The 144,179-nt window shown below is 39.9% G+C and overlaps 4 protein-coding genes across 7 annotated transcripts; all 4 read left to right on the top strand.

Annotated features, from left to right (window-relative positions):
• The first annotated feature begins 311 nt into the window (after positions 1-311).
• LOC137008758 (reticulocyte-binding protein 2-like) lies at positions 312-34,898 on the top strand. Its single transcript, XM_067370478.1, has 2 exons — positions 312-384; positions 27,779-34,898. Exon 2 carries the CDS (start codon positions 27,856-27,858, stop codon positions 34,120-34,122), a length of 6,267 nt encoding a protein of 2,088 aa, XP_067226579.1. The 5' UTR covers positions 312-384; positions 27,779-27,855; the 3' UTR covers positions 34,123-34,898.
• Positions 34,899-49,468: 14,570 nt separating this feature from the next.
• Positions 49,469-68,722, top strand: LOC137017153 (uncharacterized). 3 transcript variants are annotated; one of them, XM_067381129.1, is made up of 7 exons: positions 49,469-49,543; positions 51,376-51,530; positions 51,848-51,907; positions 52,145-52,705; positions 52,831-53,436; positions 63,698-64,845; positions 65,033-68,722. In XM_067381129.1, the coding sequence occupies exons 2-7, from the start codon at positions 51,509-51,511 to the stop codon at positions 66,635-66,637; spliced, it is 4,002 nt and encodes a 1,333-aa protein (XP_067237230.1). In that variant the 5' UTR covers positions 49,469-49,543; positions 51,376-51,508; the 3' UTR covers positions 66,638-68,722. The 3 variants fall into 3 exon arrangements, with proteins under 3 accessions (XP_067237230.1, XP_067237232.1, XP_067237231.1); XM_067381131.1 differs by having other exon boundaries at positions 51,876-51,907; XM_067381130.1 differs by lacking the exon at positions 51,376-51,530 and having other exon boundaries at positions 49,478-49,543.
• Positions 68,723-78,241: 9,519 nt separating this feature from the next.
• On the top strand, positions 78,242-94,285 carry LOC137017160 (GTPase IMAP family member 8-like). Of its 2 annotated transcripts, none has more exons than XM_067381138.1 (6): positions 78,242-78,255; positions 81,590-81,761; positions 82,169-82,228; positions 82,600-83,166; positions 83,250-83,855; positions 92,608-94,285. In XM_067381138.1, exons 2-6 carry the CDS (start codon positions 81,698-81,700, stop codon positions 94,164-94,166), a joined length of 2,856 nt encoding a protein of 951 aa, XP_067237239.1. In that variant the 5' UTR covers positions 78,242-78,255; positions 81,590-81,697; the 3' UTR covers positions 94,167-94,285. The 2 variants fall into 2 exon arrangements, with proteins under 2 accessions (XP_067237239.1, XP_067237240.1); XM_067381139.1 differs by having other exon boundaries at positions 78,249-78,255; positions 81,697-81,761.
• A 4,986-nt stretch (positions 94,286-99,271) lies between these two features.
• LOC137003661 (uncharacterized) lies at positions 99,272-110,069 on the top strand. The gene is made up of 15 exons (XM_067363879.1): positions 99,272-99,297; positions 99,504-99,847; positions 100,475-100,879; positions 102,936-103,325; positions 103,413-103,490; positions 103,741-104,133; positions 104,248-104,634; positions 104,724-104,783; positions 107,095-107,223; positions 107,309-107,493; positions 107,877-108,034; positions 108,945-109,190; positions 109,301-109,463; positions 109,785-109,887; positions 109,960-110,069. Exons 1-15 carry the CDS (start codon positions 99,272-99,274, stop codon positions 110,067-110,069), a joined length of 3,177 nt encoding a protein of 1,058 aa, XP_067219980.1.
• The last annotated feature ends 34,110 nt before the right edge of the window (positions 110,070-144,179 follow it).

A 144,179-nucleotide genomic window follows, 5' to 3' on the forward strand; every position in this document is an offset into this window, starting at 1 on the left:
CACCATTTAAAAGATTAATGTTTTGAAATTAATACTGTGTAGTAACTCAACATTTTAAGATATGCAAAAATATATTTTGTAAGAACTGGGTTCAACTATTTGTTTGGTTTTGACTTTTTACTAAACTTTATACATGCTGTAGACACAGGAGATGCTCTTTACTTGTTTTCCAAGTAATACCACAAAGGTCAAAAAGCACAAAAGCATACTTAGCTCAAACCAGCAAAACATTACCACAAATAACACCAAAACACTTTCACTTTCTCTTACTGCCATGTAAGGGGATTTTCCATCTTCCTAAGTAGACACACATTTGACAGAAAACTTTCATTTACAGCTCATAACCGAACTAATGATACAGAGAAGGAAGACTACCATACTCAGGTTTGACGTCATTACTTTTTATATAAAAATAACATAATTTTATTCTCTCTCTCTCTCTCTCTCTCTCTCTCTCTCTTTCTATGAGAAATTTAAAGAAATGTTTTTGTCTCCATACAAATAAATTCAAAGGGCACCAATACTGTTTGGTTCCCGACATTCTTCAAAATATCATCTTTTAGGTTTGAAACAACACAAGGTCGAGTTGAAATGATGACAGAATTTATGTTTTTTGGACTAAACCTTTAACCCTTTTTTGGGGATAAATCTGTACACAGAAGTGAGCTAATGGCAGCTGTTGGAAAATTTTCCAATATCTTTCCAATACCAATACCATTTTACCTTCACCTTTAACTTTATTGTTTATTATTCTCAGGTTAGGTAGAGTAAGTCAAATCTGACCTAAAACATAAGCATTCAAACGATACTTACAATTTCCTCAGAAGACTTTTCTGTGGTCTGTTCATGCTCAAGGGTTTAGTAATAAAATATCGGTAGACAGTTATTTGCAATTGATGTAATAGTAATTTTTAATTACAATATACCAAAAATAATGGCAAACAAAGGTTATTAACAAAATTAATAAAACAAAGCAAAGTTTCAATCAGCTGGGTTTCTCGTGTCGAGAGACACTGCTGAATCAGTATCTGTCTAACCAGTCTTCCCATCAGTCTTTTATACTCAAACAGTTCACTGCCGATGTTAAATTATCTTCTGTTGTTATCAGTTGGAGAGCTGCCAAGTCTTCCACAATCCTTTTAAGGTGTTTCTGATGTATCCTGCGTTTTTTTCCTGTTAACTCTCCTCTTGGCTCTCTCCTCTGTGTCCGTCTCCTTTTCGTCTGTAAAATATGCTTTATCTACAGCATTACATTTTCCTTATATGCAGTTTTTATCTAATACATAAATGTTCACTACTTTAAGTTACTTCATATAAATTTTGTACTATACACTAAAGTTTAATATTTCTTTTTTAATATAAAATATACTGTAAGTAAAGCAGTCATATACAAACTATTTCAACATGGTTATGTACAGTATACATGCATAAATAATAGCAATTAATATCATTCTTATACATAGTTTTCTACATTCCATCATTTCAATACATTTTTATGCATCATCACAAATTGGGTTGCATAAAGCTATTACAAAGCAAAAAACAACTTTAAACAAAATAGACTAATTGCCTAATCATCATATTGTAACACCAGCTAAAGCAAAACAACCAGAGTCACACAAAATCTGAGGGGGACATCCACCAATTGTATTTCAAAGTATTTAACCCCATTACAATATTAATCCAAAAAAAACCAAACAAACAAACAAACAAAAAACAAAAACAAACGAAAAACAAAACAGAACAAAACATTCATCAGAAAAAATACATCATTGTACTTAACCCCCAAACAGGCATGAGACCAGTCTACCCTGCAACCCTCTTCTTACAGGAGTAGACACATTATACACATGAACATTGATGATGGAACCCACAATGTTAATGTCCATATTAAGAGTCCAGTCCTCCGTTTAGAACATGCCTTAAGGAACATCACAAGAATATATCAGTCCAAACGAGTATTCAGGATGAAATTGTCTTTTCTCTCTTCAGTACTCAAGACTGGTTTCAACACTGGTTGATGATTGGTACAGCCCATACAATCACCCAAGAAAACCCTCTGTATACAAACAAAATTAAACAATAATCAGGCCAAACCTGAAACATTCCTTTATGCATATACACAATCCAACCAACGGAACCAAAAGAAAAAACACTTACATTGAGCTAAAAGAACAATGAAGTTCCTCAAAATAGGGCCCATACAAGGGTTTAAACAGAGATGAACTCCTAGCCCTGCTACAGCACACCTGGCTACTATCTTACTCACTCTCCTATAAAAGGGTGAGCTAGCATGGTTACGCACCCAAAACTCCCCCTAGTGACAGGGAGGAAAATTACCCCAGGGACAGTTTGTACCAAACTGTTACACACACCCCCACTCAGTAGAAGGTGGAACCGTACCATAAAATCGTTTTAATTTTTCAACATGGTAAGTGTCACATTGATCAGGATGGTCTACCATTGCAACCACATAGTTTACCTTGTTGAGCTGCTTTATAATCTTTGCAGGACCTCTCCACTTAGCAGCTAACTTGGCCATGAATGAATCATCAGCACGAGACAGAGGATGAGCTTGTATCCACACCAAATCCCCTGGTTGAAAGAACTCCTGTCTCCTGCGACGGTTGTAGTACTTCTCTTGGCGGGTTTGGGCCCGTACAACATTTCCTTTAACTCTTTCCAGGAGAGCTTGTGTATGCTCAATGACATCATAAGCCTCTTTATCCGGGTCAGGAGGTCGTTGTGCCAGTCGCTCCAAAGGACCCTTAAGCTTACGTCCGAGTGCAATCTCAGCTGGAGTGTAGGCTGTGCTTTCTTGCCATGCAGAATTAACTGCAAAACGAAACTCGGAGATCCACCTGTCCCAGTGCCTATGATTCTCCTTGACAAATGAAGCGATCATGGTTTTAAGAGTTTTGTTGATTCTTTCAGTGAAGTTAGTTTGAGGATGGTAGGACGTGGTAAGTTTCTGGGTCACTCCCCATTTTTTACAGGTAAGGTTTATCAATTGAGAAGTAAATTGAGGACCATGGTCCGAGACCAAGTAAGCAGGTGTCCCCCAGCGAGTAAAGATTTCTCTTATGAGGATCTCAGCAATTAAAGGGGATTTTGCATTTCTGATTGGGAATAGTTCAACCCACTTACTGCAGTAGTCCACAATGACCAACAGATACTCATTCTGTTTAAGACTTTTTGGCAATGGTCCCATCAAGTCAATACCAAGCATGTATCCCAGCTCTACAACTGGAGTGGATTGCAAATGTCCTGTCAACTTGGTTATACGAGGCTTGTATTGCTGGCATATTTGGCATCGTTTACAATGCTCCCAGGTGTCTTTGCGAATCATTGGCCAGTACACCACGTTGAGCAAACGCCGCAGAGTCTTCATTCGTCCCAAATGCCCACTTAAGGGATTGTCATGTGCATATTGTAGAAACTGCTGTCTTAAAGGAGCTGGTACAACTACTTGCAGGGACTGATGCTCATGAGGATGGGGTATGCATCTAAACAGATAGCCATTACATATGGTATAGTGAATATGGTTAGGGTCTACAGGTTTAGTTTTAGCAGCATCCCACAATGGCTTAAGTGAGGTATCAGATTGTTGTTGCTCACCGATCTCTTCCCAGCTAATGGGCAAATCGCTCCCAATTCCCTTGGCTTGGTACATCGCAACTTGAGCAGATGTCTGCTCTTCAGCAATACTTCGAGACAAAGTATCAGGGACAATATTACACCTTCCTTTACGGTGGCATACGATAAAATCAAATCCTTGCAATCGGATGGCCCATCTCGTAAGACGAGAAGTTGGTCGAGGATGATTGAACACCCAAGTGAGTGCAGAATTATCAGTGACTACTTCAAAATGATGCCCCTCTAAATATTGCCGCCATTTCTCCACAGCCCACACTACAGCAAGACATTCCTTTTCAGCTGCAGCGTAAGATTTTTCAGCACCTTGTAACAGGCGGGATGCATACGCTATTACATTGAGTTAAGACAGCCCCTAAGCCTGTGTCACTGGCATCCGTTTGCACAGTAAACGTTTGGTTGAAGTCTGGAGGCATCAACACTGGAGCTTTTTTCAAAGCATCTTTTAAGTCTTCAAAAGACTGTTGGCATTTAGATGTCCACTCCCAGGTTGCATTCTTCTTCTTAAGCTCATGTAGAGGGGCAGCACGCTCTGAAAAACGGGGAATGAATCTGTGATACCACCCGGCAAGGCCTAAGAACCGCTGCACTTCTTTCACATTCTTGGGGGATGGAAACCTACTAACAGCGTCAACTTTGGCCCAGAAATGACATGTCCCAGAAAGGAAAGTGATCTTTTAAGGAAGCTGCACTTTTCTAAGTTAAGGGTCAAACCTGCAGACTCTAGCTTGCCAAACACCTGTTTAACCCTCTAGAGTCTGAGGCTGATTTGGGGCCTGGAGAAGTTTTGACATGCCCTGACATTTGTGCTTTTTTCAGTTGTTCATAAACATATTAATGACAAAAGTGTCATTACACTGTATTCAGCACAAACTAGGCTACAATAATATGTGAGGAACATGTATGCACATGTTTGTGTTTTTGAAGGAATAACGTTTATGCGTGGTTATTGAAAAAACAAAAAAATGAAGTCACTGAAATAAGGCCAAAAATATATATTAAATCTGTGTTTACAAGACTTCTGGGTATTTGAGGTTGTAGGCTAGAGTTTTTGCTTCAAAATTATGTAAAAATTATAATGCCTACTTGTTCATATAAAACAATATATTGATTTAGTTTTTGCAAGATACTTTTTGTCAAGAAACACAGTATGCATGGAGGCGTGAATGATCATGAATAATGGCTCATTTACACCTGAGAAGACAAAAGAATTGCATAAAGAACCTATAATGGTGCTGCATATTAATGAGGCCTTTCAGTCAGGTAGGCTGTGAAAAAAACCTCTGTAATCATGTCTCAGCTCAATTTAAAATAATGGTATTCTATTATATTCTTTAAAATATAATGTATTTCTGTGATGCAAAGAGTCTGAATATAGGCTTTTAGTTTAAAAGCATGCACATTTGGAGAAATATTGATGGATTCTCATATGTTTATGTCAATTTTCTATACAGAGGAGTTATATTTATTCTATATTCATTGTCATAACTATGAGCGCTGGTGTTTTCAGGTGATACTTGCAGCCGGAGGGCGCTCTGTACACCTTTAGTCCACAAATTATTCTAAAGAAGAAGAGGACATTTCAGGAATGGTGTTTTTAATTCATACTTGTAGCCGGAGAGCGCTCTCTGTACACATTTAGTCCACAAATTATTCTACAGAAGAAGAGGACATATCAGGAACTAACGGCATGTCTTCCAAAGGTCGTTAACCATGGCTTTTACATATAGATAAACACTTTTCAAGACAATAAATACATGATTGAGACAATGAATGCCTGTATTGACTCATAATTTGCCTCTGAATAGCGCTGGCTCCGTGGGCGTGGCCGCATTAGCGGATAATGAGCTGAATCACAGACTTCTGACATGTGTCTCTTTTCATACAGATTACATAAACAGAATTTTTGTTTTCGATATGACTTGCACGATTTAAAACCTGACATTTCAACGTGTCTTTAGACATAAGTGTAATTTTTTTGTCATTAGTATTCACTAAGTTATAGTTTATTTTCTGAGAACTATCAGATTAGACTTTGTTCAGAGGGAGAGGACAGATCATGCATCATTTTAGTTTCCTTTATTTTACAAAAAGCACAACATTTTGTTTTTACTCTGAGTGTATACAAATAAAAGAAGATATTCTATAGTTTCAATTGATATATTACTTATGTCTCTATGACAAAAAATGACGGAGTATTTTAAGTCTGTTTTGCTGCAATGTGAAAAAAAAACTGCAAAACGCGCCGGCGCATTTTCAGACCTCAGGGAGTTAAGGTTTTGGAGATGTTCTTGGACATCCTTAGAGTAAACAACAATATCATCAATGTAGACAAAACAGCACTGGCCAATCAAGTCTTGCAACACTGTAAACATCACCCTTTGGAAAGTGGCAGCGGCGTTTTTCAGGCCAAACGGTAAACAAAGAAATTCATATTGGCCTTTCTTGGTTATAAAAGCTGTCTTCTGGATACTGCAGTCATCCATACCAACCTGCCAGCACTTTGGGGCTTGTTCAGCTTGTCGCTGCCTCCAAAAAGCTCTCTCTTCTGCCATGTCACGCTCCACCAATGTACCTACTTTAACCAGCTCATCAACAGATGTCACAGTTCCCCTCAAAATACTGGCAATCCTTGGATTACAATTCCGCAAAGTGGCTTGTAGTATCTCTTTTTCTGTCATAGTGGGTTTCAATCTCAAACACAAAGCCCTATACTGGAAGGCAAATGTTCTAATACTTTCCTCCACTCTTTGTTTTCGTTCACAAATTCTCCTTTCTGCCTCAACTTCATGATCTTCAGAGAGGAATGACTGCAAAAAAGTGGTTTTAAACTGATTCCAAGTTTTTACCTGAGCTTTAACGGCTACCCACCAATCTTTAGCAGTATGGGTTAAAACTGATGGAAGTGATGCTAAAATTTCACTGTCATTCATCGGCCAAACAGCTAAATATTCCTCACACTTCTCCATATAATCAATAGGATCTTCCCCTTCCATGCTTCCAAACCTTGGGAATTCCAGTTTGATAGCAGCTTTATTGGGAAAAAAATGAGAACAGCTACCAGAAGTCTGGGCAGCCAACGTTGTTGGGACCAGGGGTGTTACAGGAGTAGAGGTAGCTACAGGAGTCGACTGAACCAAAGATTTCAACTTGGCATCTCTTCTTTTCAAACAATCCATTATAGCTTCACCTAATTCCTTTATATTGGACTCACATTTCTGCTTCACAATGCTACACTCTCTTTTCACCATCTCAGCCAACTTTTCATCTGGTTCAATTCTTTGTTGCTTCTGCATTTGTCTTAGACTTTCTTGCTGTTTAGCCAGATCTTGTATTTGGCGCTGTAAATCACTTAATTGACCACTTAAGGGTTGGATGGCTCGTTGGACTATTGATTCTGTGTCTTTAACATGCTTTGCCCAATCGACTTCTAGGGTGTCCAACCTAACCTCCAGACGATGGACCTTTGAGGCTATAGCCAAACTAATAAGGCTCTCATTACCCTGTCACTAGGGGGAGTTTTGGGTGCGTAACCATGCTAGCTCACCCTTTTATAGGAGAGTGAGTAAGATAGTAGCCAGGTGTGCTGTAGCAGGGCTAGGAGTTCATCTCTGTTTAAACCCTTGTATGGGCCCTATTTTGAGGAACTTCATTGTTCTTTCAGCTCAATGTAAGTGTTTTTTCTGTTGGTTCCGTTGGTTGGATTGTGTATATGCATAAAGGAATGTTTCAGGTTTGGCCTGATTATTGTTTAATTTTGTTTGTATACAGAGGGTTTTCTTGGGTGATTGTATGGGCTGTACCAATCATCAACCAGTGTTGAAACCAGTCTTGAGTACTGAAGAGAGAAAAGACAATTTCATCCTGAATACTCGTTTGGACTGATATATTCTTGTGATGTTCCTTAAGGCATGTTCTAAACGGAGGACTGGACTCTTAATATGGACATTAACATTGTGGGTTCCATCATCAATGTTCATGTGTATAATGTGTCTACTCCTGTAAGAAGAGGGTTGCAGGGTAGACTGGTCTCATGCCTGTTTGGGGGTTAAGTACAATGATGTATTTTTTCTGATGAATGTTTTGTTCTGTTTTTTTTTTTTTTTTGGATTAATATTGTAATGGGGTTAAATACTTTGAAATACAATTGGTGGATGTCCCCCTCAGATTTTGTGTGACTCTGGTTGTTTTGCTTTAGCTGGTGTTACATAATTTTGATGAGGAAATGTTGTACGGGCCCAAACCCGCCAAGAGAAGTACTACAACCGTCGCAGGAGACAGGAGTTCTTTCAACCAGGGGATTTGGTGTGAATTCATCAACACCGTCCATGGCGGTGGTGCTGAACTGGTTGATATTGATGGCTATAGAATCGATAATTCACTCTATACAGGAGCTGCTTCACTGCGTTATGTGAGAAAGCAGTTGTCTTTATAAACAAAGCACTTCAGAAGCTGAAATCACATTTATCAGGACTCATGGGATCTTATAAAATAATCCAAATTGCAAACTAAATCTATATTGTAATTTATCTATATTTTGCGTGAGTTTAAGGCAACCGTTATTTTAGAACATTATTTTAGAAAGTATTCATTCCTTGAAGATGCATCATGCAGCTGACAGATATGTAGGTATTGCGTTTATATTGTTTTTTTTTTTTTAGACTTGTGAACTATATCATGAATTTTATGATATATTGTAATTGTAAAATATGTGGAACTGAAAATTTTCCCTGAAATACATACATGTGGCCAAGAAACTAGGAGAAGAATAGAATAAACTTTATTGTTTCATACACAATGTGTATCTGAAATAAAACACTTTGTCAAATTATATAAATGAAAGGGTTATTATTGCAGCTTCCATAGACATCTGTGTATGGAATATGACAAGTGCTGAGCGTGTCTGTCTCTGGCTCAGTGCCAAAGCACATTTGAATTTACCAGTGCATATTTGCATTTTATTATTTGGCATTATCCTAATTGAACACTGCGTGTATTACAACTTCAAAATTATATTCGTATAGACTGTCAACAGTGATAAGGTATAGCTAAGAATAACCTTATGAATGAATGACTTACAGAAGATATACTTAACTAAGAACATTTCGGGAAACACGTATTAACATTACGGTACAGCTTAAGGTACAATTTAAGTACAATGTAGAGTTAAGATGGTTTTGGGAAATCCAGCCCTGTATTTTATGTCTGTGTCTAAGGGCAGCTGAAGTGGCTCTGTGGAAACACTTTCTCCTCACAACAAGAAGGTCTCTGTTTCGAGTCCCAGCTGAGCCAGAAAGTCTTTTCTTCAGATATGGTGTCCCTCACAATCCAAATATGTGTGAATTACAGATGCTAAGTTGTCTAAAGGTGTGAACGTGTGTTTTACTGTCTATGGATGGATCCGTGGATCTGGTGGAGGTTTCGTGAACGTCTATATCGTACGTGCAGAAGACAAAAAAAGACATCAACACAAACTTTCATTCTGGCTCCTCAGTGGATGTCTTTTCAATGTACAACTTTTGTAAAAAATACGTTTTCTGGACATAAATTTGCTTAAGTGTTGATGATTCTACAGATTATTTTATCAGATTTTCCTGTGGTATGAGTGTTAAGAGTGAATGAATCTGCTCGGAAGAACGTCAGAGTACACATACAGAAGGCAATAACTGGCATACATGTCAGTACAAGCTACACATTACAGTAAGCTCTTCAAAGACATATCACATAGAAAACAAAGGCTTGTGTAACCAAACCATATGTGTAAAATAACAATTTTATTTTTATTTTTAAACAAGATAACATGAAAACACTTGAACATAGACCATACTTTACAGGTCCTATTCCTATGCCAGAAAAGAACATCTCAGTAGTAACATTTAAACACATAAGACAGTCAGACCTTTACACATATTACTTTAGGTCCAATCTGTCAGTCTGATACTTGTTAGTCCATTTATAAATATCAGTGATGTGAGAACAACAACTTGTGTCATCCCTGGTCACGTCATGAGCATTGTCAGTTAAGTCTTCAGAATTAACAACAGCCTCATTAGGTGGAGAAACGCATGGGTCTTGAGATTGATCCCCACTCATCTGTGGCCCTAGCTGAGAGTCCACCAAGGCGGTCACTGTGATTTTGCCAAGTAAGACATGTTCCTGGATTAACATATTTTGTTGATCCTGGAACAACATTCCAGTCTGAAAATTTAGTCTTAACCCTATTCCTAAACCTAACCCTACCCATAACTTATCCCTAAAATCAGAAGGGAAAGATAGGTGAATAACACTGATGTAGAAGCACCTAACCCTGGTTGCATCAACAAAGATGTTGATCCAGGAACATGTCTTACTTGGCAAAATCATGGTGACCCCTCCAAGGCCTCATAGGGTGTTTCAGTCTCATCCTGCACACTTTGCGCATGGCTGCTGCACGAGTTCCAAGTGTGTAAAGGATGCATATTCACCACATGAAGGACTCCAGCATCCTCTCACGTGTCTAACTTTTTTTCCTTTACTTTATTTGCGCTTGCACAAATTCATCAAAAAATAATAATTACTTTCAAAATAATTACATACATTAAACATTCAGTGCAAACTCAGGAGTAGGATGAAGAACAAATTCTTATTTAACCTACCCCAATCCTATTTCAAAGAAAAAGTAACAAAAATATAGATGGCAAAAATCAATTACAATAGGCTAATATACACAATCATATATACAATCATTTTCTAAACATTTTCATAAAATTTCACCATTTTTTTTTTTTGTTGCATTTATTCTTAAATTGTAAAATGTTTGAACATTTTTTTTAAATCTCCTTACAAGGAGTTCCGATATTTTACACCTGCAACAGAAATACACATTTGTTTAAAGTAGTTCTAACTAAAGGTTGTTTGAAATCATGTTCTCTCCGACTGCTTTCGCTTTTAACAAAAAGGCTTTGCAGGACACATAGTAACAGGCTATGTCTTGCTTTATGCATTATTAATAACGTTTGCTGAACAACCAAATCTTTCAATTTTAATAGTCATGACTTCAGAAACAGTTCAGAGGTGTGTTCTTTTGGAGCAACTCTATGTATAATTCTTATGGCTCTTTTTTGTAGAATAATTAAATTTGTGACATATGAGTTACCCCACACTTCCAAACAGTACATAAAATATGGTAAAAATTAGTGAACAATACAAAGTTCGCATTGCAGTGTATTTTAACATATACTTAATTTTGCTCAAAACAAAAAGGTTTTTACAAACTTTATTTTTTACATAGGAGATATGTGGCTTCCATTTTAATTTCTCATCTATGAGAACCCCCAAAAACCTAAATTCATAAACTCTTTCAATATTAGTTCCGTTTAAACACAAATTGATTTTTTGGTACATTTATTATTTGTAAATAGCATAAATTTTGTTTTACTTAAATTTAATGAAAGTTTATTATTCTTGAACCATTTCTGAAGTAGGACCATTTCTCTTTGAATTGTGGTCAGTAGTATTTTTAAATTTATTTCAGAACTAAAAAATGTGTGTCATCTGCAAAAAGAACAAAACATAATATTTTTGACACTTCACAAAGATCATTAATGTATAAAGGTATAAAAGTCTTGGCCCTAATACGGAACCTTGTGGGACACATAGAATTTTTTTTACATTTTGATACACGTCCTGCAAAATGAACATACTGTTCCCTGTTATCTAAATACCTAGTCAACCATTTTAATACTATACCCCTGATTCCATGTGCCTGTAACTTAGATATTAAAATACCATGGTCAATGGTATCAAAGGCCTTTTTAATATCAATAAAGACACCAACAGTAAAATTTTTATTTTCCAATTCTGTTGTAATGTCCTCTGTAATTTTCATCAAAGCTAAGGCTGTTGAACGGTTGTTCTGGAAACCATACTGACTATCGGATAACAATGAATGTTTCTCAAGGAAACAATCTAATCTTTCAACAAAAAATTTCTCCAGTATTTTGGAAAATTGAGAAAGCAAAGATATAGGCCTATAGTTAGTGAGACTATACCTGTCTCCAGACTTAAACAGTAGAAACACCTTAGCCACCTACATTTTATCAGGAAAGACACCAGTATTAAACAAGAGATTAATTATATATGTTAATGGTTTGCTAATACAGTCTATGGTTTTCTTGACAATAAACATGTCTAGACTGTCATTTTCACATGATTTTTTACTTTTTATCTTGGACACAATGCTAATTACTTCTGTCTCACTCACTCCAAGATACAAGGACTGCACAACTTTGCTTTCACCTTTCCAATTTATCTCTTCATTATGTGCAAGTCTATAGTTAACAACAAACAAAACTTGAGTGACACGGTATGGGTCAGAGTATAGGGGAGCCAGTTTAGCTGTAAAATTGGCCAGAGCATCTGATTTAGGGTGGGTTTTCACTCTGACAATGTCACCAATGGCATAAGAAACAGAGCGGCGTCTGTTGTCATAGTGCAGCTTCCGTCTCTCATGGCTAGAGTCCAGGGCTGCCCTTGCGTGATCATGCGCTTCTTGCAGTGACAAGCTTAAGTGCTCGGAGTAGGGGACTTCAGGCTCTTCCATCCCATCCCAGACAGTCTGAGTGACCAGGTCCAATGAAGTGTCCAACTCTCTCCCATACAACATCATGGACGGGGTTTGACCTGTGCTCTCATGTGGCGCTGTTCTTAGCTCAAAGCAGATTTGTGGGATATATCAGTCTCAGGTGGTGTGTTTATCATCCACATATGCTCGAATTGCCGTCTTCAGAGTCCGGTTCACCCTCTCTGTGGCATTAGTCTGTGGGTGATATGCTATTGTGAGGCGATGTTCAGTACCCAGGGCAGTGAGCACCCGTTCCAATAGGTCGCTCACAAAAGGGGAACCCCTGTCTGAAATGAGGTAAGTGGGGGCCCCGTGACTGGAAAACACTTTGCTCAGCAGTTTGCTGGCTGCCACTTGAGCTGTAGCTTGTCTCACTGCCACGATCTCAACCCACTTTGAAAAATAATTGAGAAATGCTAAGATGTAAGCATTTACACTTGAGGTACGTGGAAGAGGGCCGGCAAAATCAACACCAACATACTCCCAAGGTTTCTGGGGCCGTATTGGGACCATTAGACCAACAGGCTTTCTTTGACTTGGTTTTGTCAGTTGGCAAACTGTGCAAGAGATAACATACTTTTTCACCTCAGATGCCATTTTAGGCCAAAAAAACCTAAGTTTCAGTCGGGCCAAGGTCTTGGTTATCCCCAGGTGACCCGCAGTTGGGTGATCATGGTAGTATCTCAGCAAGGTACTTCTGAGAGATGCAGGAGCATACAGCTTTAAAGATTTTAAGGGGTGGATGCCGCAAGCAGTCTTAGGATCATGAAAGTACAACAGGCCATCCTGAATGGAATACTGAGAGCAATCATCAATCTCTCTGGCCTGTTGGAATTCGCCCTCCATTTTACGGAGTAGATCACCTGTGATTGGATCATTAAGCTGTCATTGTCTGATATGAGAGAGATCCGTAAGAGCCACTGAAGGTAGTGTGCGGAGATCAAGACCACCAATCACAGTATAGTCAGGAAGGAGGTCCATTGGCGACTCATTGTCTGTTAGAGGATTTCTTGACAAAGCATCAGGCACTTTGTTTCGAGATCCAGGCTTGTGGACAATGTTAAAATCGAAGTTCTGAAGGCGGATAGACCACCGAGCAAGGCGGCCTGTAGGTTTGGGACGGGACATCAACCACTTAAGCCCACTGTGGTCAGTGAAGATTGTGACATGGAGACCCTCCATGTACGGCCTAAAGTGCTCAAGGGCCCAGATGCCAGACACTCTTTCTCAGGTGTGGAATAAGGCTTCTCCGATTTATGCAGGGCACGGCTAGCATATGCCACAGCTACATCTCTGCCATGCTGATCTCTCTGCATCAACACAGCTCCAAGCCCCATGTCGCAGGCATCGCAATGAATCAAGAAAAGGAGAGTAAAGTCAGGAAAGCTTAGTACAGGTGCCAAAGTTAATTTTACTTTCAAAATGTCCATGGCATCCTGGCAGGCACTGTCCCAGACAAAAGGAACATAATTTTTTGTAAGCATGAAGAGTGTTTCAGCATGGCGGGCGTGGTCCTGTATAAATCGGCGATAATAGCCTGTTAGGCCCAGAAACTGCCTCACTTGCATCACATTGACAGGGGTGTAACACAGTTTGAATGTACGGGAAGGAGGCAAACATGCAAACAAACTTTAATAAAATAAACAAAGAACAAAACGAAAGTAAAATGCCACACAAACATAATAAAACATAACATAAAATCCATGCCTGGTCCTCTCTCATCCTTCCCTTTTGTCGCTTCTCCTTTTATGCTTCCGGAGCTCCTCCATGAGAGATTCGAGGTCGGTGTGACTCGCAGCTGAAGTTAACATTCGCGTCACGGGTGGCCGGCGATGGCTCCTTCGACTGAGGGCAGCCGGCAGCGAATCCACCGTTCTCTGCTCCTCCCCTTCATGGCGGAAGGCAGCAGGCTCCGGCGCATGGCGAATGGCGGCGACTCCTCTGCTCCCTCTTGGACGGCAGCCACCCCACCTCATCCCAGGAGCATGGAAGCAAGCTCTCCGTCCCACCTGTTGATAGGCTCCAGCACCACCACCTCGGGCAGCCACTCGCGGTCTTCACACTCCCGAGGCTGCCCAAACACCGGAGCACCGCGATCCCCCTCAGCCGCGAGGGCTCTCTGACAGCATGTCCCTCCTTCCTCTCGGGTTTTAGCACCAATGTAACACAGTTTGTATGTACAGGAAGAAAGAGGCGGGAACCGGAGAACATTCAAACAAACTTTAATAAAATAAACAAAGAACAAAATGAAAGTGAAATAAAACAAACACAATAAAACATAACCTAATAAAACATAACATAAAATCCAGGCTTGGTCCTCTCTCATCCTTCGCTGTTGTCGCTCCTCCTTTTATGCTTCTGGAGCTCCTCCGTGAGAGATTCGAGGCCGGTGCGACTCGCAGCTGAAGATCGTTAACACTCGCGTCACTGGCCTCATGCCGTTCCCTCAAGGCTCTCACCCGCCCTGCTTGTCACAAGGGGTTTTAAAGTCCATGGTGGCCTTTATTTTGTCATGTTCTGGCAGGATGCCACTTAGACAAATGCGATACCCCAAGAAGGTTAGCTCACTGTGACAAAACTGGCATTTGGCGAGTTTGATGGTCAAACCGGCGGACTTGAGCCTCGAAAGTACTTCCCTGAGGTCATCGAGATGTTGCTTGAAAGTGGGTGAAGCCACAACTATGTCATCCAGATAGACTGCACAGGACCTATAGATAAGACCAGCCAAGACACTGTTCATAAGTCTTTGAAAGGTCGCTGGTGCATTGCACAGACCAAATGGAAGCACACGAAACTGAAATAGCCCACAGTGTGAGACAAAAGCCGTCTTTGGTCTCGAGTCCTCTGCCATGGAGACTTGCCAGTATCCCCGAGCTAGGTCGATTGTGGTCAGGAATTTTCCCCGGGAAAGGAAGTCAAGGGACTCATCGACTCTTGGTAATGGATAAGAGTCCTTTACGGTGAGCTGGTTTAGCCCACGATAGTCCACGCAAAATGCTAGGCCCCACTTTCTAGAACTTTTCATGCTATGATAAATGTTTTTCCTCTGAGCCACTTGATTTTCATTCAAGTTTGAGTTGACAGCACTAACTGTTTAGCCTCCATCTTCTAGTGCTCAGTACAGACTTGTGAATCTGTTTGGAGAGAACGTTTATCCTATTAGGATAGCATGTATTTCAAAGCACTGTGTTTTGCTTTGAGTTCCAGCCTTTTGCCCTACATTTGTATGTGAGCTTACTTATGCTGCCACAGGTTAGCACCTGTTCTCATAATAGCAGGCCTTTTTTGATTTTAGCCTCTATTTAGAGAGATTGGTGGCTATTTTAATATTCCCCAGTTAGGGTTTATTTGTGTCACTGAGTGCATCACCTGCTGGATTGCATACTCAGGGTAGTGTTATAACCGCTTTTGCAGTCTGGTATCTATTAGCTCCCTTTGGTGATCTTGATAACAGCTATATTGCATATAACTTGGAATGTAGGCTCTTATGTCTTTAGCCTCTTTCTAGTTAACAGATTGTGAAAAGTTTTGCAAGTGCTGTTGTTAGGTGATCATAGCTTGCTCACATAGTTTATTTCACAAGCTGATGCCATTAGAACGGTAGGCCCCTACAGGCCTCCATTCTAGTTCACATGTTGGCACAGTCTGTGTTTAATTCTGCAAACAGGCTGAACGCCACTTGTTGCTGAGATTGTAGGCCCCACAGGACCTCCTTTTTTAGCCGACTTTTTGGCAGGATACCTGGGAGTCATCGGCCACACCCCACCTCTGTTGAGCAGGCCTTAAGCAGGCCTCTCGTGGAGTATGTGGCGTAATATGCATTTCCTTTTAGTAACTAAATCTTGAATGCATGGCCTGATGGTTCATATGATTATGTTCGCCACTAGCTAATGCCACGTGTTTACTAGGGTAGGCCCTATGGGCCTCCCGTGCAGCATGTTGGAGTTCAGTTATGTACTCCTCTCACTTGAGAGTAAAAAGGTACTTTTACCGAGTACTCTTCTGAGTGGTTGACCTCTCAAGGGTGGGTTTTGTGGTAAAACTTTACTGAAGTTTGGTTTTAACTACATCAGCCTCCTTGAGTCTGGATTCTACTCTAGTCAAGCTAAATAGCTACCTAGTATCTAGGTTGGTTCTATTTTTTGCTCCTAGAACCCTAATGGTTAAACATGGTGTCTGCTAAGAGTGAGTTTAAAAATGGTGTCTGCTAAGAGTGCGTGTTGGCGTACGTTGTACTTCTCTTGCTTAAAGAGTAATAAGGTTCTTTTACCAAGCACACTGCTCGTTGGATTGTGTTAGGTAGATTGTCATGTGGGCACTTTACAGTTTAACTACTAGGGCTTTCGTCTACCGTTACCTCCCTGATCTCTCCTGCCAACTTTGGTGGTCTCTGATTTTGGTGGTCTCTGCGTTTGGTGGTCTCTGCGTTTCTGAGAGAAACGCAGTATATAGTCAGTGTCACACGAGATAGCTCAGCATAGCTGTTTAAAAAATGACAGCTAACGTTACGCGGCAGCTATGCTTAGCACCAGCTTAGCACACAGCTAAACATTTCTGCGCTCACTATCGACAAACCAATCAAATCCGTTTAAAATATAGGCTATATATATATATATATATATATAGCCTATATTTTAAACGGATATATATATATATATATATATATATATATATATATATATATATATATATATATATATTTATTTATTTATTATTATTTTTTTTAATCAGACCAAACACATTTATGTTTTTATTCAGGAGTTATGTATTTACAAAACGGTTGATAATCAACAGTAGCCAATTGATTATAGGGCAATTCCACGCAAAGGTCATCTTTACCATGAAAAAAAAAAGTTTTAACCAAAAGAACAAAACCCTTTTTAAATTGTCCATTTAGGTCTGTAATATACTGTATTAATGTGCTCTAACAGAAATTTTAAGAAAATTGCCTTGTTTATCCACAATATATGTGGTAAGCAACAATGCTTAAATTAAATTTTCAACCAACCATATTTCATGCTTTCAAAAAAGGGATCAAAGACCCCATTTTTTAAACTTTATTTTAGCAGTAAGCATTGTGTAGAAAGATGGAGGCATGCCTGAGAAATAAATACACTCATTTAGTCATAACAGCACTGCCTGATGAATTTATAAGAGCTAGAATAAAGAGGTCAGGACGCTTCAGAACTCTGTCACGTCCGTAACGTTTTAAAGATTAAGTTTATGTCATATAACAATTATAAATGCAAATAACTTGAAACTTTATATGCAAAGCTAAATTATGTTTATGCTTATTAGGATCAACAATTCATTTCACTACGTTGCTCTGAACAACCATAATAAGCGTTACGGACGTGACCGTTACGGACGCTTCATATTAAATCCTATGAGTTTGCTTCTTTATATTGCTATCATCTGTTTCAGGCTTACCATATCAGAACATATCCAATAATCGCAATACTCTTTGTGCTTTGTTAGTTTTAATATGAAAAAGGTTTAACTTTCAAATTCAGTCGATTTTATAACAAAATTTAAACAATAGATGTCGCTCTTTAATAGCCTACGGCGCGTGACAGATTAGCTACTGCAGCGCCTGTAAGCGGCGGATCAGGTGCACATGAACCGATCTTCTCTTCCTCTTGCCAGAGAACGAAATATGAACATCAAAAGGTAGGCCTATATGATACAGTACAACTTATAGAAGAGCATTGTGTCTCATAGGACACTTCCCTCGAGAATTGGGATGTCGCGTTACCGGTTGGTTAAAAATGAATAGCCTAGCCTATATTGATCACAATCCGCGCGATCAAGCTGACAAAATGAAAATAATAAGATTGCAATAATTTTGACTTGAAATAAAGTTTGATCATTTTGACTCAAGACTCCGCTTTAAACTCTGAAAACTAGACGAAAAACCGTGTGGTCATTTAGACACAAAACATAAAACTGACATGATTGCGATTGGCAATAGTGTCAATCGGTTCACCTGACTGTGGGGAAAACATGCGATTTTAAACTGCTTTATGATAAACATAAATATTTGTCAATGTATTTTAGCAAGCAGTTCTGTAAGAAGGAAAATCATGGTCTCTAAATTGATTCTTGAACAACGCACATGCTGGTCAACATGAGAAATAGGTCTAATCCATAACCTTTTGCACTACAGAGTATAACGTTACATTTGTATAAAGTTTAGTAAAAACTTGATAAATTGTGGAGTCTTACCATACTGGTATCCCAGATTTCAGTATTTGGTGGTTTAAATGCTTGCTTGAGGTCTCTGTGAAAGTTTTAAAGCAGTTTTAAACCAAGTCTTTTGTGCCGCTTTCAGACCGGTCACATCCGTAACGGAAAACTGTCACATCCGTAACATTGTTTTTTCCTCATTAATGCGAACATGAAAAATTAAATAAAATTATTATTTTATGCTCTGTGGAGAGCCAACCCTTCTTCATTCAGTGGGCAGTATTACTTTTGGTTTGCTCAATGTAATTCACAGAATTCTTAAAAAATATGTTGTCACCCAAATCTTAGTGACTTTTTTTGTCACGTCCGTAACGCTGTATATTTCCCTCATCTAAAATATAAAACAGTTGAATAGACTGACATTTTTCTAATGTCTGGACTCCTTTAGTAAGGGATTATGAATATATAAATAGACGGTTCAATATGTTACTATTAAATGCATTCTTTGAGCGTTTATATTTCAAGTTTTGACTCCAAATGTCACGTCCATAACGCTGGAATTGCCCTATAATTAATAATAATAATAATAATAATAATAATAATAATAATAATGTGCAAACAAGCAAGGACTGGTGGTTGGTGGCCCTGCTGAAAAATCCAGCTAAAACCAGCCTAAGCTGGTTGGCTGGTCTTAGCTGGTTTAAGATGGAAGTAGCTGGCTTTAGCTGGTCTCCCAGCCTGGCTTAGCTGGTCAAGCTGGTCTCCCAGCCTGGGTTAGCTGGTGTTCAGCTGGTTTAAGCTGGTCTCCCAGCCTGGGGTAGCTGATTCAGCTGGTTTAAGCTGGTCTCCCAGCCTGGTTTAGCTGGTTTTAGCTGGTCTCCCAGCTTGGGTTAGCTGGTGTTCAGCGGGTTTAAGCTGGTCTCCCAGCCTCCCGGTCTCCTAACTAACCAAAACCCATCTAAAACAAGCTATGACCAGGCTGGGAGACTAGCAAAAACTAGCCTGACCAGCTTAGGCTGGTTTTAGCTGGATTTTTCAGCAGTGAGATATGGAGTTGGCTCGCCCAAGGCGCCGGGACTGCCTCAAGCGGTTAAAACAATGTGACAAAAACACCAAATCTTTAATGTCACGATTGTTACAATTCATTTGCATTAGTTTATATCCATTTGTTTGCTGTTATGCATTCGTTATCCAGCGAAGTTGGATATTTATATTGTAACCTCATCATGCAGCGACAGAAACATAACAAATCAGAAATGTATTCGATTTCAGTTCTTTTTTTATCGGCACTGTAACACTGTTTGATTAGATAATCATCAAGTTTTCTAAAATAGGGGCAAATAATTTGTGAAAGTATACATATACTACAATGCTATGCCTTTTTGTGTAAAGATGGTTTTTAAGCATGACTGTTTGGTTTATATGAAATGGTAACACTTTACAATAAGAGTCCATCTGTAACATTAAATAAGGTTTAATAAAAGTATCGTTCATTGGTAATTTCAACATTTACATTTTAACATTTTAAAATTGTCTCTTACATTAGCTAAAATGCACTATGAATTAACATGAATGATCAATGTATAATTAATATTAGTATTTTTACATTTAAAACTTACAATAAACATTTTGCCATTTTTTTCATTCAAAGAACACAAAATGTAAGAGTTAAAACTGAACACAATCTTGCTGCTCAAACTGTAACAATTTTTAATATTTAATATTCACTCCTTTTATATTTTACATTTACTTGTACTTTTACTTTCAATACTTTAAGTATGTTTAATATATATATATATATATATATATATATATATATATTTCATACTTAAGTACAAAAAATATCACATACTTTTACTCAAGTAATATTCTAAACAGTGACTGGGGTCTCTCACATTTTAAAAAATCTTACAAGATTTAAAAAATCTTTGAGTGTAGCCTTCATAAATGGAAAAGAGCAGTTGCAGCCATTACAGGCAATTTCCTAAGGAAACACATGTGTTTTAATGCTATTTAACCGTTATAGAGGTTGAGCCACAAATCTAGGATGATTTCGCAAAAGTTTTTTTTTTTTTTTTTTTTTTTTAATAATCTCTTATATTTAACAAATGATTCAATTGACAACAGTGGTTGAGAGCCAAAGTTGCTCAGAATGAGGATGTTGTGGCAAATAAACAATAAACAATTCTGAATAAGAGACAAATATAATAATTGTCTTTGATGAGTTTTATTTATTTTTGCAAGAAAAGGCTAGCAGTCAGTCATTCAGAGTGGCTGCAGAGTGTGACAAAGAAGGGAGGGCTCCCTCACATTTATATCTCTCTAACCTTCAGGGCTGAAGCCTCTGTCCAATTGTAGTTTTATTTACTATATTAGGAACATACTGCACTAGTTTGGTTCCGATCAGGTGAAAAACCTAGGACTAGTTCACAAAAATAAGTTTTTTTACATAATCGCAAAAAAAAAAATGAAATATTTGATTGACGTTGGCATTGGTTCTTGAGGCAAAGTTGTTCAAAATGAGGAGATCTATCAAAAGATATGCATATTGCGTTGATGTGTGAAACACCACATGAAAACACATCCATAAAACTGATTAGTGCCAACTAGTGGCCCATTTTTTTCAAAATTCTTACAGACCTCTAGGGCCATGAGTCAAACATGCCCACTGTTTCATACCGATTGGCCTCCATTATCCTTGTCTAATAGGTGCTCAAAATTTATTGCCCGATGGCGGCCATGTTTATCAAGATACACCAATGTCCTCATAGGGTGCTTCTCAATATCCCTCCTCGTCTCCTCGCTCCTCCGTCCTCCATCCTATGACCCGGAAACCGATCGAGCTCAGCCATCTTGAAGGACATCTCAATTCTCTAATCGCACAGCGAGGAGGCGAGGATCGAGGAGTGAGGAGGCTTCCCGAGGAATCATGAGCGAGGATACACAGCTGCATCCTTTGCAGAAGTCTTTCTCGCCGAGAAACCTGACGCACGCATAAATTCTCCTCCCCCTTCATATCTGTCACAATAATTTAAATTTAAATAAACTTTATACCTTATATATTTCATCGGGGCTTCTTGCTTTATTAATATTTATTATAATTTTTTTAAATAACCAAACTTTATTAACATATGGGTAGATATTGAGTGCAGCTGATGACGCTTTGAAGTGACACTAAAGGGAGCGAGGATATATCATTTCACTTGATTCAATTCCTCCGTCCTCACATCTTTTCCTTGTGTCCTTCCCTCGCATCCTGAAAAGGTGGAGCTAAGACGTGAGGAAAGGAAGCAAGGAAAGGAAATGAGGATGCACAAATAAGAATTGAGAAGCACCCATAGATTATCATGTCCCCTTGGACCAAGACACTGCATGCCAAATTTCAAGTCGATCGGACTAATGGTTGGTTAGTTACCTGTTTTCATGTTTTCATGTTTTTATTATTTTAAGTTATAGCGCCACCAAGTGTCCAATCATCGTGATTCTTTTACCGTGACCAAAGATTGAGCCCATACACATGTTCCAAGTTTCTCATTTCTTTCTCGAGTTATATTTCACGAGTTCACATATCCATATAATTAAATGGAGTAAAGTTTTGCGTATTTGGCGTGCTGTCCGGGGAGAGGGCTCCGAGCTCGGAATTTTGGCCCGAACCCAGAGTACTCCCCCCGGTGTGGTAAAAGTAGATAGAACTATAAGTGAGGAGATGGGGTGGAGGAGGGATGCTGATAAACTCTCAGATGAACGGAAGTCAGTCTGCTGAATTTATACCTTTTGACATTGGTTGAGTTGATTAACTGAATGCTCTCCACCTGTGCTAATTAGGTTAATTATCTGAACTTGCTCCTCCCGATTTTGTTAATAAAACATCATTTCACGAGTTCACATATCCATATAATTAAATGGAGTAAAGTTTTGCGTATTTGGCGTGCTGTCCGGGGAGAGGGCTCCGAGCTCGGAATTTTGGCCCGAACCCAGAGTACTCCCCCCAAAAAGCAAAAGAGCAAAAAGGACAGCCGCCAGACTAAAGACCCCCAAAAGACGCCGAGAATTGGCGGACTGGCATTTCAAAAAGCCTGGTCGCTTGACCAGGAGAGCCCATGTTGCCACTGACAGGAGTGCATCACTGTACCAGGCGGATGGGCCCTACTAGCCGACAAACGATGGGTAGCTGAAATTTGGAACGACCGATCGGGAGGGCTCGTGAGGGCTCCAGGAGACCAATGCTCGTATCAGATGCGTAAAGCCCTACCGGCCGATAAATGAGGAGCAGTATGAGTTAAACCGTCTGAGTGGGGGGGGTCCGTGCTGCCTCTGACGGGATCGTGCATCGCCAGGTAGACGGGCCCTACCGAACAATTGACGGGGAGCGCGTGATTTGGAGCGGCCGATCGGGAGGGCTCTGGTTACGTCTGACAGGAGACCAATGCTCAGTGTCAAACGGGTGAGCCCTACCAACCGAAAGACGAGGGGCGACGTGGTTTAAGAATGACCAGCCAACAGGGGCCCACTCAGCCTCAGCCGGGAGCGGCCCCCAGCAACAGGTGAGTGGGTTCCATTGGCTGATGGTGGGATGAAAGAAATTGGAATGCCTGGCCAGGAGAGCTCTCGCAGCATCCGATGGGAGACCAAGGCTCCAGGAGACCAATGCTCATGGCATCAGATGGGTAAACCTCGCTAGCACACAGGCAGAAAGTAAAGAGCAGAGGCTCGACCGGGAGGCTCTCGCGGCGTCCAACGGGAGACCAAGGCTCCAGGAGACCAATGCTCAAGGCCTCGGACGGGTAAGCCTCGCCGGACAAGAAAAGCAGCACGGACCAGGAGGCTCTCGCGGCATCAGATGGGAGACCAAGGCTCATGACATCAGACGGGTAAGCCTCGCTGGTAGACGGGCAGAAAGTAAAGCACAGAAGAACGACCGGGAGGCTCTCGCGGCATCCGACGGGAGACCAAGGCTCCAGGAGACCAATGCTCAAGGCCTCGGACGGGTAAGCCTCGCCGGACGAAGAAGGAAGCACTGACCGGGAGGCTCTCGCGGCATCAGATGGGAGACGAAGGCTCCAGAAAAGCAATGCTTGTGGCATCAGACGGGTAAGCCTCGCCGGACAGAGAAGGATAGCATGATGGAAGCTGACAGGGAGGGCTCTCGCTGCATCCGACGGGAGATCAAGACTCACTGTGTCGGATGGGTAAGCCTCACTGGATGGAAAAAGTTAAAAAGATGGAAACTGACCGGGAGGGCTCTCGCTGCATCCAACAGGAGATCAATACTCATGGCATCGGATGGGTAAGCCTCGCCGGACAAAGAAGGAGAAAAGATGGAAACTGACCAGGAGGGCTCTCGCTGCATCCGACGGGAGATCAAGACTCACTGTGTCGGATGGGTAAGCCTCACTGGACGGAAAAAGTTAAAAAGATGATTGGGAGGGCTCTCGCTGCATCTGACGGGAGATCAATACTCATGGCATAGGACAGGTAAGGCTCGTCGGACAAAGGAGAAAAGATGGAAAATGACCGGGAGGGCTCTCGCAGCATCCGATGGGAAATCCAGACTCGCAGCATCGGATGGGTAAGCCTCACTGGACGGAAAAAGTTAAAAAGATGGAAACTGACCGGGAGGGCTCTCGCTGCATCCGACGGGAGATCAAGACTCACTGTGTCGGATGGGTAAGCCTCGTCAGCGGTGGAGAGAAAGGTTTTTTTTTTTTTTGGCTATAGAATTGGGCTCCTATGGGAGTGGAGGGGACATCGTTGCAGCTGCGGTGGAAAGATCAGCCAGACAAACTGAGCTCCTGCGAGAGCATGGAGATAACGTTGCTGCGCCGTGAAGGCAAGGTTTGCCAGGGAAGGAGCTCCTGCGGGAGCGGCAATGTAAGAACAGAGTGGGCTCCTGGGGAATCGAAGACGCTGCTGCACCGAGACCATTTTAGTGGATTGATGGTGTTAATTGAGGTGGATATGGTGAGCTTGTAGGATTTAGCGAGAGAACAAGCTGAAGCTGAAGAATTTGGCTGGTAAGGGTTTGCGGAACTTCTTTAACATAAATAATCCAATTAGCGATTGGATTAGATAGGATATAGATCTTTAAAATCTCTGATGGCCAGCGACTAGAGTGTTTGACTCTGATGCTCAGAGAGGCCTTTTGGGGCAGCTGTGGTTCCTTGCCGCTGTTGCTTCTGGCTTGCTTAGTTGTGGACACTTGATATTCAACAATGTTTTGAACTGCCTTCATTGTCTTCACTGCACACCATTGTATGCAAACTGAACTGTCCTGGATGATGACATCACTTTTCATCCAGAGCTGTTGTATAGATAAATTAACTATGAATAAGTAGTTTTATGATGGAATGAATCAATACTGGACTTACTTAAGCTGCACAATGGCACCATTTTCTTCAAGAGCTGCTGTGCAGCCAAAATTATATTGCTATCACTGTAAAGCTGCCCCGACACAGCCTGCATGTAAAAAGCTCTACAAAACTGACTTGATTTGGTTGCTGTCCTGTGCGTAACAGATATTTGGAAAAGTGAGTAGGTTGGGTCAGGGTCCAACTTTGGAGCCAGCGTCCTGAATTTCAGATCAAATCTGTGCTCTGATCTTGCTGGCGACCTTCATAAAGCAAACAAAACAAGATGACTGACAACAATTTAATAAAATGACACATAATACCGACATTTCATATTAGGGTTGCAGAGTGCATCGGTACTACAGTAGTATTGCGATACTAAAGCTTCAAAATACTGGCAATGCCATTGTATTGGTAGTAAGTCAGTACGGTAGTACCATAAGGAATGTAGTATGAGTAGCAGGTACACTTCGTTTGAACGCGCATGCCTGCAAAATCTTTAAATTGAGACTGCCATTGCCTGTCTACTGTGCCCAGTGTAGTAAATGTTGTGTAGCGCCTTATTGTTCCCCAATCTTGCAATAAGATAAAGTTGCACCTTTTTAAGATAAAGTTTCACTTCTGGAACAGGTGTAATTATTTATAAAAACATCTTTGTTAAGAGGATTCAGACAAATGCAATTTCATTCATCAATATAGCAGCTTTGCACTCGTTATTTTTATTTATTTACTTTTTATTATTATTTATATATATATATATATATATATATATATATATATATATATAATTTTTTTTTTTTAATATATATATATATATATATAAACATTGTATTGTTTTAGTACTGCTCTCCAGTCCAGGTTGGAAATTTCATGCCAGAAAAAATGCTGCTGATAGTTCGTGACGCAAGCAAGAGCGTTGTTTTTGTTTAGTTTCTAAATTAATCTGTTTTGAACGAGTCAGACGAGTCGCTGACTCACTAAGCGATTCATTATTATTATTTTTATTTATTAATTTATTATTATTATTTTATTATAATTGAAGTGCAAACGCATAAATCCCATGTAACTTGAGGCAGCTTCTGCTGAATGTACACTGCTGAATGCGTTTACAATGATTCATTGATTGGTAACAAAAGCCTGTTCTCATTATTAATGAAGCATTAAGAGAAAAATCTGGTCTGTTTTATACATTTATGAAAATTCGGTCCATTTGTATACTGCATGTTACCGCGATACATCAGCTATAGTATTATCTAATGGTATAGATAATTTGTTAATAGCATTTAACACTTAAAACAGTTGCAGCTGATTGGAAAAATGTTTTTCCATGCATGCTTGAACTGACTATGGTGCATTTACCTCTGACCAGTAGACATCACCAGCGTGTGACGATTCGAGGGAAACCGAATCATTTCTCGAAGCGGTTCCATTGATTCAAAAGCTTTGTTTCTCCCATCACTAGGAGGGAGGGACCCTCAACAGTTATTTTCATCAGTTACCTGAGTCTTAACATTAATTATTTTATACAGATACAGTCGTGGAATTTATTTGAATCCATTAGTGAGAATGAATGAGTGTATGAAATTGTCTTACCAGTCTGTGCAGCGTCTCTTTAACGATAGTGAAGCTGGGTTTTGAGTTACTTCAAAACAGAAACAAATCGATTAGAGCTGAAAATTATATAGCGTTATATTTTATGTTTATCTCAGGACAGCGTTGACGTTAAGTTCTTATTAATTCTGCAACTGAGCGTGCGATCTGACTGCACATGATGTCCGAGCTGTTTGTACAGCGCCTTAGATTAGAAACGGCAAATCTGTGAAAACGGTTCAAATTTCAAAGCATATTTCTTCCGATCAAAAATTGAGTATCCAGATAGCATGAACTGTTCTCGTGATTTAGCGACCAAAGCGAAATAAGTTCAACCAGGGAAAACGAAAAGGATTTGAGCTGTGTTTTTTACGGTTTTGAGCCAGCGGGGTGGAGAGAAAGCTGGCCGACAATGAATCAGCGGCGCGGCTTGTTGAGAGCCTGTTGCAGCGGCCTGACTGTGGAGGAAGGCCCACTCCTTTGCGGGAAGAGGGCAGCATTGCCCGAGACACGAGCTTGGTGTTTGAGGGGCTTTATTATCCATTTCTTTATGGCCGGAAAGATTGAATGAGTTGGAGATGAGAAAGACGGGGAAAAAGATCGCGGATATGCCCGTGGTAGGCCTCGGCATGCTGGGCCGGTTTGTTTGGGCTAAGACCCGCGAGATAACGCCAAGGGATCGGCGGTGGTGCGGTGCGGAGGATAATCACTTTTTAGGCCAGAAAATTGAGGTAAGATTCCTTGAGGACGAAGAATTTTTCATCGGACAGACGGCGAGAGCTCGATTTTAGACCGGAACGTAGGGCGGGGCCTAATGCTGATAAACTCTCAGATGAACGGAAGTCAGTCTGCTGAATTTATACCTTTTGACATTGGTTGAGTTGATTAACTGAATGCTCTCCACCTGTGCTAATTAGGTTAATTATCTGAACTTGCTCCTCCCGAATTTTGTTAATAAAACATCATTTCACACTTCGTTTTACCCCTATAAGCAAAGAACAAAAAATAACTTTCTGTGAGTATATTACGCCTTAAAAGTCTGTGCAGAGGACCTGTCTGTGTCCTGTGGACTTTGCTGAGAATCTGTGCTGATGGTTGTCATGTTGTTAAGTTCTTCACTGTGTATTGATATTATTACATATATCTTATCTGTTTCATTCAAGTGTGACTGACAAATATCAAATCACATTCAGTTTACTAATTTATGTTAAAACTGTAATCCAAATAGATAGTAATTTCATATGCAATTCAAACACATGAAATAATATTTATGTCTGAATTTAAGATTAAGTGCAATAATTGAATATTATTATTACAATTTAATTGAATAATTGAAAATTATTTAGACATTTAATGCCAAAAATTATAAAATTAAATTAAATATTTATTTCTTCACCAGGGAAAAAAAACAAAGACACTGGAACACAAACAAAAGCCAGTCCAGATCAACACCTGCAACAGCAAAAGAATGAAAATATGAATCATCTGTTTCACAAACTTGAAGTCAGACAACTCCAACTAAGAGCTGCAGATGTTCTTCAGATTACTGAACATTCAATACAGTCTCAGGAGTCTTGTGCTGAAGAGGAGCTTGTTCAGACTTTCATACAAAAACTACTGATACATAACTATAGGGCAAGATACATTAAAACTGAAGTGAACCATCAACAGGATCAAACAATATGCAGTTGCAGTGAATTGTCTGAAGATGAGAGTGATATTTTTGATGATGTTCTTAAAAACAAAGTATCAAGTCGATTTGAGCAAATTCACCCAATGGATGTTCAGATGGCCGTGTTTCATTGTGCTGATGGTTTTCTAAAGCAGCTGATGGTCACTAAACTGTCCCAGTGTCAGTACGCTCTGCCTCTGCTTGTGCCTGATCCAGATCCTGATCCATTCACACAACAGATTAAGTTTCCTCTCTGGACATTCAGACAAATCAACAAGAGCTGGAAGATCAGAAACACCAACAATGAAATCATCAGTCGAAACCAGCCGATCTGCAAGGCAAACACTCCAATGGTGTCTTTCTTCAGGTTTGGCTCTCTGTCTTCATCCAAGTCTGATCTGATGAACAGTCTGATCAATGAGAAACACAACACGTTCTTCCACAGGAACTGCCCAGGCACCAGCAGAACCAGAGTCCTGATGGATGGAGTAGTGGAGATCGCCTGGTTCTGCCCCTCAGGGAAAAACACGGATAAATTCAATGACTGTGTTGCGTTCTGTAATCTACATGGTGATGCAGGAGACCATGAGAAACAGCTGAAGATCCTCACTGAAATGAGCTCAGTCAATGTTGTTCTTCTTCCACAACTGGACAGAAATGACAGAAGTGCAGCAATAATGCAAAACCTCTACAAGGACAAAAAGGCACTCATTTGTCTTTTTACTGATGATGAATCTGCTGTAACTGAGATGAAGAAAGGGAAGTTTAAAATTGGTCTGAGAGACAGAAATCAATCAGATGTATCTGATGAATTAAGAATGGTTATAAATGATTGCCTCCAAGAATCATCTCACACTTTTATACTTGAAGATGTGTCCAAACACTCAGACATCAGAGTAGATGAGGAAGATGATGAAGACTGCAAGAGAGGAAGAGAAGCAGCACAGCATATGATGAGTTTACTGGAGAAGAAAGATCTGACAGAAATCAAAGAATCAGTTCTGCCTCATCAGGGGAAACTGTGGCATCAGTGGAGTCAGAAGAACAAAGAACTACATCGACCTCGAGCAGATGAGACAGAAATGGACATCAGTAAAAAACAAACAGAGATGAAGAAGATTCGTAAACAGCAACATGAATCTGACATCAGTGAGTTTATGAAGTTCTTCATTACAGAAATGAACTCAGATGCTGACCATGAGAAGAAATTTTTCATCAAATGGCTCAGAATCATCCTGGATGAATATACATCATCTGACCTTTTTGATCTACATCACAAGTATGATGAAAAGTGGTCAACAGTCATGAAATTGAAAATGAATCATGACAAATCTGAAAAACTCACAACTGAACAAGCAGAGCTTAAGAGAATATCTGAGGAATTACAAGCTGCAGCCTTTGGTCTGGAGCACATCATGAGGGAGATCGGTCAGATCTATGAATCATGTTCATCTGTAAAAAAGAACAAGAAAGACCTGCAGTTTCACTTCTCTTCCCTCCCGAGTCTTGCAGCAGAGATGATGATCTCTGGATTTCCACTGGAGCTGATGGATGGAGATGCTGCTCATGTACCTGTGGTCTGGATCTCTGCTGTTCTAGATGAACTCATCCAGAAACTGGGAGACCAGAGAGTCTTTGTGCTGTCAGTTTTAGGGATTCAGAGCTCTGGGAAATCCACCATGCTGAATGCCATGTTTGGACTCCAGTTTGCCGTCAGTGCTGGCAGGTGCACCAGAGGAGCTTTCATGCAGCTGGTCAAAGTGTCAGATGAAATGAAAACACAGATGAACTTTGATTATATTCTGGTTGTTGATACTGAGGGTCTTCATGCTCTAGAACTGGCTGGAATATCAACAAGACATCATGACAATGAATTGGCCACATTTGTTGTTGGTTTTGCAAATTTGACCTTAATCAATATCTTTGGAGAAAACACATCTGAGATGCAGGACGTTCTTCAGATTATTGTTCAGGCCTTCATGAGGATGAAGAAGTTCATACAAAATCCCAGCTGTGTGTTTGTGCATCAGAACGTCTCGGACGTCACAGCTGGAGAGAAAATCAAGGAGGGAAGGAGACGCCTGCAGGAGACACTGGATGAGATGACAAAACTCACTGCTGAAGAGGAAGTCTATGACGCAGAATGTTTCAGTGATGTAATTAGATTTGATGTTCAGAATGATGTGAAGTATTTTGCTCAGCTCTGGGAGGGCAGCCCACCCATGGCACCACCAAACCCAAACTACTGTGAGAATATTCAAGAACTGAAGAAAACCATTATGTCTCATGCCTCAAAATCACATGGAACAAAGCTGAAATATTTAAAAGATCATATTAAAGATCTCTGGGAGTCTTTACTGAATGAGCGATTCGTCTTCAGTTTCAGAAATTATCTGGAGATTACAGCCTACAAGAAATTGAAGAGTGAATACAGCAAATGGTCTTGGAGTCTCCGTAGTGCCATGATCGAAACTGAGAACAAACTATACAACAAAATAGAAAATGAAGTAATTCATGAGATTGAGGAACCTGATCTTCAAACAGAACTAAAGAAGAAAAGTGAAGAAGTGAAACGATCAATGTCTGAATTCTTTGAGAAGGACAAAGATAGAGATATACTGATTTACTGGAAAACATCATTTGAAATCAAAATCAAAGAGCTTCAGAAAAACATTGTGAGAGAAACAAAGAGGAAATTTTGTGAGATCATTAAGCAGCGAGACCTGAAGAAAAACTGTGATGCTCAGAGAACACGTTATGAAAACACTCTCTATGAAAAGAGCAAAGATCCTACCTTACAACTCAAAGACAAAACTAATGATGAAGAAATACTTAAGAAAGATGAAGATGTCTGTAGGAAAGGAAGAGAAGCAGCACAGCAGATGATGAGTTTACTGGAGAAGAAAGATCTGACAGAAATCAAAGAATCAGTTCTGCCTCATCAGGGGAAACTGTGGCATCAGTGGAGTCAGAAGAACAAAGAACTACATCGATTTCAAGGAAATGAACTAGAAATGGACATCAGTAGAAAACAAACAGAGATGAAGGAAATTCGGCAACAACAGCATGAATCTGTCATCAGTGAGTTTATGAAGCACTTTATCAAAGAAATAGATTCACATGATGAACATGAGAAGATGTTTTTTATTAACTGGCTCATAATCCTACTAGATGAATATATTTCAGCTGATCTTTCCAATCTACATCAAAAGTATGATGAAAAATGGTCAAAGGTCTTAAAACTGAAAGAGAAACATGATAAATCTGAAACACTTAAAGCTGAACAAACTGAACTTGAGAGAATATCTGAGGAACTTCAAGCTTCAGATTTTGGACTGCAGCACATCATGAGGGAGATCGGTCAGATCTATGAATCATGTGAATCTGTGAAAAAGAACAAGACAGACCTGCAGTTTGACTTCTCTTCTCTCCCGAGTCTTGCAGCAGAGATGATGATATCTGGATTTCCACTGGAGCTGATGGATGGAGATGCTGCTCATGTTCCTGTGATCTGGATCTCTGCTGTTCTAGATGAACTCATCCAGAAACTGGGAGACCAGAGAGTCTTTGTGCTGTCAGTTTTAGGGCTTCAGAGCTCTGGGAAATCCACCATGCTGAATGCCATGTTTGGACTCCAGTTTGCCGTCAGTGCTGGCAGGTGCACCAGAGGAGCTTTCATGCAGCTGGTCAAAGTGTCAGATGAGATGAAAACACAGATGAACTTTGACTATATTCTGGTTGTTGATACTGAGGGGCTTCATGCTCTAGAACTGTCTGGAAGATCAACAAAAGTTCATGACAATGAATTTGTCACATTTGTTTTTGGTCTTGGAAATCTGACCTTGATCAACATCTTTGGAGAAAACTCATCTGAGATGCAGGACATTCTTCAGATTGTTGTTCAGGACTTTATGAGGATGAAAAAGGTCAGACTGAATCCCAACTGTGTGTTTGTGCATCAGAGCGTCTCAGATGACGCAGCCAGAGAGAAAAACATGGAGGGAAGGAGACGACTGCAGGAGACACTGGATGAGATGACAAAACTCGCTGCTGAAGAGGAAGACTGTGATGCAGAATGTTTCAGTGATGTCATTAAATTTGATGTCCAGAATGATGTGAAGTATTTTGCTCAGCTCTGGGAGGGAAACCCACCTATGGCCCCAACAAACCCAAAGTACTGTGAGAATATTCAAGAACTAAAGGAAACTGTTATGTCTCACGCCTCAAAATCAGGTGGAATGATGCTAATTGACTTAAAAGATCATATTAAAGATCTTTGGGAAGCTTTTCTGAATGAGCGATTCGTCTTTAGCTTCAGAAATTCTCTGGAGATTTCAGCCTACAGGAAACTGGAGACAAAATACAGCAAGTGGTCCTGGAGGCTTCGCAGTGCCATGATGGAAACTGAGAACAAACTACACAACAAAATAGAAAATGAAGCAATCCATGAGGTTGAGGAAACTGATCTTCAGAGAGAACTAAAAAAGACAAGTGAAGAAGTGGAAAGATCAATGTCTGAATTCTTTGAGAAAGACAAAGATAAAGATATACTGATTCAGTGGAAAAGGTCATTCGAAATCAAAATCAAAGAGATTCAGGAAAACATTGTGAGAGAAACAAAGAGGAAATTAAATGAGATTCTTCAGCAGCGAGACCTCAAGAAAAAGATTGATGGTCATAGGACACATCATGAAAATGAACATGCCTTAAATCTCAAAGACAAAACAAATGATGCAAGAATACCTAATAAAGAGATTGATGCTGAGAGGACAGATCATGAAAACATTCTCTATGAAAAGAGCAAAGAACTTGCCTTAAAACTCAAAGACAAAACAATTGATGAAGAAACACTGAATAAAGAGTTTGATTTGATTTGTAATTCTAGTGAGGATAATATTATCTCAGACATTCCTATGATTGAAGACATTGACATAATGAGAGATGTAAGAGAGATCCTCAGTGATGCATATGAAGGGCATCTCCATGCAGACAACATAAAAGAGGACATTTTCACTGTGTCGAGTTATTCTGAATATGTTATTTTCAAAAAGTCCACAAAAAAAGGTTTAAAGTGGGCTGCAAAACGTGCTTGGGGAAAAGTAAAAAAAAAAAAAAAACGAACTCTTTCTCCAGAAAAGGAAGCTGAAATAAAGTCGTTAGTCACAGATGTTCAACAGCAGACAGACAGAATGATTCAGTCATTTAACACTGCAAAGATGGGCTACAACACTAGCTACATTCAACAACTCACAAAATACATCAAGAGGAAAGTAACAGAACATGAGGAAATAGCAGTGAAATATGAGTTTAAGAATGAATTCATCACAGATTTAGTTTATTCCATCTGTATAAGGGCAAAAAAGATGATCACTGACCAACACAGACTGAAGAGAGCAGAGTACTATAGTGTTTTCCAGAAATATTGTCATGGAGCAACATCAACTGCCATTTTTGGTGAGATCATCTGTCAGAAACTGAAAGAGCCCATTGAGCAGAGTCTCTACAAGAAGACTGCCAGAGATCTGACAGATGAAATGAGATCAAACTGTGAATCACTGAATGGAAACAGATCAAATCTGGAGAAACACATCCTGAAGACACTGGCAGAAGAGGCGGATTTTAACAAATACATGAAGTACATTCATAATCCCAGAGATCACTTCAAGAGTTTCATCAGAGATGAAGTCAGTCGGTACATCACTGATAAGTTCAGTGTCAGTGTTTTACCCAAGTTGAAGAAGAACATTGAACTCCTGCAGCAGAAGATCATGAAAGCAGCACATGAATCTACTGAACATGTTCAAGTGAACAGAGGAGATGTTGGTTTGTGGTTGAAGAGTTTCACACAGCAGCTCTCAGATGAGCTGATCTTCTCTGAAAAAGACCTCAGTGGAGTGAAACATGATGATGTTGATGATTTAAACCTTCTAGAAGATGTGATAAGACAAGAACTTACTGCTATAATGTCTGATATGAGCAGTAGATTCAACACAAAAACATTTGATGAAAATCTAGACCTCAGTTTCAGACCAGGTGAACTTCTGATTGATCACTTGTGTCAATGCTGTTAGGATCAGTGTCTGTTCTGTAAAGCCATCTGCACCAACACCATAGAAAACCATCATGAAGATCACAGTGTTGTTTTCCACAGAGTGAATGGAATTAACAGCACATATTGTGGTTTACACCAGAATCTCTGTGCTGACATTTGTACAAATTTAGTTTCAAGTGATCAGTATTTTTATACACCAGATGGAAAGTTCCCTTGGAGAGATTATAGAACAGCAGGAGGAGTTTATGCAGACTGGAGCATCACCTCTGACCTCTCTGAACTGCCCTACTGGAAGTGGTTTGTGTGCAGATTCCAGAAAGATCTGGAAATGCACTATGATAAAACATTTCAGACAAAGGGTAAGATTCCAGATGAATGGAAAAAATACAGAAAACATGATGCTATAGAGAGTTTGGATCAGTATATGTAATGGAGATGATTAGAAAAACAAAAGAATAAACCTCTTACATCTATGATCACAGCAAGAGTTTCTATTACACACCACATAGATTCTGAAATCATCAACATCTCAGCAAATATGAGAGGTTGACAAGATTCATCACTCATACAAAATCTGCAACATTTTGCAGGAAAAGCATTTGCCTGTGTTTTGTGTTTGAGCAGATTCCTTACAACTGTGGACAATTAGTGTGTGCTTAAAAGAAGCCAAGTTGCCACATTCTAGCAGCAGAACTTAAGCAGCCATCCATGGAGTTATGCTCTCCATTGTGTTTACTCTTTATTTTCCTGTCTAATTTCTCCCACACTTTGTTTATATTTTGTGGTATTTCAATAAATTCCCCTATTTGACTGAGCCTTTGTGTTATCCCTCTCTTGGCTGTAATATATATATATATATATGTGTGTGTGTGTGTGACCCGATCTGGCGAAATGAGTCGGAAGTCGCAACGTTCTATTTTAAGATATGGGCCGATAATGTGGAAAAACAATGAAAAAAATCGATTTTTTTTTTTTTTTAAGCTAATTTCAAAGAACAGACTTTCAAAAATAATCTCCCAAAGTTTCGTAGTCCAGATAATTGAGTAAAGGTATTTAAATGGCTATTAAATTTGACATGGTTTTACTAAATTAGCTGGAAATGAACTTCTCAACTCCTCTCGTCACTTATGAGCATTTCCCGGTATCCCCTCACTATCTCTGCTCTACAAATATGGTGTTACACGTTGTATAGAACCAATCAAAAAGCTTAGAAATGTAAACACACTGACCTAAACGCTGATTTAGCGCAATGGGAAGCCCCGTTTCGACTGACAGGCACGCGATCGGTCCAGCCATCCTCCTGTCAGACTAGCGCGCCTTATAAAATAAAACTCCCATTTGCGTGTCTCTCTTTAAAAGCCAATAAAAATTGAATCCATATAGGTAGCACAAAAATTCTTTTTGCATACAAAACCAAAGACTTTAAACTTTCATATCAAGCCTCCAACATGCTTCTGTTGTGTTGTTTTCACCCTCTAATGAGTCTGAGTAATATGCGTTTACAACAAAAATAGCACAGCAGCTAACTGAATACAAGTATGTATATTTCACATGCTCATAACTTCATGAAAAATGCACAGATCATAAAAATCGCACATCAATATTTAAAGCAGATTCTCAAGATTAAAATGAATCCAAAATCAATATAATATATTGCGTTGATCACAAGATATTACTCACGAAATGATTTAACATACTTGGCTAAAAACATGTCTCTCATCTCTCCGGGAAGCAGTGTGTATCCAATGTTCCCGGACCCATCCATGTTCGTTTTCCAACGTGGAATAACACATAATAGATATCATTTTAAAGCTTAGAATCTCATATTTTTAATGCATCTAACCATTTTGAAAAACTCCTAACGAGTGCTGAGAAGTGCCTCTAAACCGGAGTTTACCGCCCGTTGGCGCCACCTGGCTGCGGAAAAAATGAACAACAATTTTTCAAACTATTCTTTATAATATCACCACGAAATTTGAACCAGATGCAGCTCACATATAGGAGAGCATCACCAAAAAAGAATTTTTTTAGCGATCTTATTGTGTTCCTGAGTTATTCCATGTCAAATAAAAAAAGAAAAATAATTTTTAAAAAATTATATATATTTTTTGTCTTTTATCAGCTGTTTCTCAGCAAGATAATGTCCAAATGTAATGTAATTTATATTTTCTTAAATTTTAAAATGTTTTCTATCAAATGATACCTACCTTTTGACTCTCCTTGCTAGAGTTTTGGAGTTATGAGTCTTTACTTTTGTACGGAGCCCCGCACGTCACCTATAGGAGAAAAAAAAACAATCCGTGCCGACGGTTTTACAATCCGTCCCCTCAGTTTATAAACCGTGCTCACGGATTCTTAAACTGTTCCCTCGGTTTAACAAATCGTGCCCACGGATTAATAAACCGTACCCACAAATTTTCAATCCGTGCGCTCAGATTTCGCAAACCGTACCCTCGGTTTTTCATAATTCATAATCCGTGCGCACGCTTTCACAATCCGTTCCCACGGTTTTGCAAAAACTGTACTCACGGATTCATTTTAGAAGAACATATACTTTACTACAGTAAACTGTGGTGTATTTTGTAGAAAACTTATTGGGTAAAGTAATTTGTTTATATTACTATAGGCTAGTTGTTATATCACAACAACTATAGAATTACCACAATAAATTAATTCAGGTACTATATATGGTTCAAAAACACTATAATATTTACTATAAATTACTATAGTATTTTTTCACATGGGTCAGGTACGTGTTAATGAATCTTATTGTTTTATTGTGTATTTTTCATCAAATTATATTAACTGCAGTGACTCTCTATCAACGGGTAGCGGAATAATAAGAATGTGCGTCAAAATCTTGTGTTTATTTGTTATAATCTTAGCACTTTATTATTATTGCCCAATAAACCTGGCATTGTGACTGACTTTTAATTTCTTAAATTTGCTCCTCTTTTCTTCTAAATGGATGTAGCCTAAATGTAACAATAGGCTAATAATAATAATAACAACAACAACAACTATTATTATTATTTATTGTATTTATTATTTACACTTTATCAATTATTTTTATTATTTATGACTATAAATGAGTGCACTTAAGACAGAATGTTTATCATAAAATAATTAATGAATGTTTTATTTAAAAAAAAAACGTTTTGCAGTTTTAGAAATGTTTGTAGCTACTAGGCTATTCAGTCTTAACATGAAGACCTGTTTTGGTGATTTTATTATACTAAGCTTTTTACCCAAAATAGACTTTAAAAGATAAAAATAATGGAAATTCTCAAATGAATTCCGAATGGAAGTTCGGGAAATTCTCCATTTTGTAAAATAAAGTTTACTTATTTAGGATAGCATGCATCCCGCACCTAAATAGGTGGCCTGGTTGAATCTGCCGGCAAAGATTGGAGGCGGGGCCACAAATCCGGCAGTTTTTACAAAACCGTGGGAACGGATTGTGAAAGCGTGCGCACGGATTATGAATTATGAAAAACCGAGGGTACGGTTTGCGAAATCTGAGCGCACGGATTGAAAATTCGTGGGTACGGTTTATTAATCCGTGGGCACGATTTGTTAAACCGAGGGAACAGTTTAAGAATCCGTGAGCACGGTTTATAAACTGAGGGGACGGATTGTTTTTTTTTTTCTCCTATAGGTGACGTGCGGGGCTCCGTACTTTTGTGTGTGTCGCTAACGAAAAAAAAAAAAAAAAAAAAGAACTCTAAAAAAGCCTTCAGGTCTTAAAGGGTTAATTCAAATAAATACTTTAAAATAATTTGAGCTTCAGCCTGGTTTAATAGCATTTATATATATATATATATATATATATATATATATATATATATATATATATATATATATATATATATATATATATAAATGTCTTTGGTCAAATTAAGCTGTAAAATAAATAGTTTATCCCTTTAAATGCAATGGATTTTGAAAGATATCAACAAAAAAAAAGGGCAGACGACCATAATTAAAATGGGTATATCTTTAAAACCATTCAAGGTATGACTTTGACTAGGATATCATTTTAAAGCTTATTGTCTCATCTTTCCATTGATACAAAAATCTCAATTTTGAAATTTGGGTCACTGTGACTCATTTTGCTGGATCAGGTCACATATATATATAAATGCAACTTTTGGAGAAAATTTATAATTGAAAATAGCTGCAAGCAGCAATGGCAGGCCCAAGTCCGGTTGCATCGCCAAACTGGTGGCTTCAGGGCAACTGTGCACAGTGGGCAATATGCATTTAAAACCTCCTTGAACTATCGTTTGTGCAACAGTCTTATGCTCCAAAAGCATGCTTTCATTAAATTTCAATATGTGTGGTATAAAAAACAAAATTATAAAATTAATAAAATCGAGCCAAATCACAGAACCTGCAAAGATGATTTTAATATCAGTCTAAGGTAATAGTAAGGTACAAGTCTAGAATTTTCTGCTCACTTATGCAAGTAAATTTAAAACAGCCACTTTTATAAAATCAAGTGAAATTTACTTAAATAGTGATTTTTAATAAATTTGAATTATATCAATAAATAATTAATTTAAAGACATGCGTTGTACATGATGTTTGCAAACACAGCACATGACTTTCTATAACACCCATGTCGAGAAAACACACACTCTCCTTTGTAATAACAAAACAAAACAAAGATTTAAAATGCCAAAGAGAGAGGGAGAAAGGGTGAAAAAAAACATTCAAACCAAAATATCAGACTTCCTGTTGGTCAGAGCTAATGACTGTAAATTATAAAGTTGTCAGGCTTAATGAGAACAATGTGTGTACTGAGTTTGGTGACTGTAGGTTAAACTAACCCCCCACTTTTTTTCAAAAGGTGGCACTATAGAGGCCTTCCTTCCTGCCCATTTGTGAGGCTTTGCCCATGCCTACTGGATGTCAATCCTGACATATGAGTAGAGTTTCATGCAATTTGAAGCATGCTAAGTGTCTCAAACCCATCCAAAACAAATATTGAAATTTGCTATGGCAACAGTGTTTGAAAAATATTAAAAATATTTTTACAGGTCTTCATTCGTTATGTCTTGACATTATTTCAGATTCCAATGTGTGTGCCAATTTTCAAGAGTTTTTGAGCATGTTAAGGCCCCCAAAAAGCCTCGGATGATGGAAAAAAAAAAAGAAAAAAGAAAAAATCTCCTTAGAAAAACAAAAGGGCCCTGCGCCATTAATTGGCTTGGGCCCTAATTCAATAATATAGCTGATGACGGTCCCAAGCCCCTGCACCACCACCACCCTAGTGGCTTTAGGGCAACTGTGCATGAAAGGCAATATGCATTTAAACTGGGTGAATATAAAAGGAATATGTCAAAGTCATTTGAAATGTCACATTTACTGGAGTCAGCTAATGCACCTATGACTGTGAACCACAACAGTCACATCTATGAGATAATTTTAATTTAGATAATTATATTGTCATAGGCTGTTACAGGTCACACTCAAATATGTGCAAAGTTATATTTTGAAGCTCAAAATTTTGTATTTCTAGTATTTATCTCAAGGTCTTTTTTATTAACTTACCCATTTAACCTAATTATAAAACTATAAAACGTCCACTGATTTTATATCAGGTAAATTAAATTTTCTATCACCTTACCCAACCCCTACTCCTGAACCCAGATTTAAATAAAAACTAGGGCTAAAAAATTTAATCAAATTAATTACATGATGTGCCGATTAATTAATCTAATTAATCGCAAATGTATCATTCATCAAATTTGGCTGATAAATTATCCCTAAAAGATCATTTGAAGTCATTATTGTCTAAAGCATCAAATAGACATTACAAAAAGTAGATTGAGAAAGAAATATTTTATTTGATTCAACAGAATTTACACAAACTTTTGGACTACAAGGTTGAGCAAATGATGACTGAACTTTAATTTTTGGGTGAACTAAATCTTATTTTTGTTTTTTTCTTTAATTTTGTTTATCAATATGGAAATATGAAGTTGAAAGTAAAAATATGGTCAGCTGATGTTTTGTGAATAATTTTCTTGGAGAAGTTAATTTACTGACAGCTACCAAGAAAGCTAGGTTACTGGGTTTATTAAATTAATTCACAATATGTGCACATTTATTATTAATGTGGGGGCGAAAGGTCATGCTGGCACAATAGCGCTGTATGACAGATGCATCACTTTTATTTTGTTTTTCCTTTTTTTATTTAAAATATTCACAAAACTTGTTAACTATGGGTTATAACAGCGTTGAGCACCCAGGGAAAAATATGAGATATTCCATTTATTCCATTTATAACCCCTACCGTAATAGATCTATACAGGTGGAGCTGGGGAAGGTGGAGGGTTTCTGAAAGTGCACTGTAATTGCTACAGCAAATACTGCCCTGTGTTTGAATGTTGATAGATAGACTGGGAATAAATAGCTGTGATGACAACAAGCACTGTTTCACGTTCATCTTTAATAGCAGGCATTTTATGTATTGATTCCATTTATATTTAGTCTTTTCCTTCCAAAATGTTTGTTTGTAGCAGCAAAATTTGTTGTCTACAACATGGAGTAACCTCCGTGAACGTCATTCACAAACATTGCTAGGAAACCAGTAGTGGGAACGCCTACTAGTGTCCTCAACCGCCAGCCTTTAACAAACAACTCTTTTGTCCATGACAGTTGCTTTCCAAAACATCAGCAGTGATCCCTGCTACAACTATGAATCTCTGGATCGCCCCTGGAGTCCCAACGAATGTGAAGAAACAATATGTGATGACTCTTTCTCCTGGAATGGCTGGTACCGGCTTTACTACTATGGAATGGACATAATGCCAGAGACCTGTGTTGGTTCATACAGCTATAATGCATTTCTGAGCCTGTCACTCAGCGGTTCTCACCCTCAGATAGAGGATGGAGTGGTGATCATGGAGGTCCAAACAGGGGCTTCCATGAGGGGCAGCTGTGAATACAAAACAAAACCCATCAGAGTGAAAGCATGTCCAGGCAATTACTATGTCTATGAACTTGTGAATCCACATTTCTGGTGTCCAGAATACTGCACAGGTACAATGCTTTTCCCCACTTTTTAATGAAGTCTTTCAAAAAAAAAAAAATATATATATTTCAGTAGTCATATTTCCTTTTTTCAGATGTTAGCACCATTTCACAGTCTGTTTCCACTATAAGTCTAAATATAGTCACTGAATCCAGCATCACCTTGAGTAAGTAAATGTTGATTTTATAGAATATATATAAATAAGGTACATCAAACAGTCTATTTTAATGTACATGTATTGTTCTTATATAAATTAATAGACTATTACTATATAGATACATAAAAAATATATAGAGTAAAATATAGACTAAATATTCACTTTTTGTGCAAGAACATCCTCACAGTTACACAGTCATGTTGTGTATGAATGGTTTAAAAGTCTAGTTTTGGATAAGGATTTGGTTTCACCCCTCACAGATTATGACCCATGCATTAACTACACCATTCTGAACAACTACTGGAGAAGCACAGTCAACTACTGGTATCAAGATGGATACATATCTGAACATGATGACACTCATGTTAGTTGGGACGGCTTGTATCGACTCTACATTAATGACTTGAGTGCTCAGATGCCTGAATGGTGTGCGTCTTACATGGCATGTGGAGGTTTTAGAGCTCTCTGGCTTGCCGGCTCTCATCCTCATCTAGAAGATGGATCTGTTACTCGTGACATTTGTTACTCGTGACTTACTACGATCAGGCCAGTTACTACAGATCCAACCCAATCCAAGTCAAAGCTTGTCCTGGAAATTATTATGTCTACAAATTTACCAGGCCAGCTCTTTCAATCCCAGCTCCTACATATTGTGCAGGTACAGTCATCCATCTTTATATTTAACAAGCTTATCATGAATTGTATTGTTGAGTTTCATGTCACTATCTTGGATACATTAAATCAATACTCTCTTTCTATTTTTTCATAATAGTACTTTTCACTACCCCAAGTGTTGACCCCTGCTACAACTACAACACTCTGGATGAGCCTCGGAGATCAACCAGCAATTCGTATTACTATGGCATGTGTGACTATAATGTGAAGTGGAATGGCTGGTACAGGCTGTTCATCAGAGGTCAAAATGCTCAGATGCCAGAATCATGTGTTAATCGAAACATGTGTGGCACTGAAGAGCCATTTTGGCTCAACGGCTCTCATCCACAGCTGGAAGATGGAGTGGTCACCCACCAGGTCTGTGTTTCCTCATGGAGGGGCTGCTGTGGTTACACATCCCACCCTATTCAAGTCAAAGCCTGTCCAGGAAGTTACTATGTCTATGAGTTTGTCAGGCCAATGTTTTGCGGAGTTTATTGTGCAAGTGAGCATTTACTCAAATGTATTTCAGTTATTTAACTTTCGGTTTATTAAATTGATATTGATAAAAACAATTGTTCCTAATATCAGATGTCACAGCCTCTTCGACAACAACAACAACAGCATCAGCAACACTAACAACAGCAACAACATCAAGAACACCAACAACAGCAACAACAACTACTCCACAAATCACAGCCACTGGTAAAGTATCATCTTGCTTACTTCATGAATTCCATCTTTTTGGATATGCATTTTAATTACATTAAATCTTAACATTTTCCTGTTCATCCCACTGTTACACATGCGTGTAGTCAATTCAAAGCGAAAGTAATGTTTGTTAAGACCTCTTCTGTCAAAAAAGAATGACAATTAGCATACAGTTTAGATTGGTGGTATTGTTCAGTTCTGAGAAAAGGGGACAGGGAGTGCAGCAATAATCCCCAAAACAAAACCATCTGCCATCAACAAATTTACAGCGATATGTTTCGGATATTCTCAGTTTGTGTCAGTGTTAATGCACTAGTGCTCTTTCTCTCACAACTAAATTTGTTTAGTAAAAAGAAGATATTTTCATATCAGTAGGGCCTCAACCTTACTAATACTATATTTGCTTTGAAATAATCATTTAAACAGTAATTTAAACCACCATATGACAAGCATTTGAATGTGGTAAAAGCAGACAACTCTTACAACTCCCCTCCAACCGTTAGTCTGCTATGAGCAAGAGATGGAGAGGAGGAGCGCTAAAGTAAAACTCTGCCCTCTGTTCAATATTCCGTTTCACTTGGAAATATGTCACAACACTGGAGAAAAGTCATTTGCAACTTACGGTTCACAGGGAATGCAACAAGCATGTTGACAATAATAACCAGAAAAGGTTAAACAACAAGCATGTTGTCGAAACAAGCAATGAGTATAAAAGTAAAATGTGACTTACAGTAGCTGCAGTGAAGACACAGTCAGAGATGGAAGAAGGGGGAGTAGCCAGATGTGACAAGGATGCTTTGATCTTCCTCAGGAGCTTGTGGGAGCTTGCTCTGAATTTTGCTCTTAAGGCCCAGTATGGATGGCAAAACTCAAAGAAATTACTCTGAGGTCAGGTTCAATCCAAGAAGTTACTATTATTCAGTGTGGCAAATTGGCTTGATCAAGGTTCAGTAAACTTGCATCTGATGTGAAATCCATATATTGTGTGTGTAACACGGTGGCATCATAGCAGAGTATTCTGCCCTTCATAAATCAAAGCATGTGACAGACAGTGGTCAGAGGAGAACTCCTGAAAATTTTAACATAATGAACAAAGTTTTAGCAATGCAATCAGTTCCTAGTAGAAAGTAAGAATTGCTTCTCAATGTAATTCTAAAGGTCAAGTGGGTAAAAAAGTCTGGAACATGATCAAAATGATATCATACAATTCATACAATACAATTGAGATCATACAATTCGCTATATAATATATATTTTATTACACTGGGGGACTTCAAGCATTGGGGGATTCTGTGGGGACTATGGCTCTGTTCACACAACTCAGTGTCTTTCCGTGTTGTATTTCATTCATCTGTACTCCTCTTAGGTGTGAAAGATCACTGTTCTGAACTCAGCTGCTCTGAGGATGAACACTGTGGGAAGAGAAATGGTGTTTATGGCTGTTTATGCAACAACAACACTCACAGCCCAAATTCTGACTCTTTTGGTTGGTATTGTTTAACAATAAACAATTGTGTTTTTTTTATGACATTTTAAATGATTCTGTCAATCTTATGAATGTTTTCTTTCAGATTTCTCAGAAACCTGTGAAAGCAGCTCTGGCTCCATGTCAGTGTCTCGCTGTCAGCTCTTTGAGGCTGGTTTTTCAGCTGACAACTTACACCTCAATGATCCGAGCTGCAGAGGAACGGTCCGGAACGGCAGAGTGGAATTTCATTTTGATAACGATCAACACATCTGTGGTACAAATCTTGTGGTGAGACTCACTAAGTATAGTCTATTCAAGACTCAAGTACATCATCCCATCATCCAATCATGGGGGTCAAACTCTGTAACATCAAAAGAAAAGTCCCTAATATATATGTACTTCTCTAGAGCAGTTTCTAGGAATATTCCCTAATATCAGTGGGGAAAAAAGAAGTGAAAACCCATTATCATATGGGTTAATACCATTTGTGAAGGTTACAGTAAAAATGTATCTATTATTTATATTTTTGTTGTTTATTTTCTCTAGTTTTTATCAGTGAAGTGTAAGTGGTTTTCAGCAATATTTGGTACAAGCTTTGTGTAAGATGGGCGACTTGTTAGATGTCCAAAAAGGGCAAATTATTGGAGCCCAAGAGCATCTGGAACCTTAACACCCAAATGTTGTGTTTTAAGAACAAGTCTTTATGATTAAGACTCTGTATACATAGTATGGCAAGAGTTCATCAGCTAAGAAAAATAAAGGGTAAAAACTGAAAGTAAATTATAGGGATGCACAATGAGCAATAAGAAGGACTGTGTCCAAACAACATAGTTGCAAATTGACAGCAAATCTCAGTATTTACCCTGAAGATCACAAAAACTTACCACAGAAAACTTCACAAAGCCAACATCAGTGAAAGAACTGCAACTGCTAAAAAATTTATCTCAGACACTAATGCAAAAATGTAAAAAAAAAAAAAAAAAAAAAAAAAAAAAATGGTGTTATGATCATAAAACACAGACAGTGTTGGAGCACTAAAATAAACTTTATCATCTGCCCTGGTCAGCTTAATCACCTGACTTGAATATTAATGAACTCTTGTGGTAAATTTTTTTGAGAGAAGTAGCTTCCCTCCTTCAACCTCTCTGAACAAACTGGCAGAAGTTCTGATAGACGTAATACAGCTTCCAAATAAGTTTGGAAGCTGTATTAAAGGCAAATTTTGATAACACATTAATAAAGAAATATTGCTTATTTCCCAGATGTTCACATCATTTTTTTCCCTACAGGCCAATGGCACCCACTTCATCTATGATAACTTTATTCTGGGGACACCAAAATCAGAAGGCCTCATCAGCAGAGAGAAAATTCTGAAGCTTTCTTTCAGTTGCGCTTACCCCCAAACACAAACACTTTCCATGAATGTGGAAATCAACTCACTGGAGAGGTGCGGATTTCACTCATTTCAGTTGTACTATCATAAACATGCCAAAAAGAGCTATAGTGCAGATGTCAACATTTTCTGTGAATAATAAAATATTTTTTTGTGAGTGAACTAATCCTAAAGTCATAATTCTGACTTTTTCTCACAATTTTGAGATATAAAACTCACAATTATGTGAAACTTTTTTTTTTCTCACATTTGCGAGTTTATATATCAGGAATTGTGACTTTATATCACGCAATTGTGAGTTTACATCTTACAATTCTGACTTTATAACTCGCAACTGTGAGAAAAAAGTCACAATTGCAAGTTATAAAGTCAGAATTCTGAGTTCAAGTCACAATTTTGACTTTTTTATATCTCAGAATTGTGAGAAAAAAAGTAGTTGTGAGATGACAACAAAATGAAAAACACAAATGAATATATAAAAAAAGCAAATATGGTAAACATTTCTAAATATATGATGTACTCCTAAAAACTACCATAAAACAGGGCCATTCTAACACAGATCTATTCACCATTTTGACAGCTTGTGCACAAGAGCCTTCCGGCAGGTGAAGGGAGATATCGTGTTCGTATGATTCCTTATCAGGATGATGAGTTTACGCAGCCCTTCACTGGTGCAGTGGATGCAGAGCTCAACCAGGAGATGCATGTGGAAGTTCGTGTTGAGGGGGTCGACAGCCGACAGTTTGCCCTGGTGATGGACACATGCTGGGCTACACCTGTGAATGATCCCAATTATGATCTACGCTGGGATCTCATCATTCAAGAGTAAAGAAATGCTTCTTTTCTGTTCCAAAATGATCAGTTTTACGTCACTGTAATGTAAAAAAAACCTTTTTGATCTGCACATAAAAAATAAACCATATCACAATCTGTACTAAAACACAGGTTTTTTTTTTTTTTTGTACATGGAATGCAAATTTACAGTAGATGTTCGTTCGTTCGTTCGTTTGTTCGTTCGTTCGTGGAATGTGACGGGTATAATGGATGGTTGTAATTGTAAATGTAAAGGTTTAAGATTCTGCCATTGAAAAAATCCTGTTGATCAAACACTAAACTAAATATCATAAGGAATAAATCACCCTTAATGCCCATATAGTGATAAAGTTTAATGTCATGGATGCTGCAGTAGTTGTTTTTGCTGCCCTCTTCTGGAGACTTATTGCACTCCTTCATGTTTCATGCTTGTTCAGTGATATTCAACAGGGATTTACACAGCTGGACTTTGTCTTTTTCTCCTGTAGAACTGTACCTCTGGACCGCATTGGAGAGAGCGCAGGTCTCTGGACTTCCATGACAGTGCTTCCATATCCATGGGTCCTCTGATGTTGTCTGAAGGAAAAACAGGTGAACATTTCACTTCATTTTAATCATTAATAAGATATTTTTTTTCTGTGATGAACACATTACATTTCGCTGCTTTGCATTATATTCCCTGTCCACAGATGAGTTGGTCCCAGTGCAAGTGAAGGTATCTGAAGCTTCTTGTCTGTGTGCTTCCCTGATGGTGTTTCTTGTTCCTCTGATGAGTGTCTTTATTGTCTTTTAGTATATTTCAACAAGAAAATTGACAACATTTAAGATGCATATTATCTAATGCCATTTTAATGAAGGTGGCACTGATGTCACGCTGGTTGTGGGTTTCTAAATGTTTCTTTATTTCATAGCAATTATGTTATATGGCATAAGTGAATTAGTATTTAATCAATTATATTAATTGTTTTACACCACTATATTAATCTTATGATACCTCATTAGAAGATGTGCTACAATAACAAAGGCAATCAGATTCAAGTTTACTCAATTCATATAAAAACATTAAAAGAGTCATTCCTGTTCTGTGGTTCTGAAAAATGAATACACTTGTGTGGCATGTGCAGGATGATGATAGCAACTTTTTTTTTCTTTTTTTTTTTTTTTCTGGGAGCTTCCTCTGTTTCTCTGACTGAAATAACTGTATTGGGACTGTCACTGGAAAGAGAGCTAAAGCTGCTCAGGTCGTATTTCTGGTGGAAATTTTGTAGAATTTTTCATTCTTTCTAAATGTGTTGTAAACATATTATCATGTGACAACAAATAAACAGATGCGACTGAATAAGTGTCCTCTTTCTTTTGTGAAATAATGGTAAATACCACTTTATTTCTTTGTGACTAATGTTTAATCTTGACACAAATTCATTATGATTAATGTATCACTTATTATTGTAAAACTATAATAAAACATTGATGATTGGGTTTTAAATCTTAAACTAAAAACAACAAAAATGCGAACAAATGGTCCCTTTAATCATAATTGTTTTTTTGTGATCTCGCTAGTTTCCACTGATTTCTTTCTTATTAGTTTTCTGATTAAACTTCTATTTGTTGCTGAAATGATGGGTTTGTGTGACGTTGTTCCAGAGGCATTTTTTAGTGAAGAGCTGTAGAGCTTCTAGCCCAACGGTGGAAACACAGCGTGGTTTTTGGCTCGGTGCTACAAGTCTGAGGCTATTAGCCCTGCCCGGCATGGCCTGTTGAAAGCTCTGGCTTACACTGGGCCGACAATGTAAAAACAGATATTGATTGTTGGGATGGGCATTGGAGAGCAGCAGGGGGCCCTATATCAAACCTGTTGAAGAACTGGTTCAACTGTTTTTTATGTGATTGTATGTCATAAAGCTTGAATACTCTTCTGCTACACACTAAAAAGTATGATGTTTGGCTCTGCAGCTGGATACTATTGACTTCTATCGGTCCGTTCTCCTACATAGGGAGCCTCAAGCAGAGCCTAAACCATGGTCTTGAACCATAGGCAGGGAAACACACTGATCGGATGCCAGTCAGTTACAGGGAAAACTCACACAGAGACGTACACTCACATACAGTTTAGTGTCTCCATGTTTTTGGGGGAAACTGGATCCTGGAGGAAACCCACGCCAACAGGGAAAGAACATGCAAACTCTGTCAGGCTTCAAATAAATGGAAGTTTCAAATGCAGTGAACAAATGTGAAAAGCTTATTAGGAAAACTTGAGGAACAAACGTGAACAATATGTGACAGTGAAGATGAAGAACCTCTGTATGGTGGCTCCCGTGTTCTCCGTACACCATAAGCGGACACAGACTGAGGAGACCATCGAGAGGAGATGCAAGCAGGATTTCAGCAAGAGTTAATGTCCCACTACAAACTCCTTGTCTCATGGTCCTGAGCACAATAACAATCAAGCAGGTAAGTCACAAGAGCAAAAAACACAAGGTAGAGAGCACAGACAAAAACACATCCACGCGACACAACATAGTGATCAACTGACAATAGACACAGCTGGGAATAAATAGGGTAAGGGGAATTGTTCGAATCACGAGCTGCAGAAAATGAGAGGACAAACATCAGAGACAAACCAGGGACCTTTTTGCTGTGAGATGTCAGTGAAGCCAATGAATGAAACACAAAATGAAATTTAACATTTGTTTTGTATGTATGTATGTAGATGATATATACGCTTTTTAAATGAGGTTGACACAAAATGCTCAATGCAAAAAATATAAAGTTTTAATGAAGTAATAAATACCTGAGAATTATGATGAGGGCTATCAGCATCATCACCTTAGATCATTTTATTGAAATAATAAAAACTGCAGATGATTCGAGATAATGGTGAGGAGTAGATGTACTGTCAAATATACATAATATATATACAATATACTGATCAGCTAACAGAAGTTCTCTGAAATTCATAATTTCATTCTGCTTTATTGTCCATCTATTTTTGTTGCTGAAAATCATTATAGTCTTTGCGATTTACATTATGCCTCATTCCCAAAGGAACTGTACGTTGAACTTTTACCCACACCTGTTGTTCAAGATAAACAGTAAAAGTTTTGACCTTTGTATCATGACGACTCCACCCGTACATACAGATTTCATCTTGCTCTCATACAGCAATGAGGACATAAACTTCCAAGAATGACTTCTAAACCAGGTATCACATTTCATTTTAAATACATCATTTGTTATATGAAATAGGCCTTATAGTCAGGGTAGTGCCATATTTAATTTTTGACAGAAATGAAAATGAGGCTGTAATGGACACAGAAGTAGGCCTAAATTGTGTTCAATGGATTGTACTGTTGTTTAACATTATGCCAATTATTTATCTAATGAAATGTCTTTCCAAAAAAAAAAAAAAAAACTTTCAGTAGACAAAAATTGAATAAAACAATTTCAAAAGTTGTACTGTAAGTTGTGAAGTGTGATTTAGGACCTTTATACTGTGCGTGTCATTGTGAATACATATGATGATGATGACGACTGATTGTATGACGATCCCTCACAGAATCCTTTCATCCATGTTAAATTCAATAGTAATTAATGTAGAGTAGCATACAACACAACATAAGTTTAGTTTAATTATGAATGTACTGTATCAGGAACAAATCAGTGTTAAAGACACTGTCTTTCAGTGTTGAGAGCAGGGCTGTGCCCACCATTGAGGTCCTATGTATTTTTCAGGTGTTTATAATAAAGGTTGGGAAATAATAGCCTAATATTAACTCTATTTTTATTGGTGCTGCAATGAATTGCACAGTGCCAAGATAACCAACCTTCTCATCTGAGCTGCCTCAGCAGTCTAAAACCACAAATCAAATGAAAGTAAGTGAATTATATGTTCATAGACACTGCTGAGAGCAGCGTGCCACAGTTGAAAATTCTGTCATTAATTACTCACCCTCATGCTGTTCCACACCCGCAAGACCTTTGTTAATCACAAATGAACACAAATTAAGATATTTTAGTTGAAATCCAATGGCTCAGTGAGGCCTTCATAGGGAGCAATGTCACTTCCTCTGTCAAGATCCATTAATGTACTAAAAACATATTTAAATCAGTTCATGTAGTACAGTGGTTCAATATTAATATTATAAAGCAACGAGAATATTTTTGGTGCGCCAAAAAAACACAAAATAACGACTTATTTATTGATGGCCGATTTCAAAACTCTGCTTCATGAAGATTCTGAGCATAAATGAATCAGTGTGTCGAATCATCTGTTCGGAGCGCCAAAGTCACGTGATTTCAGCAGTTTGGCAGTTTGACCCGTGATCCAATTCATGATTCGACACACTGATTTATTTATGATCCGATGCTTCCTGGAGCAGTGTTTTAAAATCGGCCATCAATAAATAAGTCGTTATTTAGTTTTTTTTGGTGCACCAAAAATATTTTCGTCACTTTATAATATTAATATTGAACCACTGTACTCGCATGAACTGATTTAAATATGTTTTTAGTACCTCTATGGATCTTGAGAGAGGAAGTGTCATTGCTCCATATGAATGCCTCACGGAGCCATCGGATTTCAACTAAAATATCTCAATTTGTGTTCTGAAGATTAACTAAGGTCTTAAGGGTGTGGAATGACATGAGGGTGAGTAATAAATGACAGATTTTTTTTTTTTTTTTTTTTTTGGGTGAACTAACCCTTTAACAGCCATAAAGTAGCTAAAGAATTTGTAAACGAGAGAAATAATCAGTGATGCACACAAATAAACTTATCTAATTTCTAAATCTAATTTCACCATTTTGAATTTAAAATATATGATTTAAGTGATTCAGGTCATTTGTAACTGAAAATGTGGTGAGACAACGAACAGGTGTTTTCATTGGCATAATATTAATAATTAATGTGCACATATTGTTGAATTTAATAAACTTAGTTAGCTTTACTGGTAGCCTTCAGCCTTTGGATGCTACTGAAATGGGACCATGAAAAAAGGTGTTACAAATCATTCAGTTTAATTTACTTTTATGTAGTTCAGTAGAACAGTGAAAGCAGTGAAATCCGTGAATCTCATACAGGATGAGAAAACAGACAGACGTCAGAAGTCAGAGATGATGTTTGACTGAAGACTAAGGACAGACACAGAGGAGAGAACAGAGTATAAACATGTCAAGCGCTGACACCAGAGGTGAGGATGACAGATAGATTCAAATGACTGTTCAGGAACATTTTATCAAATTCATTCAATAGACCAAATAAGAGCAGAGATATTATTAATATTATCATGGTTTCTTCACTGTATATTCAGAAAAAGTTAAAATGAGCAACATTCTTAGTTTTCTCAAGACAACACGTCAAAAAACGCTAAAGTGATTGTATTTTTTAAACTGATTTCTCAGCATCTCTCTTTCATATTTCTGCTTGTAAGCATTATTTAAAGATGGTTTCTATTGGTTTGTGTTACTGTGATGATAGAGTAAAATAGAAGATTTTCTTTTCATACAGTGATTTTTGCCCACAATCCTCTTTGCAGAAGAAGATGGAGCAAAGAAAAACCCCCTATGAGTAAGTCTTTTTACAGATAAACAAACACATGAAGTAATTAAGAGAATGTTGAAATTATGGGCAGATTGACCCCTTAAAAGCAGAAGAGATAAATTCAGCCTTAAACACCTCCTACTGGTGTATTATGTCCATTTTGAATAGTGATGTTGGATTAAGTTCAAGATCTTAACATGTTACATATCACATGAGCTCTGTGATAATGTATGAAGTGAGGATTGTGAATCTCACTCTTTACAGTGAGGATTGTTCTGCTGGGGAAGAGCGTGTCAGAAAACAGTCAGGTGGGAAACTTCCTGTTGGGACGAGCAGCGCTTGACAGTGAAGCTCCTCCAGGTGTTGTAGAGAGAGTTGGAGGAAGATTGAAGGACAGACATGTGATGGTCATCAACAGTCCTCAGCTGCTCCAGACACATCTGTCACTCCGTCACATCACACAGACAGTGAAAGAGTGTTTGTCTCTGTCTGATCCAGGACCTCATGTGATCGTTCTGGTCCTCAAACATGATCAGTGTTCAGCGGAAGATCAGGAGTGTGTGGAGAAGGTGCTGGACTCTTTCTCTGAGAGGGTTTATCAACACACCATGGTGCTCACCACACAAGAGTCCACTGAAACCAATGACATCCTACAGAAGATCATTCAGAAATGCTTCAACAGACACTTCAGTCTTCAGAGAAGCAGCTCTCCTGATGATCTCCTGCAGGCGTTTGAGGACATTATGAAAATTAATAATGGATGTCACATGGATTGTGCTGAAGCTTCACAGTATTTCTCAATGAAGCAACAAGCCACAGAAAGACGTGAGTGTGATGATATTTGATGTGCCTAATGATAAACGGACCATTTTTAAATGAAGTTCAAGTTAATTTTACTATTAACTGTCAAGGCTGAACAGGCAGGCAAACTCATGAAATGTTCTTCTCAGTTTCAGAGGATGTGAAGCTGAATCTGGTTGTGTGTGGAAGTGACAGGACATTAAAATCCTCCATATCAGAGCTGATCCTGCAGCAGACCGACATAAAATCAGATGTGGATCTTCATAGACGTCAGATCAGTCTGGTGGAGCTTCCAGTTCTTTTCAACACTCGTCTCTCAGAGGAGGAAGTGATGCGTCTGACTCTCCGCTGTGTGTCTCTCTGTGATCCTGGAGTTCATGTTTTCCTCCTCATTATTCCTGACACTCCACTGACTGATGAAGACAAAGCAGAAATGGAGGAGATCCAGAGGATCTTCAGCTCCAGAATCAACAAACACATGATGATCTTCATAATGCAGAATTCAGAGCATCAGACAGCAGAACTCAATGAAGAAACACAGTCTGTCATTGAGAGTTTTGGAGGACGACATAATTTCTTTGGTCCCAATACACAAGTGTCCACATTGATGGAGAACGTTGAGCAGATGTTGGAAGAAAACAGAGGAGAGTTTTACTCCACAGAGACATTTCTGGAGGCACAGATGAAAAAAATACTGCAATTTGAAGACATGAAGAAGAAAATTAATTCACTGGAGACACATTTACTGTCACCAGGTAATTGACCAGAAAATTAATTTGGTCTTAAATGTTAATTCTGTAGTTTGGAGCTAATTATATATCTTACACATTGAGAATATGTTTGGCATGAAGAGTCACATGAATGGTGTACCCTCACAAAAACTGTACTCAATCACTTTAAAAAAAAAAAAGTGTTAAAAACAATCCTCTCACTCATTAGCTGCCGCCAACATGGTATTGGTACTTAAAATACATAAAGAACAGAGCTGCTCATGCTTGCTAAAGAACTACTAAATTCCCCTTTAAAGGGCTATAAAAATGACAAATTTAAATTTCAGTTTCATTTCATGAGAAAGTGCTACACCACATCCATAAATGTTGGAGAACTATTAAATAAAGTTAGGGATGAATAGGGAAAGAGGAAGGGGGAAAGGGATGGTAATCAGGTTGACCCGGGCATCTGGCGTTGGCAGCCAGGAGACTTATAGTGGGGGAATCATCTCAGTTAAATGTAAGACGAGTGATTAGGACCCCCTATACAACCTGGAAGGGAAGAGAACAGAGGATGGTAAGGATAGTTGAATTGATGAGAGAAGGAAGGAAAAGGGAGGGTTTGAGAGAAAGAGACAGAGTACTGTTAGGTGTGTCCCAATATAAGAAGGTTTTGAGAAATCAGGAAATTGGTTGAGGCATGGCTGGGTCCTGAACCTCAGTTAACTAGTTCAGTGGAGGATTTGATGAAGTGAATCTTGTGGCCAGTTTTCTGGTTTCAGTAAGAAAGAGTGGATCATTGGGAGATGCTCAGGCAACATGTCTGGAGAAAACATATTTAATATTAGGTTAGAATGGGCTGAGGAAGGAGTTTAAATGGAAGATGTAAATAGGGTATGATGCTCCTAAGTGTTCCGTTTTGCTTCTCCAAAGAGTAAATATGAGAGTATATTAAGAGTGGGTGGAAATGTTAGAGAGGCAGGGATAGATAGATGGATTGAATGTGGATGAAGTAGGGGCAAAATATTACATCGTAGGATGCCAACAAAAGGCAAGGAGGAACATGGTCTGCGTCTCAATGTGCATACTGTCCATCCTAAATAGTTTGTGACACTAGTAATATTCAATACTATTTAGGGCGGATAGGGTGGATAGTATGCACATTGGGATGCAGGGATGGACTCTAAATAGCTTCAGTGAAGGGACAGGATGCAGAGGCTAAGTCAGTCATAGGTTAGTAGAAGGCATTTGTAGTGGCAAGATAACCTTTGAAACAGTTCCAGCCCGTTAAGAAAGCTGAAAGAGAGCTTGGGGCAAGGCAATTATAGAAGTGATATTTCTGGCTTGCTGGGTTAGTTGAAGATGTGTAACGCCCCGGGTTACTCACTGTAACCCTGTTCCCTGAAAAGGCGGGAACGAGAAGCTGTGCTTTATTCAGCGCTATGGGAACGTCTTTAGTCGTGATCACCTGTGAATATATGTGTAAAACAACGTCAATGAAACTGACCTATTTATAGCCTCGCGTGACGTCATTGAAATGCGTCGTAGCGAGGCTATAATTAGATGTGCCACCTGTGCATCAGATAGACGACTGTGCATCGTCTGAAGAGCAGTCCAGAGACATCTCAGTGCGGCAAAGAAGCGCAGCTTCTCGTTCCCGCCTTTTCAGGGAACAGGGTTACAGTGAAGTAACCCGTGGCGTTCCCTTTCAAAGGCTACACTCTAAGCTGTGCTTTATTCAGTATTATGGGAATGAGAATACCCACGCCGCCACACTGTGTGTCCAGACCCCCAGGCTGTGAAGTGTGTCACAAGCACAGAGAGTCTCAGACGCTAGCTTGTGATGTCGACTCAAGGACATGAGAGCCCGGAGTAACATGAACATCCAAACTATAAAACTTTATGAATGTGTGCAGAGAGGACCAACCTGCCGCATCACAAAAATTTTGTAAGGGGGCGCCCCCCGTCAAAGCTCTAGAAGAGGCAACCCCCCTGGTGGAATGAGCCCTGATGCCCGTTGGCGAAGTTTGACCATGCGCCTCATAAGCAAGGGCAATAGCATCTCTCACCCAATGTGACATGATGTGCTTCGTGGCGGCCGCACCCCTGTTATGGCCGCCATGACAAACAACAAGTTGCTCTGACTTACGCCACTGGCTAGTGCAGTGGACATAAGTCAGAAGAGCACAGACTGGACACAGTCTGTGAAGTCTCTCCTGCTCTGGCGTTGTGAACGGCGGAGGGCAGAAGGCTTCAAGAGTGACTGGATGCAAGTTCGAGAAAGGAACTTTAGGCAGATAGTCAGGATGAGGATGCAAAATAGCTTTCACCATTCCTGGGGCAAAGTCTAAGCAGGATGGCACAATGGACAGAACCTGCAAATCCCCAAGTTATAGCCATAAGAAAAAACATTTTCAGAGTTAACAGCTTGTCAGAAACTGACTCTAATGGTTCAAAGGGGGTCTCAACCTGGCCTTCTAAGACTATTGCTAGGTCCCATGAAGGGATCCTAGTTCTAGAAGGAGGCTTAAGCCACCTGGCTCCTTGAACGAAACGAGAGAGCAGGACATGCTTGCCCAATGGTACCCTGTCAATCAAAGCGTGGCAAGCCGAGAGAGCGGCCACATAAACCCTGAGAGTGGCGGGGCATGTACCTGTCGATAACTTTTCCTGAAGGAAGTCCAGAACTGTAGCAATTTGGCACTGCATTGTGTGCAGTACACCATCTTTCAAAGACACCCCATTTGTTGGTATAACTTGCTCTAGTAGAGGGAGCTCTAGCATTTAAAATAGTCTCGATAACTTGAGGTGAAAGCCCTGTATCCCTCAGTTGGTGCCCCTCAAGGGCCAGACATGAAGATTCCACATCTCTGGCCGGGGATGAAATATTGTCCCCTGTGCCTGAGACAGAAGTTCCCTCCTGCTCGGTATCGCCCAGGGCGAGCCGTCGAGGGAGCAGAGTAACTGGAGGAAAGGCATACAGGCGCATCGAAGGCCATGTATGCGCCATCGCATCCAGACCTAGGGGAGCTGGGTGACTCTGAGAGAAGTAAAGGGGACATTGCTCTGTCTGATGGGAGGCGAAGAGGTCCACCTCCGCCTCGTAGAATCTCAGCCATATCTGTTTCACTACGTCTGGGTGAAGTTTCCACTCCCCGCTCAGTAGTTTCTGTCTCTACAGTAAATCCGCTCCCACATTCTGGTACCCAGGAATGTACACTGCCCTCAGTGACAGGAACTTGTTCTTGGCCCAGAGGAAAATCTGTTGTGCTATCTTGTTTAGATGGTGTGAACGCAGACCTCCCTGGCGATTTATATAAGAGACTGCTGTTGTGTTGTCCATCCGCACTAGGACATGGCAGCCTCTCAGCTGCTGGAGAAAGTATTTCAGGGCCAGAAATACAGCCATCAGCTCTAGGCAGTTGATGTGCCAGACGAGCTGATGGCCCTCCCATTCCCCTTGGGCTGGACGGCCATTTAAGACCGCTCCCCAGCCCATCAGGGAGGCGTCTGTCGTTAGCAATCTGCGACGACATGGCGCATGGTGCCATCTCTCGTGACTGCGCTAATATTAGCCAGTCGTCTATGTAATTCAAAATGCGAATGCCCTGAAGTCGCAATGGAGTCAGTGCTGCATCCATGCATTTTGTGTATGTGCGGGGTGATAGGGCTAGGCCGAATGGAAGAACCCGATACTGGTAGGCTTCGCCCCCGAAAGCGAACCTCAGGAACCTCTTGTGTTGTGGCAGTATTTCGATGTGAAAATATGCGTCCTTGAGATCGATCGTGATGAACCAATCGTACTGTTGGATTTGCGACACGACCATCTTTACTGTTAACATTTTGAACTTTGACTGAACGGTTCAAGCCTTGACGATCTAAGATTGGACGCAACCCCCCGTCCTTCTTGGGAGTTAGGAAGTATCTGCTGTAATAACCTGACTCTCTCTCTAGACGTTCTATAGCCCCTTTCTCCAGAAGAGATTGCAGCTCTCGTGACAGTGATGTCGCTTGCCCCGGCTTCACAGTAGTGGAGACCACGCCGTTGAAACGCGGAAGAAGACGAATAAATTGGATTCTGTATCCTAATTCTACTGTCTTTAGAACCCACGCAGATACCCCTGGCAGTAGTTTCCACGCTGCCAGGTTTTCTGAAATGGGCACTAATTTTGATACTTCCCTTTGAGGGGATGTTAGGTGTTCCGCGTCCTGATGTGTTACAGGAAGCAACAGAACATTTCGCTGGAAACCGCTGCCCTCTGAAGCACCAGAGGTGGCGGGGAAGGAGGGTTTACGTGGAGATGTCGAGAAGGGGCGGGTTTTAGGTGTAGTACGCGCCCCGTCCTGAGGGGGGCCATCCCCACGGGGCTGGGCGCAAGACCATCAGGACGACTTCTTTTTCTGTAGAATGTTCCTGAGGTCTTGCCTGGGAGGTTGCTGCAGGCGGCGAGACGGTCCCAAATCCTTATGAGGGGGAGCTCGACTCGCCACACTTTGTTTCTGTACCTCCCTTTTCGAAGGACCGGGTTGGGGCTGGGTGGCCGACGGCCCCTCCCCTTGAGTGCGGCGAGGAAGGAACTGCGCGAATGCTTCCTCAGACTTCTCACCTCCCGAAACCTGTTGACGACTGTGCCAAACAGACCGAAAGGTGTCACTGGCGCATCAAGCATAAAAACGCGGTGCTTTGGCCGATAGCACGGACCGTCTGCTTGGTGGCACGGAGAGATAGATCTGTGGCACGACGAAGTTCTGAGAACTCTTCCTCGTCGATGGTGGTACCCCCACTCAAATCCTTTAGCAGGTCAGCCTGATATGCTTGCAACACCACCATGGTGTGCAAAGCAGCACCAGCCTGACCCACAGCTTGAAAAGCTTTACCCACAAGCACTGAGGTGGTTCTGCAGGACTTTGTGGGGAGGGTAGGTTTCTTTAATGACAATGCTGATCCAGGCGAGAGATAGCTCACAAGCGTCTCTTCAACCTGGGGCATCGTCGTATACCCCCGTTCCTCAGCGCCCACGATAGTCGAATAAATCGACGTTGAGGGCACAAAGATCCGGGAAGTATACGGTTTTCTCCATGATTTAGTTAATTCATCATGGAGGTCCTCAAAGAAGGGGAGAGATTGACGTTGAGATCCCTCCCCCTGGCCACCAGACAGAAACCTATCCTCTAACTTTGAGCGTTTGGGGGTCTCTTTTTCCTGTGGCCAGTCTAGCTGTAATGTGGCCACAGCTCGAGTTACTACCTTGAGTAATTCCTCAACTGCTTTATCATCACGTGAGGAACGCTCAGAGGCAGCACACTCGAAAAGAGATTTGTCATCCCCCGCACGAACTGAAGAAACACCGGAGCACGCTTCAGGATCGCGCGAAGGGACGCGTTGATCAGGTGACAGAGCGGGCGAAAGGGGAGGACCCGTCTCCCGCTCGTCAGCCAAATCCAACTGCGAGCCCCACGAACGTACCGTAGGTGCTGACTCTTGGAAGTAAGCCAAACGAGTGCAGAGCATTTAAACTGTGAGGAGATCAGAGTGCTTGCATTCACCGCTTTCTAACGAACGCAAGAGCAGCGTGCTCTTCCCCCAAACAAACAAAGCAATACTGGTGTGTGTCGGACATAGGACGTGAGCACGGAGGCACACACGGCTTGCTTTGCTCGCTCATACTTTTCTCTCAATAAAGATATATATATATATATATATATATATATATATATATATATATATATATATATATATATATGTGTGTGTGAGTGTTAAATTTCACTTGCAGCAAGCAGAGATGAAAGAGGAACATATGAGAGAAAAGTTCTGCGCGCTGCTTACTGAATCTAACTCCTAACAGAGTAGAGGAAAGAACGATGACAGGGCTTGCTTTTTCTTTGAACTGACTGTAATAGTACTGTTTGAAACACACAGACTTTACACACAACTTCACAGAGTGGACTCTGAAGACAAAAGACCTGCTGATGCACAGGTGGCACATCTAATTGTAGCCTCGCTACGACGCATTCCAATGACGTCGCGGAAGGCTATAAATATAGGTCAATTTCATTGACGTTGTTTTACACATATGTTCACAGCTGGTCACAACTAAAGACGTTCCCATAGCGCTGAATAAAGCGCAGCTTAGAGTGTAGCCTTTGAAAGGGAACGTATCACAGGTATTTAATCAATTAGCTCAAATCATGGGTGAAATATATGAATATAAAAAAATCATCACGTGTTATGACTAATTATAATATAGATTGCCCAAAGAGGGAATTATGCACATATACTGTGAATTGATTACAACGTATTGTAATAATTACATACAGTGGGTATGGAAAGTATTCAGACCCCATTAAATTTTTCACTCTTTGTTATATTGCAGCCATTTGCTAAAATCATTTAAGTTTTTCCCTCATTTTCCCTCATTAATGTACACACAGCACCCCATATTGACAGAAAAACACAGAATTGTTGACATTTTTGCAGATTTATTAAAAAAGAAAAACTGAAATATCACATGGTCCTAAGTATTCAGACCCTTTGCTGTGACACTCATATATTTAACTCATGTGCTGTCCATTTCTTCTGATCATCCTTGAGATGGTTCTACACCTTCATTTGAGTCCAGCTGTGTTTGATTATACTGATTGGATTTGATTAGGAAAGCTGCACACCTGTCTATATAAGAGCTTACAGCTCACAGTGCATGTCAGAGCAAATGAGAATCATGAGGTCAAAGGAACTGCCTGAAGAGCTCAGAGACAGAATTGTGGCAAGGCACAGATCTGGCCAAGGTTACCAAAAAAGAAAATTCTGCTGCACTTAAGGTTCCTAAGTGCACAGTGGCCTCCATAATCCTTAAATGGAAGACGTTTGGGACGACCAGAACCCTTCCTAGAGCTGGCCGTCCGGCCAAACTGAGCTATCGGGGAAGAACCCTTGGTGAGAGAGGTAAAGAAGAACTAAAAGATCACTGTGGCTGAGCTCCAGAGATGCAGTCGGGAGATGGGAGAAAGTTGTAGAAAGTCAACCATCACTGCAGCCCTCCACCAGTCGGGGCTTTATGGCAGAGTGGCCCGACGGAAGCCTCAGTGCAAGACACATGAAAGCCCACATGGAGTTTGCTAAAAAACACCTGAAGGACTCCAAGATGGTGAGAAATAAGATTCTCTGATCTGATGAGACCAAGATAGAACTTTTTGGCCTTAATTCTAAGCGGTATGTGTGGAGAAAACCAGGCACTGCTCATCACCTGTCTAATACAGTCCCAACAGTAAAGCATGGTGGTGGCAGCATCATGCTGTGGGGGTGTTTTTCAGCTGCAGGGACAGGACGACAATCGAGTTGCAATCGAGGGAAAGATGAATGCGGCCAAGTACAGGGATATCCTGGACGAAAACCTTCTCCAGAGTGCTCAGGACCTCAGACTGGGCTGAAGGTTTACCTTCCAACAAGACAATGATAGCACACAGCTAAAATAACGAAGGAGTGGCTTCACAACAACTCCGTGACTGTTCTTGAATGGCCCAGCCAAAGCCCTGACTTAAACCCAATTGAGCATCTCTGGAGAGACCTAAAAATGGCTGTCCACCAACGTTTACCATCCAACCTGACAGAACTGGAGAGGATCTGCAAGGAATGGCATAGGATCCCCAAATCCAGGAGTGAAAAACTTGTTGCATCTTTCCCAAAAAGACTCATGGCTGTATTAGATCAAAAGGGTGCTTCTACTAAATACTGAGCAAAGGGTCTGAATACTTCGGACCATGTGATATTTCAGTTTTTCTTTTTTAATAAATCTGCAAAAATGTCAACAATTCTGTGTTTTTCTCAGACTATTTTGAAAGAAATTTTATTCTCTGGCCACGAGAATAAATTCCTATTATAGCATCAAAGCGCAAAGCAATGTTGTAGAAACGAAACGTAGAAGTGACTTGGTTTTCTGAATGAGCAGCAGAAACAATCGACCATGAATATAATGTATTTAATATATGAAACTACGAATACATAGACTACATATACACTAAGAATACACAAATATGGAAAACGAAAGTAAAGTCAAAGAAACAGAGGTGATCAAAAGAGTGGCAAATTACAAACAGTTAACCTTTGAGAGCCAGCAAGGAACCTCAGTTTACACAAATTTTAAAAGGTTGTTAGTTGCATAAGTTCAGAGTGCTGTAGTTACTGCCTTTCCGTAGAGTTTCAATGCACTTGGCTTGGAGCGATTGGTCCTTTTCAGGAGGGTGTTCTCCGGCGGGTTTTCCAAAGCAAGGTTTTAACTTGAAAGTAAGATAACTGGAAATAAAGAAAAGAGTCCGTCTCCTAGGAGATGGAGGATGACGAAGGCTTGACAAACGTAAACTTGTGCCAAGAAGATCGTCATCCCGATGAAGAGGAGTGATGTCACCTCGGCTCCCGCACGAGCTCAGTTCTTCTGGCCAATTTCTCCACTGCCGCAGAAGTAATGTCAAATCGTAGGCAAACCAGTGCCCACTATAAGCTGAAGCTGAAGTCTCTAGAGGGTGCTGCATCAGAGTAAAATGTAATGTCACTGGGATGAGTGATGTAGTCAATGTAGAAAAGAAAATGTAATGCCGTTCCAGGATGAGAGAAATTGTTGCCAGAGGCACATTTCCATTTGCATGCAACATCTAACATGACTGTTGTGGAGAGAGGGGATGGCTGTTGCTTTCAAAGGAAAATTGGACAAGAAGGACTTCCCCTGAGTGATTATCCAGATGCTTTGAACGGACGGATGGATGGACGTATGAATGGATGGATTGGTGGATGGAAAGACAGGGGGATGGAAGGTTACGGAATGGATGTATGGATGGATTGGTGGATGGATGGAAGGAACTGAGGTGGCCTAGAAGTGCTAGTATTTAATTTCATGGTCGATGGTAGCATATTGCATGAGAAGACTGGAGCTGAGATGATACTGTTAGTGCTTGGAATGTGAGCAATGTGGGGAGAAGACAAGTTGATTATTTACTATTGTCTTTTAAGAATAGATCAGTTAAAAATAGAAATGGAGGTTGAAGGAGTCCAGATTGCCCTGCGTGTGGTAGAATCCCATGGGTTGCTGAATATGTTATTTGGACAGAAGAGTTAGCTGTTTGAGAAATGTCAGAGTAAACAGGAGCCATATTGCTGTAAACTGCAGCTAATTTGTGAGCATAGCTGCTGAGACAGGAGAAGGGTGATGGACTGCTGTAGCTGGCCGAGTAGGAGGGGGGATAGACTGGTTGAAAATAGAAATAGAGGTTGAAGGACTGAATAGTTAAAGGGTTAGTTCACCCCAAAATGAAAATTCTGTCATTAATTACTCACTCTAATGTCGTTCTACAACAGTAAGACTGTTCATCTTTGGAACACAAATTAAGATATTTTTGATTGAATTCTATGGTTTAGTGAGGCCTCTATTGCCAGCAATGTCACCTCAAGATCCATAAAGATACTAAAAACATTTAAAACAGTTCATGTGACTACAGTGGTTCAACCTTAAAGGGATAGTTCACCCAAAAATGAAAATTTGATGTTTATCTGCTTACCCCCAGGACATCCAAGATGTAGGTGACTTTGTTTCTTCAGTAGAACACAAATGATGATTTTTTTTAACTCCAACCGTTGAGGTCTGTATTATATTTTGCACAAAAACAAAACAAAAATAACAACTTTATTCAACAATTCCATCTCCTCGCTGTCATTCTTCTACACGTTCAGTGCTTCCAGATTCTATGTTAGAATGCCGACTCATTACTGAACATGAACAGCGTCGACCAATACAGAGTCGGCGTTCTGACGTAGAACACGGAACCGCTGCACTGTGTTCACTGCATAAACAGCATAGGAGACAGACATAGAAGAGAAGAAAATTTCTCAAAATAAGAACTTAACAGACATATATATATATATAATATTCTGGGACTGACCAAGCAGAGCAGCAGAATTTTGTCAGGGTCACCTTTTCTCTGGTGGGTTGCAAAGAGATGAATAACTGGGCATGCACAAACAGATAAGCACAGCAACGGCCTCCAATAGTGGGCCGACCCAAAGCTGATGAGCTGGGAAATTGAGCACTGTCTGAAGATATCCATTTATGCCTGGCCAGTACTTCTTGGATGTATAGGTTTGGAGGCCGATGTTCCACTCGTGGGCCGATGTCAGGCAGATGTATATGTGCTGTCCGGGTTGGTGTTTCTAGGTGGAAGGTATTTGGGGTTTTTAGGTATGAGGAGATGTTTGTCTGTAATATTTGTAGAATGTAACTGGGGTTTAAAACTGATGAATTTCCTTTTACTGGTTCAACAGAGAGTGAAGATGATGTGAGGATTGTGCTTCTGGGAAAAACTGGAGTTGGGAAAAGTGCAACAGGAAACACAATCTTTGGAAGAGATGCATTTATAGCAGAAACATCTCAAGAGACAGTCACTAAAGAGATTCAGAGGGAAACAACGGAAATCAAAGGCCGACTTGTTACTGTGATCGACACTCCAGGACTATTTGATCCTGAACTTGCTAATGAGGAGATCCAGAGAGAAATCAGCCACTGCATCTCCATGATCCTGCCTGGACCACATGTGTTCATCATTGTGCTCAATTTAGGACAACGTTTCACTCAAGAAGAAGCAGCATCAGTGAAGATCATCCAAGATACGTTTGGTGAGAAGTCTTTAATGTACACCATGGTGCTCTTCACCAGAGGAGATTATCTGAAGGACAAAACTATTGAACAGTGTTTGGGAAAACCTGGATCTCCTTTGATGAAGCTGATTGAAGCATGTGGAAACAGATACCATGTGTTCAATAATAATCAGACTGGAGACCGAACACAGGTGTCTGATCTACTGGAGAAGATAGACAACATGGTGACAGCGAACGGAGGGAGTTTCTACTCATGTAAGATGTTCAGAGAGATGGAAAGAGAAAAACAAGAACAACAGATGAAGATCCTGATGGACAGAATCAGAGAAAAAGAAGAACTGATTAAGAAACATGAAGAGGAGAAAGAGAGAATGAAGATGATGATGAAAGAAGAAAGACAGAATCAGAAGAAAGAGAAAAAGAGAAGAGAAGAAGAACTCAAAAGAGAAATAAGAGAACAAGAGAAACACCAGAGAGAGATACGAGACAAGATGAGACGAGAACGAGAGACATTTAAACATGAAATAGAAGAAATGAGGCAAGAAAACAAGAAAGTAAAAACAGAAACAGAAAAACTTCAGATCAAATATGAGTCTGAAATAGACAGACTGATGAATGAGAACGAGAGAAAGAAAAGAGAAAAAGAGTTTAATGAAAGAGAAGCTCAACAAAAGACTTTTGAAGAGAAACTAAAACTCCTTGAAGAACAACATGAAGATGAACTAAAGAGAAGACAAGTGGAGAGGAGAGAGGAATATGAAAGACAGATAGAGGATATGAAGATGATCTGCTCTGAAACTGATGATTTACTAGAGGTGAGTGTCCATGTTACTAGCCTTATTTTATTTACTCGTAAAGCAGTAATAGTAATGGTATTAAAGGTGGTAACAATACTAATACTATACTAATAATAGAGCAGCTCCAAACTAAGACAATCAATGTCTCTCAGCTTTTCTAATTCATTGCTTACTGAATGGTTTGTGTTGGTTTCAACTCTAAAAGGTCACAGCTTACAGGAAACTGGAGACCGAATACAGCAAATGGTCCTGGAGGCTTCGCAGTGCCATGATGGAAATTGAGAACAAACTATACAATAAAATAGAAAATGAAGTAATTCATGAAGTTAAAGAAATTGATCTTCAAAGAGAACTAAAGACTACAAGTGAAGAAGTGAAAAAAACAATGTTAGAATTCTTTGAGAAAGACAAAGATAAATATATATTGATTCAGTGGAAAACATCATTTGAAAGCAAAATCAAAAGTTTTCAGGATAATATTGTGAGAGAAACAAAGAGGAAATTAACTGAGATTCTTCAGCAGCGAGACCTGAAGAAAAAGACTGATGGTCAGAGGACATATAATGAAAACACTCTCTATGAAAAAAGCAAAAAACTTGCCTTAAAACTCAAAGACAAAACAAATGATGAACAAACACTGAAGAAAGAGTTTGATTTGTTCTGGGACAATTTGAAAATCTTCAGGGAAGCCATTGAACCTGTAAGATATATTGAGAAGAAGAGAGAAGAGTACTATAGTGTTTTCCAGAAATACTGTGATGGATCAACATCAGCTGCTATTTTTGGTGAGATCATCTGTCAGAAACTGAAAGAGCCCATTGAGCAGAGTGTCTACATGAAGATTGCCAGAGATCTGACTGATGAAATGAGATCAAACTGTGAATCACTGAATGGAAACAGATCAAATCTGGAGAAACACATCCTGAAGACACTGGCACAAAAGGAAGATTTTGACAAATACATGAACTACATTCATAATGCCAGAGATCATTTCAAGAGTTTCATCAGAGATGAAGTCAGTCAGTACATCTCTGATAAGTTCAGTGTCGGTGTTTTACACAAGATGAAGGAGAACATTGAACTCCTGCAGCAGAAGATCATGAAAGCAGCACATGAATCTACTGAACATGTTCAAGTGAACATAGGACATGTTGGTTTGTGGTTGAAGAGTTTCACACAGAAGCTCTCAGATGTGCTGATCTTCTCTGAAAAAGACCTCAGTGGAGTGAAACATGATGCTGTTGATGATTTCAACCTCCTAGAAGATGTGATGAGACAAGAACTTCCTGTTATAATGTCTGATATCTGCAGTAGATTCAACACAGATATATTTGATGAAAAGCTTTACCTCAAGTTCAGGCCAAATGAGATTCTGAACGATCACTTCTGTCGGTACTGTTGGGTTCAGTGTCCGTTCTGTAAAGCCATCTGCACCAAAAACATGGAACATAATGGAAAACACAGTGTTCATTTCCACAGAGTGAGAGGAGTTAATGGCACATATTACCGTTCAACACACAACCTCTGTTCTGATATTTGCACAAATTTAGTTTTAAGTGATCAGTATTTTAATACATCAGAAGGAAGGTTTCCATATAAAGATTACAGAAGAGCAGGAGGAGATTATTCCTACTGGAGTATCACTCCTGACCTCTCTGAACTGCCCTACTGGAAGTGGTTTGTGTGCAGATTCCAGAAAGATCTGGAAAAATACTACAGTAAAACATTTGAGGGTTATGGTGAGATTCCAGATGAATGGAGAAAGTACTCAAAACATGAAGCTATTCAGAGTTTGGCTCAATATATCTGACCATTATGTCTCATCTCAGATTCTTTTAAGATCACAGGTTGAGACACAGTAAGACTCTGAACTCATCTACACCTCATCACAGAGAACATGAAGAGTACGCTGAATACAAGCTGGTAAAGAACATTTTCAATCTAAAAGTGTTCTGGCTCCAGATTCACGGAAATCTTTTTAAGGAAGAAGTTAAGAAAGTTCATAGGATAAATTCTAAAACATTCAAAGTGCTCAAATATTCTCATAAGTACATCTTTTTTTTTTCTTCATAAAAAAATGGTATGCTTTGGTGTTATTTTAAAGGCTGGTGATTGCTGAAATGAAAAGCATCTCAATTCTTTTAGAAATGATTACTGTAGTTATCATAATTAGCACACAGACTATTTTGGTTGTGACATTTTTAATAGGAGTTGTGGTTGGTTGTGACTGGTTTAATGGGAGTGCATCACTCAGTGTTGCGTTTTTATTACACTGTGTTATGTTAAAATAGTCATCTTGGGCCACAGGTGTGGAAACACCCTGGATGGACGTCCCGTCAATTGCAGGGCTCACACACACAAACACATTCACACAATATGGTGTCTCCATTTGACCTATGCTTTGGTTTGTGAGGGAAACCAAAACACCTGGAGGAAACACAGGGAGAACATGCAAACTCCACACAGAAAGGCCTCCTAGCTGAGCTGGCGCCAGTGCACTCACTATACACCTGCTATAGGTGGAGAGGAGAGAGAGTAATCGAGCCAATTCACTCGTTGGGGATTATTAGGAGACCACGATTGATAAGGGCAATGGAGGGAATTTGGCCAAGACACTGGGTTACACCCCTATTTTTTACAAGAGGAGCCATGGGATTTTTAATGACCACAGAGAGTCAGGACCTCAATTCTCAGTCATCTGAAGGATGGTGATTGTTACAGTATAGTGTCCCAGTCACTATACTGGGACGTTAGGACCCACACAGACCACAGGGTGAACACCCCCTGCTGGACTCACTAACTCCACTTTCAACAGCTACCTAGTTTTCACAGGAGGTCTCCTATTCACGCACTAACCAGGCTCAACACTGCTTAGCCTTATGCTGGGCACACACTGCACGATTTTTAAAGTCAAGGGACCACTATTCTTCTCACACCACATTGCTGTCTGGCATACCACTTAGTTGATGTTGTGTTCACACTACATGACGAATTAGCAACAGGGTCACACATTACACAGCTTTTCAATAGGAAGAATCATCAACAACTCTATCTGGTTATGAACTTAGATCAGCAATGAACAAAGACCATTTTCAGTCCTTTCAAATAATTTACCCTAGAAACATTGCATTTTTTTAACCTGCTTGAATCAGAATGAGATTTAACAGATATGCTTATTGTGTGTACAGTGCCTATAGAAAGTCATCATACCCTGTGAAAATCTTTTGTATTGACGCCGATACAAACAGTATGCTAATTGTCAATTATCTTTAACATCTCAAAAAATGTGCTTTAGGGTGTAACAGACAAGCTTGTTACTAAGTCTTTTGTCTGCTGTTTTCTTCCTCATAGGGGTGCTATGGTGCCTAAATGGGCTACTTAAGTAAAGGTGAGGCAGTAGAGGAAGTTAGCATAGTAGCAGCAGTAGAAAGCATTGCTTGACTGCATATGTGCTATGTCCTGGTTGGGAAATGTTCCATTTCAAGCTCAGTTTAAAATAAGGATGTGTTTTCTTTCCTGTTATTTAAAAACGTTATTGAACTTGTTTGACGTTATTGAAGCCCATATGGATGTAAGCTTGTGGCTTTTGGCTTACTTATGGCTGTACCTGATTCGGAAGAGTCTGGAGCTTGAGAACTGCTATTGTGTGGTGTGAATTCATCACCAATAGTTGGATTATTTATCGGCTAAGGGACAACTTCAACTTTGGACATTGTTGGATGAACTTCATACCCTCAAATAAGACTCTCACACACATCCATTTTCACATTATTGAACTGTGCAACCTAATGCCCAATTTCTGCAATGCACCTATCCATTACATTGTTTTGTATAATGTGATTGATTGTCATGTTCTTGTATTTTCTTTTTGTGTGGTGATAATTATTATTATTTTTTTTTCATGGGTGTATAAAAGAATATTTGATTCATTTGGTGAGCATCTTTTCCTTCTTAATCTGTTGTTAGACAAACTGAATCCCCCTTAATTAAAGGTCCCATATTGTGTCCATTTCACAAGATGTAATTTAAGTCTCTGGTGTCCCCAGAATGTGTCTGTGAAGTTTCAGCTTAAAATACCTCACAGATCATTTATAAATCCATGTTGTAAATACCCATTTCAGACTACCGTCAAAAACAGGCTGTTTTCGCGCATGTGCCTTTAAATGCAAATGAGCAGCTTTGCCCCGCCCCCTCCACATCATAGTTCCTGCCTCAATCGGATCCTCTGCCAAATACAAACAAGACATCTGCTTGGTTTTGATTATCACCTATATCGCGACCACTCTCACGGATAGCATAGTTTTACTTTCATCTTTAAAGTTTATTATTTCCAATGGTTTCAGTTAAAACATCTAATGAATCGTTTTCTGAGCTCACTTATCTGAAGCACACACACACACACACACACACACACACACACACACACACACACAGACTGTCAGACGTCAAGTCTTATGAGTAACTTCTCTTTCACAATTTTTTTGTTTTGTTTAAATTGTCAAATACACACAAGGTTCTGTCAAAAACACACAAACACAGTCAGTTATGTCTGTAAACGTAAATAGCAGGCAACATTATAGAAATCATATGTGTATATTAGATCTGTGGCGCATTCCCTTCAAAAATAAAACTAATCCACTGCGTTCAGCGGCTCAGATGTCAGTAAACAAAGACTGTTATGTTCACTCTTACATCCAACAACAAAACATCTCAATTACTTACCAGACATTGTTGTCACTACAGCTGCTCGAGACTTGGGTAAAGTTGGTTTTATATTCGCACATTCGGACTTCTGATAAATTCAGACTTTCCAATAAATGTGCAATAAATTAATGTTTGCGAATTTTAAGCAGCGACATGATATTGACAACCAACGATTGTCAACTTACAACATTTTTCACAGTCGATCAAAATAGGCAAGTATTGTTTTAATGGCATATTTACTTGTGAATGTCCACTGAATGTCCAATGTAGTGTGATTAACAAGGCTATTAAATACGGATGTCCGAATGTGCGAATATAAAACCAACTTTACCCAAGTCTGCTCGAGCGCGGAGAAAATGGCGGACAGCGGACAGCGTACAGCTTGCTGAGGACAGAAGGGGAGAACTGTCAGTCAGTGGGCGTGGGCGTGGCATGAGTAATGTGACATTACTCCAAAGAATATACACTAACAAGAAGCGACACTCAATAAAACGTTCCACTGCAACACTGGCGCCCAGCAGCAGCCCTGCGTTTCTGCCATTTTGGGATGAAAGTGAGTCGGCAGTCCACTAGTTTCTCTGGCAATATCAGCTGCTTTGTTAAAAAAAAAACATACATTAAAGCTGAAATCCAACCTGAATGATGACAACACAGTATAAAATACTAGATCAGTAGTGATCATCAAATCCTTTTTACTGTTTATTTTACAGACTTTGTGTTTAAGTCTTCCACTTTTTTCACAAAACCTTTGCTCTCTAGAAACCCAGTCAGTTTGGGTTAAAATTCTTTAAAAGGCTTATAAACACTGGATTATTACCAACATATGAAATCAAATTATCATGCATGCATCAGAAAAATTGGGAATGTTGGACAATAAATATATGAATATAAGAGCTTGATTTTGCAGTGTTGTCTAATGTCTGTTAAAGCAAAAGTGTCCAAAAGTGGGAATTATGGAATTATACTGTTATTACTATTACTCCACTAGGTCTGAAATATATTGTTCAATGCAAACATGATGATCTTAAATTTATTAACCCTTTAAGACCTAAAGGCTTTTTTCGAGTTTTTTTTTTTTTTTTTTTCTGAGCGACACACACAAAAGTAAAGACTGAGCAATGTGAAATGTGAAGCATTCCAAAACTCTAGCAAGGAGAGTCAAAATGTAGGTATCATTTGCTAGAAAACATTTTAAATTTTAAGAAAATATAAATTACATTACATTGGGACATTTTCTTGCTGAGAAACAGCTGATAAAAGACAAAAAAATATATATAATTTTTTAAAAATAATTTTTTATATCTTTTTTTTATTTGACATAGAATAGCTCAGGAACACAATAAGATCGCTAAAAAAATATTTTTTGGTGATGCTTTCCTATATGTGAGCTGCATCTGGTTCAAATTTCGTGGTGATATTACAAAGAATAGTTTGAAAAATTGTTGTTCATTTTTTCCGCAGCCAGGTGGCGCCAACGGGCGGTAAACTCCGGTTTAGAGGTGCTTCTCAGCACTCGTTAGGAGTTTTTCAAAATGGTAAATTTAAAATAGATGCATTAAAAAGATGAGATTCTAAGCTTTAAAATGATATCTATTATGTGTTATTCCACGTTGGAAAACGAACATGGATGGGTCCGGGAACATTGGATACACACTGCTTCCCGGAGAGATGAGAGACATGTTTTTAGCCAAGTATGTTAAATCATTCCGTGAGTAATATCTTGTGATCAACGCAATATATTATATTGATTTTGGATTCATTTTAATCTTGAGAATCTGCTTTAAATATTTATGTGCAATTTTCTATGATCTGTGCATTTTTCATGACGTTATGAGCACGTGAAATATACATACTTGCATTCAGTTAGCGGCTGTGCTATTTTTGTTGTAAACGCATATTACTCAGACTCATTAGAGGGTGAAAACAACACAACAGAAGCATGTTGGAGGTATGAAAGTTTACAGTTTTTTCCAATTGCTAACACACAATTTTTCAAACTAGTCTGGTTTTATCAAAACACTTAACACAATTCACAAAACCACACACCCAAACTGCAAAATACCTCATATATCCTGCAAAATGAAGCACTGCAACCGAAACTACACATAACATTATCAAAATCAAACTTTTGCATGAAATGGCACACACTTCATTCATATTACCAGATTTTTGCCTAACCACCTACACACTGTTGGGCATAATGAAAAGCACCCCCATCTTTAGTATGCTTTGCCATAATACTAAAATATGTATCAGATTGTTCACATGCACAGAAATATTTGCAGATATAAATGCATTTTTATTTTTTTTCCTTCACTACAGTAAACAAGTCAGTACAACATATGCACAGCAGATATATTTACATGGGACTGAACAAAAATTCTTACAAAAAAAGTAAACTGAAAAAGAAAATTTCTGAAAAAAATATTACAGTAAAAAAAAAACAAAAAAAAGGGCAAGAAAAATAATTAGGCAGCATCTTGCCGCACAGCCGGGTCTGGCCACAACGCCTCGTCAACATCACAGGCAATATCTTCCCTTGCCAGACATCGAGGGAAGAAGCGCCTTGAGTGCCTTATCCATCCCTGAATTGCACCCACATCAATCTCATCACATGCCTCTTCCATGGCCTGCACAAGAGGCATGCGCACAAAGGGCTGCCGGTCGTATACCTTCCACCGCCATGCCGAAAAGAATTCTTCTATGGGGTTCAGAAATGGTGAGTATGGTGGGAGGTATTGCACGAGAAATGTTGGGTGGTCAGCAAACCAGTTTTGGACTGGGGCTGCACGATGAAAGCTCACGTTGTCCCATACTACAACGTACCGGTTTCTTTGATGGTCTGCATCATTCATACGCTCTGGTGGTATGAGAATGTTGTGAAGTCTGTCCAGAAATGTGAGAATATGGGCTGTGTTGTATGGTCCAAGTTTGGCATGACGGTGGAGGACACCATGCATATTGGAGATGGCAGCGCACATTGTGATGTTCCCACCACGTTGGCCAGGAACATCTATAATGGCTCTGTGGCCAATGAGGTTTCTCCCTCTTCTTCTGGTCTTTGCTAGGTTGAACCCAGCCTCATCTATAAAGATGAACTCATGTGGGATTGCATGAGCATCCATTTCCAGTACTCCCTGAAAACAAAGAACAAAAATCACTCAATATGGTGTTATCCAGTACACTGGGAAACAATGTTGTGTGTAGTGTACTGCAGTCAATATAGTACTTACATCCACATATGCTCGTCTGAACTCTTTGTTTCTTTGAGTTTCTCTCAAACGGCACCTTATAAAGTTGCTTCATTCTGATTTGGTTTCGCTTGAGAATGCGAGCCAATGTGGACAGACTAACTCGTTGAATGTTGTTGAATAAGGTGTTGTCTTGGATGATGTGGCTTTGAATTTCTCGTAATCTGATTTCATTATTTTCCAAAACCAAGTTTACAATGGCAGCTTCCTGTACCCCGGTGAACATTTGGCCCCTTCCTCCACCATGGTGTCGTCTCTCAGTCCTTTAGAAAAAATAAAATAAAAATATATATAGGGCTTGGACAATGCAGCCTAAATATTTTCCCCCACAGTAGAGTACATTGTACAGGAAACTTGTACAGTTCATGAATGGCTGATGTCATACACTAAGTAAACAGGTGTCACCCAACTGATACACTATGACATGGGGTATACTACATGTGTACTACATGAAATTTTGGTTACATACCTGTTCTCCAGTCTAAAGGTCCGGATGACAGAGGCGACAGTAAAACGGCTCAAGTTTGGCTGCACTCTCTGTCCAGCCTCACGCATTGTCAACCCATGGTTGATGACATGATCTACTAAGGTTGCTCTGATTTCATTTGAAAGTGTTTGTCTTCTTTGGCCATGAACTCCTCTACCTGCTCTACCGTTACCTTTCACTCTTCCTCCCCCTCTTATTCTCAACCTCCCTCTTCCTCTTCCTCTTCCTCTCTCTGCAATGTCTTCCATTGTTGTTGTAAAAAAAAAAAGGTTCTCACCTGTGGTCTTTTCATAGTGCTTACATCCTGATTGAAGTGTTAACAATTAACCACTGAGGTGTTTGGCCAGGTGGCACATGTAATTGGCCAATTAGCTCATGTAGTGTCATTTTGAATGGCAGTGTTTTGAAATGGCAAACATGTGACTTTATGTCAGATTGTTGTGTCTTATGCAGAGAACTGTATTTAGTGAATTTAAAAAGTGCTATTTTAAAATGCAAAATGTGTGTAAAACAGAAAAGGTGTTTAGACTTTTGGAGACTTGAGAAGAAGTTTTGCTCTCTGTGTGTCAGTTTAAATAATTGTGCTGTGCATGTCATTTTAGTGTGTTAGCAATTGGAAAAAACTGTAAAGTCTCTGGTTTTGTATGCAAAAAGAATTTTTGTGCTACCTATATGGATTCAATTTTTATTGGCTTTTAAAGAGCGCCGACGCTCCATCCGGTCTTAAGGGGTTAATTATTAATTTACTATTAATAAAGGTGTAAAGTTGCATAAAATGGAAATACTCAATAAAAAGTAGGCTAACTACGTTACTCAGATGGATGAATGGTTGGATTCCACAACTGGTAAAATAAAACAAAAGACAATACAACATTTACTGTGGGAGCCATAAAATTTACTGGTGACTTAATTTAAAAAAAACTGTTCTATTGCGCTTCTGATTTGGCAGTGAAATTCGCCGATTTTGGGTGTATAAGGCCGGTTTCACACCGCAAGCCGCAGCAGAGCAGAAGCAGCGCATATTTTTTCGGTGTCCATGTTAACAGATGAGAGCATTCATACCGCACGCAGAGGCTGCGCGGCAGCGCGGAGCAGGAGCAGAGCAGAAGCAGCAGTGCCGCGATCGTTTCGGCGCTGGGTCTATTTTTGCTGCGCTGCTAATGCTCAATTAAAGTGAAAGTACACCTTTGATGGACAAAATAAATATGATTTCACACAAAAAAATGCTCAAAATGCACAGAATAAGCATATCTAGTGTGTTTTATCAAGAATTGAAGTATGTCATGAAAGAAAATCAATATTAAAAAATATTTATAGAAGATTTACTCTTTTTTAATTATTCAGTTTGGGCTAAAGTATGGTATATTATAGAAAACTAAACTAAACTAGACAGAAAATATGATATATAAACATTATTTTAGTTATTACACAAACAGCAATATAGGCTCTTGCATACCCAAATCAAACCTGAGTTTGCTGTCTTGTAAACATGTTCATGCGTCAGATGATGTAAAACACAAAGCTTACCTCATTCGTGTGCAGCAATGGATGACACGAGGCTTTTATTTATTTATTTATTTATTTATTTATTTATTTATTTATTTATTTATTTATTTATTTATTTTTATTTAGGCTTTATGTTTATATGTGAGTGTTGGACACCTTGCATGTTAACAAACTTCCAAGACTATCAAGTTTAACAATGACCAACTATAAAAACAAATTTATAGAGTTGGCTGAGAGAGTGAAGGATGGATGGATACATGAAAGTATGCGTCTTTCAGATCTATCGCTACAAACCAGTTCTCGGACCTGATCTGAGGGATGATCTGTCTGAGTGTAAGCATTTTGAACTTCAACTTCCTTATTGATCGATTTAACACACGTAAATCTATGATCGGACGCAACCCTCCATCCTTCTTCAGAACAATGAAGTAGCGGCTGTAAAAGCCCGACATTTTGCTGGGAGGGGAAACCCTTTCTATAGCCCCTTTTTGCAAAAGCGTCGTCACTTCTTGCTCCATCACCAGAGACTGCTCTGGGGTTACCACTGTAGGAAGCACCCCGTTGAACTTGGGCGGTCGTGAACCGAACTGAATTCTGTAGCCCTGTTCTATCATGAGCAGCACCCACTTCGAAACATTCGGGAGATTTTTCCACTCTTCCAAATATTCTACTAAGGGAACCAGTCTCTCGAAACTGGTCTCTGGTGTTTTTTGAGCACTTGGCTCGTCCATCTGACGCGGCGCACCGGCAGACAGGCGAATCACGTGCTGGCCGGCCCTCCTCGGAGGATCGGTGGAGACCGCTGCGCCCTGACTCACACTTGGTGGCAGGGTTGACAGAACGGTCCCCTGAGGGCACCGAGGAGGACCCGATATCCGAATCCTCCCGGAGGGGGCTTCCCCTTTGAGAGATCCTGCGCCACTAACGTCAGGACCTCTTCTTTGAAGCCTTCCGAGAGATAATGACGGTCCTCAGATCCGCCCTACCTCTGGAAGGCTTCGCCTGTGCCGCCCGTCCCGGTCCCCAGGCACTGCGTGGGGGAGTATGGGAGGCGACACTGGCCTTTTGTTGCGCTCTGTGCGCAGATGTTGCTGAGGAGCTGGCTGTCGGCCGAGGCTGCTCCCGCCCAGCAGCCTCGGGGGGATGAGAGCGGCGGGGAATAATTTTAGAAAAAGCTGCTGTTTTTTTGCGTGACTCCTGGAACCTGTCGACGACCGTTGACATTGCGTCGCCGAACAGGCCACCAGGAGACAGCGGCGCGTCCATAAGCATGTTTTTGTCACGCTCTTTAATGTCTGACAGATTTAACCACAGGTGCCTCTGTGGTTAAAATAAGACAAACGAGATACAGAGAGCGCTTGCTGAAGACAACAGAAGCTGGCGTGCTTTGTGTTCAGGTGTGCTTTATAGCTTCCTGATCCGTGACGTAACCCGCCTCTGACGTCGCGTCTTTTCATTGGTTGGATACAGAGGTGCTTCACGAACACAAAATACAGAGGGTTCCCATCACATCATCCGACGTAGCGTCGATAGTTCCCACAAAAGGGAACTGTACACACAAATCCCTTCATTTCTCATTGCCTACACCATGTTGTCATTTAGAAAGCACTGGCATTCAATATTGTTCACTCAAGTCAGCATAGCTTGAGTTCAGTTAGTACACAGTTACCCACATGGAAACACTAAGAGTCAAAATTTATCACACATCAATCAATACCTTCAATGTAAAGATATAAGAGCCAGAATCAGTTCAGTCAGTTTTGGAACTTTTCAGAGAGACGTGATTGAAAAGGTCGAGGACACCAGAGAGGAGGAAGAGGATGAGCAAGAGCAGTAAGGAGTGGAGAAAGAGGTGAGGGAAGAGGAGGAGAAGGAGGAGGAGGAGGTGCAAGAAGACAAGGAGTCTTACATACAGATAGAGTATCTGTTTGCTTCCATTTTGTAAGAAGGATGTTACAGTTACAGTAATCAGTACTTTGTGTTTTTGTAGAACACAGAGACAATGGAATGGAAGAAACCTGACTAGACGTTTCTCTATTTGGGTGGGCCAGTACAGCCTGAGGAGATTCTCTGGCCTGTCCCAGACCAAATATGTGATGCTGGGGCAGAATAGTTTATGTTGTTGTCCGGTGTATTGTACTGTACAGTACATTAAAGAATAAAAAATGTGCAAATGTATACACATGTTCATCAAGTGAAAAGTTCCTTGAGGGGGGAGAACCACAAGCAACACAACTTATTACTGGTTTTTGGTTTTAGTTTTTGTAGTATTGTTGTGAATTTATCTCACCAGTGTCTAAGACTATGTTGTAGTGTGTGTGTTTTTGAGGGCTTGTGTGTGATGTCTGAGGCCAAAGTTTGGTTTTTCAGCAAGAGTGAATGGTTTTGAGTGTAGAGCTTCATTTTGACCTGAAAATAGGATGTTTGGGGAATTGAGTGAGACGTTATGGATTTGTGTTTACTGTTTTGAGAATATGAGGCATAGTTTGAAGAAATGTGTTTAAACAATTGAGAAAAACTGTAATGCATCGTGTTTCCTTCTAGAGCATCAGTGAATGTTTGAACCTTTTTTAATAGTCCTTAGTGTGAAAAGATAGATCTCAAAATAATACAGTCACTGCTGGAAAGAGTTTAAATATGCAGATTTGGATTTTTCTGAAGAACAGAGCTCAGTTTAACTGCACAGAACAAACAAGAGACTCATGAACAACCATCACAAAACAAAAAAACAGTCATGGATCATCCAGATAACCACACAGTATTAAGAATCAAGGGTATGTAAACTTTTGAGCTCAACTGTACATATTAGTACCTATAAGGTACAAAAGTGTACCTTTTGAAAAGGTATACCACCACAGTGACAGCTTTTATACATTTTTTTCTGAAAATGAATGGTATCTGTAACAAAGAGAGCCCAGAGAGAAACCACCTTGGCCAGACTTCACAACTGAACCCCAGAACAAAACTCAAGCTACAAATCAAATTATTAAAACACAGAAAGAACAAGATCTAAAACATTAGCCAGAAGCAACAGCAAAACAGGATAAATGCACCCCACTAATCAAAGAATGAAGTGGAACAGAAATTCACTTTAAGAACATGAAAAAATGATAGACAAATGAGGATGACATTTTCCCTACTTTACAACCAACTGAAACTTCAATCTGCTACACAAGGAAAAACTTTCACAGTTGATAGGTGAAACCTCAGCACACTCAAACCTCGATACTAGTGAAGTCCAAAAGGAACATGAAGAAAATACTCTAACATTTGAGTAAATGATAGCAAATCCTTAGTTTTCTTATTTATTCACATTATGCCTCATTTCCACAGTAATTGTACTTTGCAACTTTGACCTGCACAACAGTAAAAAAAATGTAACATTTGTACTGTAACTGACTCCACCCGCACATACAGCTTTAATGTTGGCAATAAGGAAAGAAACTTGAATTTCTACATGAAGACATGTCGACATACAAGGTATAATATTTCCTTATAAAAACCTTAGAAATATAAATGTATATAACGTGAAATGTAAATATTTATGTAATGTATGTAAATAATTATGAATGTAATTAATGACTGTATAGGCTGCAAAAAGGGCAGTTGATGAATTAACTATTTTAATGTTTTAAAGTATGAATGTTTCATGTAATTACTATGGGCTCATAACACTGCATGTTTAAGAATTATAGTACAATTTGAAAATTCGGTAACACTTTACAATAAGGTTCATTAGTTAACATAATCTTATAATAAACTGCACTTCTGCAGCATTTATTAATTTTTGTTAATATTAATTTCAACATTCACTAATGCATTATTAAAATCAAGAGTTGTATTTGTTAACATTAATTAACGCATTGTGAAGTAACAAACAAACAGTCGTATTTTTATTAACTAACATTGACAAAGATTAACAAATATAGTAACAGATGTATTACTCATGGTTAGTTTATGTTAGTTAATACATTAACTATGTTTAAGTAATGAACCTCATTGTAAAGTGTTTTACTGAAAATTCTTTTCAAATACTCCACACTACAGGACAATTTAAATTGAACATGGTCATTTTATAGATTATAAGACAACAACTGGCATTTGACTTTCAAGCCCCCTTTATATTGTTGTAATATCAATATAAATTTAAAACACAAATTGAAACAACTATTAGAATCGTCGTAAAAAAGAAAAGAAAAATAAATGATAATAAAAAAGAGAGCCAAAAACATACATTTTAACTGACTGTTCATCTTCAAATTGTACTGAATGTAAAAAAAAAAAAAAAATGAAGTAGTAAAGTGTAATTTGTTAGACTACAGACCAGCATGATATAATGCCAGATGCTGTTTTATTTGTTGCAACAGAATAATTATAAATTTTAGATTATTATTTTGTATTTAACGCTGGTGACATATACTAGAAAACTGCAGGGCCAGTCTGTGAAATAGGCAGTACAGGCAAGTACACTCACAGACTACAGTTTCCCGATTTGAGGTGGATGGCCGAATTCCCATGACACATGATAACTTAACATTATAGCCTGCCATATAGCCAGAAAGACCAAAGTCCTCTGGTGCTCAGGGAAGAAAAATAAGAAGAAAAGAGGAAGAGAACAGGATAAAAACAGAGGTAATGTGATGTAATGAAAAACAGTTTATGTAATTGTATAGTGTGTGGAGCAGTGGTTCTTAAACCTGTCCTGGAGGACCCCCAGCCCTGCACATTTTGTATGTCTTCCTATTTCTGACACACCCATTTCAGGTCTTGCTGTCTCAACTAATGAGCACATGAGTTGGATCAGGTGTGATATATATGTGGGAGACATACAAAATGTGCAGGGCTGGGGGTCCTCCAGGACAGGTTTGAGAGCCACTGGTGTAGATGATACTAGTAAAGTTTTTTAATTTGAAATAGCTAGCTATCTAGCTAGGTATAACAGTTACTTTTACATTTACATTAAAACAGCAACATTTATGTAAATTCACTTTAAAAATATCTAAATTTTTCAGTTTTATTCATGGTATTTAAAGGGATAGTTCACCCAAAAATGAAAATTTGATGTTTATCTGCTTACCCCCAGAGCATCCAAGATGTACAGTAGGTGTTTTTGCTTCTTCAGTAGAACACAAATGATGATTTTTAACTCCAACCATTGCCGTCTGTCAGTGGTATAATGCAAGTCAGCGGGAACTTGGACTATAAGAGTAAATAAAACATGACAGACAAATCCAGTCTCGTGCATATACTTCAATGAGAGCCAGACATCACTGCCGTTGTCAGAGCGCGATCAGACCTCACGAATCGAGTGATGAATGCCGTTGGACATATTGGTTTATTAGAGGTAAAAAATGATATAAATACTGTTCGGTTTCTCGCACAAACCGATCGTTTCGTGTCTGAAGACATCAATGTGTCGTCACGAGCCGCAGGGTTTAATTTGGATTTGTCTGTCGTGTTTTATTTACTCTTATAGTCCAAGTTCCTGCTGACTTGCATTATACAACTGACAGACGGCAGCGGTTGGAGTTAAAAATCATAATTTGTGTTCTACTGAAGAAACAAAGACATCCTACATCTTGGATGCGCTGGGGGTAAGCAGATAAACATCAAATTTTCATTTTTGGGTGAACTATCCCTTTAACATGAAAAATGTACCATGGTTTAGTGGAAGACTGCTGCCATCTACTGGAAAAATAAAATTAAACAGTATGCTAGAGAAGTGCTCAAAAGCTGTGTCCCAATTCAAAGGCTGCATCCTCCGGAGGCCACAAAGGTCAGACTGAGCGTTGTTAAATGGGATGGTCTAGCCTATTCACAACTGTTCTTGTCGCCTAGCAACTGTGACAGCTGCCATTGTTGAGTGGTAGTAAAGTTTGTACTGGACTTTTGTAAACATTGTATTCAACTGCCTAAAAACAAAACGGGGTTCATAACCTGTCTAAATATGTTCACCATGTTCACCAATATAAACTATGTGTCAACATTTGAACCTCTTTATACATACATATTAATTTGTAATAATAATTATATATTAATTTGTATCATTAGATGCATTAGGTTAAGTAGAACCCAATGCTTAAATTTAAAAGTGTAATTAAGAAATTTCTCTCACACAATCTTTTCGTCACTATTGCGCAATGAATTTAGGGGTAGGGTAGGCCATGAAGAATCCATTCGTTTTATCCTTCATTTCACTGGAAAGAAAGGGCACATTTTGAGGCTGCATTTGAAGGAGCCTTTGAATTGGGACAGCTTTCGTCATGTTGTGGTGACGCAATCAGCCTTTAAATGCACCTTGAAGGATCCAGCCTTTGAGTTGGGACACAGCTAAACAATTCATGTTTTGCGCATGCTAGATGTAAGCATCTTCAACAGTGTATTTAGGTTACCGTCTCTAAAAATTATTACATCACTTATCCCTGATATACTTTTAAAATCCCATATCAAACTTGACCAGGTAAACAATAAAAGGTTAGACATGGAACTGCTCTTTAAATTCTTTCAAATAAAAATTTGTTCTATTGTATATATTTATGCTTGTAATTTATTCTATTCTATATATTCTATCCTACAATATCACCCCAATCATTCTAGAATGATCGATTCCTTGCAAATAGAGCTGTCATCTGCCGAAGTTTTCACATCGCAATATATAATGCAGAAAAAAAAAAAATATCAATGTAATTTTCATGCAGCCTCAATTCTTGAACTGAGCACAGTATTTAAAGTGCTTGCATTGTAAACGTAAGTTTTAACATTAGATGTCATTTTCCACTGTCCCATCCAACAATTTACATTTATGATTCAGCAGATGGTTTTGTCTAAAGGCTCATACAGTGAATTCAACCTGAAAGTTGGATCAATGTTTGAGCCTCATATAATTAAGAGAGTCTCAAGACTGTGAAGCATCTCTTACAGGATGATGAACCAACAGATGTCAGGAGTTACAGAAGATGATCTGCATGTAAACATGTCCAGCACAGGTGAAAAATACAGACAACACAGGTTTTCAGATGACTGGGATTCTATTAAATAATTCAAATTTCTTGAAGCCCTTTATTTACATGAAGATATTATCAATCATAGATGAAGTCTCAAGACAAATTCTTAAATGCATTTTCAGTGAAAATTAGCTCTTATCTTTTCATTGTTCAAAGAAACAACACTGACAAGCTAATTCTAAATTGTCTAGTGAAGCTAGTAATGCTGTTTGTGGAGTTGTTTAATCCCCTCTGCTGAGATCTTAAGAGATTTAACAGAGGAGTGTTAATTTAACACCGGGGATTTTGCTGTACTTCCACTTTGAATAATACTGCTGATTGAAAACATTATTTAAATTTGATAACATTACTGTTATGGAGTTAAATATAATAATTTGTTTTTTATACAGTGACTGCTTCCCAGAATCCTTATTGTAAGAGAGAAGAGAGCCTAAGCCTACCTCCATCAAGTAAGTTTGAATATAGAGCAGGGTTGTCCAAACTCGGTCCTGTAGGGCTACTTTCCTGCAGAGTTTAGCTCCAACTTACCTCAACACACCTGCCTGGAAGTTTCTAGTATGCCTATAAGAGCCTTAGCTGGTTCAGGTATGTTTAATTGGGGTTGGAGCTAAACTCTGCTGGACAGTTGCCCTCCAGGAGCAGAATTGTACACCCCTAGTATAGATGAACAAATATATGAAGTGATAAAGAGTGTGTTGAAATTATGGTCAATTTACACTGAAAAATGGCCAAAAACACTGAAACATAAGAGCAAAACAGAACCTCAAATATGTCTGCTTCTGTTGACTATTCTTTATATCACATGTGTGCCTTGTTTCAGTGACTCTGAGGATTGTTCTTCTGGGGAAGAGTGTGTCAGAAAACAGTGGAGTGGGAAACGTCCTGTTGGGACGAGCAGCGTTTGACAGTGAAGCTCCTCCAGATGTTGTAGAGAGTGTCGGAGGAAGATTGAAGGACAGACGCGTAACCATCATCAACAGTCCTCAGCTGCTCCAGACAAACATCTCAGATCATCAGATCACACAGACAGTGAGAGAGTGTGTGAATCTGTCTGATCCAGGACCTCATGTGATCGTTCTGCTCCTCCAACATGATCAGTGTTCAGCCGAAGATCAGGAGTGTGTGGAGAAGGTGCTGGACTCTTTCTCTGAGAGGGTTTATCAACACACCATGGTTCTCACCACACAAGAGCCCACTGAAACTAATGACATCCTACTGAAGATCATTCAGAAATGCTTCAACAGACACTTCAGTCTTCAGAGAAGCAGCTCTCCTGATGATCTTCTGCAGATGTTTGAGGACATTGTGAAAATGAATGATGGACGACACCTGGATTGTGCTGAAGGTTCACAGTATTTCACAATGAAGCAACAAGCCACAGAAAGACGTGAGTGTAACGATATTTGATGTTTCTAGTGATAAATTCAAGGTTTTGTTAAACTTCTAAACTTGTTAAACTTCTTTGATCAGTTTCAGATAATGTAAAGCTGAATCTGGTTGTCTGCGGGAGTGACGGGACATTAAAATCCTCCATATCAGAGCTAATCCTGCAGCAGACAGACAGAAGATCAGACATGGAGCTTCATGGACGTCAGATCAGTCTTGTGGAGCTTCCAGCTCTGTTCAACATTTGGCTCTCAGAGGAGGAAGTGATGCGTGAGACTCTCCGCTGTCTGTCTCTCTGTGATCCTGGAGTTCATGTTTTACTCCTCATTATTCCTGATGCTCCACTGACTAATGAAGACAAAGCAGAAATGGAGGCAATCAAAAGGATATTCAGCTCAAAAATCAACAAACATCTCATGATCTTCATAATGCCGAGTTCAGAGCATCAGACAGCAGAACTCAATGAAGAAACACAGTCTGTCATTGAGAGTTTTGGAGGACAACATCATTTCTTTGGTCCCACCACACAAGTGTCCACATTGATGGAGAACATTGAGCAAATGGTGGAAGCAAACGGAGGAGAGTTTTTCTCCACAGAGACATTTCTGGAGGCACAGATGAAAAAACTGCTGCAAGTTGAAGAGATGAAGAAGAAAATCCATTCACTAGACACACATTTACTGTCACCAGGTAATGACCAGAAAATCAGCTCGCATCTTAATCTAAACAGCTTGAAATCCCAAAATCCCAGGTATTCTGACTACACAAAAACAAGGTTTAAAGGTCAGGATTTCCACAGGAAAAGCAGATGCCTAGAATAGTCAAGCTAATCATTTTGGTCAATCACAAAGCTACTAGAAGACCAGAAAGACCAGAAAGACACGGGAAGCAAAGAAACATTTGAATATGATTTATTAAACAGTTTGTATGTAAATATCAATGATAAATGATTAAGTTCTTTGGCGTAGGCCCCATCCATAGTACAATCCGGAGGGTAGAAGACATTTGCAGATCCTGCTTTACAATGAAGGCAGGGGCGGAGCCTACCCCAAGAGAACTGAGAGTGGAAAGAAAATACGCCCAGTTGGAGGATTCTTTGAATGCGTTCCTAAATATTACCAAAGAGAAAGAGATAATGAATACACAAACATTGATGAATGTTAAATTATTAAAAGGAAGAATCATTATGCAATAGCTTATCATTTTTCCATAGCTTTAAGGATTTGAAGAATGCCGCATAGGCTGTAACATTGCCACGTTAGGTCAAGCATGAAAGCCAAGTAGGCCAGTGTGTGAACATGCCATGTAGATCATGTATGATGCCATGATAGGCCATAGTGAGGAGAAGACAGGGTGGATGAATGAGATGCCCTGTTAGGCCGAATAAAGCAAGCCATATAGTTGTAAATAGAAGAAATAGAATCTGCCGCTGTTACTAGGAGTTTGTCTCAATAGTATACTTACCACAGAAGATTTAAGTATAGGATTTTATGATATGCTGTAACCTTACCTAATGCTTGTTATAAACATAGCCTTGGCTATCCTAGATTAAACACAAAATAATACCAGAGATGTGAATCGTGATTTGATGCTGATGCTCTGAAATAGACACATTAGTCTGAGATACTAGAAGACTGCATATGTGGACCATGGTCCATAGAATTAGCGATTCACTTGACCCTGAGTGAGTATAGATATGGAATCGTATGAAAATACCACCACCAGTAGTTTGCGTTAGTAACATACTAGTATTAAATTATGACAAATAAATGGCATACATAAATATTAATAAGCATTGACTGATAAAGATATGGTGTGAGAGGCTAAGTTAATCTGATTAACACTGATTAGACCACGAAGGTCATGTACCTTGAAAAGTCAATATAGGCCAATTTGTGAAGACCCACGATAGGAGTTACGTAAAACAGACTTACCTGGTGGCCATGACAGGTTTAATTATATAAAGAGCTAAGACAGGCCATTGTGTAGAACCATGATATGTCATTTAATGCGAAAAAATGTAAGCCATTTAATGTGAAGGTAATAAGCCATTTTAAGTAATGGCAACAGTATGCCCGATGCCAACGATAGCCATGTAGTATTAAAGTCATGATAAGCTATTTAAAGCGAGGCAAAGATAGGCATTTAATGTGATGAGACTATAGACCATTTAATGTTATGGCAAAGATATGCCCGATGGCAACAATATGCCCGATGGCAACGATATGTAAAGCTGATGATGGGCCCTTTTATATGATGGCAACTATATACCATTCATTTTATGGCAACAATATGCCATGTAAAGCTAAAAGTTATGATGCCCATCTAATGAGAATGCAACGAGAGCCCATTTAATGCAAAGCAATGATAGGCGATTTGATGAGATGTCAACGGTATGCCCGATAGCAACGATATGCCATATGTGACATCATGACCCAAAAGAGGGAAATAATCATGCAGAAGGAAAAAAAAAAAACGAAGGAAAAAACGAAGAAAAAAAAATCATTAACATGTTAAACGGATGCAACAGACCCTAAATGCAATTACCCACAAAAAAAAGGTAAACAAAAATAAACCAAATAAAAATAACAAAACCCACAGATGGCCACGGGTTACCTAAGTTGTGAAGACAGAAATGGCGTACAGACAAACGTGCTCCCACTGCAATCAGCTCACAGCAAATCACACTGCAGACCTAAAAGGAAAGACAAATAAAGTGACCAAACCACCACACCACCGCAATCCACCAGTGAAGGCAACCCCGCAGCCACCGTCAGGTCAAAAAGAAATCTACAACAAAGAAACAAAAACAAACAATAATATTAACAGTGGGTAATACAAATGGAACAAATCAGGCAACACAATAAAATGGCAATGATCTACTTAGTCCCTTTTTTGTCTGATGTGACCTCAGTTCCCAACTCTGGTCCAACATCCAACCAAAAAGAAAACAATAATCCAATAAATCAATAAATCTCAACAATAATTCAACCTAAAATAAACGGTAATCGTGCATCCCTGTAAGGGAAAACAATCCATTACTAAAAATAAATATTTACAATACAAAAAGAAATCACATACCCAAAACATTTTAAAAGAAAACATTCAAGAAAAACATTAAAATCATTAAAAACATTTAAAACTTTATTTTTTAAAAATAAAAATAAAAATAATACCTCTACCATCCGTTATTTTGATTTATGACACTTGGGCAACCATCCAGCCATAATACTAAAAACAAACAAACAAAATAACATGGTCAGTAAACATGTGTTAAATACACATGGCCACGTGATCATCGGATAATAAAACTGCTACCTCCTAAACGATGCATCATGTGTTCAACTCTCAATAATGTTCCAATATTTGATGTGTGACTGCACAAACGATCCTTACATTTGGTCTATTGCCACCATGCAACACATAAACCAACTGTGGCTTCCATTTCAATGAACGGGAAGACGAACAACAAACAGAAGGGCAACGCATTATTTAACATCACTACATGTGCAATAATTTCACAAGACTTACTAATCTAACGTATACAATGCCATACCTTAGATCTGCCGCGGCTTCCATTCATAAAATCGCCAACGGAAAACAAAGGGCGGAAGTGGAAGAACAAATCTCATCACTTCCTTTTATAGAACCGAGGCTGATGGGACTTGTAGTTCCTAAAATACGCCCCGTTACACATATAATACTAAGAGTCATGATAAGCTATATAAAGCTAAGGCAACTATAGGCCATTTAGTGTGATAGCGACCAAATGGCCGATGGGAACTATATTCCATGTAATGCAAAAGTCATGAGGGCCATTCCAAGCAAAGGCAACAATATACCATGTTACACGAAAACCACGATTAGGCTGTTATATGTGAAGGCCACAAAAGGCCCATTATGAATACCGATGAGAGGTCACGATAAGCCAATGATGTAAAGGTACGTATTTGTGAGGACTGAAGCTGAAGACAGAAAACAATGACACCACCACTAGTAGCTAGCAAGCAATAATCAACGTAACTTGATTATTACTATGAGTGAATGATGATGAGCATTTGAGTTATTTTAAGTAAATAATGAAAGGTATATATATAGTTTCTAAAGGAAAGGTGCATTCAATATGCTTGGGCATGACTCCCGCTCAGGTCTGTCAAGCTTTCGAGCGAGGGAAACATGCCGAAGCGTTGTGCGTATGGATTGTGTAAATCTGATACCCGGTATCCTAAAAGTTTGGACGGGGTGGTGGAATTTTTTCCCTTCCCGAAACCTAAAACCCAAGAGGAGAAATGCCAGTGTCCTGACAATTTGTGCTACCCTGTCAGATTTTACTACATCCCATTGAAACAGTAGGTAGCAAAATCTGACAGCAAAAAATGCAAACGTTACCTATCAGATTGTTCTTCCAGCGTGATATTAACATGGTTTATGGCTTTATTAACATCTACACCTACCCCAACCCTAATCCTACCCTTATAATAATGCAAGTACAGTAGTGGTGGCACAATATGATATAGCATTAATCGCTAGAACAAGTATAAATCGATTACAGAAAATGCTACTTATCAGATTGTGCTTTATCAATGTCTACACCTACCCCAACACTAAACCTACCCTTACAATAATGCAAATACAGTAATTTTGTGTTATTTATCATGACAACAATGATGTAATATTGATGTATGCATATGCAGTAAGCCCGGGTAGGACAATCTGATGGGTAGGTTAGCTAGTTAGCTAACTCAGCACATCATTGCTTGGAAATAATGATGGTTCTTTGTTCATAATGCATATATTTGAACGTAAAATAAGATGATTATAGGCAAGACGGAGTAGCCTGGCGCGCTAAAAATATAGTGGGAGAATGTTATCATTGCAAAGTGATCAGGCTATTGTCTTTAATGTGTTTATTCCACAAGACTTATGGATACGCTGTTTGATTTATAATTATTAGGTTATTTTCACAAATTTCACTTAACCTGCTACGGATGAACAAAGCTGTTCCTCAATTTGTGTTTCCAATTTGAATGGTCAGCGTATAAAGCAGCTGCTGCTTGTGCTGCAAGCGTTAGTCTTTAGTCTTTAGCTTCAATTTTGATCAAATTATTTTCAAATTATGTTGTGGATATATACCTTGAATGCATACTGCAGTCCTTTTTGTCTTGCTCTCTCAGATATTTCACCTGTTCGCCAAAAATGACTAATTATCTCCTTGGAAAGTCTGACACCGGGCATTAAGGGGCATTCTTTGCATGGTGTGGGGGAAGTTTGAGTAAAATAGATCGTTAACCTTTGGGGTCACTACTTGTTTTGCTAAAGGTGAGATAACCACAAGGAAAACCATAAATAAGTCACATGAGGTGAGGCAGAATTGTCTCTTGTGGGAAGAATGTGTGTAAAACTGAAGTGTGTCCTTGAAGCAGGGGTATAAGTACACCAGGGAAAAATTGTTATCTATCTTTCACTCTACCAGCTTCTGTGGAGGCTCGTATGACTGTCTGATCTTTTCTTGCAAGAAAATAAAATTTTGAAAGACTTTGGGTCTAAGTTTGTTTCTTACACGGTGAGTTTGGTGAGTTGTTTAGTTTCGCCACAACAGCACAAATGACTGATGTGGAGGAGCTAGTCTTGACCTGGCTGTTAGGAAAGTCAACTCAACTCCTCCCATCCTCCGCGTGTATGTATACTATGGACCCATAGGCCATTTTTGAGGCATCACTGAAAATGTTATGTCTGTAACCCTGGTTCCCTGAATAGGGAACGAGACACTACGTCGATACGCATTGGGATCACCTCTGCGCGATTACGTCTTGAAGCACTTGTGAAATCGAACCAATGGTGTGACGGAACGTCAAAGGCGGGTGACATCACGGACCAGGAAACTATAAAGCATGCTGAGAGTATGGCATGCAGGGAATATGGCAAGACGACGCAGCATCTCATTCCCTATTCAGGGAACCAGGGTTACATATACAGATGTAACCCGAGACGTTCCCTTTCATGGGAACATCAACACTGCGTTGATACGCATTGGGAAACCTATCCCGGAGTGGTGCCAAAGTCAAGGTTATAAAACCTAATAAATGTATGCTGAGAGGACTACCCAGCCGCATTACATATCTCATGAAGGGGGAACACTGAGATCAAAGCCTTTGAGGCAGCCATACCCCTAGTAGTATGGGCCCGAACAGCCAAAGGCGAAGGCAGTTCAGAATACTCATAAGCAAGTGAGAGCCACTTGCCCATTCTCTGCTTAGACACAGGGCCTCCTTTCTCAGGAGACCCGTAACAGACAAACAGGTGTTTGGGATTTATGCCACAGGGTAGCTCTGGGGACATAAGTGTCTAGTGCCCTAACCGGGCAAAGCAGATTAAGTCTTTCTTGATCCGGACTGGAAAATGGAAGATGATAAAAGGCCTGCAGTACAATTGGCCCTGGGACATTGATGGGGACCTTAGGTACATAACCAGGTCTAGGATGAAGAACAGCTTTCTTGTGGAGGGAGCTCTGGAGTGGAGTATGGTCTCCACAACCTTAGTTGGGAGACTGGGTTCTCTGAGCCTAGACCATCAGAGGCCAGGCCCACAGTTTCCACAGCTCCGGGCAGGGTTGATGTACCATGCTGCCTGCTTGAGACAGAAGGTCCTGTCTGATGGGAATCTCCATAGGAGAGCTGTTGAGAAGAGACACCAGGTCTGTGAACTCAGGTTGGCCAGAATATGGCTATTAATATGAGACTGACTGGCGTCAGGACCTCTTCAAAGCCTTCTTGGCGATAATGACAGTCCTCAGATCTGTCTTACCCCATGAAGACTTTGGCTGTGTCGCCTGTCCCTGTCCCCAAGCTTTCTGCGGGGGAGCAAGGGTGGCGACACTTTTTTTTTTTTTTTGGATGAATGGTCAGACCAGTGTGGTTTGTGGTCTGACCTGGTTTGTTTTTGATGTTAGAATAATAGACGTGTGATTTTGAAAAACACAATATGTGTGTGAGGTGGCGACTTCTCGGATCAATATCACAATATCCACCTCCTCAGAGCTGGACATGTGAAGTACTGGTGCCTCAACCCTGGGGGGAAGAAACCGCAGATTGTGCTTCCACCTGGGAAAGTCACTGGACCTGGCAGGTAAGGGCAGAGAAAGGGCGGCGCCCGTCTCTAACCACTCTGTACATTCATCTGTGAACCCCATGATCTGAGCCGCCGCCCAAGGAGCGCCCAGCAGGAGTGGAGTGGTTTTATATTAATCTTATCACAATGCACGAAGGCAACCCCCTCAAGGGCTGCCTGGGCATACTTCACTCCCTTAAGTAGCAAATGATAATGTAACAAGGTCATGCGGTATTGAGGCTGTTTTAAGTTCTGGCAACTGACTATGTTATTAGCAAGATAATCCAAGGCTAGCTCTGCATTAAATAATTTGGTCCCACTTTATATTAAGTGGCCTTAACTACTATGTACTTACATCAAAAAATAAGTACAATGTATTTATCGGGTTCATATTGAATTGCAAAACACTTTTGCTGCTATTGAGGTGGGATACAGGTAAGGCTAGGGAAAGCTTTGGTGGTATGGGTAGGTTTAGGTGTAAGGGATGGGTCAACAGTGTAATTATATTTCACATTGTGCAAACAGCACAGCAGCTCCAGACAATCATGACACTCAAACCCACTGTTATTCACATGTGAAGTGGAATCAAAGCAGCCTCTGCATCTGTTGTCAGGCCTTTCTGCTTAGCTCTCTCTAACACTGGAAAGCTTTTCTAATATAAATGCGGTCCTAAAGCACTTGCCCAGTCATAAACCTTCTTTCCAGTGATATTCGTTTGAGCTCTTTTGTATTGTGTCCCATCTCTCATTCTGCAGGGTTTTTTTTCTTATTATTTTCAAATCTCCCTCTTGCTTGTTTTTTCCTCGACCGTCATACTGATTGGTAAGATGTTTGTTGTTGGTGTCAGCCCGACTAACTTCCAAACAGTGTATTTGAAATTCTACTTAGTCCAACTTTAATACACACCGCTAGCCATGGATTATCCCTTACTTATAGTTCAATAAACAAGCAGTTATTATTCCAGTAAGTCACTTATATTTTTTGACACAATATTGACTGTTTTTGTCCTATTTCTCCTATGAAAACAGTTCCAAACAAAGATCACAACAGAACAATTGCACATTCTCAATGCAACTTTGAAGTTTGGGTTCATATTAAATTTTGAACATTTGAACTTTAAAGACCAAAAAGACTCATATGTCAGATTGCTGATCATAGACTTTCAGCATTTCAGCATTCAATACAATCATCCCTCAATAGCTCATTCACAAACTGTTGCACAGAGAGGTGGGGCTCAACACCACTCTGTGCAACTGGCTGTTAGACTTCCTGACTGGGAGAACTCAGGCAGTACGGGTCGGCAGTAACACATCCAGCACCATCACACTGAAGACGTGGGCCCCTCAAAGATGTGTGCTGAGCCCCCTCCTTTTCACTCTGCTGACCCACGACTGCACACCGTCACATAACTCCAACCTTTTCATCAAGTTTGCAGACGACATGACTGTGGTGGGTCTCATTAGCAACAGAGATGAGACAAACTACAGGAGTGAGGTGAGCCATCTGGCCGGGTGGTGCAGTGACAAAAATATTTCTCTGAATGTGGAGAAGACGAAAGTGATTGTTGTTGACTTCAGGAGAGTGCACACACAGTCAACAGTGTGACTGTGGAGAGAGTGAGCAGCATGAAGTTCCTGGGTGTGCACTTCACAGATGACTCTCCTGGACTAGCAACACTGCAGCACTGGCCAAGAAAGCACAGCAGCATCTAACTCCCTTCAAATAATGTTAAAAAAGGTTAAGATCAGATAAATAATGCCTTGGGGTAAATATGCAGAGTTATGTGGTCATAATGACTTGTTACTGCCTTCTCATTGTAGGAGTTTTTTGCGCAGTCCTTATTATTTCCTCCACCAAATCTGAGATGTTGTGTCTAAGAGGCGGGGTTGGTATATCCACTGTGAGTGGAAATGAGTAAGTGATAGTGGTCTTCATGCTCTGGTAAAGGAGTCAGCTTGCTTGTTATATGTCAACTGGGCTCTGTCATATGGCCATGGAACTGATCCTTGGCAGAAGCTGTGATAGATCCTTATTTGCTGCTACATAGTAGACTGAAGTAGACATAGTAGACTCTAATATATTTCCTAATTGAAAAGTCATTTTAAAAAAAGCAGTTATCAAGGATGGTGTTAGTCTAGTGAGTTTTCACTCTATGCCATCTTCATCCTTCACTCTTTTTGGCTGGATGACCAGTGACTCAGGTGATCTCCCATCACTGCGCTTACTTACTCACATGTCAAGAGCAAGTTGTGATGATTACTGATGAAAATTTCATTAGACTTCATTAAACAGCTGTGATGTTTGCATTAACCCTGGTGCATTTTCTCTTGTACAGGTTTAACAGAAAGTGAAGATGACCTGAGGATTGTGCTACTGGGAAAAACTGGAGTTGGGAAAAGTGCAACCGGAAACACAATCTTAGGAAATGATGCATTTACAGCAGAAACATCTCATAAGTCAGTTACTAAAGAGAGTCGGAGAGAAACATCTGAAATCAACGGCCGACATGTTACTGTGATCGACACTCCAGGACTGTTTGATACTGAACTGAGTAATGAGGAGATCCAGAGAGAAATCAGCAACTGCATCTCCATGATCCTGCCTGGACCACATGTGTTTCTCCTACTGATTCCACTGGGACGATTCACTAAAGAAGAAGCAAAATCAGTGAAGATCATCCAAGAGACATTCGGTGAGAAGTCTTTAATGTACACCATGGTGCTCTTCACCAGAGGAGATGATCTGAAGAACAAAACCATTGAACAGTTTCTGGGAGAACCAGGATCTCCTTTGATGAAGCTGATTGAAGCGTGTGGAAACAGATTCCATGTGTTTAATAATAATCAGACTGGAGACCGAACACAGGTGTCTGAACTACTGGAGAAGATAGACAACATGGTGGAAGCAAACGGAGGGAGTTTCTACACATGTAAGATGTTCAGACAGATGGAGAGAGAAAAACAAGAACAACAAATGAAGATCCTGATGGACAGAGTTAGAGAAAAGGAAGAGGAGATGAAGAAACTAGAAGAAGAGAAAGAGAGAATGAAAATGATGATAAAGGAAGAAAGACAGAATCATGACAAAGAGAGAAAAATAAGAGAAGATGAATTTAAAAGAGAAATAAGAGAACAAGAGAAACATCAGAGAGAGATACGAGATGAGTTGAGACGAGAACGAGAGACATTTAAACATGAAATAGAGAACATGAAGGAAGAAAAGGAGAAAGTAAAGGAAAAACATCAGATGGAAATAGACAGACTGATGAACAGAATAGAGAATGAAAGACAGAATCATGAAAAAGAGAAAAAGAAAATAGAAAAAGAATATACAGAAAGAGAAGAACAATATAAAACATTAATAAAAGACAAAGAGGAGAAAGAAAGAGAGATCCGTGCGGAGATGAAGAGAGAATGTGAAGAATGGGAGAAACAGAAACTACAGGAAAAGACAAGAAGAGAGGAAGAGGATGAGAAAAGAAGAGAAAAAGAACAGAGAGTTTCTGATGACTTTAGTCAGAGACTAAAAGAAGAGAGAAAGAGAATGGAAAGAGAGAAACAAGATCTTCAATCTAAACAGGAAGCAGAAGAAAACAAGATGAAGATCCTGATGGAGAAACTGAACAGAGAAAGAGAAGAACTGATGAAGAAACATGAAGAAGAGAAAGTGAAAATGATGATGATGATGGAGGAAGAGCGACAGAATCATGACAAAGAGAGGAAGAGGAGAGAAGAAGAATTCAGAGAGAGAGAAGAAAGACAAAAGAGAGAAATGAAAGACAAAGAGGAGCAAGAGAGAGAGATGAGGGAGAACACAAAAAGAGAACGAGAGATGTTTAAAAATGAAATTGAAACAATTAGGCAAGAAAAAGAGAATGTGAAGAAAGAAAAATAAACCCTTAAAACTGAATACATCACAGAAATAGAGAGACTAATGAAGAGAATAGAGGATGAAAGACAGAATAATGATACAGAGAGAAAGAGAAGAGAGGAAGAGTTAAATGAAAGGGAAGAACAATATAAAACACAAAAAATGAAACACAAAGAGGAGAGCGAGGAACAGATGCACAAAATTAAGAGAGAACAAGAGGAATGGGAGAAACAGAAATTAGAGGATAAGATCAGAAAAGAAGAAGATGAGAAAAGGAAAGAGAGAGAAAAACAGATTGCTGATGAACAGATTCTGAGACTGAAGAGTGAAATGGAGGGAATAATCAGAGAGAAAGAGAGAATAGAAAGAGAAGGACGAGGAAAACTAGAGGATTTAGAAAAGAGACTAAAAAAAGAAATAAACATGAGAGAAGATCAATTAAAGAATTTTGAAGAAGAATTGAAAGTCCTTGAAGAACTTCATGAAGATGAGCTAAAGAGAAGACAAATGGAGTGGAGAGAGGAATATGAAAGAGAGAAAGAAGAGATGAAGAAGATGTGCTCTGATTCACTACCGGTGAGTGTTCATGTCACTTTTGGTCTTTCATGTTTATTCTGTTAGTATTACGCCCCTTGAGCTTAAGAAAAGGTATCATGTTACGCATGTAACCATGGTTCCCTGAGAACAGGGAACGAGACACTGCGTTTCAAAAGGGAACTTGCACTGCATCGAAACACTATGGGGAATGATATACCCATGGCGCCATGCTGAGGGGAGTGCATGCCAAAGAATGGCTGTCACAAATGTCAGAAAAAGCTATTTCAACTGAAATGCCAGGATCAATCCCCCTATGGGTCACAGGTCAATAGGCTGTCAGTGACAGCATTCCCTATGGCCAACACCCAAGCTATAAGCCTCAAATAGGCCTCCAAATACCTAGAGGCCTACCAAGGCCGCTAAAAGGCTTGGAAACAACAATTTCAAACAGAAGGGGTCCCTTAAAGGAAATGTGGGTTCCTAATGAGAGGCATGCCTCCAGCTCAATCAACCCCCTTTATTCCTTTCTATAGGGAGCGGAAGTCACTAAATTTATAACGGATCTCACCAATGGTGAAGTGACCTAAAAAGCTTGACCTGAGACTTTAGAGAGTGGAGGCTTAAATGTAAAAGTGGTCTGCCATACTCTGCAGTCTGAAAGGATGCGCTCACTATCAAGCTTTGTCAAAAGTTGTGTGTGTGATTAAATTTCAAAAAGCTTTAAACACAAATCCACACATCACTCAAAATGTACTTAGTGTGTAAAGCACTGTCTGCTGATCCTGAGGATGCAAGAAACAACACATCCTCAATCAGCAAAACACTCTCATCAGCCGCTGAAGCATGTGAAAGATAAACACCCCTCAAACACTTCAGCGAGATCCTTCTGTGTGTTACCGAGCACAGAAGCCTGTCCCTCTTCCCTTGAGAAGAGAGACAAACGAGAGTGGAGCTTCCTCAGTGGGGCGTTCCCCATTGTGCTTTGACTTTGAGTGCGAGTTGCCTTTAAAAATGGAACTATTGTTTCTCAAGAATTGTTAATAAATTATTTGTGTTGGTTTTAACTCTAGAAAGTCACAGCCTACAGGAAACTGGAGACCGAATACAGCAAATGGTCCTGGAGTCTTCACAGTGCCATGAATGAAACTGAGAACAAACTACAAAATAAAGTAGATAATAAAGTAATTCATGAGGTTGATGAAACTGATCTTCAAAGAGAACTAAAGAAGACAAGTGAAGAAGTGGAACAATCATTGTCTGAATTCTTTGAGAAAGACAAAGATAAAGATATACTGATTCAGTGGAAAAATTCATTTGAAATAAAAATAAAAGAGCTTCAGGGAAACATTGTGAGAGAAACAAAGAGAAAATTAAATGAGATTCTTCAGCAGCAAGACCTGAAGAAAAAGATTGATGCTCAGAGGACATATAATGAAAACACTCTCTATGAAAAGAGCAAAGAACTTGCCTTAAAACTCAAAGACAAAACAAATAATGAAACATTGAAAAAAGAGTTTGATTTTTTGTGGGAACAGAGTGTGAAAAAGTTCATCAGAGACACTCCTCCAATCAAAGACATTGATATAATGAGAGATGTAAAAGAGATCCTCAGTGACAACTATGAAGGATATCTCCCTGTAAACTACCTGAAGGTGAACAGGGATGTTTTCTCTCTGTCAAGTTATCCAGATTATGTACAGGACAAGAAAAACATTGTATTTGCAGGATCTGTTAGAGATTCCCTCAAATCAAAAGAGAAACTTGGTTACATTCTATCTAAAGATGAAGAAGCCCAAATAAGTTCATTAGTCACAGATGTTGTTCAGCAGACAGACAAAATGATTCAGTCATTTAACATTTCAAAGATGGGCTACAACATCAGCTACATTCCAAAACTCATTGATTACATCAAGAGGAGAGTAACAGAACATCAGGAAGGACCAGTGAAATACAAGTTCAAGAAAAAATTCTCCATTCATTTAGTTCTTTCAGTATGTAAAAAAGCAAACAAGATGATCACTGACCAACACAGGGTGTTCAGAGAAGCTAATGATCCTGTAATATATCTTAAAAAAAAGAAACAGGAGAATTATAGTACTTTCCAAAAACACCTACATGGAGCTGCATCAGCTGCCATTTTTGGTGCAATCATCTGTCAGAAACTGAAAGAGCCCATTGAGCAGAGTGTCTACAAGAAGACTGCCAGAGATCTGACGGATGAAATGAGATCAAATTGTGAATCACTGAATGGAAACAGATCAAATCTGGAGAAACACATCCTGAAGTTTCTGGCTGAAAAGGAGGATTTTGACAAATACATGAACTACATTCATAATCCCAGAGATCACTTCAAGAGCTTCATCAGAGATGAAGTCAGTCGGTACATCACTGATAAGTTCAGTGTCAGTGTTTTACCCAAGATGAAGAAGAACATTGAACTCCTGCAACAGAAGATCATGAAGGCAGCACATGAATGTACTGAACATGTTCAAGTGAACAGAGGAGATGTTGGTTTGTGGTTGAAGAGTTTCGCACTGCAGCTCTCAGATGTGCTGATCTTCTCTGAAAAAGACCTCAATGGAGTGAAACTTGATGTTGATGAAGATTTCAAACTCCTAGAAGATGTGATAGAAAAAGAATTTTTTCGTATAACATTTGACATAAGCAGTAGATTCAACACAGAGACTTTTCCTGTAAATCTGGACTATAAGTTCAGACCAGATGAGCTTCTGATTGATCACTTCTGTCAGTGCTGTTGGGTTCAGTGTCCATTCTGTAAAGCCACCTGCACCTACACCATAGAAAACCATGATGGAGTTCACCGTGTTCCTTTCCATAGAGTAACTGGAATTAATGGCACATTTTACCATTCAACACAGAATCTTTGTGCTGATATTTGCACAAATTTAGTGGCAAGTGATCAGTATTTTAATACAGCAAATGGAATGTTTAAATATAGAAAATGCAGTAAAGCAGGTGGAAGGTTTGCTAATTGGAGCATCACCCCTGACCTCTCTGAACTGCCCTACTGGAAGTGGTTTGTGTGCAGATTCAAGAAAGATCTGGAAAAATATTACAGTAAAACATTTGATGGTTCTGGTAAGATTCCAGATGAATGGCGAAAATACTCAAAACTGGATGCCATTGAGAGTGTAGATCAATGCATCTAATAGGAAAGATGAATGGGGAAAAAATGACTCTTATGATTGTCCTCAGATCACAATCAGTGTCTATTACATACATCAGTGAAAGTCTGAGCTCATCTATACCTTGCAGAGAATTAAGTGTATAATGGATACAAAGTGTTTAAAGACAACATTTATTACTTCATCTTCTGGTCTAGAAAACAAAGTATTTGAAATAGAATTTTACAAATTTAAAGTATTAAAGAATTGTATACAATATATAACTTCACTGAATTGTAATTGTGCATAATTTTATAGATATGCATATTTAACAGCAGATTTTCATTGTGTATTTTATAGTGAAATTATATGTAGAATTATGTGTTCACATTAATCAATTAATACGTTTAAGTTTTATAAACTGTATAATATCTAATAAAAATAATGTTTATTACGTAAATCTTTATTGTTTGTTGTTAATGTTTATGACAAAATTGACAAATATAGCCAATGTTTGATACATTGAATTATATTAAGAATAAAACAAAACATACAGAAATAGCATGCCTGTCCTCGTCTTACTGAAACCCTAGACAAATCCTACTTAACAGCCCAACAACTGGAAGACAAAATGTTTTTAAAGAACAAAATGAACATTAAAGAAAAAAACAGTTCAGGAGATTGATATTTACTCCAGACAGAGTGTAAAAATACTGAATTGCACTCACCTGTTTCTCAGCTCTTTCTCTGTTTTAACACGTAGGTATGTTAAGATTCACAGATTTGCATCAGTGCATCTGCATTAAAGTTAATGATTAAGTTGTTGATTTTAACCCTTAAATGCATGACTGTTTCGCCAATCATGCTTAAATATTCGGGTCTTTAACATTCTTTTATCATCACTGTCCTCGTCAGAGATAATTTCAGTAAATTCAGCAAATAATAGGCTAGTTTTATGTTTGAGGTCACGGATATGAGCCCATTCGTGATCTCAAACGTATTCTCAAAACTATATAATTTTCAGCATTTTCAAAATCTATATTTCGATCGCTAACAGCTTCACCAGATCCATCCAGTAACAGTTACAGTCATATTTGATTGTGTTCAGTACATCGCTGAGCCATTTCGTGTTTTTCTTATTATTTCGTTTTCTGTCTGAATGAGTCGTCACTTCAGCATTGTGTATCAGACATTGCCACCTTGTGGAATAAAGGTGAATTGGACTTATTCCATCATCTAAGATTCAATTATTGCTGTGCAGAAAAAAAATACCTACACTCATACACACCTCGGGTCGTTAGTGACCCTATACAATTTTTACAAAAAATGAATAAGAAAAACAGGCATTCTTTTATAATTTTATGATTTTTTCTTGTTATATTCTTTATAATGAATTGATTGAGGAATACCAAGAAGGTTGATGTCTAACTTTAAAAAATGAATGAGGAGGAGAATGAGTAGTGAATGATGTCCCGGGTCACTAAAGACCCGAGGTATGCATTTAAGGGTTAAAAAAAAAAGCATCGGACACAAGTTGGCATTTGTATCGCAATGCATCATTTATAACATATTTTCATCTGTAAAAAACTATTTATTTATAATTATTAGTATATGCACTATACTTTTATTTAGAAAGCAAACAATAATTTGTGACCAGTATTTTATATATAGATTGATTTCTCTTCTTTAACTACAACAGTCTGGATGAGCCTTGGAGAGCCACAAACAATCCTTACGATAGTAACTATATAAGGTGTGATAACTTCCAGAGCTCAGGCTGGTACAGGCTGCTCTACAACGGTCAGAGTGTCCAGATGCCAGAATCCTGTGTTAATCAGTACATGTGTGGCACTTACATCCCAATGTGGCTCAACAGCTCTCATCCACAGCTGGAAGATGGAGTGGTCACCCGTCAGAACTGTGGTTCCTATCAGTCACGCTGCTGTACTTTAAAATCTCTCCCTATACAAGTCAAAGCCTGTCCAGGAAATTACTATGTTTATGAGTTTGTCAGACCAATATTCTGCGGAGCTTACTGTGTGGGTGAGAATTTTACTAATATGTATTTCAATCATTTACCTTTCTTTTTTTCTAAAAATTAATATTGATAAAACTCCTGTTGTTCGTATTATCAGATGTCACACAACTTAATGCAACAACACCAGCAACACTGACAACAACAACAACAACATCAAGTACACACAGAACAGCAACAACATCCATTACTACTCCATTCACAGCCACTGGTAAAGTATCATCTTGCTTACTTCATGAATTCTCATGAGCATCTTTTTGGATATGTATTTTAATTACATTAACTCTTAACATTTTTCTGTTCATCCCACTATTACATATGAATGTAGTCAATTCAAAGTAAAAATTAATGTCTGTAAGGACCTCTACTGTCAAATATGATTGACAGTTAGCATACAGTTTGGATTGGCAGAATGGTTCAGTTCTGGGCAAGAACTTCCTGCGAATCCATACAGCCAATAGCAAAATTTGGTTGTAGGTGTAATCATTTTATATTTAGTATTCTCAGTCTTCCTACATCTCCTCTTTCATATAGACACAGTGTCACTGAACAGTGTTTACTCTTGTATTTCCCTCTGTGAATGAGTACATATCATCACATAAATGTCTTTTGTTTGTTTGCCATTATTTTCTTAGAAGCTTCACCTTCCGGCTCTGATCCATGTTATAATTATACCACTCTTGATGAATACTGGAGAGACATATGGCAAGACCCATTTCAGTACTCTGACCATAATGACAGTGCTGTTGAATGGAGTGGCTGGTATCGGCTGTATCTGAATGGAAAAAGTGCCCAGATGTCTGAGTGGTGTGTGAGTTATATCGGATGTGGCGGTGATGTTGGACTGAATCTCAATGGTTCTCATCCAAGCCTTGAGGATGGAGTGGTGACCCGTGAAGTTTTTGGAAGTTATATGAATTCTTACCAATGTGGCGGCTATAGATCTGCACCCATCCAAGTTAATGCATGTCCTGGAGATTATTACGTCTATAAGCTTGTCAAGCCAGATCTGTCGATTTACAAGCCTTCCTACTGTGCAGGTACAGTTTTAATTATTTTTCTGTAATAACAACACTCAGAGAGATTAGCATTGTAATAGATATGGCAATGTTAATGTATTTGGTCTTGCCGGAGTAGATGTGCTATGTTGCTGCTGCTGAACAAGTACAGAGACTTGCTACTACCAGTACTTTCACAGTCATGCTGCTGTGAGCATTTAAGACACTCTGCTGCTGCTGCTGATGCACATATAACATACATGTATAAAACCCGCCATAGCAGATCTATACAGGTGGAGCTGGGTAAGGTGAAGGGTTTCTGAAAGTATGCTGTAATTACTACAGCAAATACTGCCACAAATTTGAATGATGAGCAATGAGCCCATTGGCCGCTGATGCAACAGCAACCAATCAGCTGTGGTATGAGATAACGATGTGAATGCAAGCAGATTGGGACATATCAGCCTGCACTATCTAGAGTTTCATGACAAAACCTTTTATTTCTCTGGGATTTTTTTTTCTGATGAAAACATGAATTTTAAAAGGTTAGTCTAAATGCTCTATTTATTTATTTATTTATTTATTTATGTATTTATTTATTTTACAAAGACCTTAACTGATTTGTGGGTGAAATAATTTTGTTTTGTATATTTTATCCAGTTATAACATGCAGTCCAAAAAACAGATTCTTCTTCGGTTGTCTACTGTTTTGACACCCACTTGTCACTTACACAGCAATGTGTAACACAATCAAATTTCTCAAATCGTACAGCTTTAGGCTAGCAGTCTTCATTAGCACATATTGCCTTAAGCTGCATTCACACTACCAGTGACACGCAGCTACAAAGTGAACAATTTCATTAATTTCAATGGAGAGCTGACGATTTCCGACTACACGAATGTGATGTGATCCACCGCTCTTCAGTGAGATAAGATGAAGAAGAAGCTAAATTCAGTGTTCAGTGACTGTAATTTATGATATGTCTCTGTCTGCATTTGTTTTGTGAACCCAGAGACCAGCATTTGCACTTTTGCTGCAGATAAATAGCTGTGATGTCAACGAGCACTCGCTGTTTTTTTTTTTTCTTTTTGTTTTTTTTTCCATTTTTAATAGTAGGCATTTTATGGATTGATTCCATTTATATTTAGCCTTCCAAAACATTTGTTTGTAGCAGCAAGATTTGTTGTCTACAACATGGAGTAACATCCATGAATTTCTAGGCAACCAGTAGTGGGAACGCCCACTAGTGACCTCAACCACCAGCCTCTGGCAATATGCAGTGACATGCAAGTCGCTGGTAGTGTGAATGCAGCTCTACACTAAAGGACTCTTTTAAGTCTTATTTTAAGACAGCTGAATGCCTATTTTAAGTTTTTTGCTGTATGTTGTATAGCTTAATATTAGCTGCTTCGGAACTTATTGTTGTTGTCATGGGGATTGTGAGAAGTTAGCAAACAAGAAACAGGAAAGCTGTCAATTAGAATTTTACATCATTAGCAAGTGACATTGTAACGCAGAGTTGAAATGTTATTGCCCAGAAAAACAAATGTGTAGAGAATGTGTAGCTCGAGGAAATGATGCACGTGAGGCGAGAGCTGGCGTATTTTCCCCGGGTTTAATAAAATGACTTATACATCGTCACACTCGTCCGAATACATGGGGATGAGTGAGAGAAAAGGATACAAATAAACATTCAACTTAGGTCACAAATAGAAAAAGGAAAATAAAAGGGAAAAGAGTACAAAGTCGACAGAGCGGTTATCTCTTCTCCTGCACTGTTTGCATTCTCTTACAGCCGCGCGCACATTATGCACATGCGCAGTTCACATTCTACCTCTAATTACTATAAATGCTCTAAGTGACCGTTACAACATGAAAGACATCATTCTTTCTGACTGAAATGTAGATAAAGAGCGTTTAATAACTTTTATCTCTACATTTTCTTGTCACCCCTTCTCTAAAGGGTTTGAGGGACCTGACTGCACAAAACTAGTTTGAATATAATTGATCAAAACTACACTTTCATTGTACTTTAGTATAGTTTTACAAATTCTTAATTAAAAATACATTAACAAACAACTCTTTTGTCCATAACAGTGTCTTTCCAAAACATCAGCAGTGATCCCTGCTACAACTATGAGTCTCTGGATCGCCCCTGGAGAGCCAACAATGAAAGTGGAAAATTTATATGTGATAGCGATTTCTCCTGGAATGGCTGGTACCGTTTTTTCTACTTTGGACTGGACATAAGAATGCCAGAGACCTGTGCTAGTTCATACAGCTGTAATGCATTCCAGAGTCTGTCGCTTAGCAGTTCTCACCCTCAGATAGAGGATGGAGTGGTGATTATGAAGGTCCAAACAGGGGCTTACATGAGGGGCAGCTGTGAATACAAATCAAAACCCATCAGAGTGAAAGCGTGTCCAGGCAATTACTATGTCTATGAACTTGTGAAACCATATTTAGGGTGTTCAGGATACTGCACAGGTACCATCCTTTCCCCCACTTTTTAACAAAATCTTCCAAAAAGTTTTAAAATAATTTCAGTAATTTCATACTTCAATTTTTTTTCAGATGTTAGCACCATTTCACAGTCAGTTTCCACCATTCCACCAAGTCCAATTATAATCACTGGATCCACCATCACCTTGAGTAAGTAAATGTTGAATTCATATAATAAATATGATTACGGTTACTCAAAATAGTCTATTATGTATTCATTTTTTTTATTAAAAAATATATTGTATAATAGTTGAAATAGTTTTACTGTGAAGGTTCTGACACCCTTTATATCCTCACAATACATATACATTATACATATTCTCACAGTTACACAGTTATGTTGCATATAAATGGTTTAGGAATCTAGTTTTGGATAAGAATTTGGTTTCACCCCTCACAGATTATGACCCATGCATTAACTACAACATTCTCAACGACTACTGGAGAAGCACAGTCAACTACTGGTATCAAGGTGGATACATACCTGATTATGATGACACCCGTGTTAATTGGGACGGCTGGTATCGACTCTACATTAATGGCTTGAGTGCTCAGATGCCTGAATGGTGTGTGTCCTACATGGCATGTGGAGGTTTTAGTGCTCTCTGGCTTGGCAGCTCTCATCCTCGGCTTGGAGATGGAGTTGTTACTCGTGACATTTACGGCTCTTACTACGATCAGGCCAGTTACTACAGATCCAACCCAATCCAAGTCAAAGCTTGTCCTGGAAATTATTATGTCTACAAATTTACCAGGCCAGCACTTTCAATCCCAGCTCCTACATATTGTGCAGGTACATTCATTTGTCTTTATATCTGACATGCTTATCGTGAATGGTATTGTTGATTTTTATTTTATTATCTTGGATACATTAAATCAATTCTCTCTTTCTACTTTTTCATAATAGTACTTTTCACTACCCCAAGAGTTGACCCTTTCTACAACTACACCACTCTGGATGAGCCTCGGAGATCAACCAGCAATCCATATACCTATGGCATATGTGACTATAATGTGAAGTGGAATGGCTGGTACAGGCTGCTCATCAGAGGACAAAATGCTCAGATGCCAGAATCATGTGTTAATCAAAACATGTGTGGCACTGTAGAGCCATTCTGGCTCAATGGTTCTCATCCACAGCTGGGAGATGGAGTGGTCACCCGCCAGGTCTGTGTTTCCTCATGGAAGGGATGCTGTAATTACACATCCCACCCTATTCAAGTCAAAGCCTGTCCAGGAAGTTACTACGTTTATGAGTTTGTCAGGCCAATGTTTTGTGGATCTTATTGTGCAAGTGAGCATTTACTCAAATGTATTTCAGTTATTTAACTTTCGGTTTATTATTAAATTGATATTGATAAAAACAATTGTTCCTAACATCAGATGTCACAGCCTCTTCGACAACAGCAACACCAGCAACACTAACAACAGCAACAACATCAAGAACACCAACAGCAACATCAACAAGAACTGCATTAGGAACAGCAACACCACCACCACCACCACCAACAACATCGCCAAGAACTGCATCAACAACAATAGCAACTATTACTCCACAAATCACAGCCACTGGTAGAGTATCAATATGCTTACTTAATGAATTCAGTCTTTTTGAATATGCATTTTAATTACATTAACTCTCAACATTTTTCTGTTTATCCCACTGTTACACATGCGTGTAGCCAATTCAAAGAAAAAGTAATGGCTGTTAGGACCTCTACTGTCAAAGATGAATGACAATTATCATACAGTTTAGATTGGTGGTATTGTTCAGCATATCATGGATGAGAACAGGGAGTGCAGCAATAATCCCCAAAACAAAACCATATGCCAATAACAAACTTACAGCGATATGTTTAGGATATTCTCAGTTTATGTTAGTGTTAATGCACTAGTGCTCTTTCTCTTGCAGCTAAATTTGTTTAGTAAAAAAATATATTTTCATATCAGTAGGGCCTTAACCTTACTATTACTATATTTGTTTTGAAACAGTCATTTAAACAGTAATTTAAACCACCATACTATAAGCATTTGAATGTGGTAAAAGCAGACAACTTCAGCTGATCTAATTTATCAAAGCACAAGTGATCTTAATGAAACACTGCTGCAATTGGTATACAGAAGTCATTTAAGAAAAGTCAAGGGTAAACACTAAAGCAAACACTTTTCACTATAATGGTGACTTCAAACTAAATTTTTCAATAAAAATACAAAGGCACAGTGCTCAGTGTTCATTCAGTAAAGAAATAAAGTCAGTCTGGTCTGTAATACGTTTTTGTAAAGCTGTCTGTTTTTGTTTAATCATCCTCTGCTCAGATCTTGAGAAATGTCATTGATTTGATTTGCAGTTGATGTTTCAGTGGCTGAAATCAGATCAATTATTATTTGCAAGAGAAATTAAATGAAATTGTTTAAAATAACAATTTAAATAAAATAATTATTTAATTTATTGAATTAATAAAATAAGCCAAAATAGGTTACATGAACATTAACTTTTGTATTGAAGACTATTGAACTGTAAGTTCAAATAACTAAAATATTTAAATTAATAAAAAAAACTAATATTTTAAGTAATTTTTAACTTAACTGAGTCAGTGCAAAATAATAACTCAACAATTAAGTTCACCTTACTTCCATAAAGTTATTCCAACTAAACTTTATAAACTCAATTACCTAAATTTGTCAAGGTGAAATACTTAATATTCTAAGTCATTAAAACTTAAATTAGTCAGTAGAAATTAGTACCTCAAAAAGTAAAGTTGAGTGAACAAAAAACATTTTACAGGGACTGTTTGTACTGAAAACTTAAAGTTTAGTTGGGGTAACTTTGTGAAAGTAAGGTGAACTTTTTAAATTCAAACAACAATAAATTTATCAAGTTGAAAATACTTAATATTCTACATAAATACAACTTAACTGAGTCAGTGCAAAAAGATAACTCAAGTGTGTTAAGTGAATACATTTTTTTTAACAGTGTGGAGAAGAGCAGTATGCCCCTTTAAATGCAGTTACCTGAATGAGCTTAAGCAATAAGCATGTTCCCAATAACAACCAGAAAAGCATAAATGGATAGTTTACCCAAAAAAATTAATTATCCCATGATTTACTCACCCTCACCCTGCAATTAAAGCAAAAAAGCATATTTCCAATAGTATCCAGAAAGCTTAAAGCAACAAGCATGTTGTCAAAACAAGCAATGAGGATAGAAGGAAAATGTGACTTAGCTGCAGTGAAGACACATTCAGAGATGGAAGAAGGGTGACAATTAGCCAGACGTGACAAGGATGCTTTGATCTTTCTCAGGAGCTTGTGGGAGCCCAGTCAGGATAGCGAAACTAAACGAAATTACTCTGAGGTCAGGTTTAATCCAAGTAGTTACTATTAGTTGATGTGGCAAATTAGCTTGATCAAGGTTCAATAAACTTGCATCCGATGTGAAATCCATATATTGTGTGTGAAACATGGTGGCATCACAGCAGAGTATTCTGTCCTTCAGAAATCAAAGCATGTGACAGACAGTGGTCAGAGGAGAACTCCTGAAAATGTTAACATAATGAACAAAGTTTTAGCAATGCTACTGCTATAAATTCCTAGTAGAAAGTAAAAATTGCTTCTCAATGTGATGAAAATGATGAAATTATCCCTACAGTTCACTACAAAAAAACTATTTTATTACATTGGGGGATTCTGTGGGGACTATGGCTCTGTTCACACGACTCAGTGTCTTTTCTTGTTGTATTTCATTTATCTGTACTTCTCTTAGGTGTGAAAGATCACTGTTCTGAACTCAGCTGCTCTGAGGATGAACACTGTGGGAAGAGAAATGGTGTTTATGGCTGTTTATGCAACAACAACACTCACAGACCAAATTCTGACTCTTTTGGTTGGTATTGTTTAACAATAAACAAATGTGTTTTTTTAATGACATTTTAAATGATTCTGTCAATCTTATGAATGTTTTCTTTCAGATTTCTCAGAAACCTGTGAAAGCAGCTCTAGCTCCATGTCAGTGTCTCGCTGTCAGCTCTTTGAGGCTGGTTTTTCAGCTGACATCTTACACCTCAATGATCCTAGCTGCAGAGGAACGGTCCGGAACGGCAGAGTGGAATTTCATTTTGATAACAATGAACACATCTGTGGTGCAAATCTTGTGGTAAGATTCACTAAGTATAGTCTATTCAAGACTCAAGTACATCATCCCATCATCCAATCATGGGGGTCAAACTCTGTAACTTCAAAAGAAAGGGCCCTGAAATATGTACCTCTCTAGAGCAGTTTCTAGGAATATTCCCTAATATCAGTGATTTACTGGTTGGAAAAGAGAAGTGAAAACCCATTATCATATGGATTAATATCATTTGTGAAGGTTACAGTGAAAAATGTATCTATTATTTATATTTTTGTTGTTTATTTTCTCTAGTTATTATCAGTGAAGTGTAAGTGGTTTTCAGCAATATTTGGTACAAGCTTTGTGTAAGATGAGCGACTTGTTAGACAGATGTTCACATCATTTTGTCCAACACTTTTTTTCCACAGGCCAACGGCACCCACTTCATCTATGATAACTTTATTCTGGGGACACCAAAATCAGAAGGCCTCATCAGCAGAGAGAAAATTCTGAAGCTTTCTTTCAGTTGCGCTTACCCCCAAACACAAACACTTTCCATGAATGTGGAAATCAACCCACTGGAGAGGTGCGGATTTCACAATTTTCAATTGTACTATCATAAACATGCCAAAAAGAGCTAGTGCAAATGTTAACATTTTCTGTGATTATTAAAATAATTTTCTTTCTTTCTTTCTTTCTTTCTTTCTTTCTTTCTTTCTTTCTTTCTTTCTTTCTTTCTTTCTTTCTTTTTCTTTTTTTTCTGAGTGAACTAGAAGCCCGTTTCCGCCACTACTTAAAAAATAAAAATAAAAACAGTAATTGCGACTTTTTATTCATGCAATTGCGAGTTTATATCTCAGAATTCTGACTTTTTTAAGTCATAATGTCAGAATTGCGAGATATAAACTCACAATTGTGTGACATAAAGTCACAATTTGGAATTTTTCTCACAATTCTGACTTTATAACTTGCAATTGTGAGAGAAAAAAGTCAGAATTCTGAGATATAAACTCACAATTGTGTGATATAAAGTCACAATTCTGACTTTTTTTCCTCACAATTGTGAGATATAAACTTATATCAGGAACTGTGACTGTCACGCAATTGTGAGTTTATATCTCGCAATTCTGACTTTATATAACGCAATTGCGAGTTCATAACTCAGAATTGTGACTTTAAAACTTGCAATTGTGAGAAAAAATCTGAATTGTGAGAAAAAAGTATATTAATTCATAATTCTGACTTTATTTCTTGCAATTCTGACTTTTTTTTCACAATTGCAAGTTAAAATTTCAGAATTCTGAGAGAAAAATTTGCAATTACTGTTTTTATTTTATTTTTATTTAGTGGCAGAAATCCTTTAAGAAAAACACAAATGAAAATATAAAAAAGCAAATATATGGTAAATATTTCTAAACTAAGAAAATATGGTGTACTCCTAAAAACTACCATAAAACAGGGCAGTTCTAACACAGATCTATTCACCATTTTAACAGCATTGTGCACAAGAGCCTTCCGGCGGGTGAAGGGAGATATCAGGTTCGAATGATTCCTTATCAGGATGATGAGTTCACGCAGCCCTTCACTGGTGCAGTGGATGCAGAGCTCGACCAGGAGATGCACGTGGAAGTTCGTGTTGAGGGGGTCGACAGCCGACAGTTTGCCCTGGTGATGGACACGTGTTGGGCTACACCTGTGAATGATCCCAATTACAATCTCCACTGGGATCTCATTGTTCAAGAGTAAAGAAATGCTTCTTTTCTGTTCCAAAATTATCAGTTTTAAGTCACTGTAATGGAAAATCTTTCATGAAATTATTTGATTTGATGATTATCACTATTGATATTCTAAGGTGCCCCAATCCAGATGACGATACAGTGGAGCTGCAGCAGAACGGCGTCTCAACATCCAGCCGTTTCTCCTTCAGGATGTTTATCTTCACTGCAAACTCCACTAAGCTTTACCTGCACTGTGCTGTTCACCTTTGCCTTCTGTCAAACAATCGCTGCTCGACGGTGAGTTTACCAAACCTCTAGAAATGTAATTTACCAATTATATTAACCCTATCTATCTATCTATCTATCTATTGTTTGTTAAATGTGACGGTTATAATGGATGCTTGTAAATCAATCAAATCTGTTGATCAAACCCTATCTAAATATCATCAGGGAAATATCACTCTTAATGCCCATAGTAACATGGTTTAATGTCAGGGATGCTACAATAGTAATTTTTGCTGCCCTCTTCTGGAGACTTAGTGCACTCCATGTTTCTTGCTTGTTCGGTGATATTCAACAGGGATTTACACATCTGGACTTTGTCTTTTTCTCCTGTAGAACTGTACCTCTGGACCGCATTGGAGAGAGCGCAGGTCTCTGGACTTCCATGACAGTGCTTCTATATCCATGGGTCCTCTGATGTTGTCTGAAGGAAAAACAGGTGAACATTTCACTCAATTTTAATCATTAGTAAGTTAATATTTCTGTCATTCATTATATTCCCTGTTCACAGATGAGTTGGTCCCAGAGCAGGTGAAGGTATCTGAGGCTTCTTGTCTGTGTGCTTCCCTGATGGTGTTTCTTGTTTCTCTGATGAGTGTCTTTATCATTGACAAGATTTAAGATGCATATTATCTAACGCCATTTTAATGAAGGTGTGGGTTTCTAAATGTTTCTTTATTTCATAGCAATTATGTTATATGGCATAAGTGAATTAGTATCTAATCTGTTATATTAATTGTTATATACCACTATATTAACTGACTTTATTAGGAGATGTGCTACAATAACAAAGGCAATCAGATTCATGTTTACTCGTGTAAAAACATTAAAAGACTCATTCCTGTTCTGGAATGTGCAGGATGATGATAGCAACTCTGTTTTTTCGGGAGCTTCCTCTGTTTCTCTTACTGAAAATATAACTGTATTGGGACTGTCACTGGAAAGAGTGCTAAAGCTGCTCAGGTCGTATTTCTGGAGAATTTTTCATTCTTTCTAAATATGTTGTAAACATACTGTCCTGTGACAACAAATAAACAGATGTGAATGAATAAGTACAAGTGTCCTCTTTCTTTTGTGAAATAATGGTAAATACCACTTTATTTCTTTGTGACTAATGTTTAATCTTGACACAAATTCATTATGATCAATGTATCATAATGAATTTGTGTATTATTGTATCATAATGAATTTGTGTACTTATTATTGTAAAACTATAATAAAACATTGATGATTGGGTTTTAAATCTTTAACTAAACAACAAAAATGCAAACAAACGGCCGCTTTTATCATGTTCATTTTTTTGTGATCTCGCTAGTTTCCAGTAATTTCTTTCTGATTAGTTTTCTGATTAAACTTCTATTTGTTGGTCAAATGATGGGTTTGTGTGACATTGTTCCAGAGGCATTTTTAGTGTAGAGCTGTAGAGCTTCTAGCCCAACGGTGGAAACGCAGCGTGGTTTTGGGCTTGGTGCTACAAGTTTGAGGCTATTAGCCCATCCCGGCATGGCCCGTTGAAAGTCCTGGCTTACACTGGGCCGACAATGGAAAAGCGGATATTGATTGTTGGGATGGGCATTGGAGAGCAGCAGGAGGCCCTATATCAAACCTGCTGAAGAACTGGTTCAACTGTTTTTGATGTGATTGTTATTCTCAGAATGCAACTATGCAACAGAGAATCCGTTAAAGATGCAATTTTATGATGTGATTTTATGTCACAAAGCTTGAATACTCTTCTGCTACACACTAAAAAGTATGATGTTTGGCTGTGCAGCTGGATACTATTGACTGCCATCGGTCCGTTCTCCTATATAGGGCACTCAAGCAGAGCCTAAACCATGGTCTTGAACCGTAGGCAGGGAATATGTGACAGTGAAGATGAAGAAGCTCTGTATGGTGGCTCCCATGTTCTCTGCACACCATAAGCGGACACAGACTGGGGAGACTACCGAGTGGAAACACAAGCAGGATTTCAGCAAGAGATAATGTCCCGCTACAAACTTAGGATTCTGAGCACAATAGTAATCAAGCAGGTAAGTCACAAGAGCAAAAAAACAAAAAACAAAACAAGGTATAGAGAGCACATTCATCAACATCAGCAGGTTAATTCGCTGGTGTTGGTGTTGATGGAGTGAGTATGATGGAGTGAGTATTGATGTAGGAAAATATTGTTTCCTACATCAATAGTACAGCTTATCTAGAGGCCATTTTTTGAATGTGCAAGACTTCCGCTTCAATAGTACCCGTATGTCAATAACTAAATATTAATATTATAAAGCCACGAGAATATATTTGGTGTGCCAAAAAAAACAAAATAACGACTTTAGTGATGGCCGATTTCAAAACATTGCTTCAGGAAGCATCGGAGCATAAATGAATCAATATATCGAATCATGAATCAGATTGCGTGTCAAACTGCAAACTGCTGAAATCACATGACTTTGGCGCTCCGAACAGCAGATTCGACACACTGATTCATTATGCTCCGAAGCTTCCTGAAGCAGTGTTTTGAAATCGGCCATCACTATATAAGTTGTCTTTTTTTTTTTGCCGCACCAAAAATATTCTTATCACTTTGTAATATTAATATTGAACCACTGTACTCACATGAACTGATTTAAATATGTTTTTAGTACATTAATCGATCTTGAGAGAGGAAATGACATTGCTCCATATTAAGGCCTCACGGAGCCATCGGATTTCAACTAAAATATCTTAATTTGTGTTCTGAAGATTAACGAAGGTCTTATGGGTGTGAAATGGCATGAGGGTGAGTAATAAATGACAGAATTTTCATTTTTGGGTGAACTAACCCTTTAAGATTATGATAATGAAATTAAAATTATATGATCACAACCAAAAGTTTGCAATATAAAGCAACATAACAGACTGTTTTTGCACAGGTAAAATAACTGGAAGTGAATGATAGCAGAATGTGGATAAGGAGAAAGAAACTAAATTGTGAATTTAGATGCTCTCCATTGAAGAGATCAATGGCTCAGTAACTTTATAAGTAAAGAAACTGCAGTTTGAGGTCTTTTCGTATAATATCTGGAGCTGCAGTTCAACAGTCTCACCACCAGAGGACAGAAATAACTCTATATTTACACTTTCAACTTTAAAAAAATCACAGTTAGAAACATGACACTTGGTTTTACTTACAATTAAAGGTACAATCTGTGATGTTTTTTTCCGCTAGAGGTCACTAGAAGCCTATTCAAAACAAAGGCGTAGTTTGATGACGCCAAGTTTTAGAGCGGAAACTTGGGACATGTGGTCTCCATCTCAATGGACGGTGCAAAAGAATAGGGATTGGAGTCGGGAAGAACTCATGTTCATGGATGCGATTATTAACGTTACTGTAGTATGAAGCAGAGCAGGACTGAGTGTTGCTGGAGCTGAACGAGGAGCTGGAGCGATTGCGCAACACATGCCCCACGAGCAGCGGGACTTTTATTATGACACAGTCGCCGGCGCCGCTTCTGCTTTTCCGGTCATGAGTATGAGGTTTACGGGAGCTGTCCTTGTCGACAGAACCAGTGGCAGATGGTAAACAGTAATTATGTTCCATAAATAAGTAACACAATCCACCATAAAACGTGCAAGAAGTAAATAAGGAACTGCTTGAAGCAAGCTAGTGGTTTGCTGGACGCTAGACACTACTTCCGCATTTGTCCACGACACTGTTGTCATGTGGTTTCTACGTCAGTAAAGGCGGTAACAAAGGGTAACTGACGTCATTGACAAGCGACTGCACTGCCCCGTGTCACTGTTTAGAATGGGAATTTTCTCATGATTTACAAGTAGTTGAAAACATTAGAGATATTGTTAGTCATCAGCTGGACAAAATATATAACACTAGCCAAGTGATTTTTGGATATTTTACTGCGAATATCTTACATAGTGTACCTTTAACACATATGCGGGATTTATACATTTAATGTGTATGAATCTTTTCCTGCTGTTTTCTGTTGTAACTGAAGTAATAAAGAAATTGGGCTGATAATGTGAAGCTGACTGAAACAAAAGATTTCACATCCATGGCATCTTCTTCTTGTGTTTCTGCTGATTTTATTCATAAAGAACATGAAATTGAGGATGATTTGATGATATTTAACAATCAAGATAAACTTTAAGGTGGCGTTCTCTCAGATATTTGCTATACACAACACAAATTATCCATCAGTTAACAAAATATCACTGAAAATTCTCTAATAGAAATGAATAGACAGATTTAACTTTTGTCGTTGAAAGTCTTAATGGTTTACTACTATTGTCTTTATCATTTATTCACATTACAGGAACTGTATCTTGAATTTTTACCTGCACTTGTTGTCAGACCAGACAGACAGAAACAGGTTTGTTTTCTTTGTAAAGTGAATGACTCCACCCGCAAACTTTTAGCTCTCGTTGGCAACAAGGAAAGAAACGTCTAAGCAAGATGAAACCTCCAAATACAGGTATATTTCATTATAAATACGTTTTATGTTTGTTCTATGGAAAGTAATTGCAAGGTGTAATAATAAATAATGAGTTTAGTTTAATTATGAATGTTATTAATAATTGTATGAGCTGCGGTAACATCAGTGAGTTTCACTTTCATCTTCTGTCACATAACTGAAGTAAATCTGTGTGTAAAACAGTGTTCAGTGTTGAGAAGCACAAATATTTGCTGTCTTTAGTTATATTCTGTTTTCTTGCTACAAATGCATGTACAATTGTAATATGAAATGCTGAACAAACAAGATAAAATTTCTGACTCAATCATTCAGTTTAATGTGGTTCAGTAGAGCTGCTTATTTACATGATTGTGTGTGATTGTGTCTTTTCTGTAGCACATCTAAGGACCTTATAGATTTAGATAAAAAGTGATTATCTGAAGCAGATAATAAAGGTTTTACTTGCTGCTTCTTTTCACTAAACTTCCTTCAGCAAGGCAAGCAGGAAATGGAACATACTGTTTATCTAAGGGCCTGTTTACACCTGGTCACTTCATGCGTTTTCTCTGATCGGATAGCCATTTGATCGTGAAAAGACCAGGTCTAAATGCCCTCCGAAATGCATTCGAGAGGGATTTAAATCAGATCGCTCAAAACTTCAGGAGGTGGTCTGGGAAACATTCCAGTCAAAACTGAACAAGTCTAAATGCATCTGATTGTTGAAACCACATATGTAAATTTAACTCCCAAAAATACTAAAAAATAAACATGTGAGAGCGTGTTATAGGCTTTAGGCATTAGTAGCTGAGTATCTATCCAGCAAGACAACGTGCAAACTGCCGCAAATCAAAATTAAAGTAATTCTCAGGTGCTCAAAACACAATCATCTTCATTAAAAGCAATGAAACTAAATGATCTTACCAGTGCTGTGGCCACGCTCTCTCCTATTGCTTTTTTTTTTTTTTTGCAGCTCATATTTGTTGTTTTTAGTGACGTGAATACCATTAAATCAGCATATAGCGTAAGAATTGAAGATTGGATTTATATCTGTTTTGCGGATACACATTTATGTGGCCAAGTGTAAATGCAATTGTTTTTATAAATCAGATAGCTATCCGATCAGAGAAAACGCATGAAGTGACCAGGTGTAAACAGGCCCTGATCTCAGAGTTCAGGAACATAGGATTCAGAAAGTATTCAGACCCTTTCATTTTTCTACACATTTTTTTCTAAATTACTTTTTTCACAACAATGTACACTCCACAGCCTGTAATGGCAAACAAAAACAAAACAAAAAACAAATGTGAGAACAATTTAAAAAAAGAAAGAAAAGAAAAACCTGAAATATCACACTGACATAATATTTAGACCCTTTGCTAAGACAGTTTCTTTGGATAAGCTTTGATTGATTCTACTTGTTGATTGCGGCAAATTAAATTGATTGTATGTGATTTGGAAAGGCACACATCTGTCTATATAAGATCTAATAAAATGAGGTAAAAAGAACTGTCTGTAGCTCAGAAACATAAATATTGAGGCACAGATTTATGGAAGGCTACTCAAACTTTCTGCTGCATTAAAATTTCCCAAGAGAACAGAGGCCTCCATAATTTATAAATGGAAAAGTCTGGAGCAAACAAGACTCTTCCTAGAGCTGGATGCAACACCAGAGCAATTGGGGAGAAAGAGAGGTGAACAAGAAGCTGATGGTCATTCTGGTTGAGCTCCAGAGATCATTTGTGGAGAAGGGGAAACTTACAGAAGAACGACCATTAATGCAACACTTCACAGTTCTAGGCTTTAGGGCAGAGTGGTCAGAGTGAAGCCACAGGAAGTGAAGAAGACACAGGAAAACCTCCTCAAACTGAGAGAAACAAGATTTTCTGCTCTGATGAACCTCAGTTTCAGGTGTCATGTCTGGAGGAAACCAGTCACTGCTCATCACCATCCCAACAGTGAAGCATGCTGGTGCTGTATGAGTGTTTTTTTCAGTGGCAGGGACTGGGGAACTGGTTAGGGTAGCAGAAAAGCTGAACACAAGAAAATACAAAGATATCTTTAAATAAAAACCTGATCCAGAGCACTCAGGATCTCATCCAGGACTGAAGGTTCAACTTCCAACAGGACAATGACCCTAAGCACACCGCTAAGAGTGGTTTAAGGACTTTAAGAGTGGACAAGGTCCAGACTTGAAATCTCTGGAGAGATTGAGAGGATCTGAGGAGAAGAATGGCAGAAAATGACCAAATCCAGATCACTGGTGAAGCTGCTTCAACTAAGCAAAGTTGTCACAAATTGTCTCAGGTTACGCATGTAACCATGGTTCCCTGAGAACAGGGAACAAGACTCTGCGCTTGAAAATGCGCTATGGGGAACGCCACTCGTGACTCGTGTTCAAAATGCCAAGAATCACACAACTCCAATCCTATTGGCCGGCGACAGCCTATGACGTCAAACAGCGCGAACCGTGACATATAAAGGGAGTGCCCGGCGAAGCAGTCGGACACCTTTTCGTCTTTGAGGGACTGTTCCGCAGGCACCCTGAAGCATGGCAGAGAAGCGCAGAGTCTTGTTCCCTGTTCTCAGGGAACCATGGTTACATGCGTAACCTGAGACGTTCCCTTTCGAAAGGGAACTCAATTCTGCGCTTGAAAATGCGCTATGGGGAATGATATACCCACGCCTCCATGCTGAAGGAGAATGCATGCCCAAGAAGTTTGGACAAACGTCCGGCAGTTCCAGGGAAAAACCGGGAGCAACTCTCCAAGGCTGACAGCATTCCCTACGGCCAACTGCCCAAGCTGAGCCTAAAAGAGGCCTTCCGCAAAAAGCCTACCAAGGCTGCTAAGGCATCTGAGACCAACAACCCATAGGAAGTGGTCACTTAAAGGGAATGTGGCCAGGGAACCAGAGGAATCCTGGCCAGTCACTAGGGGGATAATTCACCCCTGACACCACCAAGGAGGCCGTACTAATTTAGCAAAGGCCAAACATAGTTTGGGCCAACCTTGTCTGACATACAGAATCTCCAGAGCGCGAACTCCAAGAGGAGAGCAGGTAAGAGCGACTGCAAAAGGGCAGTGAGCAACTCAAACCCACGCACAGAGATGGGCATCCTGGAGAACGGAACTCAGCTGAGTGCTATAAAACCCTCGTATGAGGGGAGTACAACCACTCACCTAGGATCTACTATAGTAGCTATTCAGCTCAACTAGAGCTAAAGGAAACCAAGCTCAAGGTAGCGAATGCACAAAAACCAGATCAAAAACTGGTTTTAGTACAAAAGCTCCCCCCAAGAGACAAGCCACTTCAGAAATGTACTCAGAAGAACATTTTCCTACTCTTAAGCGAGCGGAGTACAAAGCTAAACTCCCGCGTCACACAGAGGATGCAAGGGCCTGCAACCCATATACACGCGGCGTCAGCCAGTGGCAACAAGACCCATTCATGGTAATGGGTCATACAGAAACCCACACAAAGCTGTGCCAATATGCAGCCAGAAAGGAGGCCCTAACAAGCCCTACAATTCCTAAGAACACATGGCATCAACAGGTGTTGCTTCAAGACTAGAGCCAACCCGCAGCAAGGTACTTGAAACCCTCAGGTGTAAAAAGTACATGCTATGCCACAGACCTCAACGAAAGGCCCACCTAGGGCCTATTCGGACAGAGGTAGGCGTAGCCGGAGGCGGCAAAAGTCAAAACACATAACCCATACAAGGAATGAGTCTAGAAATGGCTGGGCCAACACAGAAGCTACAAAGGAGGCCTGGCAAGGCCTACTACTTTCCGCATCATGTGGCGCCAGCCGGCTGTATAGCAGGCTGTATGTAGCAGGCTACATACAGCCTGCTATCACAAGAACAGGGCGTCAGACTGTGGCAGCACATGAGTAAGCTCACATAAACGTATGTAGGGCTAAAGCTTAGAACCCAAAGCAAATATGAATGCTTTGTAATGCATGCTATCCATAAGAAAGGATAGTACTTCACAACAGAACTGAAATCTGTAAAGAAATCAGGAGAACAACAGCTAAAACATTCAGCGTCGTAATCTGAAACTTGAATATAATTCAAGAGGTCCCTGTGAAGACATGACAGCATGCAAAAGTTCTAAAAATGGGGCCTAACAGCTCACTGCATAACTTATCTTCTCGAAGATAAGGGCCTACCATCTGGGGAAAAAACAGCACCAGGCAGGCTAAAAAACAGCCTATAACCTTAGCTGCAAATCCCAACCAAGCACCTACACATTTACAATGAAGGGAAAAATGGGCATACGGTCGCAACTCCCTCAGGAAAACCAGAACTAGGGACTATACAACCTCAAAGGTGATAGAAATAATATGGGTGATGTAAACAAACAAACCCTAAACCTAGCTTTTAGCTTAGCCTCTACTAAAATCAAGCCAAACCAGGCTTGGGCTCATCAGCTACACAAGTGAGAGAGACGAGCACCAAACCATAGTATAAAAAGACGGCCGCAGACCGACAAACACAGATAACTGAAACGAAGAGTGCAAACTCCATAAAAAATACAAGATAGAAGTTAAGCTACTCTAGCACAAGGAGGCTAACAACAAACAGCGACAAAGCAGCTGTAAAATAACTAGCCAACTGAGCATTTCAGTTATCAAGCCCAAATTAACCCCTTCTAAGCCAAACTGTGTACTCGGGAAACTATACAGGGAAAGAACAAGGCCCATATTATTTTTTTTAGAGAAAATAAAAAGACCTCGCTTACCTCCTGCGGCTCGTAGGACGAAGATACATCCCCTTATATCCATTTTAGCAGAGAAGGAAATCCAAAAGTCCTTTAAGCCTAAAAGTACTTTCACTATCAAGCCAGACGGTAGGCCGTCAGAAAAATATTCATCATTGGCTCTAACCATCGGCCTGATTGTAAAAGCCTGAGCAACAGAATGTCTCCAATCACGGCTGCCGGGAGGTGGAAGAAGAAACAAGCGAGGGCGAAATGTGTTCTGCCCCCGCGAGAAGAGATCGATCATCTGCGCTGTTGGCTCCTATGCTCGATCACCTCCCTCAGGTCCCGTTTCTTCTTCTTCGCGTCACACCGCTTCTGCGCCTTACTCTCCTTGAACTTCTCGACAACCGCCTCGACGGATGTGCCAAATAGCGCGTCCTCGTCAGTCGCCTTGGCCTGAGAAAGGTTTACACCTCTCTCAAATTCCTCGGCGAGCTCCACCTGAGAACCCCATGATTTCAGCTGCCGCTCTGCTTCAGCACGAGCGGGGCCAGAACCACCGGGAACCGGTGTTGACTCCTTTCCCCTCGAGAAGAGGGTCAGATGAGAGCGGAGCGTCTTCATGGGAAAACGCTCACAGTTTACACAGACAGCACCCTCAAGCACTGTCCATGCGTGCTCTTCTCCCAGACACATAACGCACATTTTGTGTGTGTCCTCAGGTGTAAGGAACCTAGGACAAGGATCAGCACACTTCCTGAAACGTTTATCGGACATGGTTAATATTCTTACCAGACTTGGTGAAACAGGCACGAACAAAACAGTCCCGAAAAGACGAGAAGATGTCCGACTGCTTCCCCTGGCGCTCCCTTTATACGTCACGGTTATACGTGCCGTGAGCTGTCGCCGGCCAATAGGATTGGAGTTGTGTGATTCTTGGCATTTCAACCACGAGTCGCGAGTGGCGTTCCCCATAGCGCATTTTCAAGCGCAGAGTTGAGTTCCCTTTCGAAAGGGAACTTTTTTTTTTTTTTTTTTGCAGAGTGTGGATTGATGTAGAAAAAAATAATGTAAGTATTTGGGCATAATGCTGCAGCATAAAATGTTAAGAAGGAAAAATTAAAGGTTTTGAAAACTCTGAATCCACTGTTTGCTACTATTTCTGGCTCATGTTTCAGTGTGTGTGTATATATATATATATATATATATATATATATATATATATATATATATGTAGTGTGTATTTTACTCCAGTAAGGTAAGTCACTCACCACCGTCCTGTCCCACAATTGACATTTATGCATTTGACAGGTTTCATCTAAAGTGAATTCACAGCAGTGTTCAGAGCTCCATACACCTGTCTGATGATTTGAACAGAGTCTCAGGACTGTGATGAATCTCTTACAGGTTGATGAACAGACAGACATTAGGAGTCAAAGATGATCGACTGAAGACAGAGGAGAGAACAGAATTTGAGCATGTCGACTGCTGACACCAGAGGTGAAAATCAGACTGATCAGAGTTTCAAATGATTGTTCAAAAACATTTTCATTCAGTGTTTCAATTTGTTTTCTAATGTTAAGAGTTAAATATAATGCAAGTCTTTTATTTCATACAGTGATAGTTGCCCACAATCCTCCTTGCAGAAGAAGACGGAGCATAGACCCACCTCCTTTTAGTAAGTCTTTATCTACGTAATTGCATGATGTGTGTGAAAATTATCAAAACACGTGACATATCCAACCTCAAATACACCTCTTACTCCCTAGTAAAAAAAAAAAAAAAATTCTAAAATGTATTTGAAATACATTTATATTGTGCTATATATACAAATACATTTACATATTATAAATATGTAAATTAATAAATTAATAATTGGAACAACTAATTTTGTACTTAACATGCTTTAATTGTGCAGAAGTTGTGTTCAGATCCAACTAAAGATAAACTGAAGCATATCTGATTGTGTTAAAGTGGAACTATTGCAAGTCTACTTTAGGAACACTTTAAATATCTTAAATTTAAAAAGATTTTATTCAAAGATCATACAATCCTTATTAATAGTGATATTAAAACACTTTTTAGGCATAATATTAAAATGTGCATTGTGCAATAAAGAAATATTTTAAATAAAGTTTAATTATAAATTTATATCAGTAAGTCTTAAGTGATGTGTCAATAAATATAGTATGTTAATAGATTTAAAGTATACTGAGTATGAGAGTATGAAATGTATAGTTTTTTTTTTTTTTTTTTTTTTTTTACTAGGGCTGGTGGATTCTTGTCATTTCGATCTGTGATATTAGATTAAGATCAAGATTTTGCCAACTTAACATTTTATATGTTGCTCTGTGTTATTGATTGAGGATTGTGAATATTAAATGCACTCTTTGCAGTGAGGATTGTTCTTCTGGGGAAGAGCGTGTCAGAAAACAGTGGAGTGGGAAACTTCCTGTTGGGACGAGCAGCGTTTGACAGTGAAGCTCCTCCAGATGTTGTAGAGAGAGTCGGAGGAAGATTGAAGGACAGACACGTGATGGTCATCAGCAGTCCTCAGCTGCTCCAGACAAACATCTCAGATCATCAGATCACACAGACAGTGAGAGAGTGTGTGTCTTTGTGTGATCCAGGACCTCATGTGATCGTTCTGGTCCTCAAACATGATCAGTGTTCAGCAGAAGATCAGGAGTGTGTGGAGAAGGTGCTGGACTGTTTCTCTGAGAGGGTTTATCAACATACCATGGTGCTCACCACACAAGATCCCACTGAAACCAATGACATCCTACTGAAGATCATTCAGAAATGCTTCAACAGACACTTCAGTCTTCAGAGAAGCAGCTCTCCTGATGATCTTCTGCAGATGTTTGAGGACATTGTGCAAATTAATGATAGACGTCACCTGGTTTGTGCAGAAGGTTCACAGTATTTCACAATGAAGAAACAAGCCACAGAAAGACGTGAGTGTGAAGATATTTGATGTTTCTTGTGATAAATGAACAGTTTTTTTTAAATGTTCTTTTTCTACTGTCAGTTTCAGAGGGTGTAAATCTGAATCTGGTTGTGTGCGGGAGTGACGGGACATTAAAATCCTCCATATCAGAGCTGATCCTGAGAGATGTGGATCTTCATGGACATCAGATCAGTCTGGCGGAGCTTCCAGCTCTGTTCAACACTCGTCTCTCAGAGGAGGAAGTGATGTGTCAGACTCTCCGCTGTGTGTCTCTCTGTCATCCTGGAGTTCATGTTTTCCTCCTCATTATTCCTGATGCTCCTCTCAATAATGAAGACAAAGCAGAAATGGAGGAGATCCAGAGGATCTTCAGCTCCAGAATCAACAAACACATGATGATCCTCATAATGCAGAGTTCAGAGCATCAGACAGCAGAACTCGATGAAGAAACACAGTCTGTCATTGAGAGATTTGAAGGTCGACATCATTTCTTTGGTCCCAACACACAAGTGTCCACATTGATGGAGAACATTGAGAAGATGCTGGAAGAAAACAGAGGAGAGTTTTTCTCCATAGAGACATTTCTGGAGGCACAGATGAAAAAACTGATGAAATATGAAGAGATGAAGAGGAAAATTCATTCACTAGAGACACATTTACTGCCACAAGGTAATGACCAGAAAAAAAAAAAAAAAAGAAAAAAAGAAACAGTTTAAAACACTATACTAAGTGTTACTAAAATGTCTGTCTGAAGTTTTGATAATGTCCTCATTCTTTTTTTTTTTATTTACTTTCCCCAGTGGAATGTTATTTATTAAGAACCAATTGTCACTAACAATAACATTACCCCATACACTCTATTCAGTACAATTTAACAAACAAACCAAAAAATACTAGACAATATGAGAGTGTACGTATATAGGCTAAACAAGCAAACCTCTCGAAAATACAGGTTTATATAGATATGAAAACATCACATTGCATGTTACAGAATCAAACTTTACAGAAAAAAAAGTAGACTTTAAATCTGATGCATTTCTTCTTTTACAGGTTCAACAGAGAGTGATGATGTGAGGATTGTGCTACTTGGAAAAACTGGAGTTGGGAAAAGTGCAACAGGAAACACAATCTTAGGAAGAGATGCATTTAAGGCAGAACAATTTGAATCAGTGACCAGTGAGTGTCAGAGAGAAACATCTGAAATCAACGGCCGACGCGTTACTGTGATCGACACTCCAGGACTGTTTGATACTGAACTGAGTAATGAGGAGATCCAGAGAGAAATCAGACACTGCATCTCCATGATCCTGCCTGGACCACATGTGTTTCTCCTGCTGATTCCACTGGGACGATTCACTAAAGAAGAAGCAACATCAGTGAAGATCATCCAAGAGACGTTCGGTGAAAACTCTCTAATGTACACCATGGTGCTCTTCACCAGAGGAGACGATCTGAAGGAGAAAACTATTGAACAGTGTTTGGGAAAACCTGGATCTTCTTTGATGAATCTGATTGAAGCGTGTGGAAACAGATTCCATGTGTTCAATAATAAGACTGGAGACCGAACACAGGTGTCTGATCTACTGGAGAAGATAGACAACATGGTGACAGCGAACGGAGGGAGTTTCTACTCATGTAAGATGTTCAGAGAGATGGAGAGAGAAAAACAAGAACAACAGATGAAGATCCTGATGGACAGAGACAGAGAAAGAGAAGAGGTGATGAAGAAACTAGAAGAAGAGAAAGACAGAATGAAGATGATGATGGAGGAAGAAAGACTGAATGATAAAGAGAGAAAGAGAAGAGAGGAATATAACATAGAAATAACAAGAAGAAAAGATCAGGATGTTAAAGAGAGAGAGAGAGAGAGAGAGAAACAGATTCCTGATGAAAAGTATCAGAGACTCAAGAGTGAAGACATGAAGATCTGCTTTAAATCTGATAATTCAGTACAGGTGAGTGTTCATGTCACTTTTGGTCTTTTATGTTTGTTCTATTTGTACAAAAACCTTTTACTAGTAATAACAGAGCAGCTCTCTAGCAGACACCAGACTCAGAGGTCTCAATGCTTTTCTTACTTTAATTATTTGTGTTGGTTTTAATTCCAAAAGGTCATAGCCTACAGGAAACTGGAGACTGAATACAGTAAGTGGTCCTGGAGTCTTCGCAGTGCCATGATGGAAACTGAGAACAAACTACACAACAAAATAGAAAATGAAGCAATTCATGAGGTTGAGGAAACTGATCTTCAAAAAGAACTGAAGACGACAAGTGAAGAAGTGGAGAAATCAATGTCTGAATTCTTTGAGAAAGATACAGATGCACATATACTGATTCAGTGGAAAACATCATTTGAAATCAAAATCAAAGAGCTTCAGGTCAACAATGTGAGAGAAACAAAGAGGAAATTAAATGACCTGAAGGAAAAGACTGACGCTCAGAGAAAACATCGTGAAAACACTCTCTATAAAATGAGCAAAGAATTTGCCTTAAAACTCAAAGACAAAACAAATGATGAAACACTGAAGAAAGAGTTTGATTTGTTTTGGGAACACAGTGTGGATATGATCATCAAAGACACTCCTCCAATCAAAGACATTGACATAATGAGAGATGTGAGAAAGATCTATAAAAGTGCTCCTTCAATCAAACGGTTGTTTTACAGCAACATTTTCTCTGTGCAGAATTATTCAGATTATGTTCGGTTAAAGAAAACTAGAGAATCTACAGAATGTTTCACAAATGTCTACACATCAGAGACTTATGCTCTATCTAAAACAGATGAAGCCCAAATAAGATCATTAGTCACAGAAGTTGAAAAGCAGACAGACAGAATGATTCAGTCATTTAACATTTCAAAGATGGGCTACAACATCAGCTACATTCAGCAACTAACAGAATACATCAAGAGGAGAGTAACAGAACATCAGGAAGGACCTGTGAATTATGAGTTCAAGAAAAAATTCTTCATGGATTTGGTTCTCTCCATCTGTAAGAGAGCAAACAAGATGATCACTGACCAACACAGACTGTTCAGAGATGCCAATGATCCTAAGATATATGTAGAGAAGAAGAGAGAAGAGTACTATAGAATTTTCCAGAAATACTGCCATGGAGCAACATCAGCTGCCATTTTTGGTGAGATCATCTGTCAGAAACTGAAAGAGCCCATTGAACAGAGTGTCTACAAGAAGACTGCCAGAGATCTGACTGATGAAATAATGAAAAACTGTGAATCACTGAATGGAAACAGATCAAATCTGGAGAAACACATCCTGAAGACACTGGCAGAGGAGGAGGACTTCAACAAATACATGAACTACATTCATAATCCCAGAGATCACTTCAAGAGTTTCATCAGAGATGAAGTCAGTCGGTACATCACTGATAAGTTCAGTGTCAGTGTTTTACCCAAGATGAAGGAGAACATTGAACTCATGCAGCAGAAGATCATGAAAGCAGCACATGAATCTACTGAACATGTTCAAGTGAACAGTGGAGATGTTGATTTGTGGTTGAAGAGTTTCACACAGAAGCTCTCAGATGAGCTGATCCTCTCTGAAAAAGACCTCAGTGGAGTGAAACATGATGATGTTGATGATTTCAACCTTCTAGAAGATGTGACAAGACACAAATTTCCTGCTATAATGACTGACATCAGCAGTAACTTTAGCAAAAAAACATTTCCAGTTAAGCTGGACTATAAGTTCAGACCAGATGAGCTTCTGATTGATCACTTCTGTCAGTGCTGTTGGGTTCAGTGTCCGTTCTGTGGAGCCACCTGCACCAACAACATAGAAAACCATTATGAAGATCACAGAGTTGCTTTCCACAGAGTGGATGGAATTAATGGCACATATCATGGTTTAACACAGAATCTCTCTGTTGATATTTGTACAGACTTAGTGGGAAGTGATCAGTATTTTAATACACCATATGGGTCGTTTAAATATCAAGAATACAGAAGAGCAGGAGAAGTTTACGCAGACTGGAGCATCACTCCTGATCTCTCTGATCTACCCTACTGGAAGTGGTTTGTGTGCAGATTCAAGAAAGATCTGGAAAAATGTTACAGTAAAACATTTGCCTGGAAGGGTAAGATTCCACGTAAATGGAAAAAATACACAAAGCATGATGCTATTGAGAGTTTGGATTAGTATATCTAATAGAGAAGATAACAAAACAAAACAATGAAACTTTTATTTCTCAATTTTCTCAAAAAAAAAAAAAAAAAAAAAATCTCAAAGATTCTCAAGTCATCAACATCTTAGCAAATAAAAGAGGTTGACAAGATTCAATTACTCATAAATTATATGCCATTTAAATGTGCAGTAAACAATATCTGAGAAACACTGTTGATATTTGAAATTACCAAAACAAACATGCCCCTGCCCAAAAGGATCACATACCCCTATCATGATAGCCCTGCCCCAAAATTCACAAATGCCACCCAACACAGAGATTCCACCATCATGAGTTGACAAGACCCTTACTGCTGATTGGCAACAAATGTGTTTTAGTGCTGGGTCCAATCCACTTTCCACAGCGTTCCTCAGAAATCACTTAATCTTAATATGCCTTTTACAAAATTGAATTGCTTTTGTGGTGTTGAATTTTACAATTTTTTTTTTTTTTTTTTTAAATTAGCTGCAGATAGTCTGATTATAAAATGGAAGATTATAAGAATCAATTAAACAAGTTAACCCATTTAAGCCCACTGGCATCTATAGTTGCAGCAGTGTATGGTTGTCATTTTCCTTTTGTAAGTTTTTTTCTAGATGTTTTCCATGTTATATGTCTCAATGACATGCAAGACAACAACCAAATAAAGGATTTCAAGAACAAAAAAGGTATTCACTTCCTTTCTGTGACATGAGGCTATCAGCTTCCTACCCCTACTTCCAGGAAGCATAGCGAAGGCAAACCCTCCCAAAGAAAAGTAATATATATATATATATATATATATATATATATATATATATATATATATATATATAAAATCACGAGGGTCTCTAGAATCATCCAAACAATGCAAATTTTTTGTATATTTAGCCAAAAGTCCAAGCGGCAACTATAGTTAGGCAAATGACTTGTAAGTACATATATCATGGTGAAATAGGGTATTGTTACATCTCCCCTTGACTCCCCTGTCTCAAAGCCTATCCCTAAGCTACCAAGGAAAATGGCCGCCACCGCATCGGAGTCATGCCATGAAATAGTCGCCGCGAAGCATAAGCTGCCAAGGAAAATGGCCACCGCCGCATCGGAGTTCTGCCATGAAATGGCCGCCGTGAGTCTCAAGCCGCCAAAGAAAATGGGCGCTGCTGCCTCTATGTCCCGTCACAAAGTGGCCACCACAAAGCATAAGCCGCCCAGTAAGATGGCCGCTGCCACACCAGAGCCCCAGAATGACAGGGATCACTGGATCATTGATTTATGGAGTGAACCAGTCGCTCCAGTTCTCCACGAGCCCGCTCTATATCTCCATGAGCCTGCTCTAATTCTCCACAAGCTCGCTCGAGTTCTACCAGATAGACTCGGGAAGCAAAGGAACGTTTCAATATGATTTATTCAACAGTTTGTATGTAAATATCAAAGATGAATGATAAAGTTCTTTGGCGTAGGCCCCGTCCATAGTACAATCCGGTACAATTTTGCAGATCCTACTTTAAGATGACGGCAGGGGCGGAGCCTACCCCAAAAGAACTGAGAATGTAAAGAAAATACGCACCAGTTGGAGGATTCTTTGAATGCGTTCCTAAATGTTACCAAAGAGAAAGAGATAATGAATACACAGACATTAGTAAATGTTAAATCATTAACAGGAAGAATCATTATGCAATAGCTTTTCATTTTGCCATAGCTTTAGGATTGTGTAATGACTGAGACAAATCAGACACAATTATTTGTTAGTTCACCAATAGTTTTAAGCTCACGCTGGGATCCGACTGTCCCCATCCCCCGAGAAGTTCTCAGTTACCAGTTTTATTGCACCAATAAATGCCGCATGGAGAGCAGAGAAGAGACACACAAAAATTTGCATTTTTCCTGCATTATCCACACATAACACATGACTCTCTTGCATTAATGTATATACAGTTCTATAAATGAACAGGCACAATCCCAGGAAATGAAATATTATCCATTATTATGGCTGCTGTATTACAAACATTGTATTCACGTATTTATGTGTATGTTTTATGATACATTTAAGGTAACTTCAATCATGCCATGTTTAGTGTCTATACGTTCGTAGCAGGAAGATTTAAATGCTTGTGTATGCGGTAGGTCCATACCTGTGCAACACATCAGTATTGCAAGAATCTTTAATAGTTCTTATTCAAAAACTCAGCTTGTTAATCTGCTTAGTCGTAAAGCCCCGACAAAGGAGGGTGTTGTCACCCGGAAATCTTCATTGGTCCGGTCAACAACTGAGAGGTGTGACTTTGACCAGAGGTTAAAAGCCAGAGAAAAAAATGCCACTCCTTCTCTTTTCCTTGCTTCTGGACGACCGAACGGATCTCCTTGCGGCTGGCCTAGGCCAGGCCCGCAAGGCTGGTAGGCCCCGGCCTACAACACCCGGCCATGTGCTCATCACCCAACATAGAAAAGACTGGCAACAACTTCAGACGAAAACCTCAAGATTTATCCTCAACCTGCAGATCCGACGCTCCTCAGCCTAAAGGCATCTTGCAAGTATCGTACATTTGAACACTAAATAGCAATTTAGTATTGATGTGTAAAACTTACCTTTGTCAGCAAAGGTGTTTTATTACTGAAGAAAGTGATGATTCTTTTCCAGATTGTCTTTGACTTTTCCTATAGCTCTAGTAACAGTACCTCTTCCGGTTCAATTCTATCATTACTCATTCTGACCTACGTATGTGTGTGACCCTTTGTATATGTTATGTTATGTGTTTGTTAGTTTAGTTATGTGTTTCTGAGTTAGTTAATAAAGATTGTGCACGATACATGTTTGGTTCTGACTCTATCTGCTAATAAGTTGCCTCTTAAGTGATTTAGATCCCGATTTAAATCTCTTAGAATCTCTTAGACATTTCTTAGAATCAATAAACAATCAACACTGAGTGTTCACTGGATGAACAGGTTAATTGATTGTAATATTAATCTTAATGTAGCTACATCCAGTTAACCTGATTAACGGATTTACATATTCATAATTAATCATAATTAATAATCATAATGACTTATAAATAATTATCAATATTTCCCCTTTGAGTTAATTTCGCTACATATTTGGTGGAGAACACGGGCATCATTTTAAGCAATTGTTTGCAGATGGACCAGTAATCAATCATGTGTTTTGATAATCTTTATTGACATCTTATACATGTACATACAAATTTCTGATAAAATCAGCAAAACTGGGGCTTGAATGCGCATTCCCTTGAACGGCAGAATGTTCCTCGATGCTATAATGCATATTTAAATTGTACGAAGAAGCTAACCTGAAATTATCGAAGAAATCATAATTTCAGTTGCTAAACGAGTGTAAGACTTTTCTGACGACGGAATCACATTATCAGCGCATACAAAGTGTATTAGAATAAATTTACCTGAACTTGAGCGAAGAAACTCCCACTTTCGGCTTTAAAGAGTGTAAAGACCAGCGACTGAGACATGGATCAAAGGAGGATGGTACTCCTCTGCTAGTACTTGGTGATTTCAACATCCATCTAGACAAACCTCAGGCTGCTGACTTCCACACTCTGCTTGCCTCATTTGATCTCAAGCGAGTGGCTACCTCAGCTACCCACAAATCAGGTAACCAATTGGACCTCATCTACACACGCTGTGGCTCCACCCACAATACACTGGTTACTCCACTACACACCTCAGACCACTTTCTCATTACTTTCACACTCAACCTGACCCCTAATTCAACACACACTCCACCACATGTTACTTTTCGGCGAAACCTATGCTCTCTCTCACCATCCCACCTATCCTCTTTGGTCTCATCCACACTTCCTCCCCATAATCAATTCTCATCATTGGACACTAACACTGCTACTGACACTCTTTGCACCACTCTAACATCTTGCTTAGATGACTTCTGCCCCCTTTTAACCAGACCAGCCCGCGCCACCCCCTCTGCCCCCTGGCTCTCTGATGTTCTCCGTGAGCATTGGTCTAAACTCAGGGCTGCAGAGAGGAAGTGGCGCAAAGATCCTACTGACCTTAGCTTATAATAGTCACTCCTTTCTTCTTTCTCTACTAATGTCTCCAATGCTAAAACCTCTTACTATCACACTAAAATTAACAACTCAAATGATTCCCGCACACTTTTCAAAACCTTCTCTTCTCTTCTTTGCCCTCCTCCTCTCCCTCCCACATCAGCTCTTACAGCTGATGACTTTGCCACTTTCTTCACACATAAAATAACAACCATCAGCGGCCAATTCTCCACACCACACACTGATAATAACATCTTAATAGAAAACACACAAACTCTCCCCTCCTTCTCCATGCTATCTGAGGCAGATGTTTCCAAACTCATCCTTTCCAATCACCCCACTACCTGTCCGCTAGACCCTATCCCCACTCATCTTCTTCAGGCCATCTCCTCCTCAATTCTACCTGCACTCACTCACATAATCAATTCTTCCCTTCACACATGTGGGAACATTTCCCACAGCTTTTAAGCAGGCTAGGTTTACCCCACTGCTTAAGAAACCCACTCTGAATCCAGCACTTTTAGAAAACTACAGACCAGTATCCCTTCTTCCTTTCATTGCTAAGACACTTGAGAGAGTTGTATTCAACCAACTGTCTACTTATCTCACACAGAACAACCTCCTTGACAACCACCAGTCTGGTTTCAAAAGTGGCCACTCAACTGAGACTGCCCTGCTCTCAGTCACTGAAGCACTGAGACTGGCATGAGCATCTTCAAAATCATCAGTACTCATCTTGCTGGATCTGTCTGCTGCTTTTGACACGGTTAATCACCAGATCCTCCTGTCAACACTCATGTCGAAGGGCATCTCGGGAACCGCACTCCAGTGGTTCGAGTCATACCTCTCAGGTATGTCCTTCAGGGTATCTTGGAGAGGTGAGGTGTCCAAGTCACATCATCTTGCTACTGGGGTACCTCAGAGCTCTGTGCTTGGACCACTTCTCTTCTCCATCTACACGTCATCACTAGGATCTGTCATTCAGGATCATGGTTTCTCCTATCACTGTTATGCTGATGACACACAACTCTACCTCTCATTCCAACCAGATGATCCGACGGTTGCTGGTCGCATTGCAGCCTGCCTGACAGCCATTTCAGCCTGGATGAAGGACCACCATCTTCAACTCAACCTTGCAAAAATGGAACTGCTTGTGGTCGGTGCCAACCCAACACTTCATCATAACCTTTCAATTCAACTTGGGTCGTCAACCATTACTCCTTCCAGGACAGCCAGGAACCTTGGAGTGGTGATGGATGATTGTTTAAGCTTCACAGATCATGTTGCGACAACGGCCCGGTCCTGCAGATTTGCCTTGTACAACATCAGGAAGATTCCACACAAATTCTTGTCCAAGCTCTTGTTCTATCCAGACTGGACTACTGTAATGCTCTCTTGGCTGGCCTTCCAACATGCACTGTCAAGCCTCTACAACTGATCCAGAATGCTGCAGCAAGACTGGTCAAGACTGGTCCGAAGAGAGCGCACGTCACTCCTCTCTTCGTCAGTCTGCATTGGCTGCCAGTAGCTGCTCGCATCCAATTCAAGGCTCTGATGTTTGCCTACAGAACGACCGCTGGCTCCGCCCCGCTATATCTTAACTCGCTACTTCAGACTTACGCGCCCTCCAGAAACTTGCGTTTTGCAAGTGAACGGCGCCTTGTGGTGCCATCACATAGGGGCACAAAATCACTCTCACAGACCTTCTCCGGGTCTGTTCCTGGTTGGTGGAATGACCTACCATGCTCTATCCGAGCAGCTGAGTCTTTAGCCATTTTCAAAAAAAAACTAAAGACGTATCTTTTTCGTCAGCACTTGACCCAGTAATAGTAGCACTTACCTTGATTTCTATTCTTCTTCTATCTATTTGTGTATTTATTTTATAAAAAAAAAAAAAAATAATTCCTTGCTATGAGCACTTTACTGACATAACTGTGACTTCACACAGCACTTACATACTGTTGTTCTCATGTTGATTTGATTGATTCTACTACTCTCATTTGTAAGTCGCTTTGGATAAAAGCGTCTGCTAAATGACTAAATGTAATGTAATGTAATGTAAATGCATAAGTCTTTCTGACGATGGAATCTCAGATTAGCAGCACAAACAATCTGATCTTGGGCGAAGAAATCCCCACTTTCAGCGGTATATGCATAAGCCTTTTTCTGATGATGTAATTCCATATTAAGCAGCATAAATTTACCTGTGTGACGAAGAAATCTCACTACAGAGTTTGTAATGGTGTTGTGGGCGAGACTCCCCATTCACCGATTAAAGGCCTTTTTACTATTCGTTACGTCACCGCATTCATATTAATGCGCTGGACCGCACATATGAAACACACGCAACGAATTTGTGGTGTAAATTCTAGCTTAGCTAACTAGCAATCACCACTGCCTGTGAAGTGATGTGTTGTTGTGATTTGTGAGTTATGCATGACCACACTGGAGTTCTCAATGCGGACTTGCAGTACGGTTAGAATTCTGCTCTATTCTGATCGTGTTGCAGGCTGGCATTGGTCTCCTGGCAACGCATGACAACAGAGCGTGGGGAGCAGACACCTCTGAAAGTCTGATAACAGCACTCACATCACAGACTGTTGTGCAAACAACAAACCTTGTGTAGCCAAATCTAGCTCTATAGAAATCCTACATGTATACCCTACAAGTTAAAGCCCTTTAGCTCGACTAAAAGCTGCTAGCACCCTACTAGCACCTAGACGCGTGCAAGCGTGAAGCATTCAAGCCGAAGACTTTATAGACTTTGGGATCCCTTTTAGGAGGGATTTTGATTTGAACTGTTGATGGGAACACCAAGAGTTGTGAAGCTCGGAATCAAATGAATCAATTGAGTCACAAACGATTCACTGAACCGCCAATTGCGAGTCAGAACAGTAAGCGTAGCGAAGACTTAAAGAGACATCTTTAATAAACCATTCACAAATGTTTTATTGAAGTTGTAATCAATTAAAGGTGATAATTTCTGGAAAGGAACCATCAGTATTCTGAGTAATAGTTTAATGACGTGTACCAGCCCCTTCATCAGTCAATACAGCTTACAGCCGTCATCCAAGATAGTTAAACCCCTTAGTCTCATACCGGCTTCCCCCACTTCAGCCATTCAATGAATGAATGAATTGAATGAGTGAATGAAAATGAGGATTTGTGATGATAAAAAACAAGTTAATTGAGGAATACCTGGAATACTGAATGATTAAATTAATTTCTTGCAAAGATATAGAAAATAAAAACTCAGCCGGGTCATTTTTTACCCGTGTTGTGCATCAAAGGGTTAAGAAAGAAGTTAAGAAAGTTCATAGGATAATTTTTTTTTTTTTTTTCATAAAAAAAATTATATGCTTTGGTGTTATTTTAAAGGCTGGTGATTGCTGAACACTTGTTGAAATGAAAAGCATCTAAATTATTTTAGAAATGATTACTGTAGTTGTCATAATTAGCACACAGACTATTTTGGTTGTGACATTTTTAATAGGAGTTGTGGTTGGTTGTGATTGGTTTAATGGGAGTGCATCACTCAGTGTTGCATTTTTATTACTCTGTGTTATGTTAAAATAGTCATCTTGGGCCACGGGTGTGGAAAAACCCTGGATGGACGTCCAGTCAATCGCAGGGCTCACACACACAAACACATTCACACAATATGGTGTCTCCATTTGACCTATGCTTTGGTTTGTGAGGGGAACCAGAGCACCTGGAGGAAACACAGGGAGAACATGCAAACTCTACACAGAAAGGCCTCCTAGCTGAGCTGGCACCAGTGCACTCACTACACACCTGCTATAGGTGGAGAGGAGAGAGAGTAATTGAGCCAATTCACTGGTTGGGGAATATTAGGAGACCACGAATGATAAGGCCAATGGAGGGAATTTGGCCAGGACACTGGGTTACACCTCTATTCTTTACAAAAGGTGCCATGGATTTTTAATGTCCACAGAGAGCCAGGACCTCAATTCTCAGTCATCTGAAGGATGGTGATTGTTACAGTATAGTGTCCCAGTCACTATACTGGGACGTTAGGACCCACACAGACCACAGGTTGAACACCCCCTCCTGGACTCACTAACTCCACTTTCAACAGCTACCTAGTTTTCACAGGAGGTCTCCTATTCACGCACTAACCAGGCTCAACACTGCTTAGCCTTATGCCGGGCACACACTGCACGATTTTTAAAGTCGTGGGACCGCATCTCTTCTCACACCACATGACTGTCTGGCATACCACTTAGTTGCTGTTGTGTGCAAACTACATGACAGATTAGCAACAGGGTCACACATTACACAACTTTTCAATAGGAAGAATCATTGACAACTCTGTCTGGTTATGAACCTAGATCAGCAATGAACAAAGACCATTTTCAGTCCTTTCAGATAATTTACCCTAGAAACATTGCATTTTTTTAACCTGCTTGAATTTGATCAGAATGAGATTTAACAGATATGCTTATGTGTGTACAGTGCCTATACAATGCCATCATACCCTGTGAAAATCTTTTGTATTGACGCCAATACAAACTGTATGCTTATTGTCAATCATCTTTAACATCTCAAAAAATGTGCTTTAGGGGGTAACAGACAAGCTTGTTACTAAGTCTTTTGTCTGCAGTTTTCTTCCTCATAGGGGTGCTATGGTGCCTAAATGAGCTACTTAAGTAAAGGTGAGGCAGTAGTGGAAGTTAGCATAGTAGCAGCAGTAGAAAGCATTGCTTGACTGCATATGTGCTATGTCCTGGTTGGGAAATGTTCCATTTCAAGCTCAGTTTAAAATAAGGATGTGTTTTCTTTCCTGTTATTTAAAAACGTTATTGAACTTGTTTGACGTTATTGAAGCCCATATGGATGTAAGCTTGTGGCTTTTGGCTTACTTATGGCTTTACCTGATTCGGAAGAGTCTGGAGCTTGAGAACTGTTATTGTGTGGTGTGAATTCATCACCAATAGTTGGATTATTTATCGGCTAAGGGACAACTTCAACTTTGGACATTGTTGGATGAACTTCATACCCTCAAATGAGACTCTCACACACATCCATTTTCACATTATTGAACTGTGCAACCTAATGCCCAATTTCTTCAATGCACCTATCCATTACATTGTTTTGTATAATGTGATTGATTGTCATTTTCTTGTATTTTCTTTTTGTGTGGTGATCATTTTTTTTTTTTCATGGGTGTATAAAAGAATATTTGATTCATCTGGTGAGCATCTTTTCCTTCTTAATCTGTTGTTAGGCAAACTGAATCCCCCTTAATTAAGTTGTGTAACTAGTTTTGTGTTAAAAAAAACATGAGACGGTTATAGTTTGGTGGCCCGTACAGGGATCGAACCCGCGACATTGGCGTTATCAGCACCAGTGGTAGAACCCGGGTACATGCTGGGTGTGGATTCGTTGGGCCCTTTCCCTAAGAGCTCTAAACAACATGAGCATCTTTTAGTTGTAGTCGACTACTGTTCAAAGTGGGTGGAGCTTTTTCCATTGAGAGTGGCCAAAGCACCACAAATTTTTACAAGGTAAGGAACTCCTGTCTATTTGGTATCTGACCGAGGAGCACAGTTTACATCCCACTTGTTAAGTCTTGTCTGCAAACAATGGGGAGTTATCCAGAAATTAACTACAGCATACCACCCTCAAACTAATCTCACCGAACGGATCAACAGGACCTTGAAGACCATGATCGCCTCTTATGTGGGAAAAAACCATCGTCACTGGGATAAATGGTTACCCGAATTCAGGTATGCCATTAATACCGCCTGGCAGGAGAGCACTGGCTACACACCTGCCGAAATTGCCCTGGATCGTAAGTTGAAAGGCCCTCTGGAGAGAGCCTTACCCAGACCACCCACTTCTGAAAATCTGCTTATGACATTGTGGAGAGACAAGAAGGCATGATCCATCTAGTCAAGGAGAATGTGGAGAGAGCTCAGGCAAAGCAGAAACATTTCTATGACTTGCGAAGAAAACAGGCCGTCTTCCAAGAAGGGGAGGTTGTCTGGGTTCGTACTCACCCCTTGTCAAAAGCTGAAGATGCGGTCATGGCAAAACTGTCTCCTAGATGGAAGGGCCCTGCTAAAGTTCATAAACGTCTAGGTCCAGTTAATTATGCCATTTCATTTCTTGATAATCCGGACACTGTTGATTCTTATCATGTTCAAAATTTGAAACCTTTTTATGCATGTATTAAGTGTTCCAATGAGGAGGGGGATATGTAACAGACAAGCCTGTTACTAAGTCTTTTGTCTGCAGTTTTCTTCCTTACTGCTAGGGGTGCTATGGCACCTAATTGAGCTCCTTAAGTAAAGGTGAGGTTTTAGAGGAAGCAGAACAGCAGCGGTAGGAAGCATGGCTTTACTGCATTTGTGCTATGTCCTGGCTGAGAAATGTTAAATTTCAAGCTCAACTTAACCCTCTGGAGTCTGAGGCTGATTTGGGGCTTGGAGAAGTTTTGACATGCCCTGACATTTGTGCTTTTTTCAGTTGTTCATAAACATATTAATGACAAAAGTGTCATTACACTGTATTCAGCACAAACTAGGCTACAATAATATATAAGGAACATGTATGTACATGTTTGTATTTTTGAAGGAATAACATTTATGCGTGGTTATTGAAAAAACAAAAAACTTAAGTCACTGAAATAAGGGCAAAAAAAGTATAGTAAATCTGTGTTCACAAGACTTTTGGGTATTGGAGGTTGTAGACTAGAGTTTTTGCTTCAAAATTATGTAAACATTATGCTGCCTATTCCTTCATATAAACCAATATATTGATTTAGTTTTTGTAAGACACTTTTTGCCAAGAAACACAGTATGCGAGGAGGCGTGAATCACCACTGAAAATGGGCCATTCTCACCTGAGAAGACAAAAGAATTGGATAGTAATGAGTTGAAATGACTTGCATATTAACCCTCTGGAGTCTGAGGCTGATTTGGGGCCTGGAGAAGTTTTGACATGCCCTGACATTTGTGCTTTTTTTAGTTGTTCATAAACATATAAATGACAAAAGTGTCATTACACTGTATTCAGCACAAACTAGGCTACAATAATATATGAGGAACATGTATGTACATGTTTGTGTTTTTGAAGGAATAATGTTTATGCGTGGTTACTGAAAAAACAAAAAACTTAAGTCACTGAAATAAGGCCAAAAAAAGTATAGTAAATCTGTGTTCACAAGACTTTTGGGTATTTGAGGTTGTAGACTAGAGTTTTTGCTTCAGAATTATGTAAAAATTATGCTGCCTACTCCTTCATATAAAACAATATATTGATTTAGTTTTTGTAAGACACTTTTTGCCAAGAAACACAGTATGCGAGGAGGCGTGAATCACCACTGAAAATGGGCCATTCTCACCTGGGAAGACAAAAGAATTGGATAGTAATGAGCTGAAATGACTTGCATATTAATGAGGCATTTCAGTCAGGTAGGCTGTGAAAAAAACCTTCTGTGATGTCTCAAGCTCATCATGATATATGAAACATACAGAAAAATATTATTACAATATAAAGTAATGGTTTTATATTATACTTTAAAATATAATGTATTTCTGTGATGCAAAGAGTCTGAATATAGGCTTTTAGTTTAAAAGCATGCACATTTGGAGAAATATTGGATTCTCATATGCTTATGTCAATTTTCTTATATTATATTTATATTATATATAGAATATTAGTTATATTTATTTAATATTCATTGTCATTACTATGAGCGCTGGTGTTTTCAATTCATCCTTGAAGTCGGAGGGCGCTCTCTGTGCATTTTTAGCGGAAAAATGAGCCGCATTAGTGGCCGCATTAGCGGATAATGAGCTGAATCACGGACTTCTGACATGGCTCTCTTTTCATACAGATTACATAAACACAGAAGGTTTGTTTTCGATTTGACTTACACGATTTAAAACCTGACATCTTAACGTTTTTTTAGACATAAGTTTAAATTTTCTGTGATTAGTATTCACTAAGTTACAGTTCATTTTCTGAGAACTATCAGATTGGACTTCGTTCAGAGGGAGAGGAGAAATCACGCATCATGTTAGTTTTCTTTATTTTACAAAAAGCACAACATTGTGTTTTTACTCTGAGTGTATACAAATAAAAGAAGATATTCTATAGTTTCAATTGATATATTACTTATGTCTCTATGACAAAAATTGACGGAGTATTTTAAGTCTGTTTTGCTGCAATGTGAAAAAAAACCTGCAAAACGCGCCGGCGCGTTTTCAGACCTCAGAGTGTTAATGATCGGTTAGTGAGTGATTGTTGGTCAGGAAAATAATCTAAATGTTCTCATAACAATTCTCCACCAGATTTACTATGCTGCACGCAAGTTCCCGCTGACACAAAAACGTGCGTACACGAGCTGAGACCTGACGTGAGATTTGATCGTAGTCACCGCTCATGCTCATATTGATAAATGCCAAATTTTGCGTGGAAACGAGCGTACGCAGTTTTCTGTCGTACGCTTGTTTGATAAATGAGGGCCAGTGTTTTGAGTTAAAAAATAATAATTCATAATCATGAAGTAAGTTTTATAATTATGACCTTTACCTTTTCAATAATTTAACCACACTTTGAATTTTTAATTCAATTAAAATTTATTTCTATTGTGCTTTTCGCAATTTTGCATGGTTGCAAAGCAGCTTTACATATAGAAAGTAGATAGAACGTAGTAGAATTTGGTATTTTACAAAAGTAAAGATATATAATATGACAAATTAAGAAAACAACATAGTTTGAAAGTTGAAGCTCGCAGAGACAATCGTCAGAGAAATGTTACAGATGTTCCCTTTCAGTCGGTCACGTTCGACGTACGTCAGTAGTGACCGACGAATCGGGATATCACTAGAGAGCCCTATTAGCTTCGAGTGAACTAAAACAAGCCAATGGAATTGGCGTGCGATATTTGCATAATGCGCACCGCCTCCGACAGGTGTATATAAATAGGAAGCAGATTCAATCGCACTCTGTCTTTCGCTTCGGAGCCAACAGTTGGTGTCCAGCTTTCAGACTTCACAAGACTGAAATTAAACAGCCTTCTCGAAGATTCAGCGTCTGTTTGTGTTGGTGTTAAGGCACAACTGCGAGGTCGCGAGCTTCCCGGGGAGCCTGAGCTTAAGCTCTCAACTGCTGTTTTAACACCAACTGAATTCCCATATAAAACGCAGTTGTCTGTTGCGATTTGGGCCAGTTCCTCCCGGTGTGTTCGGGGAGTGGTGTACCCGAACACATCGCGTCACTCCCTGTGTGCTTCAGCACGAGAGAGCTGACTCTTCCCCTTCTAAAAGAGCTTCACAGACAGACACTGCGTCTTTTTCAAGACGTCATTCTGTCTGTGCATTTCTGGAGGCGGTCGTTTCCTATCCTCACTGACGGCCACAATCACTTTCTCTCATGTCTGCTTAGCGTGCTGAGACTGTGTTTGTGGGTGGTTCATATTCTCTTATGAGAATATGTCCACGTCGGCGTGTTGTTTGTCTCTCCTTTCTCGTAACGGCTTGAGCGTTCAGCGCGTCGTGTGCCGTCGAGCTGCCGGCTGACAGCATGCGTTGCCATGGCAACCCAGCACGTTGTCTGGCGCTCTAGATGCATGGTCGAGACTCGAGCGCCTTTAATGAGGTGGAGTCCCCTCACTTATTCCCCGATCTAGTTTATTTTTCTGAATCAGAAAAATACTACTTTGGTTAATAAGCCTGGGTGACCAGAGGATCACAGTGGGGCAATACCCGCCGAGCCATTCTCCGTGGGCCCCCCACTCCTCTAGTGCATTGCAAACATGTTGTGACTATGTTCGTGGGTGGTTCATGTTTAGTACAACATGGCCACGTCGGCGCCCAGTGCGCCGTGTGTCATCCAGTTGGACGGCCACGTTCACTGTTCAACATGGCTGGTAGCTTCTGCATGGATTGCTGGTCCTTCTCATGAGGGAGCTAGCGTCTTAGTCAGGGCTCCAGCAGAGGATCAGATGTCGACGGCTACATTGGAGAGAGTATTGTTGGGCTCTGAACATGAAGATGATGCTGAGCGTCCCACAGTTGTGATGTGCTCATGCTGAATCAGATTCAGACTTGACAACCATGCTTTCCTGGGCCCCTGGGGGCGTCGTGTGACACGTACTCGCCTTGCCCCGCCCCCTGTCTTTAGCCCGGACGTGCATGGAAAAACTTGGCAGTTTGTAGCCTCTTTTGGTGTCAAATATGGAACGCCAAAAGGGCCATAATCTGCATTACAAGTTTTTTCTCTCTCACTACCCTTTAGGGTGGGGTGGCAGTGCTACGGTCTTGGCCCCCGGCAAGTCCATGGTAGGCCAAAGCACTCATTGCATGTGGGTAGTTCTGAGTCAGGGTTGAGTTACGCATGATGCAAGTCATAGCGCAGGCCCCTGGCCAGACAATGTCCACCGTAGTGGTCCGGAAACACCCCTGGCTAGTCTTGCTGGGATGTGTCGTCGTCAAAGTACACTTTCTCGATGCGCTCATCTCACAAGATGACCTAAAACCCAGCCCACTTCGCCCGCAGCCAACCCACTTGGTTAGCGGGAAGCGGTCCTGGGGATATGGCGACCTAAAGCTGAAGTAAACAGTTCTTTCCCCGGACGAGGGCCGGGTGGAGAATTCTGGTCTGTTCCCGCGCTGGCTCTCTGGAGTCCAGCGGTACCCACGAAATAGAACTGTTATCTGATCCTCCAGGTCCCAAGAGGGTGTGGCTGGTAGTGTGCAAGGCCCCGCCTTGCCACTCTCAGCCCTCTCTCACTTCTCCAGCAGGTTCCAGTGTGACGGTTCAGGCTGCACCCCATGTGCCGTCTCCTATTAACAATGCTACCTCGCAGAGTCTGACCACACTCTGGGTCGCAACCATGCCATCCGAGTCGGGTCCCCGTACTCTGCTTGCGGCTGTCAGCGTGCGAGGCCCTGCCTTGCCACGCACAGCCCCCCTCACATCGGCAGCTGGTGGTAGTGTGATGGTGCAGGCCGCGCCCCGTGCGCCGTCTCCTATACGCACTGCTGCCTCGCAGAGTCTGACCACACTCCGGGCCGCTCCCATGCCGTCCGAGTCGGGTCCCCGTACTCTGCCTCGCTGCCCCACCCTCGGTGCATCTGTGGTGCCTTTGGTTCCGCTGGCTCGGTGTCTGGAAGCGTGGATAGCGCTCCCCAGCCCGTCCCGCTGGCTCATTCGTACCATCAGACTCGGCTATGCGATTCAGTTCGCCCGGCGTCCCCCGGTTTTCAGGGGTGTCCACTACACTCAGCTGTCACTGGACAACGCACCTGTTCTCCGGGCGGAGATTGCTGTCCTCCTGGCGAAGGATGCAATCGAGCCGGTCCCTCCAGCCGATATGAAGTCGGGTTTTACAGCCCCTACTTCATTGTACTAAAAAGGATGGTGGGCTACGGCCAATCCTGGATCTGCCCCCTTCCTACGGTTTGTGTTCGAGGGTCGAGCATATCAGTACAAAGTCCTACCCTTCGGGCTGGCCCTGTCACCCCACGTCTTCACGAAGGTTGCGGAGGCGGCCATTGTTCCCCTCAAGGAACAAGGCGTTCGTTTTCTCAACTATCTTGATGACTGGCTGATCCTGGCCAGCTCGCAAGAGCAGTTGCGCAAACACAGGGACATGGTTCTAGCTCACCTCAGCCGGTTGGGTCTTCGGGTCAACTGGGACAAGAGCAAACTCGGCCCCGGGCAGAGGATCTCTTATCTCGGTCTCAAGCTAGACTCGGTCGCCCGGACTGCGCGCCTCACCGAGGAGCGCGTCCAGTCAGTGTTGACCTGCCTGAGTACGCTCAAGCGCAGGACAGCGGCCCCACTGAAACTTATTCAGAGGCTCCTGGGGCATATGGCATCTGCAGCCGTGGTCACGCCGCTCGGATTGCTCCATATGAGGCCGCTTCAACACTGGCTCCGCGGCCGGGTCCCGAGATGGGCGTGGCAGCGTGGTACGCTCCGTGTTCCTGTGACACCGAGCTGCCGTCGCACCCTCATCCGGTGGTCGGACCCCGTGTTCCTGCGGGCAGGAGTGCCCCTGGAACAGGTGTCCAGGCACACTGTGGTCTCCACAGATGCCTCTGCCACCGAATGGGGGGCCACGTACAACGGGCATGCAGTGTTGGGTCTTTGGACGGGGCCTCAACTGCATTGGCATATCAATTGCCTGGAGTTGCTAGCAGTACGTCTTGCACTGGGCCGCTTCAAGGAGCTGCTGTCAGACAAGCACGTACTGGTCCGTTCGGACAGCACTGCGGCCATTGTGTACATCAACCATCAAGGTGGTCTACGCTCCCGTCGCATGTCGCAACTCGCCCGCCATCTCTTGCTATGGAGTCAGAAGCATCTGAGGTCGCTTCATGCCATTCATGTCCCAGGTGTGCTCAACCGTGCAGCCGACGAGCTCTCACGGCAGCCTCCACTTGAGGGCGAGTGGCGGCTCCATCCCCAGGTGGTCCAGCTGATCTGGCAGCACTTCGGCGAGGCCCAGGTAGACCTGTTTGCCTCCCCAGAAACTGCCCACTGCCAGTGGTTCTATTCCCTGACCGGCGGCACGCTCGGCACGGATGCCCTGGCACACAGCTGGCCCCGGGGTCTGCGCAAATATGCGTTTCCCCCAGTGAGCCTTCTCGCACAGCTCCTGTGCAAGGTCAGGGAGGACGAGGAGCAGGTCTTGTTAGTGGCTCCGTATTGGCCCACTCGGACCTGGTTTTCAGACCTGATGCTCCTCACGACAGCCCCTCCTTGGCCGATTCCTCTGAGGAAGGACCTCCTGACTCAGAGACGGGGCACCCTATGGCACCCGCGTCCCGACCTGTGGAACCTCCACGTGTGGTCCCTGGACGGGATGCAGAGGTTCTGAGTGATCTCCCGCAAGCGGTCGTAGACACCATCACTTCCGCTAGAGCTCCTTCCACGAGGGGCCTCTACACGCTGAAGTGGAACCTATTCGTTGAATAGTGCTCCTCACGCCGAGAGGACCCCCCGATCATGTTCGGTCAGATCTGTGCTTTCCTTCCTGCAAGAGGGCTTGGAGCGAAGGCTGTCTCCCTCCACCCTCAAGGTGTATGTTGCCGCTATCGCTGCACATCACCATGCAGTTGAGGGTAAGTCCATGGGGAAACACGATCTGATCGTCAGGTTCCTGAGGGGGGCGAGGAGACTGAATCCTTCTCGCCCTTCCTCCATACCCTCTTGGGATCTGACCCTGGTTCTTACATCTCTCCGGGGTCATCCCTTCGAACCTCTGCAATCAGTCGAGTTAAAAGTACTGTCTCTCAAGACCATCCTCCTGGTTGCATTGGCTTCTCTTAAGAGGGTAGGGGATCTGCACGCATTTTCGGTTGACGAATCGTGCCTAGAATTCGGGCCCGGTGACTCTCACGTCTTCCTGAGACCCCGGCCCGGATATGTGCCCAAGGTTCCTACCACTCCCTTCTGAGATCAGGTAGTGAACCTGCAAGCGCTGCCCTCGGAGGAGGCAGACCCAGCCCTAGCTTTGCTCTGTCCCGTCCGCGCTCTGCGTGTGTACGTGGACAGAACGCGAAGCTTCGGGACCTCAGATCAGCTCTTCGTCTGTTACGGAGGCCAGCAGAAGGGAAAGGCTGTCTCCAAGCAGAGGATGGCCCACTGTATAGTGGATGCCATCGCCTTGGCATACGAATTCCAAGGCGTTCCTTGTCCGCTTGGGTTGAGAGCCCACTCCACCAGAGGAGTGGCCTCTTCCTGGGCGTTGGCTCATGGCGCCTCGCTGACAGATATCTGTAGAGCAGCGGGCTGGGCGACACCTAACACGTTCGCTAGATTCTATAGCCTACATGTAGAGCCGGTATCTTCCCGTGTACTCGCTTCCACTAGCCGGTAGACGCGTTGAACCCGCTCGGCTTGCAATGCCATTCCCGCCCCCTGGGCCGGATGCGTGCATCTATTGACTCCAGTCGTGTTCCCAACTTGGCGAACCCTGTCGAGTTCCTCCGCCTCCCCCTTCGGCTCGGACATTGCGGAGTGTCTGATGCCAGGCCAACATCCGTCACTGACGTTGTCTGTTGGCTGGGTTCCATATGTTGTGACTCCTCTACGTGAGCGGTCCCATATGTGTAATTGTCCACGGTCTAACTCCCTACGGTGAGCCCGTGTCTTTCCCTTAGCAGAGCCAGCTCTGCTGTCACCTGTCAGATGAGTCTCCCCCTACCCAGGTGGAGCCATCCCAGGGACTCCATATGCGTACTGCCCCACGGGCCAGTCCATATGTGTATTCTCCACGTAAACTCCTCCCCCATTGGGTAGGTAGTGGCCTCCGCAGCGTCCCCTACAGGTTCGCTTTCCCAGTGTAGTCTAGTTTACTTAGTGGGTATGTCGGAACAGCAGTAGACTCTCTCAGCGTAAGCTCGCCCCCTTCACCGTCCCAATTGATGCGACGGGTGGCTAAGAGCTTGCGCTGGGCACTG

Source organism: Chanodichthys erythropterus, chromosome 3 (genome assembly GCF_024489055.1).
Source record: "Chanodichthys erythropterus isolate Z2021 chromosome 3, ASM2448905v1, whole genome shotgun sequence".
Taxonomy (NCBI): Eukaryota; Metazoa; Chordata; class Actinopteri; order Cypriniformes; family Xenocyprididae; genus Chanodichthys; species Chanodichthys erythropterus.

Coding starts and splice junctions, on each gene's coding strand:
- LOC137008758 (XM_067370478.1), top strand. CDS start 27,856: ATGAATCATCTGTTTCACAAACTTGAAGTCAGACAACTCCAACTAAGA.
- LOC137017153 (XM_067381129.1), top strand. CDS start 51,509: ATGTCAAGCGCTGACACCAGAG. Junction 51,908..52,144: donor CAAAGAAAAACCCCCTATGA/GTAAGTCTTTTT, acceptor CACTCTTTACAG/TGAGGATTGTTCTGCTGGGG. Junction 64,846..65,032: donor AAACTGATGATTTACTAGAG/GTGAGTGTCCAT, acceptor CAACTCTAAAAG/GTCACAGCTTACAGGAAACT.
- LOC137017160 (XM_067381138.1), top strand. CDS start 81,698: ATGATGAACCAACAGATGTCAGGAGTTACAGAAGATGATCTGCATGTA. Junction 83,167..83,249: donor GCAACAAGCCACAGAAAGAC/GTGAGTGTAACG, acceptor TTCTTTGATCAG/TTTCAGATAATGTAAAGCTG. Junction 83,856..92,607: donor CACACATTTACTGTCACCAG/GTAATGACCAGA, acceptor TCTCTTGTACAG/GTTTAACAGAAAGTGAAGAT.
- LOC137003661 (XM_067363879.1), top strand. CDS start 99,272: ATGTCCCGGGTCACTAAAGACCCGAG. Junction 99,298..99,503: donor CGGGTCACTAAAGACCCGAG/GTATGCATTTAA, acceptor TAACTACAACAG/TCTGGATGAGCCTTGGAGAG. Junction 104,635..104,723: donor TTGTGGATCTTATTGTGCAA/GTGAGCATTTAC, acceptor TCCTAACATCAG/ATGTCACAGCCTCTTCGACA.